The sequence below is a fragment of the Eucalyptus grandis genome, chromosome 3 (assembly GCF_016545825.1).
Source record: "Eucalyptus grandis isolate ANBG69807.140 chromosome 3, ASM1654582v1, whole genome shotgun sequence".
Taxonomy (NCBI): domain Eukaryota; kingdom Viridiplantae; phylum Streptophyta; class Magnoliopsida; order Myrtales; family Myrtaceae; genus Eucalyptus; species Eucalyptus grandis.
Window position 1 is genome coordinate 45,561,128 of NC_052614.1, and position 144,179 is coordinate 45,705,306.

At 40.3% G+C, this 144,179-nt stretch overlaps 6 protein-coding genes, 1 long non-coding RNA gene, 1 other non-coding gene and 1 pseudogene across 9 annotated transcripts; 5 read left to right on the forward strand and 4 right to left on the reverse strand.

Moving 5' to 3' along the window:
• Positions 1-5,141: 5,141 nt before the first annotated feature.
• LOC104424235 lies at positions 5,142-6,997 on the forward strand (annotated as a pseudogene).
• A 1,522-nt stretch (positions 6,998-8,519) lies between these two features.
• Positions 8,520-11,853, reverse strand: LOC104424232 (metal-nicotianamine transporter YSL2). Its single transcript, XM_010036595.3, is given in 9 exon segments — positions 8,520-9,736; positions 9,842-9,956; positions 10,056-10,245; positions 10,333-10,467; positions 10,566-10,663; positions 10,832-10,927; positions 10,929-11,005; positions 11,098-11,499; positions 11,609-11,853. Coding segments are annotated over 8 exon segments (2,007 nt in total). The 5' UTR covers positions 11,465-11,499; positions 11,609-11,853; the 3' UTR covers positions 8,520-8,807.
• A 14,516-nt stretch (positions 11,854-26,369) lies between these two features.
• On the forward strand, positions 26,370-28,150 carry LOC104424536. The gene has a single exon (XR_005549304.1). It is a non-coding gene; the product is annotated as an AAA-ATPase At2g46620 (transcript).
• Positions 28,151-29,052: 902 nt separating this feature from the next.
• Positions 29,053-34,040, forward strand: LOC120291114 (vacuolar protein sorting-associated protein 26B-like). The gene is given in 15 exon segments (XM_039308073.1): positions 29,053-29,389; positions 29,787-29,830; positions 29,944-30,018; positions 30,512-30,563; positions 30,566-30,585; positions 30,688-30,709; positions 30,712-30,759; positions 31,691-31,735; positions 31,851-31,962; positions 32,445-32,511; positions 32,623-32,667; positions 32,885-32,940; positions 33,205-33,233; positions 33,236-33,376; positions 33,562-34,040. Coding segments are annotated over 14 exon segments (897 nt in total). The 5' UTR covers positions 29,053-29,389; positions 29,787-29,827; the 3' UTR covers positions 33,744-34,040.
• Positions 34,041-34,738: 698 nt separating this feature from the next.
• Positions 34,739-35,649, reverse strand: LOC120291428. Of its 2 annotated transcripts, XR_005549465.1 has the most exons (4): positions 35,538-35,649; positions 35,289-35,427; positions 35,095-35,196; positions 34,739-35,027 (listed from the first exon to the last, which is right to left on the reverse strand). It is a non-coding gene; the product is annotated as an uncharacterized LOC120291428 (long non-coding RNA). The 2 variants fall into 2 exon arrangements; XR_005549464.1 differs by having other exon boundaries at positions 35,095-35,427.
• Positions 35,650-45,166: 9,517 nt separating this feature from the next.
• On the reverse strand, positions 45,167-48,949 carry LOC120291875. The gene is made up of 3 exons (XM_039309647.1): positions 48,178-48,949; positions 47,372-48,021; positions 45,167-45,886 (listed from the first exon to the last, which is right to left on the reverse strand). Exons 1-3 carry the CDS (start codon positions 48,947-48,949, stop codon positions 45,167-45,169), a joined length of 2,142 nt encoding a protein of 713 aa, XP_039165581.1.
• A 32,545-nt stretch (positions 48,950-81,494) lies between these two features.
• On the forward strand, positions 81,495-81,902 carry LOC104429108 (dormancy-associated protein 2-like). The gene has a single exon (XM_010042010.2). It carries the CDS (start codon positions 81,495-81,497, stop codon positions 81,900-81,902), a length of 408 nt encoding a protein of 135 aa, XP_010040312.2.
• Positions 81,903-91,299: 9,397 nt separating this feature from the next.
• On the forward strand, positions 91,300-91,686 carry LOC120291876 (RNA-binding protein cabeza-like). Its single transcript, XM_039309648.1, has one exon. The coding sequence runs from the start codon at positions 91,300-91,302 to the stop codon at positions 91,684-91,686; it is 387 nt and encodes a 128-aa protein (XP_039165582.1).
• A 33,351-nt stretch (positions 91,687-125,037) lies between these two features.
• LOC104439710 (disease resistance protein RPV1-like) lies at positions 125,038-129,492 on the reverse strand. The gene is made up of 3 exons (XM_039308031.1): positions 129,219-129,492; positions 127,478-129,143; positions 125,038-125,390 (listed from the first exon to the last, which is right to left on the reverse strand). Exon 2 carries the CDS (start codon positions 128,819-128,821, stop codon positions 127,484-127,486), a length of 1,338 nt encoding a protein of 445 aa, XP_039163965.1. The 5' UTR covers positions 128,822-129,143; positions 129,219-129,492; the 3' UTR covers positions 125,038-125,390; positions 127,478-127,483.
• Between the last annotated feature and the right edge of the window lie 14,687 nt (positions 129,493-144,179).

Below are 144,179 nucleotides of genomic sequence, written 5' to 3' on the forward strand. Positions count from 1 at the left end.
ATAAACCACCTAAGATGGGGACTCAAGGAAAGAGTAGCGACGCACGATGGCTTCGGTGAGTGGGTGAAGCGCGAGCGGAGCGGAGGCAACGCGGACTGAGGTGCGGCTCGCCGCTGGCGGGTGTTTGGGCAAGGACGGCGTTCGCGGCGGCTGCAGATCGCACGGGCTTCGCAGGTGAGGAGGAGTCGCGGGTTGGTGACGGGCGGAGGCGCAGATCACGAAGGAAGAGCGCTGGGCTGAGGTGAGCGCCGAGCGAGGGGCTGCAGTCCGGCGGTGGTGCGCGGCGCTCGAGCAGTTGCGGGCTGCCGGTGCAGGGCTCGCCGGCAGGAGGAGGGCGACGGGCGGCCTGCTGCGTGGTTTGCTGGAGGCGCGCGGGTCGTCGGGTAGTGGCAGAGTGATGCTCAGCGCTGGCGTCGGCAGAAGCGCGTTCGGAGCGGGACTCAGGCGGAGGGAGACGTGCGGTCGTCGACGCTCGGGGCTGCAGTAGTGGTGCGTCGGCGACGGGCTTCTGTAGAAGGGGCAGGTAGAGGCGACCAGGACGCGGGCTTCGGAGGCGCGGCGTCGGAGGTGCAAGCGCGGCGTCCGGTGAGTGAATATGGGCGGCGAAGGGAAAACAGCAGCAGCGGAGTCGTCGTGCAGAGCAACAGCAGCGGTGGTGAGCGTCAGGGTCGTCACAGCCGCAACGGGCGTCGGGCGTCGACTAAATCGCGACGCAGGCTGAACGTCGGGGGGTCTGGTATCCGGTGCTGCAGCGCTCGTGGGTTGCAAAGGGGGTCGCCGGAGGTACTGTTTCGGGTGTCAGGCACCGGAGCAGCGGCGGCGTGCGGCAGTTCGGGCAGCAGGGGAGTCACCGGAGGAGGAATAGCAGTGGGCGAGGATGCCCACGCGAAGAAGAACCTGTTTGCTTTTTTTTTTTCTTTTTCTCTCTCTCCCTACTGCTGGTCTGTCGCACGTCTCTCTTCCTTTGCTGTTGCTGACTTTTTCTTCTTTTCCTTGCAGACTGTCAGAAAGGAAGGGACGAAAGCTTTCCTTGGACGAGAAAGAGGGAGGGCTTCCTCCTCTTTTTCCTTTTTCACGAAATTCTTCCTTTCTTTTTTTTTTTTTTTTTCACAAATTTTCCTCTCGAATTTTTTTCGAATTTCCCCCATTTTGCTCGAAAATTTTTGGTCTTCTTTTATAGTGAGTCCGACCATCCTCTTCTATGGCAATTTTCGAGCTTCCTTCTTCCGTTGCCTTAATTCATGTAAATTAGAGCAAAATCTTGCAATCAGTTTGATTTTTCCTTGGATGTTTCGATTTCTTCCATTTTATTAAACTCCTTACTTTTTTATTCATATGATTTCTTTGACTAAGAATTTGCTTTCATATTTACTATGATTTAAATATTCACCGGAGCAAGGATGGTTAAGAATTCTCACATTCCATTCATAACCAAATCATATTAATCCTTCCCTTTTTTTTTATATATGCTATGCAAATTTTATTTCTTTAAAATCGCCAAAATTTATGTGTCTAACAGAAAGCACAGGTCGAGCTCAGTTCGTGGGTGTTTTGTGTCCAGCATCTTCTTCAACCAGAGCAACCCTTCTCTCACAGCTAGGGTTTTCGCCACCAGAGTCGAAGTAGCATAGATCGGCTTCGCAAGACCATCAATGAGAACGCCATGCTCGTTTCTGTAGATCACAGCCACCGATCCAGTCATGGATGAGCTGCACCAAGAGTTGTCCATGTTTATTTTCCAAATTTGGTTCTTCATTTGCATCCATGGTTCGAGGTGTGAATGTTTGCTGATGTTTGGGTCTTCTTCATGTAGATGCCATTTTCGGTAGAGACGAGATTCTAGGATAGCTTCCTCTAGGATCAATCTTGGTTGTGGTGGTTGAGCTCGAAAGACCATAGCGTCCCTTGCCTTCCAAATTTGCCATAGTACTCTAACAACAAAAACTTTCTCCCAGTAGTCGACCTTTGAGGTAAGAGTATCCGACACCCATTTGTCTATGCGTGTGACTTCCATCGGGGAGATGTCTATTGCTAATCTGGGGTCTAACACCACATGTCTCTTGTCTAGCTGCACATTAGGAAGAGGTGTTCCACCATCTCCGGTTGTTCGCCACATATTGCGCAAATAGGCTCAGGTACCATCATCATCTTGAATAAACACTCCTTGGTAGGCAATGTATTGTTACGTATGCTCCATATAAGAAATTTGATTTTGGGATATGTTTTTAGCTTCCATATTTCATTCCATAAGGCTTTCGGGATCTGGTTTGACGTAGATGGTTGGGCCTGTGGATGGCATTTTTTCTGATTCCTGACTCTGTTGTAATCTCTCTTTATTCTATTAGTAGCACGAAATCCACACAAACCTAATACTTATTGACCGTAAATCATGCAAGCTCGAGCGGGTCTCAATGATTGCTCCTATATTCAACTCGAGTTTTGGGTTGAGTGTGCCGAGTCCGTCTTGATTTCATCCTAATCAAGTCATGTAAAAGACAATGGACGTCATATGATACTAAGGGTTCGTTTGCAAAGACTTTGAGAAAAAGCCCTTGAAAAAATGTAAAGGCCTATTTGTGAAAGTCCATTGTGAAGTATCTTTGGGCAAAAATAATGTTTGGGTAAATTAAATTTGCAAAAAACTTTTGTTATTAAAAAAAATGAAAAAAAAATGAAAGTTGGCCAGCCAAGGTTTTTGCTGGTTACCACCGTCCAAGGGCTTCGCAAATTACCGTTGATGAAGGGTAGGCGGTCTGATGAGCGGGAGGTGGTGCAGCGAAGGGTAGCATCCAGCGACCTTCGCGGCGCGGGGGACCGCAACCAAATCGCGAGATCCGGGTCGCCGCGTCGTGCGCAACCCCCCGCGCTGCGGAGGTCGCCGGCGCCCGCGATCTGGTCGCCGCGACCCAGATCTGTGAGTGATCTGGGTTGCCGGTGTCCTCCGCACGGCAACCCTCGTTGGAGGGTCGTGGGACTCTAGCCGAACCACCTGCCTTCCGCCGCACCACTTGCCTTTCGTCGGAGCACCTACACTTTGCCGGCAATCGCGCGTAGATGCTGGTCGTGCTCAGCAGAGAGAAGGGGAAGATGAAGATGATGAACAATTGTCGGGGTAAAGCCGGAAAAACGAAAAATTAACGAGGATAATTTCGAAAGAAAAAATCTATGTAACTTCAAAGCTAGCGTGCCGAAAAAGCCCAAGACAACCCTCAACCTGCCTTGGGCTTTCAGCCTTGGGAAGGCTTACCTTTGGCAAAGGTAAGTCAAAAGAAATTTGCCAAACACTGAATATTTGGCCCAAAGGCCTTTGGGGGCCTACAGATCCTTGACAAAGTGGTTGCCAAATGCAACCTAAAGGGGCTAGTCAAATGTGCTCGGCCTACACGCTTTGATACGGAGGAAACTAAGAGAGCGTAGTTTGAAAATTAGGCCCTTAGTTGGTTCTCATTCAACAAGGTGGACACGTTCAATGGATTAGCCGCTTCATGTTGACCGTATTAATAGAGCACGTCTACCGAATAATAATAAGGAAAAAGTCAACAAAAGCACACTTTTCCAAAACGAATTGCGAATAATAATCTTATTTACCACAACCCTTTTGAAGAGAGACTTGAATAGTATTGTGTACAGTATGCACTTATCCATTATAAGGACAAATTACCCAACCAATCTTAAATCTGTCGTAGGAACGTGAATTCAATTATAAATTTTTTAATTTTAACAATTTAATCTTACACCTCTATATGAAATTCCAATTTTGCCCTCTACAATCACTTTTCATTGAAAATTACTAACATTGTCGTCCACTCATCGTTGGCCGTCATACATGGTATATCACCGCCTCGGTGATTTCCAAGTGATTTCAAAAAAAAAAAAAATTACAGAAATATTATACAGAATTTTGCGCAAAGATTTAATATGAGATTGGCAAAATTTAAAAGAAAATTAGGATTGAATCGACTTTTGTCAAATAAGATTAAGATAGATTGGACAATTTCCTCCACTGATATCAATCAAGGGAAAATTATCATTCAATAGTAAATCGATCACATATCTAGCACTTCAATTACAAATTCATTGATCCCTTAAATCCTTCATTCTTTCCAAATTCAAATTAAAAATCTCCCTTAATCCTTTTCTGATGAGCTAAAATTTTCTTATATTATGTTATAAGCTCAAGTTGATTTTTTTAGATTGACCAAATCGTCAAATGTCCAACCTCTCCTCAACCCTTCGCCTGCCTGATCAACCCTCGCTAGCCACCCTCATCGGCCGCTCTTAGTGTTGCCCTTTCTCAAGAAGAGATGAATAGTAACAAGGACAAAATTAGAAAATTAAAAAATAAAATAAAATTGAAGAAGATAGTTGTGGAAGAAAAAGTTTAGTTTTAACATTAGGTCAAATGCTAAAAGCCCGATGTTAGTCTTCGATGCTAATCTCTACTAGCATTACTAGCATCGAGCATCTAAACAAATAAAATTTAAAAAACTAGTATTAATAATCAAAAGAGTTTTTCAAATGTGCTTTCTGTCAAAACGACATTTCTTTCAAAATTGATTCTCAAAGCATAATTTACCAAATTACCTTTACATTTGCCTAAAGTCCTTTAAGTTAAATTGTTTTGCATTTTCTTAATGGGCTAGCTCCTTAAGATGGATTGCCAAACATCACAGCATTTCCCCAAGGAGCTTCGTGGCATGCACTTTAAATTGTAATTAAATGATAAAGGGCAATTTTAATAAGGTGAATTTAGTTGTACGAGAGGTGGAAAAAGGGTTGCTTTTCGCACAACATTTTCTGAAAAAATGATTGGCTATATCGTTTAGAAAAATTAATCAACATCAACAATAATTCATGCCTAACTATTTTCATAGGCAATGAAAATATATTTCATTCTTTTATTTTTGTAAACGATTATTTTTCGAAAATATCTTTTATTAGTTTTGGCTTTTTCGTGAAATAAAACTCATCCTAAGCCAAAGGAAGTGCTTCTGACCCCAAAAAAAAAAAAAAAAAAACCCAAAAGGAAGTGCTCCTTTTATCATGAGGGAAGCGCCTGTCGGTGTCATTTCTGCACGCCGGAGTCCACTAACAAAGAGCATATGCTTTAAGCGCGACATGAAGTGTCGCGTTATTGCTCCTTCCTTACCAAGAAGCATCGCTTGCTAACCTTCAAACCTCTCCTCCGAAATCAACTCCCTTCCGGCCTTCGTTCGGCAAGACCAGGAAAAAACACAAGAATTCAATGGCTGAGACCGTGGCCGCGATGGTGGCGGCTAAGAGGAAGGTTGAGGTGCTGGGTTCAGAGGAGGAATTGGCGGCGGCTCTCGCCAAGTACGTCACCGATCTCTCCGATAAGTTTGTCCGAGAGAAATGGCTCTTCACCGTCGTTCTCTCCGGAGGCTACCTCATCGACCTCCTCAGGTGCACTCTCCATTTTCTGGAATTAAGTCCGTGAATCTTCCAATTCTCTATGCATCAACAAACGCGCGGTTATAATGACAAGGCCTGACTGCCCAGTTGCAGAACAACCCCGGCTATATCGGACGGACTCTTGTCGTCTTATTGCTGCTGGTATCGATAGACCGTAGATTGCGCAAGCTGATCTAGAGATCACCAGGAACTCTAATGTGCTTTAGTATCAAGTCCAATTTATTTGGTGATGAAGTGTGCATAAGGCTAGTTTGGATATAATTTCTGCAATGTGTTTCAAGTTATTGTAAATGCTCGTGCCCAGAATTTTTTCAGGAAACTGGCGGAGCCGCCGTACGTCGATTTGGTCGAATGGTCGAAATAGCATGTCTTTTGGTTAGACGAGAGGGTGGTTCCTAAGACTCATCCTGACAGCAACTACAAGCTTGCCTGCGATGGTTTACTCTCCAAGGTAAAAGGCCTCGATTTTGTCTAGGCACGAAACGATAAATTCTTATTTCATATCTTGGACCATCATCTATTAGCAGATAATTACGTGTTTACATGGTTGTTAGAGCTTATCAGATTCACCACCATGAACCCTTGAGAAGAATAAATTGCCCTGATCCAGAAAGATTGGACCATCGCTCATAAGGACGAATGCTCGTTCAAGGGAAAATAGGACTCTCATTAGCTATTCAGATTTCTCGCAATGTGGAAGATGCATAATTAGCAGTTTGAGATATGAATAAGCTGATAATTCTTAGCTTGATTTAGATAAGACCCAAATCTTGGTACTTCGATCTGAGGAAAGGTTTCTCCTTACAAAGATGAAATGTTTGCTCGATTTTAATGAAGCAACCTCATCATCTGTGCTTCCTTCAGGTACCGGTTGTTCCTGAAAATGTTTATGCCATTAACGATACGCTGTCAGCTGAAGGTGCAGCTGACGATTATGAGGCCTGTCTAAGGTACTTAGTCGAGAGCGGTGTATTAGCTCCATCAGCTGCTAGCAAGTTCCCGAAGTTTGATCTGATGCTGCTCGGCATGGGACCCGATGGTCATGTGGCGTCTCTGTTCCCAGGGCATCCTCTCCTCGAAGAGAAAGAGAGGTGGGTCACTTTCATCAAGGACTCGCCGAAACCTCCTCCACAACGAATCACTTTCACTTTCCCAGTGATCAATTCATCCGAGTACATCGCTCTCGTGGTTGCTGGGACTGGCGAAGTGGATGCCGTGCACACTGCATTAGGGAACAGTGGGGATGCTAAAAAGTTACCTGCACAAATGGTGACACCCGAGGGGGAGTTAACTTGGTTTCTGGACAAGGATGCGGCTTCTAAACTTTAGAGATTGGCTTCTTCGTTTTGATCTGTGTCTGATGCGTGTAAGTTGCTTGGTTTCATCAGCAAAGTAGCTTTATTTATGTGCTGATGCATTCCAAGTAACTTTTTAATTAGCGTGCAATTTAACCTCCCTCTTTTGAATAAGTCTGTACTTTTAAGATTTGCCCTTGTTCACTCTCGTACGGATATGCATGTCCGAGTGATGCTATTTTAGGCCTATCCTTGCAACTTTCAATGAATGGAGAATGTGCAGGCTGTGATCAGGCATGAGTATTATGGACTTGAAACTCTGAAGATCTAAACAGATGAAAACTCAGGAATGAAACCAAACGATGGAAATTTGGACATAAACCAAAAGCTCAAGTAGAAACATTCAAAAGTCAGAGAAGAGGGAGTATTGTTGCGCAATCTAAGGACTTTCTCCTCATACGATGATCACCATCCAGTTAGCCAGTTGGCACTAACCACCCTGCTTATCCTCAATTATATGCAGAAAAATAGACCCCTCAAGAAGGAATGTTGGACATCCATACAAACTCTGTAATATTCTTTATTGTTGTACAGTCGGACTGTGGAAGCTAACCCGAGAATCAACAAAGGTGCAAGAAGCTGCAACACATCGATCTAGATTGCATGGTCTTAGCAGGATTGGGTTGCCCATGGCGGAACATAAGTCTGCTTTTGTGGGACGGTCGAGGCATCCATCTCACCTGATTAGAATTTTCTCATCATCTCTCCCAGTATTGCCGTGACCCGCCTCTTTGAAATCGCCCGTTCCATCTGTTCGTGCACAAATTGAGAGAGAATGAGGTTATTAATGCAAATATAGCAATCCTGTCCAAAGCATGAAGATCTTAGTCCTCTCTTTTCTTTTTCCTCAGTGTCTCTGATGGCAAGAATCTGAATTCAGGACTGCAGATCAATTGTGCAGAACAAACTAACTGGTCAACGCAATCAAAATTTCATCCGCTCCGGGATGTTATGCTAAGAACAATGTACCGTCATTCACCTACATCGCAAGTTCGCAAATTTAGCTTCACTGACCAATATTAGCCCTCCCCTAATTTGATCTTCTGATAGTGCTTGGCGTCAAATATTTCCTACTCCGACTAGAATTACATGTTTTTCTTAGTTCTGCCATCAATGATATTGTCGGAGCAGGCAAGAGGGCACACTTCATCGAGCAACGTCCACCAACCTTCAAGAGTGAATCTCCAAAACTAACTTGTGCCGTATAAAACTTAATGGAGCACAAGTGATAAAAACTAGTTCCAGTTCTATTCACAGAAAACTCAACACGGTGGAGTTTTTTAATTGTGCGCAATCTTTTGTTTGACTTCAGCTCTTCGTGGCTTCTAAAAGCAGCAGCATGTCATGAACAATCACTTGGTTTCTTTAGGTGTTGCGTTTGATCGTACACAGAAAGAACAAGAAACGCGATATGCTCTGCTTGGGTTGCTACTTGCTACTGAAATCCATGGATAGGAATTATCGAGTCAAGGTTTGAACATTGCGTGTTTATCTTTGAAAATTTATGATGATCAGCTTTCCGCTACTACCCGTCGGCCGGCAACTTCCTTTTCTTTTCCTGTTTTGATTTTGGCATCATGAGATGCTCCTTTTTCATCACCTCTGGGTTTCAGCGAGGAGGCAAGCATGAATGATTTTTTCGGAGAATGAGAACTGCAACTGAAAAGGCCCTTTAATGAAATCATTAGGGCCAACAACACTATCCATTGCTCATAAGAATCTCACCAGGGATTACCATTCTAATGCAAATTTCAATTCTTATGCTCTATATATACACACGCAATTTAGCATCAAGGACTTACTTTTCAGACTCATATACTCACACTGAAGCAATAATATCAACCTTATTCATCATGATGCTGATACATTCTCTATTTGCTTTGTCATCTACGAATGATGAGCTATCATTTTTTTCTACCTTATGTGCTTGAAAACTTGCCATACTAGGTCTGATTCTGCCATAAGCTTTACTAAGAAAAACCAAACTTAACAAAACTTTCTGACCCTTCGATCTGAAATCTACTCTCCCTTCAAAAAGTTCATGCATATTGGAGGATGAATCTTGGCCAGAGCAAGGATTGCCGAAGGTAGAATCCACAGTCCATCGCCACATATCAGACCAGAAGCTGCTGCGGGAACCAGAAGCGCTGCCTTTTTGCTGTTCAGCTTGTGCCACACGAAAACAATCAGGCTCCCCACGCACATGTCGATTGCAAAGTTGGCCCCAACGAGGAAAGGCACGGCCATGGCCATGGGGATGGGCACCCATTTCCCAATGTTTTTTGGCGAAAGGTCTCTTGCTAAGTTGGCCAACACGGCAAAGCCAAAGAAGCCGTAACACAGCTGCAAGCAGTGTTTTGGAAGGGCAGAAAAGCCTTCTACGCCCAAAATTGCCATGTTCCGGTAAATGAGGGCATAAGGAGCTGGATATTCTCCATTCGGATCCCCGATATTGAAAGCCTTGTAAAACAGAAAGAATGTAAGGGGAGAAACTACGCAGCCTATAGCAGTGCCGAGTGCCTGGCTGAGAAGCATTGCTCGTGGAGAAGTGAAGGTTAGATGGCCAGTCTTGAAGTCGTGCATCAAATCTGAAGAGATGGACACCATCGACTTAATCAGGCCACACCCAACAAGCCCCGCAACTAGACCAGACTCCTTCCCTGTTATTGCGGCAAGCACAAAGAGTGCAACTTTTCCATAATTGTAGCCCATGTTCATGTCAGTAAGGCCCGCGCCGTACGCATTGCAGAAGCTAAGGGACGGTGCGAGAATATACGCGACGACCACGTAATACCACTTGAGCTCAGGGAAGATGAGAGGGATCACGATGATGGAGATGATGGAGAAGAAAATGTACCCGAACAAAGCCAACTTCAGGGGAATTCTCTCTCTTAAGAAAACTTCATTACGCCGAAGATCATCAAGAGACTGGTTTTCATTCTCAGGAACTAAAAAGAATAAAAAGTAAAACTGGGTTAGCCAGATACCTTCAGCAGGTACAAAACATTGCATAAATGATAAAAGAACACAATATATTGTATTGCTTTGCTTACATGTTTTATTGTTCTTCATGTTCAATTTGGCATGGAGGCTTTGGGCAGTGAAAAACAGTACTTTGAGGAAATTGTAGAGGCCGTCTCCAAGAATTAGAGAGATAGAAATGAAGACCTGCACAAGCACATCACCAAACAGGATTACCGCTTAATGGAATATCCGCGGCACACGCGGCACAGGCTTAACAAGATGGTCTGAGGCTTCGTTACTCACCTTGTAGCCAGTTAAACTCTTCATGCTGCTGTCCTTCAACGTCTCAGAGTACCACTTACCTTTAAGCCCACCTATGAGCGGCCACATTATTCCATAAGAGAGAACCGCGCCGAGAAGCAAAGACAAATTCACTAGATGCGGACAGATCATCCCTGCCCCGACATACGTCGTACTGAAGTCGAAGAAAAACCTGCGAAACAATACATCACCTGTTGGGTTACGACGACTCAAGTGGTGGCACTAAGGAAGGGAAAAAACGAAGAGTTCTAGCACGCACGAGTGTTGCCAAGCTTTCAACCCGAATGTCGGAAATTGGGTAAATCCACATTTGGGTCCACCTGAGTAAAACCACTGGAAGAACCCCCAGAGGAAACTGAACGAGAAGAATTTCGTGAAACCATGGACCTGTTTCCTGCACGACAAAACTTGTTTAAGCTCATTCGCTCCATGGATCGCACAGAGTTAGAGCCGAGCAATCGAAAGGTGAAATTAGGAAGGTTGTATGCGTACTTGGCCATCTCATCGCCTTTAGGAGTATGGAACCCGTTTATGAGAACGGCCGTCGCAGTTCCGCTTGGATAAGTTAGCTTGTAGTCTATTATCATTATCTGTCACACACAAGAACATATTAACATGCTGTCTCAAGATGCTCGCTGGAAGCGCTTTTGGTAATTGAGTGATCTCAACAGTTTCGGTCATCCGAAAAGCCAGTTAGATCGTGGAACATCCATCAAAAGCACGGCATGTCGTCAAACACAGTGTAATAAAAAAGTCACCTTTCTCAGAGGAACCAAAGCCGTAATCCCCACGAAGCTAGTCACGAATAGGAAGCCGGTCATCCAACCAATGCCGGGTTCCGTAATGCCCTTTGGGATTATTCCCAGGGGTATCCTCACCGGCCAGCTCATATGTTCTCCTGTTTAAGCCCAACATATAAGAACCGAAACCACCTATACGAGGAAATATCAATGAGGAATTGTGATCGTTCAGGTAAAAAAAAGATGAAAAAAGTACAGATATCAGCAAGGAAAAGAAGCTCCACCGCCGAAGGCAATGGCATAGCAAGCAACTGCGCAGGTTTGAACGATGGTATTCTCCTGCCGGGTGAACGGGGTCGTCACGATTCCGGCCTTGTGTAGCAGCTTAGTCCATGTCCGGATGAACACAAAGCTGAGGAGCGCAGCCGAGACGTTAAGGTTCGGGACTAGACCCGTGGTGAGGTTCAGCTTCATCACTATCACGCTGTAGATGATTCCTATGGCTGTGCTAGTGACAATTCCCCTGACCGTGATCTGTTTCCACCATGGCACGATTCTTTTCACCTCCTCGGGCTCGATACGCCCCTCCTGTGGGTCGCTTCTGTCAAATTTCTCCTCCGCCCGCACTTCCTCAATGTTCATGCTCCCCATTATTCGATCGAAAACGGGAAAGGTCCTCTTCTTATCTAATTTATCTACAAACACAGATTAGATCTCGGTATGCCAATAGAATGTGCAGGCTTGTACGTACACATACAGTACGGCTCATGAAATCGGGAAAGTCAGCAAGCTCACCTCAGTTTCGTCAATAACCCAGATCTCTTTCCTTCTTCGCGAATCTGAAGTTGACCCTTCTTATAATTTATAGAAAATGGACTGCTGCTTGGTTTGCCTCTCGACTCAACACCCAGATATGAACATTCAATGCTCCCCGGAGAGGCCCCCAGATGCAGAGCACTAACTGCAGCGCTGAAAACAAAATCACTCAGCTCAATGCATGCATACAGGCCACGCGACACAACAGAGAGCAAGAACCCCCACGAATTTATACCGAATCGGTAGGCACTCCAAATGGAGAAAATCGGGGAAGCGTGTCAGATTTTTGTACTGCAAAGAAGTACGACCGAGCGCCTTGCAGTACGCAAATCTAAATTTTCCAAACACAGCACCAGTCTCCACAAATGTCAAACACATGTTGAGCTGTGATTGCTCATCCTTGGAGTTGACTCAAAGAAAGAGAAAAACCCACCTCGCCTTACCTTCATCAAAGCTCGAAAGGAAACGAGAAGTGGGCAGTGGATAGATAGAGAACGGAGCGGTCGTCACTTGGGAATGTGGAGGCCTTAAGAGCGTCCGTTTCTGCCGTCCTTCCTCTGTCGTCTTCCCTACAAAGTGAATCGACTTTTTTCCCGAACGTGGGGCTTCGAGCGTGACGCATGGAGGAAGAAGAATAAAGGTTTGGGCGTTGGAAGTCAACAGACCCGCAAGAGCAAGAGCCACATCGAGACAGAAGTTGTCCCAAGTGTTGATTTTTCTAAAGCTGGTGGGCAGCGTCGATTCGAGAAAGGGTGCGGTCAAGTGGAGTTCCCGATATATTTACTTCCTTTCTTTATTATTATTATTATTTTTTTTTTTTTTTGCTTTTTTTTGTAGGATTTTAATTACCAAAAAGACAAAATTCCCACGTACATTAAAAGGCGCTATGATTTATTTTTAATTATTAGATTTTACTTCCATGGAGATTAGTTTTTCCGGAAAAAAGAAATTTCCAAGAAACCTACTTTCTTTCTACATCATTGATCAAATTAATGGATGAATTGTCAAATAGGATCTAGAAATAATTTAACATAAACAATTTTGCAGCACAATTATTTTATTTTTATTTTTATTTTTATAAATTTTCATCTCAATCATTCAATTGCAATTTAAAATGGTATCTCCAAATTTATTTACTTCCTTTTTTAATTTTTTTTTCTATTTTCATGTAGGATTCAGTTACCAAAAGACATAATTTCCAAGTATATTAAAAGGCACTGTGTTTTAATTTTTAGATTTTCCTTCCATAAAAATTAATCTTGTCCAAAAAAGAATTTTCCAAGAAACCTATTTTTTTTTTCCTACGTTGTCTAGAAATAATTTAACATAAACAATTTTTTAGCACGATTATTTGTTTACAAATTTTCACCTCAATCATTCAATAGCAATTTAAATTGGTATCCTCAAGTTTATTTACTTTCCTTTTTATTTTTTCTATTTTTTGTTGGATTTAGTTACCAAAAAGAGAAAATTTCCATGTATATTAAAAGGCATTATGTTTTTCTAATTGTTAGATTTTACTTTCGTAAAAATTAGTTGTCAAAAAAATTCCAAGAAACTTTAGTTCTTTCCCATGTGGTTAATCAAATTTATGTATAAATTTTCAAGTAAAATCTAAAAATAATTTAACATAAACAATTTTTTGGCACATTTATGTGTTGATAAATTTTCACCTCAGTCATTCAATTGCAATTTCAAATGATATTCCCAAATTTATCTACTTTCCCTTTTTATATTCTCTATTTCCATGTAGGATTTAGTTACCGAAAAGGCAAAAAAAAAGAAAAAGAAAAAAAGAGGTATATTAAAAGGCACAACATTTTTTTAATTGTTAGATTTTACTATTATAAAAATTAGTTTTTTCAAAGAAAGAAATTTTCAAGAAACCTATTTAAATTTCTAAGTTATTGATCAAATTTACGGATAAATTGTCAAGTAGAATCTAGAAATAATTTAATGTAAACAAAATTTCAGCACAATTAACTGTTTATAAATATTCACTTTTGTTGTGTATATCACTATCAAATCCCATCACATTAGTGAGCACTATCGGTTTGAGATTTTCTACAGGACGAATATGGCTATGGATTAAACGCATATTAATTTCAAATATTTTGCGAGATGATAATTATTTTGTACTATGTTACGAGAACACTGACTTGAGATTTTTAATGTCGATCTTGTAAAAGGAAAATTACAAAGAAAGAGTGCACGAATTCGGTTAGTATTAGAGTAAGGCTAAACCTTAATAAATTATTGCGATTATTTGCAAACCGATGTGTCAGATATCTATTATGCGACCACTTATTTTAACCTCTATCATTACAAAATCTACTAAATGAACATTAAATTTCGGAAGGAGGAGAATAAGTGAGGTGAGCCAATTTTCACTTACTAAAAAGTGCTAATTTTTTTGAAGGAATTTTCTTCTTCTTTTGTCTTTATCATTCCGCAAGCCCACCTTTTATAAGAATATACTTAGCCCATATTGGATGCAACACTAGCTAATTGGCATAGATTCATTTGTCGTCTTGTCTAGTCTGCTCAATCAACATGGATTGATTGATTGATTGATCAACCTCCTCCAAATAGTACAAATTCGATTCATCTCACTTAATTGAACAGCTTTTCAATGAAAGTGTCATCTTACTCAAGCTTTTTAGCAAGTTTTCTTTATCCAATAGTCGTTGATTTGCTTATCTGGTTAGAGCATCATGGGATGTGATGATTTTCAGTTGAGGAATTAGAGGTTGCTTGTTCAAATCTCATCGGCTGTATTCTCTCATCAGAGCCACACGCGCATGCGGAATACTTGAAATTAGCCGGTTCATGGGTTTATATTGTCTTTTATAGATCTTCAAATAGTCGGAGATGTGCATTTGTGGCTGTAGTTATCGAAATAGGGAGGAGTTCAAATTGAAAAAAAGAAAAAAAAAAAGAAATAGAGAGGAGTTCAAATGAAAAAAAGAAGAAGAAAAAGAAAAGAAACACACGTACGCGTTCACATTGAAGGCAAAGCTTGTCCAAAGGAGGGAATTCTACATGATCCGAATGAGATATTAGGCCAATCCAGATGATGGGATGTGTCTATCAAATCATGCGAGTCCGAGCAGATCTCGATGATTGCTGCTAAATTCGACCCGAGTTTTGCGTAAAGCACGTCAAGTGCGTTTCCAATTCCACGCTAATCAAGTTATCGAAAATACGATGGAAATCATGTGATGCTAAAGGGTTAATCAAAATGGGTGTGAGAAAATACAAAGGATTGAGTTGGAAAATGTGTTGGGCGTCCGCGGTGGAAACTAAGAGAGCGAGAGTTGAAAATAAGGCTTGGTTCGTACTCGTTCGACAGCGTGGACTTGTTCAAAGTGGACTACCGGCTACATGCGGACCGCAATGATAGAGCACTCTACCGGCTAATAAAAAGAGTTAACAAAAGGACACATTTCTAAAAAGAATAGCTAATAATAATCCTATTTAGCACGACAATTTTGAAGTGATATTATAGATGTGCTTGGTTCAATTTTTCGAAAAGGCTTTTGACGTTCAAAACCCTTTTTAAAAAAATTGAGGTATTTGTTCAATTTATAGTTCAACATTTGGCTAAATGGTGGCTTTGGCAATGCTAAAAGTCCAAAACAGCTCCTCACTCATTTTGGCTTTCAACATTTACAGATTGCCATTTTCTAGAGTTAAATGATTTTTTTTTCCAAACCCACACTCATTTTTTAATGTGACTGTTCATCTTCTCTTCGCGAGGGTGACCGGCAAGGCTAGATATGGCCAACACAAGGTTGAGAGAGGTCGGGGAGGTCACGAGACCCAGGCAATCATCGCCTAAGGCAACAAGGTTCCCACTACCTAGGCAATGGTTGCTTAGATTTCGCAACCTTAGGCACCCCTTGTTTGGGGTTACGCAATCCTCATGAAACCTAGGCGATGGTTGCTCGCCTACGTCGACCTAGGTGACGGTCGCCTGGGTCTCATGATCTCAGGCAGCCTTTGCTTGGGGTTGCCTAATCTTCGTCTATGGTCGTTCAAGGTTGTGTGACCTTAGGTGGTGATCGCTTGGGTCATGCACGGGCGACCTCAAGTGGCCCTTGCCTAGATTGTGCAACCTTGCTAGAGGTAGAATGACCTTAAATGACAACCACTGATGCTAGATCTAGTTCCCAGCGGCCTAAGCCTTTCATTGGCTCCAATAAAAGATTTGAGTGTTTTGTAATAAAAAGAAAATACACACACAAATTGTAGCCAAAGCCTTTTGTAATTTTTTTTTTTTTCCAAACTCTACTTGACCCAAAATTGCTTTAAAAGAGAGTTTTTACCAAAGTAATTCACCTTTCCCCAAAGAGTTTTAAGCTTTCAACATTAGCATTTTCCCAAAGTTCATTCCAAAAGTCGAACCAAACACAAGTATTATACTTTGCAGTTCGAGAGTATTTGTTCATTTCGCATTATTAGGAGATTGCCTAATCAGTCCTAAATATGTTGTACATATGTTTATTTAGTGACAAATGTTTCAATTTTATCAAATTTAATCCTAAACCCTTACACGAAATTTCAATATTATCATTTATGATCAATTTTCATCGAAAATCACTAATTAGATAGTCTATTTGTTATTAGCCATCATACACGATATCCCCCGCTTTAGTAATTTTGGAATTTTATCTTGGCTATCAAATATAGTTAGAGTTCGAGAAATCAATCGTCGCTTCTTAATCATCCTCATAAAAAATGTGCAAAAACCATAAAATTGACTTAGATGTGCCATTTTTCGACTGGAAAAAAATTAGACGTGCAATTTATAGAGAGGGAAAGTAATCGGAGAGAAACGAAAGGATGATGAGTGATTTGGAAAGATGAGAGTGGAGAATTGGCTAAGTACCATCAATCTCTATATACATCAATATTTTTGTGGATAAATTTTATTGCACAAACTTCAATTAAATCCTAAGCTAAAATATTCTATCTGGAAAGAGGAGAGAAGTAAATGGAGAAGGGGCTAGTTACCAACAAAACCGACATACATCAATCTTTTAACTAGGATAATATCCGCGTGTAAATGTATAATTAAATTCTAAAATCTTCTATTTGTAATCGGGTCATTTTAACTTGGATGGTGGGGGTAAAATAGTCCTTTCACCGTTATCATTAGCACGCTTTCGTTGATGTGACTGGCGGCATTTCTTTTCAATTGATTATTAATATAAAAGGGTGAAAACGGTCGTCCATGAAAATACCGTTGAAAGATAATCCTACTTAAAAAAAAAAAAAAAAAAGGCTGGTCAACTTGGGCAATACAAAATTAGCGGTGCTGACAAAAGACAAACTGCGGGAACAATTGCCATGAAAAAATTAGTAGCACAATTCCAATTGTTCACCACGCCTATTTTCACGTTTAAAATTTAAGAGGATATTCCATAAAAACAAATAAAGGATAAGCTTATCATAAATATGTTAATTTAAAAATTTTGGTGATACGAAAGTAATTCGAGGCAAATTTATTTGGACCTACCAATTTAAGATTATCAATGGTATTGTCCCTATAATAAATGTGGAGAAAGAGTGTAATAATTTCAATTAATATTGCAGTAAGTTTGAATTTAAAAATAATATTGGACTAATTTACGAAGTGATTTATTTATGATATGTCAAAATTTTATTGAGTGCCCCGCTTATTTTAACTGCTATTATTGCATAATTTGTTAAATGATATTAAATTTCCAACGGAGGTGAATATTCACGGAAGTCAACTTTTTCGAAGGACTTTTCTTTTCCTTTTCTTATCATTCCACCAGGGCCACCATTTTATAAGGATATACTTTGCGTGTATCGGATGCAAAAATATGGACCATCTCAATTTAGCAAGTGGTGATTTCCTTTTGAGATTCCATATAGACCTAGTGCCACGTTATCAACACCAGCTAATTGCATAAGATTCTGAATTTGATCAGAGGCTAAATGGGTATAGGTTCATTTATCGTCCTATCTATTCTCCTCGAACAACATGGATCGATTGGTCGGCTTCTCCAAATAATAAGAATTCGGTTTATCTCACAATCGAATAGTTGTACAGTGATAACATCTTCTTTCACTCATCATTTTGATTATAAGGGGCGAACAGTTCCAAATTCTGTCTAAGTTTTCATCTAAAACCGCAACTTATCGCCGAACATTTTTCTTAATTTTTAAAATTTGGAACCTACCTTATCACGATTCAAGATTGGTTCTAGGATTTATCTAGATTTCATTTATACTTTTATTTGAATGATTACAATAAATTATCATCTCTAAGGACAACCATTTGCTTGTAATTCACCGATCACAAATTACATCTTAACACTAAAAATTATGAAATATTAATAAAGTAGAAGTCTCAATATATATATTGCCATAAATGGAAGCTTGGATTAGTGATTTCGAGTCCACACTCATTATTGGACATCATGAAATGTTATAGAATTGCATGAAGACACAAAATAAGAAAAACACAAAACTCGTTCTAAATTCTAAGTTCTAGACGTTTGGCACCTAGAACTTACTTGTCAAAATATGTTCACCAACTCATTATTGAACGTCATGGAATGTTATGGGATTACGCGAAGACATAAACAAAGAAAAACACAGATTTGTTCCAAGTTTCAAGTTTTGGGTGTTTAGAACTTGAAACCTATCAATCGGAATAGGTTTCCCATTTCAACTGATATAGTTCTTAAGTTTCATGTTCAATCTTGTATCTATGTTTATCCCTACCAATTAGTTCTTTCTTTGCGCCCCACTATTGAAGAAATTCGACCTGACACGAAGGTGCTATAACCTGAGAACGATCGCCGCCCCTCCTTCACGAGATTGCAGTACTCCTCGACATCCCTTGAGTAGTACAAGTACCGCATCCACCAACCAAGCCACGAAAAAAGCCATCGATGTTCTAATTCCCTATGTCATATGCCACATACCTTGGTTCATCATAACCTAAGTGATAGGTACATGCATTTCCCTATGATGAAGATTGCGTGCGAGGACTCGCGAAATAACAAAACGGACGGTCAACAGAACTCAAGGCTCGGAAGGCTCAGAATAACTAAAGAGTGGCCACTAATATTTGCAATGTTTGAAAATGAAATTAGCATGTGATGAATGGACTGACTGGCCCCATTGGCCGACAACAAGGACATCATCGTTTTGATTATTTGGCAGTTGATTCTCCCCCAGATGACTACCCAATTAAGCCACTTCGAATAGCAATGTGATTTCACCTTTCACGTGAACATAGATGCTCTTCAGTGATCGACGGCTCCCCATGGGGTAAGTTGACAATGTAGTGGTTCTCCTTGAGTCTTGTCATATTAGAAAAGGTATTTATTCATTTGATAATGGCGGTTGGGTGGTCGAACCTTTATAAAGCGCTCTGCTCATCCCTTTCGGGCACGGCGATCCCCTGTTCCGTCACGGCCGAATAAAAGAATATTGTCTAAAGAGTTAATGGAAGGAATGGCTCTTATAATGGAAGTTGTCTTGTCGGGTCTGGAATGCGTCGCCACGACTCTTGAGGCACTATGTGATGTTGAGGGTTGACCAATTCCATGGACCTCAGCATCTGCTTAAATTTGTTTCAGTTTGTTCTTCTCATTGCATGATTATTAAGATGAAAGCGCTCAAACACAACAAATTAAAGAGTAAAAGTGAGCAAGCGAAATCAAGACACGAGATTTTTCCTAATCCACCCTTAAATGACCACTATAATTAGCACATTTTACCTCTCCGTTACAATTCTCGATTATAATAGATCGGGATTCTCGTGTCTTCCCGTTGATAGAGAATATGAATCATATCTGAATAAGCACTTCAAGAATTTTAATGGGAGAAGGATAACGGGATCTAGGCCCAAGGGAATCCAAGACTTGCCATGGGCCACGCATTGCTTGGAGGAACTTTTCATGTCCTCGAGGTTCAATTAGGCGCCGTAGATTCGAACATTGATCAAAGAGAATTTACTAGTCACATGAGTGAGTTAAGGTTGCTTATGGTAAGCCTATAACATGTCCACAAGTAGAATTGATTGGTGATCGGGCCGGACCTAAAAATAATTGCCTAGACCTGCCCATGATTCAAAAAAGTCGAATCTCCGTTGTATGGATTTGATCAGGCCTTGGTGAGCCAGCATGAGCGGACTGAGCCAAGAACGGAACAGTGTCCGTGCCCTATTATTTTGCCCTTTGAGCCGACGGTGCCCATCTGGGCGACCTCCCGATGACCAGAGATATTTGTAATGTCCCTAACTTACACTAGAAAGTGGTTAGGGAGATTAATGTAGTTATGATTCGCATATCAAACCTGTACTTACCTGACTTCTACCGTCACTTGAAGAAGCGAGCTGCGTCGCACTTTTCTTTTGGAAGGCTGATCTGTTTCCACACGGAAAGGCCTCCTTGCTTGACTCTTGTTTCTTTAACTTTGAGCAACGCCTAGGGTCACTATCATTAGACAACTTTGAGTTAGCTGAAGATTCTCCAAAAGAATAGAAACAGAAAAGGTAGGCCAACCTAACTCTTGTATAAGTTCGGTACAACGTAGAAGCAATCACCATATCATTAGTTAATTGGAGATATATATATACATATAATAGTCCTAAATCTATTTTATTTGTGCCGATTTAATCCTAAATATTTTCATTTGACTAACTTCATCCTAAAAAAATTTGACAACTTACCAATTTAATCATAAATATTTCGATTGTGCTAATTTAGTCAAATTTTTTGACGATTTGTTAGTTCTTCCAGGAATCCCTAACTCCTTGTCTATTGCCACACTAAATCACCGGAGAGGTCAATAAGCAAGGCGGATTTACCTGGACAAAAGGGTGCTCATGGAGGGAAGAGCGACGCCCTTAGCGAGCGTGAAGAACGCACGCGCAAATGGCCAAAAGGGCGATTGTCGAGTGGTTGGCAGCCCAAGGGGTGAGAAGAGTGGCTAGCAACCATAGCCCCACACCTCACGCCTCACGCCATCACCCTCTTCCCATCGTAAATTTCAACCAGCACTCCTCCGGTCACCGACGGGAACACGTACCCCACTGGAAAGACAACTGCGTTACGTGAAGCACAAACACATACCTTGTCAGCCAAGCAAGCGATAAAAATCTTAGAATTTCTGGTGTATTCATCACTAATTGCTACATAATCATTTTAATTGGCTTTTCTATGAGAAACCCACATATTATTTCAATCTCAATCAACCGGAATTTTTTAATTTTTAAGCTATCCATGTGAGTAAATTCGCGGCTGTCGATAGCTTAAAACTTTTTAAAAAATTATAAATTTTGCTGAATTTTTAGAACTTTTCTTTTATATTTTTTTCAATGTTGGGCAACAACCCTTGCCCAATCTAGACAAGGGCCGCCTCACCCAAACCAAGGCCCTCACCAACCTAGGGTTAAAAAGGAAAGAGAGAAAAGAGAAAAGAAAAATAAATAGTAGTAGTAGTAGTAGTAGTAGTAGTAGTAGTAAATTCAGGAAAAATTAAAGATTTGCAAAAATTATCCATGCAAGTGCCGATTGTGCCATGTAGGACGATCATCGTTGACTAGACCATCATGCTACCAAGTCTTGGCCAAATTAGATTGGAATGATTAAATTGATAAAAGATTTAGGACTGAATTGACAAATCGTCAAAATATTTACGACTAAATTAGCACAATTGAAAAGTTCATAACTAAATTGGTAATTTTTGTCAAAATGTTTAGAACTAAATTGGTTAAATTGAAAGGTTTATGATTGAATTGGTAGAAATGCCATTGGTAATTTTCCCTTAGTTGATATGATATGTATTATGTTAAGAAAAATCCAAGAAAAAAGAATTAATATGATGTGAAGCAGTTAATATATTCTAATTGGTCAATAACTCACTAGTTTAAATATTTCAGTGAAGATGAGTTCAACTGAATATGTTGACAGGCTTAAATCTAGGCTCCCTCTTGGCAATCTCTCCAAGTAAAGTTATCAAGGCTCTTTAACTGATCTTTGCAGTGACTATTGCCAGCATGATACTTCAAGTGTTCCTGGTCCCGCCGGCAACTGGCATTAAATAAAAATTCAAGCATCTAGTGATGAATTTTCTAAGTTCTTAGGTTATACCTAATGCCAGCTGGATACATTCACAAGCTAGTCGTTGGATCCTTTAAGGTTATGATTCAATAATCTTGGATAAAGTAGACGAGGAATCCCGAAAGAATAATCATTCCCATGTTTGATCATGATGATTGGGTGCTTTTGCTGTAAGTGATGTTCATGTGTTTACAAATTGAAAGAGAAAAGGCATGAATTCTGTTTGAGCTTTTTGTCGGTCTTTTCGGGCTTCATTATTTGTGGCGTTGATGGATCGTTTGCAGATTCTCCGCCTGCCTTTGCTCGGTGGTCCTGGACCAGCCTTCTTTGTGACTTTTACTTCGGCTCACGAGCTGCAGCTTTTGCATAATTTAAGCCCTCGATCAGAGAGATACAGAGCTGGCCGAGGTGTGGATTCAAAGGGGCCAACCCATTTCTTGGTTTTCACTTTTAGCACGAGACTCTGCCGCTCTGAAACTTGAGAGATCATTGTTCGTGTGTACATACCATTCAACCATGCTCAGTCAGCGGGTTGGAGCCTTGGAGGCCGGGCTGGGCCTTAAAATCCTTGTTCAAGCTCGGGCTGTACCAAGCTCATAAGGGAAACTGAGCAAGCAACTTCATGGTCCAAGCAGGATAAGAATGTACTGTTTATCTCAGGTTATTCGTCTTGAGAAAATACGTGGTGTTCGTTGTACCCTCACTATCCGACCACCATTTGAGCATTCGGGGATGGACATGTCCAGAACGCGCAAAACTCGAGTCTGACAGAAGATTCAAGTTTTCTTTTCCCAAGAACCTAAACATTCTCTAAAGAAATTGCTCAAGGTGGTCCAATCAAAAGCAACGGAGAACAATTGGGTCATGAGAACTTAGTACATTGGCAACTTCTTGGACGAGCGACGGTTCCCTTGTCCTTGTCTCGATCCAAAGGGCTGGAGATATCTTTAAAGGGACATGGTGAACACGGACCACGAAATTTTAGTGAATGGAATCGCCACTTCATTGAAGTAACTAAGTGGATCCGGTGGGATTTCGATAAGGACAAAATAATTAATGAGCAGATCTTGCAAATTGATCGACATTTCTGTGGGCGAGCTCTTAAAGATGTCATAGGATAGCGGAAGGGGAAAGGATAAATGTCTCCATCCCATGACTAATTCCACGCACTTCTGGTGGGGAATGGTGCTTCGATGCTGGTCAGATTGCATTCTTTGTCGGCGACCACGAGGGACGAGACCGAATCAAGAAAACCGAATGCGTCGACCCTTGGATTGGAAACTGATATTTATGATCCTGCGACGAAACGATCATTGCTCCAGGAAGATATTTTAGCAAGTTTTCTTTCTCCGGAAGTCCCGAAAGAATTTATTAACTCAGCCAGTTGGAGCGTCGGGCAATGATTTTCAGTTAGGGAAGTAGAATTCGTTTGTTAAAAATCCCGTCGACTGCGTGCTCTGATTAAAGCCGCATGTGTAGGCAAAAGGCTTGAAATTAACCAGTGGATCTTTAAATAGTCAGAAATATGCGTTTGTGTCCATAGTTACCGATAGAGAGAAATTCAAACGAGCAAAACACACGCACATCAATTAGGCCAATCTAGAGGACGGCACGTGTCCACCTCCTGAAATTTTGTTAGTAGCACGAAATCCACACAAACCTAATACTTATGGACCGTAAATCATGCGAGTTTGAGCAGGTCTCGATGAGTGCTCCTATATTCAGCCCGAGTTTTGCGTTGAGTGCGCTGAGTCCGTTTCGATTTCATGCTAATCAAGTCATGTAAAAACAATGGACGTCATATGATACTAAAGCTAAAGGCTAGTCAAATGTGCTCGGCGTACACGCTTTGGATACGGAGAAAACTAAGAGAGCGTAGTTTGAAAATTAGGCCCTTGGTTAGTTCTCGTTCAACAAGGTGGACACGTTCAATGGATTAGCTGCTTCATGTTGACCGTATTAATAGAGCACGTCTACCAAATAATAATAAGGAAAAAGTCAACAAAAGCACACTTATCCAAAACAAATTGTGAATAATAATCTTACCACTGCCTTTTCAAGAGAGACTTAAATAGTGTTGTGTACAGTCTGCACTTGTCCCGCATTATAAGGAGAAATTGCCCAACCAATCTTAAATTTATCATAGGAACGGTAATTCAATTATAATTTTTTCAATTTTATCAATTTAATTTTACACCTCTATAGGAAATTCCAATGTTACCTTCTACAATCAATTTTCATAAAAAATTACTGACATTAAAGTCTACTCATCATTGTTTGTCATGCGTGGTATATCACCACCTTAGTGATCTTAAAAGAAAATTGACCATAAAGATTATACATAATTTTGCACAAAGATTTAATATGAGATTGGCAAAATTTAAAAGAAAATTAAGATTGAATCAACTTTTGTCAAATAAGGTTAAGATAGATTGGACAATTTCCTCCACTGATATCAATCAAGGGAAAATTATCATTCAAAAGTAAATCAATCACATATCTAGCACTTCAACAAATTCATTGATCCCTTTAAACCTTCGTTCTTTCCAAATTCAAAATTAAAATCTCCCTTGATCCTTCTCTGATGAGCTAAACTTTTCTTATGTTATGTTATAAGCTCAAATTCATTTTTTAGATTGACCAAATCGTCAAATGTCCAATTTTTCAACGCTCTTACGTTTCTCTTGCCGACCCAAAAGGCAATACCCGTGTTCTTTTGTTTTTTTTCCTCATATTTATTTTCCTAACACAAAGTTGTGTGAACTTTTCGAAAGTACGAGCGCGAGGTAGTGCGGTCAGAAAAAGTACCTAAGATTCCTCAAGCAAGCGACAAGAACACTAGCGATTCAATTCCGGTTTCTTATCTTTTAAGACATGGTTGACATGAAATGTGGGCAGGTCAGGGTGCACAACATTTAAATAAAAGACTAAACTTTTAGGACGTACCAAATATTTCGGTGGAGGTTTGCTTGGAAAGTTGGCAAAATTTCACGGGATCAAATGTTATAACCAGTCTAAAGTTTCCTTTGACCTAAAAAAAACTAATCATGAATTTTGTCCTCACTCCATTTTCTATTGCAAATCCAATCAGAAAAGATCCCCTCCGAAGGAGAATTTCATGAACTTATAAAAGTATATAAAAAAAAACATGTAACGTTCAATTGGTCCAAATTGGACCCATGTTGGAGTCAAGGCCATTGAATAGATTGCACAGACACGGTTAAGGACCATATAATAAAGAAATACTTTAATGATTGGTCCCGAAATGTCTTATTGTATCATTTACGTATCATGGGATGTTAGGTCGATTCTGAAACTATTGAGATCATAATATTTCTTTGATGTCTTCTTAGACAATTCAAATATAGAAAGGATGCTTTTCGCATGATATATTTTCTCGAGGTTTGAATGACTCTACAGACGGAAGAGTATAATAATAACAATAGCGACGGCAATTTAGAGTTTCGTTTGGTAGGAATTGTGCCGCAATTGTTCTGCATAAAAGTCGTATTTCTTTCGATGCTAGTTAAAAGCTTAAAGTTACTATAAAAATCAAATGAAACTTTTGCATGCTATTTCATTTTTTTAATCAATTTAATTTTTTAAAGAATCTTGCTTCACACTCGACTGTGTACTCTAGTGCAAACTAGAATATATGTTATTTCAAGTAAAACGTGCTGCAATGAATGCTGTGTCAGACGTCATCTCGAAATAAAATAAAAAAATTGTTGCACAAGTTCATGATATAAATAACGTAGCCATGAACCACTGGCACTGTAAGCAATGTCTTGGAGATTTTTTTTTTTTTAAAGGGGAGAATACTGAGTATATGTCAGCTATTAAAGTGATGCGATATATTATAATCGTACATTACATATGACTTACGAAGGGTTGCCGGCCGGCCTGAGACAACCTCTCCCTGAGCCAACCGCTCCCTTCAGCCTCGTCCCACAATTGGCTCAAAACAACGAACTAACGAAATAAAGTAATTCTGTGGGCAAATGTGTTCTCAGGGTGTTAACTAAACACAGATTTTAAAGAGTTTCAATTTTCGTAGTTTAGATTATACATCACAAAAGATTGAAATTAGAAGTTTTTTATTACGAAGAAACTTCAAACTAGTACGGTTATAACTCTAAACTAGTTTTTTTATCATTAAAAATCCAAAACTAATACATTTATCACAACTTTACCCTCTAGTTAGTTTATTAAATTTTATCATTAAATTACCATAATGGATAGGATGTACTAATTTTAGTTTTTATCCTCCACCTGTTACACATGGTATCGGTTTATGATTTTTCATGTTATTAATTTAATTGAATGAAAATTAATAAAAAGTAAAGTTGTTAGAAATGGTAATTTTGTTAGAAATGTATTAATTTTGGTATTTTTTGTGATGTTACCCATTTTATTTTGGTTAACTGGCGTAGGTGGCAATGTTTTAACCGAATCCTTGAAAAAAATGGACCAGATAAAAAAGTCAAGTCGTACATTCACGGCCGGAGCCAAACATCGACAGCTACCTCCTCTGCTAAAACCCTCTCTCTCTCTCTCTCTCTGATTCGGCTTTTTGACCAATTAATGGCGCCGGCTCTGGACCTCCCCCTACCTCCCCATCGTCCCCATTAAAGCCTCCTCCCTCTCTCCCCATCTTCAACCCCAAATCGCCACCTGTTCGTCAATCCCAGCCTCGCCCGTGGAGTTTCTGCAACTGTAAAACCAGTCGAAAATCGTCATCGTCATCGACCCATCACTCGCCCAGCCATGATGGGCTCCGGCAACGGGCTCGCCCTCCTCCTCGCCGCCGCCCTCCCCGCCCTCTTCCTCCTCCGCCTCCTCTACAGGACCTCGCTCCTGCACAAACTGGCGGCGCTCCTCCGATCGGTGGAGGACCGGTGCCACGCGTACCAGCACTACCGGATCCCCCAGTACAGCGAGCACCTCCAGGAGAACCAGCTCTACCGCAAGGTCTCCACCTACCTCAGCTCCCTCGCCTCCCTCGACGGCTCCGACTTCACCAACCTCTTCTCCGGCGCCCGCTCCAACGACGTCGTCCTCCGCCTCGACCCCGACCGGCCCGTCGCCGACCGGTTCCTCAGCGCCCCGCTCTCGTGGGCCAACGAGGCCGGCGGGCCCGAGCGGCGGGCCTTCGTGCTGAAGATCAGGAAGCGGACCGCCGCCGCGTCCTCCAGCCTTACCTGCAGCACATCTTCCAGGTCTCCGACGAGATCGAGCAGAAGAAGAACGAGGTGCGGCTGTTCATGAACCTCGACGGGGGCGAGCGGCCCGGGGAGGGCGGCCCGCGGTGGCTGTCGGTACCGTTCACCCACCCGGCGACGATCGACACCGTCGTGATGGATCCGGAGCTGAAGGGCAAGGTGAAGTCGGACCTCGAGAGCTTCCTCAAGTCGAAGCAGTACTACCACCGGCTCGGCCGCGTCTGGAAGCGGAGCTACCTCCTGCACGGCGCGTCCGGCACCGGGAAGTCGAGCTTCGCGGCGGCGGTGGCGAAGTTCCTCGAGTACGACATCTACGACGTCGACCTCTCCCGGGTCGCCGACGACTCCGACCTGAAGGCCCTCCTCCTCCAGACGACGCCCCGGTCGGTGATCGTCGTCGAGGACCTCGACCGCTTCCTGGAGAGAAATCCACGGCCGTGAGCCTTTCCGGCGTGCTGAGCTTCATGGACGGGATCGTGTCCTGCTGCGGCGAGGAGCGGGTGATGGTCTTCACCATGAACGACAAGGATCGGATCGATCAGGCGGTGACGAGGCCCGGTCGCATAGACGTCCACGTGCACTTCCCCTTGTGCGATTTCTCCGCCTTCAAGGGCCTGGCGAGCAATTACTTGGGACTCAAGGAGCACAAGCTGTTCCCGCAGGTGGAGGAGATCTTCCAGGCCGGGGCGAGGCTGAGCCCGGCCCACATCGGCGAGATCATGATCGCGAACCGGTCCTCCCCGACCCGGGCCCTGAAGACCGTGATCGGCGCCCTGCAGAGCAGCAGTGAAGGGCGGGAGGTCCTGAGCAAAAATGGGGCTACATTGACCGGTAGCCGGTCCGGGGGGAGGCTGCCGAGCCCGCTTCAGTCTTTTGTAGGGAGAGCGTCCACACGGTTAGGGAGTTCGGGAAGCTGTATGGGCTTTTGAAGATGGGCAGCCGGAGGAGAGACAATTCCATGGACTTAAGTTCGGGCGAGAGAAGGAGGGGGTCGAAGCATGAAGCCCAGAGTTGAGGCCATTCGGAATTGTTCATTCGACTAGAAACGGGTTAACCTCGAGATTAACATCGATGTATAACTAGGAAATTTAATGCTTATTTCTTATTTTTCGCCAGAGGAATCATAAGTGAAATTGCTTGATCTTTGTATAGTCATGGCAATGAAAACCGTTTGTTTTCTTCTTCGGCGCTGGGAAGTGAGCTGAGCTCGGAAACGTTTTGCTTGATGCGGGCAAACGGTCGGATCCCTTTTCTTGTGCACGGAGGCTTTAAACGATCGATGATGATGCCTTTGACAATTCTCGCATTTATGTCTGACTTTTCTCATTGCCTTTTCTGGTAAACCATAATAGGGGAGAATTTATGGGAGGCGTTCGCTTTTGTCAATGCGACACCCTGTACGAAAATCGTGTTTGACGGTCCCGACCTCGGATCCCGTGAACAGCTTGCTCCCCAATGATGTTCTCAAATTGGAGCCTACCATCATTAATTCGGAACACAAATCCTTGTCAAGTGACATGTCATGTCAGCTCGTGAAGACGTGAAAAGAATAGTGATGCGGCACATTCCATCAACTGCGACAGAGTATCTTCGAGAGCTAAACAGCGAGGGTACCTTTCTTTTAAAAATAGTGGATGGCGTGATACTGTAAGAGCTAGAAAAATGACATGTTGGGAATGATTGCATCATGGGCATGTCATCCGCCGGCCCTCTCAAGTCACATCGACCACAGAAAAAACACTTTTGGACGAGTTTAGATGAGATTATATTAGCACATGAATTTTTTCCAGGCAAAAGTTGTACCGGTCCGCCCATTGATCACCTCTAATTTAAAGTTCCTTTCACTCTGCAATTAGTCATGTAGTTGTGAATTATAGTTGGGTTAGTCTCAATCGAGTGATCAAAACGACCTCATTCGATCCCACCCAAACCAGAAACGGGCCGCTCGCACGGTGCCTAAAATGGGCCGACGGCCCATAGATCCACGTGCGGGCCGCGTGCGGGCGGGTGTCACGTGCGGAGCACCTGCCGCGACTCCCTGCCCCAGAGGGCCAGCGAAGCGAATTTTCGTCTCGGTCTCGTCTCCCCTTCCTCGTTTCCATCTGTACGGGGCCCTGCGCAGTAGATCGACGATCCGGCTCGCTTCGCTTCGATTTCGCTCCGCAAAACCTCGCGAAGAATCTCCAAAGCAAATCCGCAAATTCTCCCCCCGCTTCCGCTCGAGGTACGCCAATCTAGCGATCGTTGACGTGAAATTTTTCAGCGTCGATTGAGGGAATCGTCTCACACGGGGGGAATTCTTTCGTGCCGTAGCCATCGAGCTTGACCCGCGGACGTCGGCGTGCCGTGTTGTTCGGGGGGCGTTTCGGCGACGGACGGAGTGAGGTCCGTGCTGGGGGCTGCTTCGCGGCCTGATTTCCGCTCTCCAGGTATTTGCTTAATCGTCTTCGAGTCTGCCGGATTCGATTTTTTTTTTTACCCCTTTAGTCGCGGGACTGGATTCGCGTCCTCCGGTCGATTCATTTCCTTCGATTTCTCATCCGGTATCATTCGATTAGCTACCCTGTGTCTGTGTAATCGAGAATGAGAAGGGTTGTGTGGTTGTTGACTGCAAGTTAGAGTTTGATAATATGTCCTTACATTGCACGCCGCGCCTGGCAATCGTTTCTAGTGTGATTTCGAGTATTGTATGTGGGTCGTCCTCGGCGTGATTTTCGTCGAGCGGTTGATTTTCTCTGTTTTCTTTTTTCTTCTCATTTGTGCATTCTTTCCTTTAGTCTGTTCTTGCAACTAAATTGTGTTTGCCACTTTCTATTTTCTGTCCAGATTTGAGGCACCGCTTGTTTGTGGAGTAACATCGCGGCAATATGGTTAGCAATCAGCAGAACCTTTGATTCGAGGATTGTTCTGATTTATTTCCTGACAGAATGTGGAATATGATGCTGTGCATGTTCTTGATAGTTATCCTTTTTTTTTTCTTCAGAATTATCTTCTTGGAGCATTTAAACCATCATGCAACATTTTTATCACATTTGCCGATGGGAAAAACCGTAAGCAGGTAATCCAAGTCTGCTACTGTTTGACTGATTATTACTGGGGAGTGGAACGATTCTCCTTGCTTGATGAAAATGGTTATCAAAATAATTTCCAACTTTTGAGATCTTTATCCTTTGTGGGGGTTGTTCTCTGAATACATAGATCCATGCACACTGATATTAGTTGCTCCAGTCTGGGAAAAACCATTCAACATAAAGCATACTGCGAATGTAGCATAAGCATCAGAACAAAAGTCTGTCTTTGGAAGTATTGTGTAAATGGTAATTCTGCATCTTATCACTGGTATTGTGCCCAAAAGTCTTCGAATTTGGTTCCAAGGCCTCAAGCTTGCAGCACTGTTAGACTCTACTAGTCACAGGCACCTTTTCATTTTCTGTTATCTCAAGTGTAGATTAGTTATCAGCTATCTTTTCATCATCATTGTTCATAAGTGCATCACAGTTGATGCGAAAGGGTTGTATTATGCACATTCTATAATTCTTGCATCCTCATAGGTTCCTCTGAAGAAGGAAAATGGCCAAACTGCCATGGTCCCACTATTCCAAAGCCAGAAAATATATCTGGCAAGGTATTCTTCTATTTTTGTTCTCAGTGCCAAGTATTGCAACACCCACTATTTTGTGAAAAATAGCTTCATGTAAATACGGTTTCGATTGGTTTTGTCATCCAGGTATCAATAGAACCAATTCAAGGGAAAAGGTTGAACACAATGGTGTAAAAGTTGAACTCCTGGGTCAGATAGGTTAGTGCCAGCTACAATGTGATGTTAGAATTATGCTCTGGTGCTTTGAGAAGTCTCTTCTGACTTTCATGCCCTCATTTGGTGATCAAAGAGTGCATTCTCCATTGCAAGCAAATAGCTGAATCTGACTATGCTATTGCTAATTTATTCTTCTGCTCAAGCAACTGCATGTCTTTGTGTTTTCATTTTAATACATTCAAAAATGTTATCTACTAGTAGCAGTAGCTATTGGCTCTGTTGTTTTTGTGGATGGTGTTATTGTTTGAAATTTGAGTGGGTGAATCATCTTATGCTCAAGTGGAAATTGTCTTCTTAAATTAGCTGTAATTACAATTTGAGTGGCCTTCTCTAGTTTCTAAAGATAGTTCTCATGTTTTTCTTAGAGAGAATTTCGTTCTGTGTTGGAGGTCAATGAATGCATGACTCCATAGTCCTTTTTCCTTTTTGAGACTACAAAGGATTGTCTAATTGCGCTTATCTTGTACTTTCGATCGAGTTGGTTGGAGAGTTGTCATGTGAATTGCTGTGGTCCATATTTACAAAAATTTGACAAATTTTTGTGTTGATCCATAGTGATTGTTGCTTTTACTGTATTGAGAAGATTCTTAAGAAGAATATGATTTTAAGGTTGTTTTGTATCAAGATGAATGCCATAAATTCAATCCAATGCTTTGATGGAACATTGTAATGGTCATAGGCAAACATCTTTTTTAGTTGATACTAGTGCTGAAAGTTTTTTTTCTGGCTTTATTAATGGCAAGCTTTTCTGAATGGAAAAGAGAAAATGCCTACTCTAAACTTTGTATATTTGGCTGTGCATATTGACTTCCTTTTTATCTTCCTCTTTTTTTATGATTATTTGTTGTAGTCAGTTTAACATATGCATTTTTGGCCAGTGTATTTAAATGATTGATCTTGTTTTACTTTTCAGAGATGTATTTTGACAGAGGGAACTTCTATGATTTCACTTCTCTTGGTGAGTTTCACTTTTAGGCCTGTCTGGTGCAACATGATAACTACTTTGTTGTTTTATGGGTTATGATCCATTTGTTAGCATCGAATGATTCTTATTTGTGTTCTTTCATTTGCAGTTCGTGAGTTGGATGTCCCTGGTGAATTATATGAAAGGAAAACATACTCGTTTGAATTTTCTACGGTTGAAATGCCTTATGAGACATATAATGGAGTTCATGTGAGGCTTAGGTAAGTGCTTTGTCGAATTCTGCGCGGAGAAATATGGTTTACATGGAGGAATTCCGAACAACTTCCTTACATGATCTCACACTATCTTTTGTTTGGCAACTTGAGATGTTCTATATTTCTGGTGCCCTTTTTTAGTGCTTTCAGCTCTATGCATGCGCACACATGTTTGTCTATATATCTAAGCATCTCTGTCTGTACTCATGATGTGCTTTTGCTTTTGCTTCATGCTGACAAGTGATGAGCTGTCACTAAGACCAAGTCCATAGTGATCTCAAACTGCTTCATAGGTTCCCTTTTTTAAATTCTGTTTCTGACAAGGCCATATTTTGGTCAGTCAATTTATATGAATGTGTGCCGTGATTGACTTAATGCCTCAACTTTACTTCTGTTGGTTGCGGTTGTCCAATCCACTTTTTCTAAATGAAAGGAGTCTTTGATCTGTGTGTAAAAGTTGTTTTAGTTTTCTTTGTCCACTCTTTCAGGTATGTCCTGAAAGTAACAATCAACCGCGGTTATGCTGGAAGCATTGTAGAATACCAGGATTTTGTGGTAAACTTATTCTTTTCTCTGCCATTAATAGTCGATTACTATACACAGTTACAGCTACCGTCGATTATGGCATCTCAAAGTTTTTGTTTTATGGTTGTCTTATTTCATCAGGTTCGAAATTATACTCCGCCACCATCAATAAACAATAGTATCAAGGTGGGAGCAATGCTCTGTTTAAGAGTGGTTTTCAACATGCCTTCAATTTTGTCATAGTTTTTTCTATATATGAGGATATGATAGAAGCATAGGAAAATTGTTCCATAGTCTGAGCTCCCTTATCTCACTTTTATTTGACATCACATGCATAGTCTCTTCATTGCTATAATTGTTTCTCAAAATTCTCAATTTTCATTGCTATTTTTGTGTCATGCAGATGGAAGTGGGAATTGAAGATTGCCTACACATTGAGTTTGAGTATAATAAAAGCAAGTGAGTTCCTTTCTTTTTTCTTTCTTCCTTTAAGATCTTACTGACCTCATTTGCTTTGTGGTAATCTGAGATGCAAACATTCTTTTTAATATAGGAGAGTACACTGACGCAATCTGTTTTCTTGTGAGACTAATTATCTCGACCACCTGTCCATCATCACACTTTTTACTATGTAGACATCGCAGATTCTGGTCTAAAGGAGGATGGTTTTCTCATTTTGAATAGGAACTTTTTCATTGCCTGTGCAATTTGCATGTGTTGCAGGTATCATCTGAAAGATGTCATTATTGGAAAATATATTTTCTCGTGAGGATCAAGATTAAAAACATGGATCTTGAGATCAGGCGTCGAGAATCAACGGGCTCTGGGCAAAATACTCATGTCGAGACAGAAACCCTTGCTAAATTTGAACTTATGGATGGTGCTCCCGTCAGAGGTATAGCTACCAAACCTTGAGGTTTTGTATTTCACTACCAAACGTCTGCTCTTATGTCATGTTGTATGAAATGTTGTCATTTTTAAGGAAGGTGTCTTTTTTTTCTCGTCTTTGGATGCTATAGACCTGTTGCTTATGATGAGCACTCGATGCAATGGCTCATAAGCATGTATTTGCTTGTACAGGTGAATCTATACCCATTAGATTGTTTCTTAGTCCTTATGAATTGACGCCAACCTACCGGAATGTCAACAACAAGTTTAGCGTGAAGTACTACTTGAACCTTGTTCTTGTTGACGAAGAAGATCGACGGTATTTTAAGCAGCAGGAAATCACAATATTTAGGTTACAAGAGACATCGTCATGATCCAAGAATATCAGCACAGAATTGGTCTATTGAAAGCGGAAATTGACTGCCTTGTGACATCTTGTAAGGCCTTTGAAGTTTAGGATTCAATAGTGGGACAGACAACTTTTGGCTTGTAAAGGGCAACTGCTGATTGTTATACCGGCTCTATCACAGCTTTGTTTTTGGTGTTGTTGCTGCAGTTGCCTGCAGGGATGAAGAGAATGACTGGGTGGCTTTTATTATGGATGATCTACCAGTTAGTGTCGTAAATAATATTCTGGTACAGCATGAGGTTCCTTGGTGCTTTTGCAGAAACCACATATACTCATGGCGTTTAGACTTTATTTGCAGAAAATATCACACTTAGTGCATTGACATGTGTGATTGGTCATTATCTTTTCTGGTCCTTGATGTACTCTGCAATCTTCTTGTTTTAACATTGCTTCTTTCCCGTATATATTTTATATTACTGGATCATTATTTTTGGTTGGCTTTCGTTGGAGTTGATGGCTTGATACTGATGTTATGTTCTTGGCAAATGAAATTTATTGTAGATATGAACTACTGGAGAATGGCAGATATATCTACCAATTAGACTCTGGGAATTAAATGTCCGGCAATTTTGGACAGACGCAAGTCTGCAAATGTTACGGATTCACATTGCCTAGTCTATAGTGCCTGAAACTTTAGCGTCTTTTATATCTCTTTTTTTCGATAATGATTTTGATCCTTTTGAGCTGATGAAGGGTCTCTGGTCTCTAATTCCTCTTTGGCCAGAGAGCGATGAAACCTTTTCTTTTGCCGAAGATAAATTGGAGATGCTCTGAGCTGCGTGGTAATAAACGAGGAAATTTTGGCCATTTCTCACACAAAAGGAAATTTCGTAATCGATGCATTTTTCAACTCCTGCTTCATTCATTTTGCCACACGTATAGAATGGATTCAAAGAAGCGCGAATTCTTCTACTTCGATGCATTTTGGCACGGATGGGGAAGAAAATCGATGTTCTGATTGAGATGCATTCTTGTAGTCTTACTCCTGCAAGATATCAATGATCAAGCTGTCTGGTTTACATGGTCATCAAAGTACTCATCGTACGACTGGCGACAGGCGACATTGACCGCCATATCCCATGTGATTTTCCTAAATGAGAATGATCAAAAAAGAGACGGTATGATGCTCGAGTTTTCACTTTTCAGAAGCTGCCGGCAGTCCCTCCTTGAACCATGTATACAAGCCCCTTCTAAATAGTAGACATTGGTGTAGCCGTTGAGCACCAGCAGGTATGCAGCAATAAGTGATCTGCAGGAAAGAGCTTGATGAGTAACTATCGAACGATCTCCATATTAGAGGATCAAATCATGATTACCTTGATTGTTGTCCTTCGGGAAGATTTTGAGATGGTTCATCGTGCCACCGGCTGAGCAAGCCACGATTATCTTGGCATCTTTACCGATTTTCGATTCCACAGCTGTGGCAAACAGGAGGTTAAGAAGATCAGTCTCACATCTTTCACAACACAGGGAACACCGTCGAAAGCAAGATAGCGCGACAAGGCTATACTCGTTTATGAAGTCCGGGTTCTCCTCCGTGCCCGCGAAGATGCCGAAAAGGCGAATGCAGCTCGCCTCGCAATGTCCCATGCCGTCCATTCCTTGATGAGCCTATATATTTGCACGTTTATTGCCCCCGGCGGATGAGCCTACCATATAAAAAACGAGCACACATTTTCCTCAATCCAGCATGTCCGATGGATCCACTTCGTGGTCGTGCAAAAATTAAAGATGATAGACAGCAAATCGACTAGCTAACCTCCTTGTATTCTGCTTCAGGTCGTACATCAAGAATTACAAACTTATTTTCCTGCTGAAGACGCAGTGCTTCCTTCACATCCACACTCCTTACCTGGGAACAAGATATTCAGCTTAATTCAAAAGCTAATTCACTTTCCTGATCAAGGATCACTGAGCAAAATCCATCCCTTTCCAATATGTAGTGTTAAGCCCCTTGTCATGTTTTACTTCATTCGACATCTCTCCCAACAATTATAGGCAACAGAAATGAATTAGGATTGACGGCATGTCTATTTAAGTTCGTCTAAGTCATTTGGACGTTCAAACAGACATGAGAATTCCTGTCAGATGGAGTGTCCTCTCTGTCCCAGGGACAGACTGTTCTCCTTTTGCACACGTGAATGAGCATGTCTATGTATGCGAGAGAGAGAGAGAGAGAGAGAGAGAGAGAGAGAGAGAGAGAGAGAGAGAGACCCTTTTCTGGAGCAGTACCTCTTCACCTTCCATTCTTCTTCAGCTAATCCTCAAGATAAATTAGAGAAAAATCAGTTCGTGTTGGTGAAGCTAACTGGCTAGGAGTTCAAGATACTTCCTGAGACATATTCGCTTCTCTAAGCGAATATGAACATTACCAATGAATTGGGCGGCCAACTAGCCACGGTATGAATACCTGGTGACTTTGCAGGCTTTGTTGCTGCACTCATGACTTTCAGCCCGCCAGCAACAGATCGTGTCGACAAGCTCCTGTGCAAATGCCCGAACGATCCAGACGCGGCGCGGCAGGGGCATGGTCGAGCGGCCCTCGGAGGAAAACGAGAGGCGAGGACTGGAAATTGGAGTGCAAAGAAGATGAAGATGCCGGATGGGGCGTGACCGAAGTTAGACCCGCCATTTTCTTCTTCCTTCTCTCTTATCCCCAGAGCTTCAATCAGCAACGCAGCACTGGAAATTGTTGTGTTAATCAAGACTGGTCTTTTTTTGATAGTATGACAAGGAAATTTGGCAACGAGACTTCGTATTTTCTTGGTGAGTTCTTTCGGTATGTTTTCTGGGGATATTTCTGCACACGAGACGGTCTAGGGACGATGGGGCCACTTGAATTGGAGATTTGAGGATATTTATCTTGCTCAGAATCTGAACTTGTGGTGGACATTCCAAATTGCACTTGTTGATGTGGCTTTGCTATTCTAGCCTCATCCATCCGATGCTTTCCTTTCTCCCGCGGGCCCTCCCATTGAGAACGACGGAGGCTCGAGAAGTAACAACACGAGTCGATACATGTTGATATGCATTTGAATTGCGGAAAATAATAAATCTCGCGTGACTTCCACCCAATCCAACAATTTGAAGCAAGCTTGTCTTGAACTTTTAACTTCTGCCTTTTTGAGGCAATGGTCAGATTTATTTATTTTATCGATCCTACTCTATTTCTATTTTATTTCTCATTCTTATACTTTCGCTCTGCCTCTATGTAAGGCGTTAAGTCAAACTAATACCTCGAAACTAAATCGTTCCTACCTTAATCTCCCGAAAAGTTAAACACTGAACCTTCCACTTTCTTTTTTTCACATGTGTAAGAGCGCCACTTACAAATGGCGTATTGACACAGCATGGAAATGGACAACAAGAACAAGAAGGGCATAAATCATTTTTCGAGGGCAAAAGCTGTTGTCTACTTCATGATGGGCTAAATCTGAAGGCCAAAGTCACAAAACTTCCCTCCCGAGTCTTAGGAACTTGTGAAGAATAGAGCCCTAATGCAAGATTGAATTAGACCCGTTAAATGGGTGGGTTTGCAGTTTTGGCCGGGCCATAAAACTGGCCTCGACTCAAATCGACTCATTTAACCCGTTTATGACCCATTTATCAGAAGACAAATTTTTTGACCCATACCCGACCCACCATATAATCCATACTCGACCCATTTAATTAAATTTAAGAAAGCTTTTTCTTATATATATATAATTGGTATTGCTAATATAGTTTTATATAACACGAATTTAATGGATAATTTTTATAATTTTTAAAATAATTATTTTTAAAAAATCGAATTTTAATTATTATTTATTTTTTAAAATTAATTTTTATTATTATTTTCATAATATAATTTTTAATTTTAATTTTAATTTTCTTTTTCTTTTTGTTCTTCTTCTTCTCTGTGGCTGGCCACCGCAAGCTTGAGGCTCGCCCGACGTTGGCAACGCCTCCGCCTTGCCGATCCCCGCCTCAAGGCTCACTGATCGACGAGGCTCGAGCCTCGCTTGACATTGGCGAGTTCGAGTCTCGCTAGATCGACGGCACCGATGGTGGCAAGGCGAAGATAGGCGATGGAGGTGGCAGCAAATCAGATTCGTGAAGCCTAGAAGGGTGGAAACTAAGAGGAGACTCGTAGGTCAATTTTTAATGGGTTGATAAATGAGTTTTAAATGGCAATTAGATCTATTCAAGACCCATATATTTCAGTCTTTCTGTTTTAGAACCCAATATGGGTGCTTTGAAAATAAGGCTTGACCCATTAACGACCCATTTAAACAAAATGGGTCCATAAATGGTTGTATACCAATTTTGACACCTCTAGATTGAATAAAGCATTATGCAAATTAAATAAGAAAATATCCAAGAGTCCCTATTCCTAACTTAATTGTTAATCTTTCCTCGTTATTTATGTAGGGGTAATTTAAGAAAAAACAAGATAGATAAAAAAGAAGAAGAAGAAGCCTTAATTTAAAGATAAATCAAGGGAGAAAATTATCTAAGAAGTCCTAAACTTATTATATGTCCGGTGATTCAATCTTAAACCTTTCGATTGTGCTAATTAAGTCCTAGAATTTTTGACAATTTGTCATATTTAGTCCTAAACTTTTCGTTTGTGTTGATTTAATCTCACATTCTAATTATTTTGCTAATGTAGTCCTTTTGGCCAATCATCCTAATATGTAGGACTCGAACTGCAAATTTTCAAAAATCTTTGGGACTAAATTGACAAAGAGTCATGACCAAATTGGCAAATCATCAAAAATATTGAAGATTGAATTGGCCGTCTTACAATAAATTTAGGACTTTTTGGATAATATCTCTAAATCGAGATTAACTCTAAAAATAGGATGTGGCAAAACGCGTGCAATGCATGTGTTTGTTATGTCAGGAGAGGGGGGAGTGCCTACATCTTACTTGTCCCGAGCCCAAAATTAATAAAATTACTAGCCGTCATCTATCGATTAACCTCTCACAATATCTCACGTAATAACAGCTTAGTTTCATGAAAGAATACACAGATTCTTCCTCTCATGGCAAGAATCTCTTGGCTTCAAAACACTTGAGAGGCACCAATTGGATACAATTAATTCTACTGTTAAGAAATTACAATTTAAGAACGATGATGGAGAGGGACGGACGGATAGGTTGGATTGAAGGTTTTGGTGAGTTTTCGATTATAACCCAATTTTTTGGGCCTTAAAATTAAGTTTTGCCTCCATCGAAATTTCCTTATAAAAGAAAACATGGTAACTCATTATTGCATGTAATTTGCCCTCCACAAATCGATGGATGGGGTATAGAAAAGCTTTGAAAATTTTTGGCAGGTATTATGGTAGAAGAAATTTTATCCAAGGAAAAATCGCATAAGGGACCCGAAAGAAAGCTAAACAAACTCATGTTCTAACTTTGAGATGCACAAAGAACTAGGTTTGAGGCTGAGGAGAGACTCAAACAGGTCGAGATTGTTCAATTCGGAACGGTTCAAGATGAATTTAGTAGGCATGTACTTGGTACATTTAATAATTTTTCTTGATCGAGTGAGCAAGATGAGAAGAGGTCAGAAGAAAACATAAAATCTTGTTGGCAAATTTATTTCGATAACCATAGACCTGTTAAAATGGGCCATAGACCTATTTCTTATTTCATATTTAATGGGTCGAGTTGTTCTGTGGATTAGTTATATTCAGTGAATGTGTCATAAAAGGGTTTCGAATGGTAAAGCCTAAAATATTATATATGCCAAATGAGTTTACAGCTTATTTAGACCCAACTTACTTCTATAACTGTCTTTCGCACTTGCTCACCCGTGTCTCTCTTCTCAATTTTCCATGCCAGCACTTGTTGGCATTCACATCAGACATTTCTAGTCAAAATTGGTGGGAATGACTAAATTTGAAAATTGTTAGAAGATTTACAACTGAATTGACCAAATTAAAATGTTTGTGATTGAATTGGTATGACTGCAATTGACTTAGGACTTTTTTTTTTTTTCTCGTAATTTCTCCTCTTTTTCCATGAATAAACGTGGCCATTGAATTCAACAAGCCTCATTTTTCCAAAAGTGCTGTCTCTAAAAGCTCTATGTCGATTGTGCCAATTTACGTCCTAATCCTCAATTCCACGTAAGGCCGGCGAGATCATATCCTCAGCTTACCATATCGGTCATGCCAATTTACGCATAATTCTTGGATTCCACGTAAGGCTGGCGAGATCAGATCCTCAGCTTGCCATATCGATTGTGCCAATTTGCATCCCAATCCTCGATTCCACTTAAGGCTGGCGAGATCACATCGTCAGCCATTTTTTTTTTCCTTCTGTTTTCTTTTTTGTGGGTGAAATATGACACTTTGTGATCCACCAAAGTCAACTCGACAAGGATTCCAGCGCAAGGGGGATGAAAACTCAGCTCTAGAATAGAAAAAAGAAAAAGAAAAAGTGGACGGATATGATTGCAATAGAGCTATCGATCATGTCGTGTATTATTTAAAATTGGTGTTAAAGCAATAAACTCATGTTTTAACTTGAGATGCCCACATTCTACATGTGCACAAAAGAGAACTAGGTTTGAGACCAAAGAGAGGCTCGAACACGTTGAGGCTATTCAATTTGGAGCGGTTCAAGACGAATCTAGTAGGCACACAATTGGTATATCTAATAATTTTCTGTGATCAAGAGAGCAAGATTAGGAGAGGTCATAAGAAAATATGAAATCTTGTCGACAAAATTATTTCAATATTAGTAAACCTGTAAAAATTGGCCATAGACCTATTTCTTATCTCATATTTAATGGGTCGAGTTGTTATGTGGATTAGTTATTTTTGGTGAATGGGTCATAAAAGCATTTGATTGTTAAAACCTTAAATATTCTCGTCTTAGTTACGTCAGCGCCTGACAATGTCAGTGATTTCTAGCTAAAATCAATGTCAAAAGGATTACAACTGAATTTGCCAAATTAAAATGTTTGCAATTGAATTAGTACATTGTAATTGATTTAGGACTTTTTTTTTAGGTCATATCTCTTCCGATTCATAAACAACGAGCCTTATTTTTCCCAAAAGTGTCGTTTCTAAGAAGCTCCATATCGATTGTGCCAATTTACATCCTAATCCTCAATTCCATATAGGGCTGGCCACTTCACATCATCAGCTTGCTTTTTTTGGATGAAAAGTGTCCCACTAAAGTCAACTCGAGATGGATTCCAGCGCAAGGAAGATGAAAAGTCAGCACAAAAAAAAAAAGAAAAAGTGGACAGACGTGATTGCAATCGGGCTATCGATCATGCCGTGCATTTCATTTAAGAAATGGTATAAACAAATTGCGAGTAATTACGCATCTTTATTAGGGTCATGACGCCCTGACATCTTGTTGACTTCTTTTGTAGGAACATTCACAAATTGTTGTAGTTTCTTTTCAAGCGTGAAGGATATATTTTTTCTTTTACAACATATAACCATTTCCATTGTAATTTTGGACCAACAATGGCACCTAATCATATAGGTATCAATGTATCATAGCACCACACGTAACCATATACGTAGCATAGTATCAATGTATCATAGTACCACACGTAATCATATACGTAGCATAGTACCACACGTAACCATCTACGTATCGTAGTAATAAGTCATGGTGACTTGAGCAATATTTATGAACACGCCCGTTTCATTTCAATCTTTCTATACATTTTTACGAAAGAATTAATATAACAAAGGTCATATATGTCACGTCCACATGATGTCACTGAACTCCCGCTTATCATACAAAAACATGAAAATATATGATCGGTTCCATCCGTAATGCCAGGTCGTCCAGGTCGTCCAGGTCGTCTTCGCAATTGATGTGGCTTATGCGTAAAGTTCGTCAAAACAGAATCCTTCCATCAAAATTAAGCATCGGGTGCATCTTACAATATACACAGTTTCTCTCTTGGATAACAAAACCCTAACGTGCCAATTGCTGCATTTCTGCGGTGGATCTCTGCGTAAACTTTTTCGTTGTTTGTCAAGACCCTTCTTCTTTTGTCTGGCTTGCTCAAGATCGTACCATCATCTACATTTTAAAGGGAAGATCGGTGTTCAAATCTGAAGTATGTTCATCGGACCTAGTTTTTGGACTCATTTCATGAAGACAGGAGGGATGGAGAGAGAGAGGCATGGTTATGGACATCACGTCTTTTAGGTTTTTGATTAAGATAAGATGAGAACCCTAAAATGGGGAAGTACGGGAAATTAAATTAAAAAAAAATGATAAATTTAATAAATATTTAGTAATTTCTCCTCCGTTTCATAAATAGACATGGTCATCGAATTCAACAAGCCTCATTTTTCTCAAAGTGCTGTTTCTAAAAATTCTATGTCAATTGTGCCAATTTAGGTCATAACTCTCAATTGCATGTAAGGCCGGCGATTAGAAAGATGCCTCTTTCACCAGTCGTGCGTGGTACCTTCTATGGCATACCTATTGATGTGGAGTGCACGGAGCATTCTTGTATTAGTGTCTCTGGTTTGGTGTATGTTTGAGTCCATGTCTTGATGATGTACGACGTGGGTTTTGCTGATGGCCCCATCATCCAAGAGTTTTTGTCTATTCACGTTCGACACAATGGGGTGATGCTAGGGATGTTGTTGTCGCCACCGCCCGATGCACCGGTTGGGTGTGATGGCACGTATGACTGGTGGGAGCAGACACTTTTTGGGATAGCCAACGCTTGTTGATGGAGGGGTGTACATGTCCGATGTAGGGTCAAGTTCTCTTTTGAGTTATAGCCAAGTATAGTTAAAAATCTTGGCCTTTTGCTCTACCGACCTGAGATGTCCATTGTGAAAATGTTAATAAAAAGTGACTCGGCTTTATCTTTTCATTTGGTGCGTAGTTGGTGTGCATTGCATTATTGTTATTGGAGTAAGGGATGGTGAGACTCGTTATGCTTCCGTTGATGGGTTGCGCTGGGACCTTTTAAAAAAAAGGGGGGGAGGGAGAAGAATTTTATTGATCAACCCCTATGAACTATGGTTCCACTTTAATTAAAAAGTTATTAGACTGGTATGTAGTAGGATAAATGATAAGTACTTGTGGCGACCTAATGGATTGTGGGGGTTCCGATGGGGTGCCGTATTTTAAAACATCTAAAATTTTTGTGAGAATGAAGAGGAGGGGAAATTTAATATCATGAGAATCTTGGCAGGGATGTGGTTGGAAATTAATGAGTTATTCATTAGGCAAATACAGATGAATTTTTGGCACGAGGATTTGATTTGACATATGATGGTCGTTGATAACATAAAAAACAAATATATCTAACATGAGTTTAAAATGACTTTACGTTTTTGCAATGTAATTGATCATAGACATGTGAATAACCAACGAAAATAAAATTAGTTAAGAGTTGAAGCACGGAGTAGATACATATATAAATCGTCTAGATTGTGCGTGTGTATATCTTAGGTAAATTTGAAAAGCATGTGAAAGAGGAAATTTTAGTGAAAATCATGTATCACATAGTGTACCGTGCATAGAAGTACTAAGTATTTTACCATTAGAGGTTCAAAGTTCGACTTCTCGTGACTTGTGCGATCTAAAAAGAAGTATGCCGATAACCGTGGTTGGTTTTGAAACAATGAGAACATCTTTCGTGCAAATGCTATATCAAGTAGAACACTAGTATACTACCGCAACATACCTAAGGAAAGTTTTTGCACACATAAGAGGTATTATATCAACATATCACATGAAATTCGAAGGATTGCAAACTGGAAATTAGATTATACCGTACAAGATTTTCTCTGGGAATTAAACACTAGTAATATTTTCCATTAATTAACTCTATTAGATTGTGCTAGTTTTATTTACACACCACATTAATTATATGATATCAAAAACCCTAAATTGTTGTTGGCAGCATAATCGGACGGTTGCTGTTCGACCATAAATGTCATCCAGAAAAAGAAAATTTCCTCGATAAATATATAAATGTTTTTTTTTTCATTTATAAGAATTTTATCCTATGTTCATTTCTACTGAAAAATTCAGTGCTGTGGATTTGCTATGGTCGAAAGACGAAACTACAGCCCCATTGGGGATGGGATTGACCTAGTGATAAGGGTTTTTCGGTACTTCCGACTTAGAAAAACCGATAATTATGGATCCAACTCCTACTCTGTATTACTCGGATTTAAGCAAAGGGTCGTGACATAAGGTTACCCATTCTAGATGGCCTGTGCTCCCCAATTATCAAGCACTTCCACAGGTTATTCATTTTCGTCACTAGAAAAGTAAAAAACATGAGATTTGGATACATATATCGAACGAATTAATGTGCTTTTCTTCTTCTAACGATTTAAACTATATAACGATTGGCGATAATTATTCTTTTTAGGGAATGTAGATACGCGGTCAAAAGAATTATCTAATGATCAATGATTAGCTAGCTGGATAGACACAGTAATGCTTCAGAGGCAAAATTGAAACTCCTTTAGCAAGTTGCCATTAAGTTAGCCAACAAAGCCCGCGAATGAGAGGAGAAGGATCTTCACCGGATGGCGGTGGCAGCGTTTCATCCTCCTTCCACGTGAGATTAGTTGTGCAACAATAATGTCGGCCCTTTGGTTGAACAAGTCCTCACAACTAAAACCCACACCTTTCCCTGCGAAGCCAAACCCTGAAATCAAAATGTCATGTCGTGGAAAACCATCAAAGCCATTAACATGAAATATCCTCTCAACAGGTTATAATGGAATATTAATTGATTTTGCTGATGTAAGTAGAATTGAATATCTGAAGTTTAGGACATCTGGAATGACTATATTGATAAATTGTCAAAAAATTTATGAATAAAGAAATTGAAAATTAGATTAAATTGGTCGCCATATGACATGTTGATTTTTTCATTTTTTTTTTTGAGATAATTTTCTCAAATTTTGAAATATCTAAAATTTCTATGACTATGAAGAGGAGGGGAAATTTGAAACCGTGGGAATCTTGACAAGGATGTCTTCGGAAATTGATGAGTCATCCAGCAGGCAAATAGTAATATCAATTTTTGGCATTAAAAGACTTGATTCGATATCTTTATGAGGGTGGATATTGATAAAATTAAAAAATAAAACATATCTTACATGAATTTTAAATAACTTAAGTTTTGGTAATGTAAATGATCATACATGTGAATAACTAGTGAAAACAAAATTAGTTAAGAATTGAAGCAAATGGTAGAAAAAGATATGTGTTTTTTGTGTATACAAGTCATCTAGATTTTTTTTTTTTTTTTTTTGGGTCAGAAATATAGGTATTTCATTACTTAAAGATAGCAGTACATGGGAAATGCACATTGCATCCAGAAGCGATAGCTTCCGCAACTACCAGACTTTGCAACATAAAGGGAGGAAATATATTCTAGTTGTGGGCCAAATCATTTTTGCCATGGGCTCTGGCGGCCCAATCGGCAACCCCATTTGCCTCTCTTCTGCAGTACTGGAGACGCAAATTAGGGCACAGAGCGAGGAAGCTATGGATCTCCGCGAAAAGGACTCGTTCTTCCCACGGCGGCGTTCGTTTCTGGTGAAGGATGTCGATCAAGGCCAAGAAGTCGCTCTCTATAATGATGTTCTCCATGTTGATGCCCTGTTGCAGCAGACGTTTAAGAGCGAGGGCAAGTGACTGAACCTCTGCCGGAAATGCTGAAGCTGTTGTGATTTCTTGTGTATAGACATCGGTAAGAATTCCTTGGTGATTTCTACTGATACAGGCCATAGTGCCATGATAAGTGCCTGGAAAGTGAGATGCATCTATGTTACATTTAAGGAATCCATGTTGCGGAGGTGTCCAAATAGGTAGTGATTGGCGTTCATTGGAGTCCCCTGTTTTGGAGTGGTCAATTCGATGGTCGTGTTGGGAGGAAAGGGTCTGGATTCGCGCCTGTGCTAGAGCATCAGTGACAGCACGCTGTGGATCTGGACAAATTCGACGGAAGATATAGTTGTTACGGGAGCACCAAATCTTCCACAGAACATGGGCGATCTTCTGCAATCCAGGTACGGCTTTCGACTCTGTTGCTCTTGCTGTGATCCACTCATCTAGACGAGTAATAGTTAGAGGAGATATTGTGATGTTGATCTGCGAGTGATTCCAAATCCCGGTTGTCCATGAACAAAAGAAAAATAAGTGCTCGACCGTTTCTGGTAAGTTCTGTTTGCAAATTTCACATATGGGATCAGGGGTGATATGCCGAGAAAATAGTTGAGCTTTGGTAGGAAGAGCGTTGTGACATGCTGCCCATAGGAATTGACGGATCTTCGGAGCTGTGTTAATTGTCCATATTTTACGCCAAAGAATAGTGGGTGATTGATATGATGTTGATGCTTGTTGGTGTCTCTGCTTCGCTTTGCTGCTGGCTAGAGTCTGATAATTGCTTTTAATTGTGTACTCTCCATCCTTAGTGGGTGTCCAGACTAGCTTATCAATGGCATGTAATGGTCTAATTGGGATTTTAAGAATTTCAGTCATAATGTTGCTATCAAATAGGTCTGAAATAAGGGGAACATTCCAGGTGTGGTGGACATGGTCAATAAGACTTTCCACCATCTCTGGTTCCTCTCTTCTAATTGGGCCGCCAATGGTGCCGATTGGCAGCCAGCGATGATTGCGGATGTGTATAGTTCTGCCATCCCCCACCGACCATCTTACCTTAGGTAAGACGGCATCTCTACCACAAAGAAGACTTCGCCAGCCCCAAGAGGGCCTTGTTCCATTCTCAGCATACAAAAAGTCTTTGTTTTGGAAATAAAGGCCCTTGAACAGCCGACACCATAGCAATTGAGGTTGTTGAAGTAGGCGCCAAGCCTGCTTACCTAGTAGAGCTTCATTGAAAGTGATCAAATCATGAAAACCTAATCCACCATTCAGCTTACTGGTTTTTAGTAAGTCCCAGTTTTGCCAATGAACACCAGCCTTTCTTGTAGAATTCCGCCACCAAAAATTGGAGATTTTCTGTTCAATTTTGCAACATAAGGATATAGGAAGCTTGAACATTGACATAGCGTAGTGCGGAATAGCCTGTATAACCGACTTGAGTAGGATCTCCTTATCGCCCTTCGACAATAGAAGCTCTTTCCACCCCTCAAGTTTTGCAGTTACCTTCCCTAATATCCAACTAAACATGTCGTGTTTAGATCTTCCCCAGTCAGAAGGCATACCTAAGTATTTGCCATATTTCTACAATACTGGCACCCTGAATTCTGCTGCTAGATTGTGCTGAAGACTAAAGGGGCAGAATTTTGGAAAAAATATTCCCGATTTATTCCTATTAATTACTTGGCCAGTTGCTAGACAATACTGATTCAATAGGTTAGCCAGATGTTGACATTCCATAAGTGTACCTCTTAGGAAAAACACTGAATCATCAGCGAAGAAAAGGTGGGAAAGTGTAGGACAGAACCTGTTTAGTTGAATACCACGGAGATGGCCCATATTGATGGCTTGATGAATAAGGGTGGATAATAGATTGGCCACTAGACTGAAGATGTAAGGTGAGAGCGGGTCGCCCTGTCGTAGCCCTCTTGAGGGTCGAAAGTATGTCAGTTGTTCCCCATTAAAACATACGCTGAAGGAAGTAGTAGTAATACATTGCATCACTAGTCTAACCCACGAGGGGTGAAAACCCAAAGTAAGGAGATAATCCAGTAAGAAATCCCATTCAACTTTGTCGTAGGCCTTCTGCATATCTAATTTGAGTAAAGCATTAAAGTTCCGCTTCCTTTTCCTTGTCTTAAATTGATGAATAACCTCCTGGACAACTAACACATTATCCTGAATTTGACGCCCACTCACGAAAGCAGCTTGTTCTACTGATATGAGATCCCCCAGCCAAGGTTTCAGGCGATTCGCCAATACCTTAGATATAATCTTATACGCAAAGTTGCAGAGGCTAATCGGTCTAAACTGATCTAGACTTTCAGGGTGGTTGATCTTAGGAATTAGAACAAGTACTATTTTGTTAAGCTCAGCAAGCATAACCCCTGAAGTAAAGAAGTCTTGAACTAACCTGAAAATGTTGTGTTGAATTATATCCCAATGTGTCTGATAAAAAAGTCCGTTGAGACCATCGAGGCCTGGAGCCTTGGTCGCACCCAACTGGAACGTAGCAACTCTGACCTCCTCCATTGTGACCATAGCAGTTAACTGGGCATTCATCTCTTCAGTAACTAGGGCCCGGCATTGAGCAATTATCGGACTATAGGCATGGGAACCCACTGAAGTGTATAAACGGCAGAAAAAATCAAACGTCATCTCCTTTAGAATCGGTAGTTCTCTGACCTAGTTGAGATTTTCATCCCTTAACATTCCGATTCTATTACGCTGCCTCCTTTGTACCGTAGTGGCATGAAAAAACTTGCTATTTTTATCACCCCATTGAAGCCAGTTAATTCGGGAGCGCATAGCCCAAAATTGTTCTTCCTGCTGCCAAAGGTTTCTGATTTTCCCACGAAGAGAGGCAACTTCTTCAGCGTCAGTACTGGATCTGTAAGGCTTATTAACCAACAATTGGAGCTGCTGTTGTAGTGCCAGTACCATCAACTGAACATTGTCAAACTTGGATCTACTCCATTTGTGCAGCTTGGAAGAGACAATTCTAAGTTTGCGTAGTAAATTGGTGTTGCGCAACTCGACTGAATTCCAGGTGGTAGCAATGACCTTGCGACACTCCGGGTCTTGGTTCCAATAAGCCTCAAAAACAAAATTGCGTTGGCCCCTCGGATAAGATGGTGATGTTGAGATGATAATAGGACTATGATCAAAACCCAGGGGAGGCAACGCAAAGACTTGGGCTTCAGGGTATAGGATACGCCACTCCGGTGTGCACAAAACACGATCCAACCTTTCCTTAATTTGATCCGGACCATCTCTATTATTTGACCACGTAAACTTGCATCCCTTACTTTCAATCTCCATAAAAGCACAGTCATTGATGACATCACGAAAGGATTGAATTCTATACCTGTTTGGGGATCGCCCTCCTACTTTCTCCCAAGCATATAGGATTTCATTGAAGTCTCCGGCACATATCCAAGGGAGATTGTTAAGTGTGCTGATGGTGCGTAGCTGATCCCATAGTAGCTGTCGATGCTGGTAGGATGATGGGGCATGGAGACAGGTGACCCGCATGAGCTTATCTTCCATTACATCCCGACAAATAATATCAAAAAGGTCCACCGATGAACTTATGATGTCCACGGACACATTGTCATTCCAAAAAACTGACAGACCTCTGCCAAGCCGTGAGGATTACTAACAAACAAGTGACTGAAACGTAAGCGTCTTTACAAACACTGAAGAACTAACTCAGGGTTTTTAGTCTCCATGAGGAACAAAAAGTCGGGCTTTTCTTTGGCCGTCAAGGCCTTTAAAGCTTGAATTGTCAGGGGGTTGCCCAAACCCTGACAGTTCCAGCAAACCATCTTCATTTGTAAGGCGGTGGCTATATGGGGCCAGCCACCAAAGCCCATTGATGCTCTTGTGAGGCTTCGACTACAGGTGTTTCCATTAAATTAGCATCATCAAAGTTGTCGATAAGGGCAGTTTTCAGTTCATATGGGGCATATCTTTTCTGTTTCTTCGCTGGTGCCACCCTAGGAGTTAGTTGAGTAGCTTGCATTTTTTTTTTCAGTGGAGGGACATCCATGAGATTGCTGATCTGACCTTTCTGTTTGTCTTGTGCAGGGATCAGAGCCGTGGTAATGGTGGGGCCTTGCTTATGAAGTGGATGCTGTGGTGACACTTCTGTCTTACTAGAGCTAGAATGAGGCTGCATAGCTGGGTCCATGTGAACTGCAATTCCAGTTGATGTAGTGGGTAAGAAGGGAGCAGCCGACAATAGAGCTGGAGGTGTCTCAGGTATAGTCTCTTCATTATGTTCATGATTGATGGAGGGGGGGTTATAGAATGCATCCCAATAAGGGCTAGATTGGCGAACTTCCGCTCTTAACCAAGGACCAAAAGCCATCTTCTCTTTCCCATCCAATTTGGCTTCATCAAAAGGATACTCTTCACAATATGTAGCATAATGTCCAAGTTTGCCACATGAGTAGCAATAGTAAGACAACCGTTCATAGCGAAAGTCCAGCCACAACATCCGCCCTTCAATCCTCACTAGTTTCCTGGTTTTTAGAGGTTCATCCAACTTGATCTCCACTCTAACCCGCCCTGCCCTTAAGGCCGAGCCTTCTTTAAAATCCACTCATACCTCTAAGACCCTGCCAAGCTGATTAACTGCCTTTCGTAGCATCATCTCCGTAGTCCATTCCAAGGGCAGACCAATGACTTGTACCCAAAATGCGCAGCAGGTAAAGTCATAACAGAGTAAGGGCGTGTGAGGGACCCAAGGCTTGAACCAGACTAAGTTACTAGAAAAGAGCCACGGACCACCGTCCAAGACTCGTTGCTTCTCACTTTCATATCGAAATTTGGCCAAATATAAGCCTCCTTCGCGTTGAGCAAAATCTACATTGTCTATTCTCCATATACGTTTTAAAGTACTTTGTAAGGCCTGGAAATTAACAGAGGTTTGAGTGAGAACTTTGCCGACTAAAGTTAGCCTACATTCTGCCAAAATTGCTGGTGTTGGTTCCTCCTCCCATACTTCTATTTCATGTGCAGAGCATAAACGGCCTAGTCGTTGGCACAACGCAGTCAACCGGACTGATTCTTCCTGATTTTCTGAAGCCATACGTCATAGATGAGGGAGGACTGAGCTAATTCTGGAGAACTGTTGCTATGCCATAAGCGAAAGAAATCCCATACCATCGGACCAATAGTAGCCAGCATATGAGAAAAAGAGTGAAACCCAGCAGGAAGGATGGACAGGATGGACCTTATGCCATGCATGCAACCAATTCGTGATGATATGGTGGACGCCTAGCCGCTGCCATAGAAGAAAAAGGTGATGGCGAGCTTCAATTGGCAATGGCAATGGTAACGGTGACGAGCAGCAGGGGCTTCCTTCGCAGATGGGAAGGATAAGAACGGAAATCGCTGAAGACAGGGTACGGGTTTGGTTATAGTGCAAGATAGAATAACAGAGGAGTGAGAGAAATCGCTGCAATTAAGGCCGATTACGACAATGAAAGCTGGTCGTTGACGGTAATATCTGGGTTTGACACAGATAAACGGGAATACCCAAATTCAGACTCTGCATGTCGAGAGAGAAAGCTCTTCATAACAAGAGAGAAATCTTATACAAGTCATCTAGATTGACCGGGTATTTTTTGGTAAATTGGAAAAGCATGTGCAAGATGGAAATTTTACTGAAAATCACATATCACATAAATGTACCATGGCATGAAAGTACTAAGTATTTCACTGTTAGAGGGTCAAAGTTCGATTCTCATGATGCATGCGATTGAGAAAAAAGCATGCCAATAACGTTGGTCGGTTTTGAATCAATGAGAACATCTTTTGTCAAAATTCTATATCAAGTGAAACAATACCATACACTCCTAAATAAGTTTTTGCATTGATAAGAGGTATTATGTTAACATATCATATCAGATTTCACGAATCACAAGCCGAACATTCGATTGTACCAGCAAGAATTTCCTTTGGGGACTAAACAGGGGAATATTTCTCGTTAATTAATATTGGACGGTATAAGTTTTAATTACGCACCACATTACTTTTATTAGCCAATGACTTTTCAAAAGCAATACAACCCATATGGACAGTAATAGGTGATGGGAATTTATAGGGGAAATTGTCCAACCGGCCACAAAATCTATTGTACAAGTATCAATTCAATTCTTAAATGTTTTAATTTTACCAATCAATCTCAAACATTTGTCTGAAATCCTAATATCGTCCTTCTAGCTAAATTTCGTTGGAAATCACTGATTTGATTGGAGATGACTAGACCGCCGTATCAACGATTTTGACAAAAATTGATCAGAATGACAATATTGACAATATTGACAAAATTAAAAATTTAACTGCATCGGTATTTGCATAATAAATTTAACTCGGATTAGATAATTTTCCCGTAAATTTTGTTACATAGCGTGTGTGGTGAAGCTGATCTTGAATGAACGACTCTTACAACAGAGGTATCTACTTTTTTTTCCAATTTAGTCTCTGTTGCGTTGCCATGATGCTATAACGAGCCTATCTACTTCTTCCCGACGTGGTCTGTTGCATGCCAAATTGAGTCTGGACCATCATAAACGACACCAGAATCGAGTCTCATGTATTTGTTGGGTTTGTGCATTACTTTCTCGAGAGAAAGGACTCCCATGTTTTTTCTCCTCATGCTTATTGAGTTCTCATTTAATTAGTCCGTCATATATGCTCGCCGGAATTTGTTCGTGACAAAACCTCATTTGCCACAAGAACGCGAATGTTTCTAGAGGATGTTGTGGAAGAGGTTTGTTCTTGTTATAGTTACGATTCATAAGGTCATTCTCCTATTTCCAAAAGTAGTAACGCGGTCCAACTGAAAATCTACCGCTACTTCTTTGTCTAACGAAAATCACCATCAGAATAAGAAGATCTCCAGCCCTTTTCCTATCGAAAAATCATCTTCTACTCCGATCTGATCGGGAAAGCCATCTCGATCTCCAAGACCTGACGGCAGGGATCAAATTAGCCGTGCTTGCCCTTTCGCTTGGAAGCCTTATATTGATGTCTCCTTCTCCCGCTTACGGAACTACCAAGCCCACATATAAGACTGTTTGCTTGGAAACGAGAAAATTTGAAATTCACGTGAAGAAAGGTGGCGGCGGCAGCTGAGGAGGTGGTTACACAGATGGTGGTGGCTCCACAGGCAGTGGTATGGTATATATGGCACATGTGGGTGCCGGCGGAGGGACTCAGAGGTCCGTCGCGGTCAGACCTCCTCCGTCATTGCTCGCCTCCGCTGTTTGTTCCTCCCTCTTCCTCTTTGCTTCAATCCTTATTTGAACGCCAGGAAATGCAACTCGAGAAAACATAAAAGAGGTGAACAACAACCTGAAAAGAGGGGAGTTGTTGGACATTCTTTTGTGCTAATATGTTTATAGGTTTGTTGCTGTAAAATTTCGTCCTGACAAGATTACGCCCTTTGTTTGCATTTATTTGGTCTACCGTTTTCTCTTACGTTTTGGTTGGAAATCACTTATGTGGACGTCGTCCTATGTGACATAGCAATAAATTGATATGAACAATTTTTGATAATATTATTCGAGTTATTATTTTTTCTTTTCTGTTTTTCCTCACCCTAGGCTGGCAAGGTCGCCAACCAGCCTTCACTGGCCATAAGAGAGGGCTGCTGAGGGCGTTGGGTTCTCGCTTAGAACTAGGCAAGAGTTGCGACCCTCACTAGTTGGCTGATGAGGGTTGCAATGCGAAAATTTATAATCAAGGCCATCAGATGTTCGACTATGAAACGAGGGATCATTCAATGGACTACTTTTGCGATGTTTGTCACATGAAGAAGATCAACAAGTCTTGCAAGAAGTACATGCTTTACTAATAATTAGGGGCACAACATTAGGGGTTTGCTGGGTTGGTTTTGCTCTCTCCCTTCTCACACGGGTTGGAAAGAAGAGAGGTCAATTGGAGTGGAAGCCAAATGAGGGGGCCGAGTATCTATGATGATCCGAAGGATGATTGCTAGATGCGATTCTGTTCCCCCTTTCTACTACCATATCGACCCTCTCCTATGGCCAACAAGGGTTGATTGGAGACCTCGCCGACCTAGGGTTAGGAAAAAAAGGAAAAGAAAAAGGAAAAAAAGAAAAATAAATAAAAAATCAAAAAAATATTACTAAAAAAGTTAAAATCAGCGTTGATTGTGCCACGTAGGATGATTAATATCTATATTAGTGATTTCCAATCAAAACTGACCAGATGAAAAATTAGCAAGATTTAAATGTTCAAGACTGAATTAGATTTAGGACTTTTTAGATAATTTTCTACTCTTTTTTTTTATATGCTTTCTCCATAAATGTTGAAAATTACTGATAAGTTCATAAACCTATTATACAAATGCTAATTCAATTTTAAAACATTTGATAAATGTAATTCTAAACCTTTTAATTATTAGCTAATATGATCATTCTTATCAAATTTGACCTTATATTACTAAGTAATGATCCAATCAATGCTGGTTATTCTACATGGCATGGCTAGTGTCGGTGCTAATGTAAACTATTTTTGCAATTTTTTTCATTATGATTTTTATTTCTCTTTTCTTGTTCTTTTTTAACTATTGCCTTCCATTGCGGTCACCGAGGCCCTGCCAGCATAGCCAAAATTGGTTGGAAAAACTATGTTAACAAATCACCAAAAAGTAAGTTTAAAACTAAATTGACATCCGTACTATAAGTTTATGATTTTATCTATGTCTACCATCTTAAGGATATACTGCTCATGTCCTTGTCCTTTTACATTCCAAAGAAACACAATCGTATATAATATTTCACGTATAGCTGCCTTTAGTGGATTAACTTATTAATGCCCCGAAACTAATTTTTTTTTTCAATTTATTTTCAGCACAATCAAACACCATATGGCTCGATTTCTTCGAAATTGAATTTTCTGAAGGGAAATCTCAATGAGAGATTTTGTCGCCACAATCCGTTGTTAATGTCGTTGCTTAATTTGTCTCTGGAGGACAAACCATTGTTTGGCCGCCTGATTGAGTGCTTGGAATGCTGCTGAGAATGGAAAGCTTGTCTGGCAGGATTTGATTTCCATCTCCCCAACAGATTTCCTATGCGCGTGGATTGTAGTGGGAGAGAATTGGTGGCGTTTTAGGGTTTCTCTGAGAAGCTGGATGAATAAATTCATCTGTAGTGTCAATATTTTATGTTTTTTCATTGCCATCGATATTATTCAACTAAACATTACAAAATATAATAATCTATATTTGACAAGGGCAGGGCATCCTATTTATGGCCATGTTCGTCTCTATTTTTCGCACTGTTGCAACCTTTCCCAAGGTGAACCATTTAAGAAAAAACTAATGGATAATTAAATGAGAATAAAGATTCCTCTCATAAGACAATTGTTTGTGTTTAGTATAGACTTTCTCAAGCCCTACCGATCACAACTTGATACTCATTTTAACATGTAACTATCTTATCTTTGGGAATCGTCACTAATCGGTTAGGGTAGATTAGAGACACTTAAATAAACTGCTGGACGTTTCATTTTTGCGAACGAGAGAGACTTAATGGATTCTGGGACTTGATCAATCCAGGGGTGTCACACGCATAGGTTGCTCACCGTCAAGCACATAAATTTACGCGGAACATGTACGCATAACGCGGGGCCACTTGCATTTTGCACATACGCATTCACAATTCATACACACACTCACTGAACTTGCACACACACTCGGCCACCCACACTTCGTATACTGTCACACTCGGCCATCCCCACTGAACTCTGCACATACCACACTCTCCCACGCTCCCATGAACTGAACGCACACATACTCTCTGCGACGTGCTCGGACAGAGGCGGGGAAGGGCCGGCGGCGGCCGGAGCTTCACCGGGCAACCGTGGTTGAACGGCAGGGCGATGGAGTGGTGGCATTTCAGCCACGGAATGCATGGCAGTGAGCCTCGATTCGAATCTTCTCAGCGTGACCACCATGATTTTCCCGCCTTCGCTCTGAATATCTGTCCCCCTTTTCCCTGCTGACCATCTTGCCGAGGACATCTAGTCCTTCAATGATCGCGCCCCGGCGGTGCCAATGGTCTTCTCTTCGGCCGCGAAAATTGACGATATCAGTGGCCATATCTCCATGTGCCAACGAGAAATTCCCGATCTGTAAAGCTTGAACAAACATCGCCTCTCTGTCTGTCCTTCATTTTATTTCTTTTTCGCATGCGCACACGCGATGCTTTTTCTATTTTTGCCCGCTCGTGCACGTTTTCTCTTTAGCCTCTGTGGTCACCTGCTACACGCTAAATGCCTAATAAGGTATGCCTAATAAGGTACCCCTAATAAGGTACCTGTACAGCGAGAATCAGACATTTAATGAAATATATATTTCTTGACCACGCTCTGGTGCCTTCATTGTTAGGTGTCGTTCATACACGACCGAAAGAAGGAAGAAGAATCACAACATTTCACTGCGGGAATCCGGTCAACACACGAAAAAAACTCCGGCAGCTTCAATGGCCTTGTTCAAATTCGTGCCGATCGCCCTTTCCTTCACAGTTCTCTTGCTGCTGTCTCGATCTCCCCGGAGCTCAGCTCGCGAGGTCGCCGCGTCCACGGACAAAATCGTTCGCCAGGGGCAGCAGCAACAGCAACAATCGAGCAACGACGTCTGGTCCTCCTTCCAGGCAAGAAAGATTGGCGCCCATGTGGTGAAAAGGCTAAGTGGCGGTGGGGGGGGGGCGGGGGTGGGGGCGGGGGCGGTCGTTCCGGTGGCGGTGGCGGTGGCGGTGGGAGTGGGAGTGGGGGCGGTCGTTCAGGTGGTGGTGGGAGTGGGGGCGGTCGTTCAGGTGGCGGTGGCGGTGGTCGTGCAGGTGGGAGCGTAGTGCAGCCTAATCCCACCGGGACTCTTGAGTCATCAGCCGTCAAGTTTCGCCGGTCGATGATGCTCGGCTCCGCCGTGAGTTTCTCTCTGATCCTCGGTCTACTGCTTGCTTCTTCCGCCCTTGTTTGAATGTAGCCACCGGAAAATCTGGAGTTCGGCTGGCTGTCGTTGGGCTCATTTTACCTTTCGTGATTTGATTTGGGGTTAGCCTGCGCTTTTTCTGGTAGCAGTCGAGTCATATGGTAGCTATTCGCCCATAAATGTCCTCCCAGAAAAAAAACAGGTTTTGCTTGATAAAAATATAAATGTTTCTTAGAAAGTTTATCCTACCTTTTTTTTATCTGCTGAAATTTAATTTTTGCATTCACAACAGTCGGAGCTTCACCCACATCGAGACTGACCTAGTGATAAGGGCTTTCCCGTGTTCTCGACGTGGAAAAATCGACTGTCGTAAATCTTGATCCCTACCCTGAATTTCTTAGATTTAACTGAGGGGCTGTGATAGTGGGTCGCCGTTCTGATTCCCCTTTAGATAGCTCGCTAATTGAGGCAGTGCTCTTAAATCATCAGAAAGAAAAAGAAGATGAAGCCATGCGTCTCCACGTATTGTATGTCCTTGTCAGGAAAAAAAAAAAAAAAGAACATGAGATTTGCATGATCTTAGTTCGGGGTATTCGAGGAATAAATTACTGCATTCATATATGTAGAATGAATTAGCGCGCTCTTCTTCTCTTTAACTGTTTACATTATATGACGATTAGTAATAATTGTTCTCTTTAGAGATGTAGATACACAGTCAAAGCATTGTGTGATTAACTCTCAAAGAGAAAATGAATATAAATCAATGAAAAGATGAACTTGAAGGCTCTTCTGAATCCTCAAATGTGTTCGTTTAGTATCTAACCTATCTTTGAAATGACAGAGCCATGTGCTTTTCCCATCTTGGTCCCTGTCGCCATGCTACAACAAGCCTATACGACTCAAAAGTTTTTTCCTTCTCCTCGGAGGATCATCTACTTTTTCTTAACAATTTTGGTCTATGTTCTGTGGCTGTGATGCTATGACAATTACAAACCTACCTACTTCTTTTCAGACGTGGTCCGTTGCATGCCAAATTGAATTCGGACCATCGTAAATGATACCAAAAACGAGTCTCACGTATCTGTTGGGATTCTTGTACATCTGTTGGGTTTATGCAGTATTTTCTGCAGAGAAAGAACTTTTTTTTTTCTGCGCACTTATTGAGTTCTAATTGGTTTAGTCCGTTACACGCGCTTGAATGAATTAGTTTGGAACAAAACCTTGTTTTTACTGCGTCGCATTAACAATGCCAAGGTTATCCTATTTTTTTCCTGCTTAAATTTATAGTAGTAGAAAGGTGAGAACTGTGGACCTCCTTTCATATATCGTTGTCAAAAAAGAGAAGAAAGATTTGGATAATCGGAATTTAGGGTTAACTTATGATCAACTTTTACCTCATCACATGCGATAGATGAATATCGAATGAATTAGTGCTTTCTCCCTCCATGATTTATATCCACATGGTATTTAGTGATAGTTATTCCTTTTAAGGGATTAAAATATGTGCAGGCACCTTGCGTGCAAGCGAGAAATTGATATTTGGAAGATTAAGCAGAATCACATGTTACTAAGCATTTAAACTAATTAATAATGAAAATAGAACGCACACGAAATTAGACATTATAAAGACATTGTGTAAATGTTAAAGAAAAGAGAAAATATCCTGAGATTGGAAATATTTTTAGGAATTTGTTGTCGTATGAAAGCTAATCAAATTACGAAGATAGAGAAATTGAATAAGCCAATAAAAAAGATAGATTTTGCTTAGGTTCTTTTGGGTGATGATGTGTCCGTCCACTGACCAATCATCAAGTGCCAAGTGTTATCAATTCCATCGGTTTTTCTTCCCAAAAAGAATATATTCTCGTGAAACTTTATCTCGTGGAAATTGGTCAGCTAGGTAGACGCTGAAAATCAACCTCTGCAACGTAGGTGGTAATCCGTATTTCAATAAAACTAGAGATCACCAGCTTCTTAACTTTGCGTTCGGAAGAATCTCAGATTAGGTTCTCCTTCAAAGCCTTCACCTTTAAATACGAATAATTCATCATCAAGACACTACACTCTTCGTCTCAGATCATAGTTCTCATCCAACTATGTCTTCGCAGCTCGTGAACTTTTGCAGTTCTCATGGCAGTCATCATCAAGTCCATGCTCCTTCTCTCCCTTCTCAAGGTAGCCTTTTGAGAAGGTGCCTCCCTGTATGTCAAAGGACAAAATCATGAGGCTTTATATAGGACAGGCCAAATCCAATAATACCTCGCTGAATTAATCCGGAGGTTGTCACACATAGGATGCTCATCGTCATGCACATAAATTTACGCAGACACATATGCATATGCAGGCCCACACGTTATGCACATACGGATTCACAATTTATATACATACTCTCGCTGAACTTACACACTCAGCCACTCACCATTTGTGTACGGTCACTCCTCCATCCCACCGAACTCTGCACATACCAGAAAAAGAAAATTTGCTCGATAAATATAATATAAATGTTTCTTACTGTGAAAGTTCACCTATTTTAGTATCTGCTGAAATTTAATGTTTGCATTTACAACTGTTCGAAAGAGGAAGCTACACCCACATCGAGATTGACCTAGCGGCAAGGGCTTTTTCCGTATCTCCGACTTAGAAAAGTCGACGGTTGTGGATCTGATTCCTACCCTGATTTACTCAGATTTTAAGTAAGGGGCTCTGACAATTCCCCTTCAGATAGCTGGCTAACTGCGGCCGTGCTATTAAATTATCAAAAAGAAAAAGGAGATGAAGCCACGCAATTCCACATATTGCATATCCTTGTCAGGAAAAAAAAAATGAAAAAGAAAAAGAACACAAGATTTGGATAATCTCAGTTTAGGGTTATTTGAAGAATTACTTACCGCAATCATATATCGAATGAATTAGCACGCTTTCCTTCTCTTAACGGTTTAAACTTTACGATGATTGGTGATATTTATTCTCTTGAGGGATGTAGATATACAGTTAAAGAATTGCGTGATTGGCTCTCAAAGAGACAAATTGAATATAAATCAATGAAAAGATGAACTCTGAGTTTGAGGCTCTTCTGAATCACATAACCATAAACATAAATTGTAAAACTTCACAATATGAGCATGTAGTCACACAAAACATAAGTTATAAAACTCCATATCCCATTCATCCATAAAAATTTAGAAGAAGAGAAAAGATAACAAAGAGTTCAAAGGAAGGATAAAGGACAAAAGAATGCTGAGGTTAGAATTTATGAGAAAAAGAAATTAGGATTTTGGCTTTTTAATTTATAAAAATCATTTCAAAAATGGTTCCAAAATAGGACTGTGCAGTTTGGATCCTTGGTGAGTATTCAATCGGAACGTTCAACTGGTTCCAAAAATTTGGAACTATCCTTGGGCTAGTTCCAATGGGATTCGGTTTTAGAGTTTGTTTTTCAGGTGGTCTAGTTCAGTTTCCGAGTGGAACTAGTTTGGTTAAACACCTCTATTCAATAAGTAAACAGGGAGATAAAACTTAATAAATAAAAATAAAGAGAAATGTATACTATGCGAGTTTAAAATGAATTAAGTTTCTGTATTTAAATGGCAATAGACGTGAAAATAAGTAATGAAAATGAAATTGGCCGCCCACCTAAAAGAAGTTTTCGCATTTGTATGCACGTTTTAGAAAATCGAGGAAATTCCATTGATCAATAAAAGATATATCATGTAAACAGATCGCATCGGATTCGACAAACCGGAGCATTCGGTCATACCCCGTCTAATAATTTGTTGCTAACTTGTTCTTCGGACGGTGTATAACTTTCGTTTACGCTGTCACATGTACGCCACTTGTTTTACCGTGTCGTTTCGAGGATATGCAAGAGAGTGTTGCCTTAAAAGGTCTGTTCTTGATATATATAAATATATGGCCAGAGAAGCATATATTTTCATGCTTTATTTCCTCTTTTATATCTGCGGAAAGTTCACGGTAATTTTCGCCAACGCAATGTAACCGCCTCTTATCACATAGAGATTCCCTTCTTCTTCTTCAACCGTCATTCGTACCAGACCAGAAACAACGGAAATCTCCGCTTTTCGCTACGTAAAAGTCGTCTTTCTTCTGATGGCGGGGATCAAGTTGGCCCTCGCCCTTTCGTTCGTAATCCTTCTGTCGCTGTCCCGATCTCCTGAGAGCACGGCTAGTGCTCGTGGGGGTGGCGAGTCCACAGATAAAACGGGAAAGAGTGGCATCCATGTGAAAAAGATTGGTGGTGGTGGGGGAGGAGGTGGCGGTTGAGGAGGAGGCGGGGTGGGAGCGGCAGCAGCCGTGGTGGACGAGGGGTAGGCGGTGGTGGCGGCAGTTGCGGGGGTGGTGGGGGCGGTGGCAGCGGCGGTCTGTCTGGCCAGGGGGTGGAGTTAAGCCCAACAACAGAACTCAAAGGTCCTCAGCGGCCATCGGATCTCACCCGTCGTCGCTCGCCTCCATCGTTCGTTCCTGCCTTCTCCTCAGTGTTCTGTTGGCTTTCAAATCTCTAGTTTGATCGCCGTGAAAGCAGGAGTTAGGCGGTTGTTGGACTTCTTTCGTGGTTTCCGTCGAAACTTCAGCTCTATCTGACCACCATAGTCATGGTTTAGTTATAATAATACTTCATGAAGTTGATCTTCAGCATCCAAAAGCCTTGCATAGTTTTTTTAACATATGATCTCGACTTTTATTGACTTCCACATAACCTAATATTTAACGGCGTTCATAATCTTGTGGTATACTTTCAAATTTTTTTACACCTAAACAGACTTCTTTATTTTGAATTCATGTCACCATAGTCAAGAACTTGAGCGCCTACGTAAGAATTTCTTACTTCGCGAGCCGAACGATTCTCGCATTTCGGTGTCTAAGCCACAGTACTATGATGAGCCTATATTTCTCTCCTTATTTAACTTTAACCCAGGTTGATTCTGCAGATTATAAACCTTGCCCATTCAAGCAGAGACTTTTCAGTTAAACACAATATCACATCATTCACTTCTCCACAGATTACTATAATAGTGGCCAATGCATTGTTAGAGCGGTCCCCCATGTGAAAATATCGTTTTCAATGATCCAGATTCAATTCATTACGAGTATCATGTTCATTTAATAAGGAAATCAGGGAGAGAGGATTTTGGTTTTCAAAAGTAAAGGGAGGGAGGCACTGAGCGATGAACCAGGGTCGCGCCCTAGCTGGCTATGGCGGAATACGACCCGCCATTGCTGTGTGGACATTTATTCCATTACATGAAAATTTAGGGTCCGTTCGGCAACGTCTCTGTTCATGAAATATATATATATATATATATATATATATATTCAGAAATAGTGTTTTTATTTATATTCCTTGGAATAATTTCTCAATAAAAGAACGCGTTTGATAACTATACAAAATTTATATTCTCAAAATGAAAATAAAAATAAAAATGCGTTTGGTACGATTTGCAAATTTTTTTGTAATGTAGAATTTCTTTTAATTTATTTTTTTTCTTATTCTTCCTTACCATTGCTGCCGATTGCCATCGACTGCCGTCACCATTGCTTGCTGGCCAACGATAGTGGTTGGCGGTGGCAGGTGGCATTAACGGCGGTCGGCCAAGGTCAGTTGGCAACAACGGTTGACCATCTAGCGGGTGGTGGTGGGCGATAGTTGGCGATGGTTTGTTGGCGATAGGTGGCAGTGGGGGTGGCGACTAGCAAAGAAGAAGAAGAAAAGAGGAAAAGAAAAAAAGAAAAGAGAAAATAATTTGTTTCTAGAAATTATTCCTTTGTTTTTATTCCAAATCTATTTCCCTGTTACTTTTCTATTATGAGAAATAGAAATAATAATTGACGTTACCAAACAGATTTATGTTCTTTTTTTTATTTATTTTAGGGAACAAAAAAACAGAAATTGAAAGAAATAAAAATATCACCAAACAAAGCTTTATTCACGTAGTTGAATTACCTATACTTTAATTATGAAAAACATTGTAATTTTGAATCGATAATTTTGATATTATAGTTTATATTGATAGTCTGTGTTTTAATATTTCCTTATAATTGCCATATATGTTGTTAAACTAGGCATATAAAGGATACACAATAATTTGTATTACTTATTGTCTACAAAGTTAAGTATAAGGGTGAGGCGAGACCACCCCCCCCCCCCCACCCACCCACCACCCACCACCCCCCGCCTTGCACCCCAAGCCGAACATTCGGTTGTACTCCACAACAACATTCATGGTTGTGACATCCAGATTTCGAGTTTTAATTTCGACTGGATAAATAAGGTCGTTTTCGTTCAGTTGAAGCCAGAGATTGTGAAATTGGGATGCAAGTACGCCACAATGGTAAGGAAAAATACCAATTTGATTGATGAGGTGTTGAATGAATTAATGGGGGTCAATTTGATTTAATTCAAGTGGGATTAAGATTCAATTGGAAGAGAATTAAGTGGAATTGAAGAAATTGTTGCACAAAGTTTTATGCCTGCGGAAAATGAAATGGACCCATTGAAGTAGGTTGTAGAGGAAATGAGTTAGTGGAAGATGACATGGGATGATGTCATGTTGGTTGGGCCAAGGAGAATGAGATTTGGACAATTGGAGGGTGGATATTGGCTCTTGGAAAGGCACCCATCAACATCATCTTCAAGCTTGGGACTTGGGAGGAGAGAGAAAGGGAGAGCTTTGACCGGAAGCTAGCCGCTCGACGCCGCCCCTTCGCACGCTCGCTTGGCCGTCCGCCTCGGCCGTTCATCGCCGTCGTCGTCGTCGCCGCAGTCGCTCGTTCGTTCGTTGCCGCCGAGCCAGCCCGCCCGTCGCCGTTCGTCATGCCGTCCGCGTGCCTCGCCCGCTCGCCCAACCAGCCAAAGACCAGCGAAGGTTGCAGCACTGTCGAAGAAGCTACTCGCCACCCACGCTCTGCTCGCCGTCGCCGGAGTTGCCGTCCTCGCCTCGCGTCACCCGTCGCCGCTCACCGTCTCGCGCTCCACCGCCGCCCGCGCTCCCCCGCGCTTGGCCGACATCCCGAGCTACTGTCCAGCTCGTGCAGGAATCACTGGAGCTCCCTCCGCTGCCTCCAGCCACCGTGAGACCCCGCCATTGGCCGCACGGCACCGCCGCAGCTCCTCCGCCGTTCCTCTGCCCAACCGGCGCTGGATCCGCCATTCTCGGCCCCACATCAGTGGCTAAAAAAATGGGTATGGCAGCCCATGTTTGGCCCGTTTTGGCCGCCTTCCCGAGCCCGGATGCTCGGCTCGCTTTGAGGAAAGTTGTTCTCCTCGGCGTCCCCATCGTTTTGGTCCGCTCGGCTCGCTAATCCGGTGAGTTTAACTCACTAAACCTTGATTAGAGGGTTAATGATGCTTTATGGGTGCTTAGTTTATGTTAAGTGTTATTAGGTGGTTAGTTTAATTTGTTTAAGTGTAGATTATATTAAGGTGTTTGATTAACTTAAATTGTGTTTAATTTAAGGTTAAGTGAGTAGTTATATTAATATAAACGTGATGTGACATAAATGAATTTACTTTTGATTTATTTAAATATTTCGAAATTGTTTAATAATTTAATAATATTATATTATTCGAAATTATTAAAATATTATTATTTAATTATTTTCGGAATACATTTAATTAATTATTAAATTCCGAAAATTTTGTTAGGACCCTAAATTCTCGGAATTTCGTCTTTGGTCATTTCTTTGTGTAGTCAGATTTTGAAATTGATGATTGGATATTATAAATTGAGTGTGGATTGTGAAAAGTATGGATTTTATTTAGAAAATTCCAAGTATCGAGTTTGGCATTGAAATTGGATTGTTAATGGTTAATATCGTAATTGGATTATGTGAGTGAAATGTAAAGTATCCGAGGATCGGTATCGAATTGTCGTGTGCTAGTTAAAAGGCTCGGGTCGCATAGTGGCTAAGTCGACCGATCCTTATTCTGCTAGAAATGCGAGTCAAGAGAGTGACGTGGCTCGGGTCACGGTAGTGGCTGGACCGACTGGACCTTTATTCTTCTAGAAATGCCATCGATAGAATGACGTGGCTTGGTCACGATAGTGGCGGGATCGATTGGACCTTTATTCTTCTAGAAATGCCGTCGATAGAATGACGTGGCTTGGTCGCAGTAGTGGCGGGACCGACTGGACCTTTATTCTTCTAGAAATGCCGTCGATAGAATGACGTGGCTTGGTCGCAGTAGTGGTGGGGCCGACTGGACCTTTATTCTTCTAGAAATGCCATAATGTTAGTAGATAGCCAACCTGCGAGTAGGCTATGCCCTTGTTTGGCAGTGAATGACAATTGGAATGCATGTTGAGTGTTGTTGATGGGTCGGATTATGGGACGGAATTGTGCGGCATGGAATGGGACGTGTCATAACGATTTAGTCTTATAATCAGGACCCCCGTGGTTGTTGGTTATATGCGATTTGAATTGTGCTAACCTGTAGGAAAGAATTGAGGCGAGGTAAGTTCTCTGTGTGATGTGGCTAGGCCACCCTTGGGTGTATTTTCTTTCTAATAGGGGTTTAGGGGGTTGAACTTGCTGAGACATTGTCTCATCCCGGTTGTGAGATTAAAATTTCAGGTCCACAGTGGACGGAGCGGCGATAGCTTTGGTTGGCCTTGAGGAGTTGCAGAGGTGAAGTCATAAGGATTGGAGAGTGTGTCCGACTTGTAGGTCGTAGGACAGTTCATTTTTAAGAGCCGGTCTTTTGTAGACTTTTGGTTATAGGCCTTTGTCTGTAACTCCGTTGGTTTGTTTAAGTGATTGGTTGTGAAATTGTTTCCTGTTTTTCTATCCCGTATTTCATTGTCAGGGGTTTTATAATACGTTCCGCTTGCGCAATCATAAATGAATGGGGTCGGCGACACTACCAGGAATGTCGCATTTGCATGACCATGGTGGGATGTTGGCGCTCAAGGTTCGGGCGTGACATCCCGTTTAAGTGGTATCGAGCATGGTACGTGTATGGAGTGATAAGGTGCGATGAGTCGTGAGATAGTTAGTAGGAAAGGCTTTTAATATGTTGATGCATGTGGTTGATAGCTGCTTGGTAGCTTGTTTGTGGGGTCACTCAAATTCTAACCTGATGTTGGAATCGGAAAGCAGGTGTCTATAAAGAACCTGTAAGATGAGTCACCAGGAGTGGAGGACTCCTTGGAAAAGGTTGGTAGGACCTATATCTCGGGGTAGGATGCTGACAAGAGTTGGTACCCGAGGTAAAGCGCAGGCTTAGACGAGCGCGAGTGTGAGAGTACTGTCGCAAGTCGGTACTTAGAGTGTAGCAGCACCGAATGATCCTAGGTTCGTCGGGATTGTTCAGGCGCTAAAGTCTTTGGGAAGTATTTTGGGTTTGTAAGCTCAGGATCGAGCCGCCGCTATTGTCATTGTTTCTACTATTGCCGGTGTTGTGACCGCTGTTGTTGTTGCACCTATTGAGACCCAATTTGGAGTTGTGATCGAGGATCAAACCGTTGTATCTGAGTCAAGGTTCAGTTTAGACAGAGACAGAGATTGATTGGGGAGAAAGGCCGATGTTAGAAGTAATGTGCCCTATTTCACCCAACCGGAAGAGTAGAATTGGAAAGTCGGTGCTTAACTCGATCGATGTGTGTCGTGTCTGTAAGAAAAGACATGGATCTGTTCCGTGCTGTAAGAGAGAAATGACATGTTACAAGGGTTGCTAGTACAATCATTTGATCAAAGATGGTCCGTATAGACAGATGGAGTCACAGCTGTTTCTATCACCGCCGTTGATAAGTCAGAACAGAGGAAGCATGCTTCAGGATGTTCAGTGGGGTACTTGGAAGGAACCTCGGTGCAAGGAAGGGGGCATGATGTTCCTTGATGGGAGGTAAATGACTCACTGATTGCATGCCGAATTTGTGGAAAGAGGCTTGAGTCAGCTCAGTGTCAGAATAAAAAAGGGAACATGATTTGAACGTAGCCAGCACGACCATCGGGTTAGGAACTGTTCGTGTAAGTTCAGGAGAGCATAAGCATTGTTACTGTGGATAGGACGCCACTAAGATGGCTAGAGGAACATGAAGGGATCGACCATGCATCAATCAGAAGAAGAATGTTTTTGAGATGTTTTTATCAGAGTAATGCAGCAGAATTTTCAGTGAAGGTTGTAGGATCTTCGTTGTGGTAATAAAGTGATAGAAAGATGAATCTCTGACTATAGTTGTACTTGAAGGGTTTGCTTAAGTATCACTTGGAAGTCATTTATAAAAAGGTTTGGCTTAAGGAGTTTTCTGTTGTTTTGAATCGTGGTAGTGATATAATTCAGTTTGTTCAGTTAGCGTGCAAAAGTTTTGAATTGCGAAAGTCGAAGAGGAACTTCAATCCACTGTTATTCATCACTTGAAGATGACCTGGTCTGGCTGTTGGTTATTGAATCTACATGGCAGCTGTAATGGATGCGTCGGTTGAGGAGCCGGATATGGAGATCATAAGCGTGGTACATAAGTTTTCTAAGGTATTTTCTGAAGAATTATCAGGTTTGTTGTCAGGAAGAGAAATATAGTCGTGATTGAATTAGCACCCGGAACAGAGCCAGTCCCAAAGGCTCCTTACCGGATGGTGTTACCCAAATTAAAAGAGAACGAAGGTGCATATGCGGAAGTGTTGAATAGGGGATTCATGCGTCCAGAGTATCACCTTGGGGAGCACTTGTTCTATTCGTGAAGAAGAAAGTTGGTTCGTCGTGTTTGTATGTCGATATTCCTCAAGATCGACTGGAGGTCATGGTATCATTAGTTGAGGATCAGGAAAAAGGGACATACCGAAGTTAGCATCTTGCGCTCGATACAGCAGTTATGAGTTCACTGTAATGCTGTGTGGTTTAATGGACACCACAGCTGTTTGTTTGGGTTCGATGAGCAGAATGTTTAAGGACACTTGAATAGTTGTGATCGTGTTCATTGAAGTTATCCTAGTGTGTTTGAAGAGTGCCGAGGGGCACGAGAGACGTTTAAGGATGGTACTTCAGACCTTGAGTACTTTTGGATTTTACGATAAGTTTAGCATATGTGAGTTTTGGATGACTCGTATTGCGTTCCTAGGTCACGTGATTTCAGGCGAAGAAATCTTCGTAGACCCCGTCCGAGATTAAAGCAGTGAACTACAGTGAAGGAGATTAAAAGTTTCTGAGGATTAGCAGGATATTACAGAAGTTTTATGAAAGGGTTTTCAGTGTTAGCGTTGCAGTTGATTCGACCATTGAGGAAGGAAGAGAAGTTCGTGTGGACAGGTAAATGCGAGTGTAGTTTTTAAGAGCTAAGCAGGAGCTGACTACCGCACCTGTGTTGACTATTCCATCTGGTCCTAGAAGTTATGAGATCTACAGTGATGCATCGTTTAAAGGATTTGGTTGCTTGTTGATGCAGCATGATAGGATTATTGCAGATGCGTCCCGTTAGTTGAGACCTCGGGAGTTGATTATGAGACAACGTCACTGGATGGAACTGCTTAAAGATTATGACTATGATATTTTGTATCACTCTAGAAAGGTGATCAAAGTTGCAGATGCACTGAGTCGAGAGTCCCTCATTGCACAGTTGGTACTCAAGGATTGGATCTTACTCGAGGAAGTTCGAAATTCGGTTTTCAAATCTATAGTAGGCCACCTTTTGAACCTTATGATCACTCTCAGAATTGAGCAAAGAGTTCAGATCATAATCAAATCGTTTCAGTGGACAGATTCAGAAATTCAGAAGATTCTATAAGAGAATGCATATGAGAGAGATATTGATTTTCAGATTTCCGAAGGCAGAATGCTAAGGTTCTGAGGATGATTGTATGTAATTATCGATATAGAGATTAAAGAAGAGATCTTATAGGAAGCTCATCATAGAAATTTCAACGTTGTCCAGACAGTACGAATAGATATTGTTTTGAGTGTGACATCCCGATTTTCATACTCTAATTTCGATTGGTTAAATTGGGCATTTCATGGACGCGATTACGGTGTTTTTCTTTGAGTTGGCCACTTACGAGATAACTAGACTAGTTGGGTGAGTTATTAAGGACTTTAAGGCAAATAGACTTGAGAATTCGACCAGGAATCGACTTCTCGAATGTGCTCATCTTTAGAGATCATTACAACACAGTTAAAAATCAAATTAAGATCAGAGATAGGTCGATTCGACTGAGATAATGATCGATCGTGGGTGACTCCACTAAATTGGAAAACTCTCGTCGACTGATACTAATTTGATTTTACTGTCGTTTTGGTACCCTGTGTCCGTATTTGAATCATCGAGATTTTCACGATAATCGAGAATCGCCAATGTGTCGAGTGGGTTCATCGTGGCTCAAAGAAAATCGATCACGGGTCATTTGTCCTAAAAAGCTCTGAATACTACCTAGTAGCCTAGGTCACACAAAGCGTGTCGGAGTGAAATTAACCGCCAATCTAAGTTCGATTTCAGAAATTGAAGATTCTGTCTTGTCACAAAGTGGGTATACCGAAGTGTGGGTGCATTAGATAATTCACCAGCATGGAGTGCCGGGGATGAATTATATTTCGAATCCATATCATAGATTATAAGTTTGGTAGAGTTTTCAGAGGGTTCTTTCTTAAACAATGCATAGCAGAAAGTGTAGAATTTCAATTGCTGAGATGAAGTCAAGGAAAGAAAGATCACGGGCCAAGGTCAGTACAGTAGTTAGTGATTGCAGTTGCTAAGATTAGCGCCAGAATTATATCAGATCTTGACCAGAGGTTCCCAGTTTTAGCAGATCGGTAGATAGTTTCTTTTTAATCAGTACAGAGCAGAGTGTACAGGATTTCAATCGATTGAGATGAGATCAGAAATCAGAAAATCGCAAGTCTAGAGTTTGTTTAGAAATCAATGATTCAGTCGCAATTATCAGAGATAGTTTAGAGACTGCTCAGAATCGCCAGTTTAGCTTCGCAAATTTTGTGCTGAAGACCTTTGTAATTTTAAGTGGGCAATTGTTTAGTATTTTGGATCCGAAGTGGTTTAGGCAAGATAGCAGTGATTTGGCAGCATTGGTACAGAATGAGCAACCTCAGAAAGAGAAGATTATATGAGAAGACTGTACCCCCACCTTTTTGTTTAAAATCTGGTAAAGGTTTAAATTTCGAGGACGAAATTTTTATAAGAGGGGAAGAGTTGTGACATCCAGATTTCGGGTTTTAATTTCGCTGGATAAATATGGTCGTTTTTGTTCAGTTGAAGCCAAAGATTGTGAAATTGGGATGCAAGTACGCCACAGTGGTAAGGAAAAATACCAATTTGATTTATGAGGTGTTGAATGAATTAATGAGGGTCAATTTGATTTAATTCAAGTGGGATTAAGATTTAATTGGAAGAGAATTAAGTGAAATTGAAGAAATTGTTGCACAAAGTTTTATGCCCGGCGGAAAATGAAATGGACCCATTGAAGTAGGTTGTAGAGGAAATGAGTTAGTGGAAGATGACATGGGATGATGTCATGTTGGTTGGGCCAAGGAGAATGAGATTTGGACAAGTGGAGGGTGGATATTGGCTCTTGGAAAGGCACCCATCAACATCATCTTCAAGCTTGGGACTTGGGAGGAGAGAGAAAGGGAGAGCTTCGGCCCAGGAAGCTAGCCGCTCGACGCCGCCCTTCGCACGCTCGCTTGGCCGTCCGCCTCCGCCGTTCATCGCCGTCGCCGTCGCAGTCGCTCGTCCGTTCGTTGCCGCTAAGCCAGCCCGCCCGTCGCCGTTCGTCATGCCGTCCGCGTGCCTCGCCCGCTCGCCCAACCAGCCGAAGACCAGCGAAGGTTGCAGCACCGTCGGAGAAGCTGCTCGCCACCCACGCTCTGCTCGCCATCGCCGGAGTCGCCATCCTCGCCTCGCGTCGCCTGTCGCCACTCGCCATCTCGCGCTCCGCCGCCACCCACGCTCCCCCACGCTTGGCCGACATCCCGAGCTGCTGTCCAGCTCGTGTAGGAATCGCCGGAGCTCCCTCCGCTGCCTCCAGCCACCGTGAGACCCCGTCGTTGGCCGCACGGCACCGCCGCAGCTCCTCCGCCGTTCCTCTGCCCAACCGGCACCGGATCTGCCGTTCTCAGCCCCAAATCAGTGGCTGGAAAAATGGGTATGGTAGCCCATGTTTGGCCCGTTTTGGCTGCCTTCCCGAGCCCGGATGCTCGGCCTGCTTTCAGGAAAGTTGTTCTCCTTGGCGTCCCCGTCGTTTTGGTCCACTCGGCTCGCTAATCCGGTGAGTTTAACTCACTAAACCTTGATTAGAGGGTTAATGATGCTTTATGGGTGCTTAGTTTATGTTAAGTGTTATTAGGTGGTTAGTTTAATTTATTTAAGTGTTGTTGACACCTAAATTTTGGTAACCCTTTTAATTATTAGTTGCATTAAAAAATTAGGATTAATTTTAACCCCTAAAAAATATTAGTTAATTAATTAATTGTATAGCATATAGTTTTAGGTGCATCCATTTTATTTTGCATTTACATTGGGCTGTGACAAATGGGTTCAAATTGATGGTTCAGAATATTAATTTGACAATTGGACTAAGCCCACGAAGGGAGTAAATAGGCCCAAGCCCGTATCCTCGGAAAGATTTTACGGATTGATTTGTGTGAGATTTCAAATTTTGGAAGAATCCTTTTGCAATCCTAAATCGTATCAAAAGCAAATATTGCATTTGGAAAAAGGAATTTTCGTGGATACGGATTTGGAAAAATTAAAACCTAACCGTGGCCTATAAATAAATTAAATGCGTAGGGTTTGATGGAGGCCACACAATAGAAAGACACGGCCACATTGAGGGTTTTCTTCGTCTTGCTCGGCAAAAAAAGAAACAGAAGCCGAAAAGAGAAAATTCTCCTCGCTTTTAGGGTTTTGTAAGAGTCAAAGGGTCTTGCTTTTGCTGAAAAAAGTGAAAAAGTGCAGCAAGAACAGTGACGACGAGAGAGAGACGTGCGGCGAGCAGGAAAAAGAAAAGAAAAACGAAGAAGAAAACGGGGTCTTCTTCTTCCTCGCGCAGCAACCGTCGAAACCTTTGCAGCCGTCCGGGCTTCACCTTCACCTAAGCGACCAGCACCTGCGCCATCGCACCGCACCGCACCGCGCCTTCACCCAACGCCGGCAGCAGAACCGACGGCCCGACACCTGCTCCGTCCCGGCTCCCTGTTTCGTCGCCGATTCATCACCGCCGCCTTTGCCGCGTCTGCAAATGACCTCGGCCCGACGGCCAGCAACCCGACGACAGCGAGATCCCGGCCTTCCTGCGCCTCGCACCCGAACGCTTGCCCCTGCTTCGAGCCCGTTTCAATCTCACCTGCAAAGCGACACCAGCCTCCATCTTCGATCGCGGCGCAGCAGCAACCCCCTGCTCCGTCGCGCCTCGCCTCCGCTTCGCTGCGAGGCCGCTGCTGTGCCAATCCGCTCCACCAGCCCCGCGAAAGCTGCCGTCCCGATCCTACAACCCCCGTGACAGTATGTGGCATCCCAAAATTCAAAGCCAAGCCATGAGGTGTGTTAAAGTTCCTAATTAAGTGATAAAAGTTTCCATGGCTTATGCTTTAGCCATTAGTCTTTAATTAGATGATTAGTGCATATGATTGTGAAAATTTAAATTTGATAGATTAATAATTTATGCTTGGCCATATACTTTATAAATTAAATTTCAATGAACAAAATGTCCCAAGACTTTGGCCAAGATGAAAATGGAAATTTAAAAATATTTATAGAAGGAATTCCAAAAAAAAAAAAAAAAAAGAAGGAAAAAGGGGTTAATTTTCGAATGGGCCTTAAGCCCATTTGGCCTAAGCTTGATGGGCCAAGCTAGTCGGCCCAAGAGGGAGTTCGACCGGCCCATTAAGGCCCAAAGGAAGAGGTGGCCGGCCCATGATGCATGCAATAGGACAAGTGGCATGGAGGAGGTGAAGCATGGTGGACACTTGTCTTCCTCCACAATTATACTTGTCCCTCATGCAAACCTAGAGTGCATGCAATATAAAAGGGAAGAAGAGGAAAGAGAATGGCTGGTTAGCCATTCGGCCAAGTGAGGGAGAGAGGGAGAGAATCGTGCGAGAGAGAGGAAGCCGAGAGGGAGAGAAAGGAGCCCGTTCGCCGCCGTGTGCCGTCCGCTCGTGCTGTTCGTGAGTCTAGAGGCAAGTTGGGAATCCACTTTCTACTCTTGCACCAATGTTTTCGCATGAACAGTTTGGAGTCAGAAACTTGTTTGAGCTTGCATGTGTGTTTTGGAGTCCCATTTTGGCTTTGATTTCTTCATGAAAGTTGTAGCTAACATCTTGAACTATAACATAATGAAATTTCGTGGAAAATAATGGAGATTTTAGGGGTCAAACCCTCATCCTACGGAGATGCTAGATCTGGAATATTTTCGTATGAACTGTTTGAGTCAGAATGTTGTGAGAGCTTGCATGAATGTTTAGAGTTCGATTTTGGCTGTGATATCTTCATGAAAGTTGTAGCTAACATCTTTTACTATAACATACTGAAATTTCGTGGAAAATTATGGAGATTTGAGGGGTTAAACTCTCATTATACGGAGACCCCAGATCTGGAAAGATTTTACTGACCTTTGGTTGGATTTGTGGTTGCATGTTGGTTTGTGTTGAGAATATCACTTCAGTTTCTTCATGAAAGTTTTAGGGAACATCTTAAAATACAACATACTCAAATTTGAAGTGAAAATAACAAGTATAGCTTGGTAAATCAACTAGATCTTGAAGACGATGATTCTGGTGATGTGTTCCGAGACACCCGAGACTTCAAGAACCTAAATGATGACTATAATCTGGTTATTTGACCTAGATCTCTTCATGAAACTTGTAAATTATATCTTGATGTATAACATACCAAAATTTCAGAGAAAACTAAAGAGAATAGGTAGGTGAAACCTCAGTATTTCGGAGATGGAAGCACTGGACGATGCGGTAATGGATCCAGAAGCTTCGTGAGACTGTATAAAATAATATAAACATAATCTGGCTTGGAGTTCTTCATAAAAGTTGTACGAACATGTCTTGGCTATAACTCAGAAAAATTTCGTAATTTTTGGAGGCTGTATGGATATTTTAATTGAATTTCTTCGGAAACTGTGCATTCTGGTTTTATCCGAATATTATGGGCTGTTTTGTGGAAATTGTGAAATTTTGTGAAATTCGATTTGGTCATGAATTTTGCATGTAATTCTATTGGTTTGTAGTTGCTTGAATTTTTATAATTTTGGAATTTATAGATATTGAATTTAATATTTATTTATTTAAAATAATAATAATAATAATAATAATAAAATGGATTATTTTATTGGCCATAAATTCCAGTGAATTTATTAATAAATAATTATACATTGTAGCATGTATGATGAGATATTGGTGTATGTATGACATTGAATTGTGATGCATGTGTGAATGCTATGCCAAGTATGACTTGTTTGATGTCACGATATGTGCCGTGTTAAATTGAGATCAAAATATTAGTAAATGTAGAAGATGAGAAATGAGATGTATGAGAATATGCATCGTGGTGATGATGATACCGTCGGAGGTTGAGCCGACAATGCCCCGGGAGTCGGGATGCCCAAAGGTTTGAATGAGTCGATGCCCTTTGGATGCCTGGTTGTATTATGAATACATGCCCAGAGGTTTTCCCCGGGAGTGTCGGGATGCCCAGGTTGTATTATGATACATACTCGGAGGGTGAGGGTTGTATCATGATGCATGCCCGGAGGGTAAGGGTAACCATTTTCAGGGGCGAGCCGGAGATTCCTCGTGATGCCGGGTGGGGTGCGAGATGCCCCGAGGTTCGAATGAGTCGATGCCCTTTGGATGCCCGGTTGTATATTGAATACATGCCCGGATGCCTCGTGATGCTAGTTGGGATACGAGATGCCCGGAATGTGGGGGTGCCGGATGACCGGTTGTATCTTGGATACATGCCCGGATGGTTCTCGCAATGCCATGATTGGGCGCGAGTGATGAATGTGGGATGCAAACATTGATCCCGGGAAAAAGAAATGCGGCGTTCAAAATGAAATTGAAATTAAATTATGCACGATGATATATGCATGATGCGATGATGATGTTACATGCATGGATGCATGGTAATGATGATGGCACATGTGATATGAGGATATGGTGATGATGTTACATGCATGGATGCATGGTAATGATGATGATATGTGATGTGAAATAATGATGATCACCCATGATATGATATGCATGATGATATGTATGACGATGATGATGATGATGATGATGATATGCATGATGATATGCATGGCGCGCAGCAGCGGCGATGATGATGATGATGATGATGATGATATATGATGATATGCATGATGATATGCATGACGACGACGACGACGATGATGATGATGATGATGATGATGATGATGATGATATATGATAAGGCATGATGATATGCATGACGATGATGATGATGATGATGATATATAATATGGCATGACAACATGTGTAATGTGATGATGCCATGATGATGATGATGATGACATGTATGATATGTTGATGCGATGATGATGACATGACATGTGATGTGATGATATCATAATGATGATGACATGTATGATATGATGATGATACACATGTGTGTGTTATGATTTTGGTGATGATGCATGATAGTATATGCATGGCTGCAAGGTAAGTTACGCCTGCAATGCATGTATGATTTGTATGATGCATCGAGTTGTTATTGGATTCCTTTACCTGCTGAGTGGTGGTACTCACTAGGGGTGTGCATGGTCCGGGTGGGCGGTTCCCGACCTAGAACCGGAACCGCCGCTATGGACCGGTTCCGAAAATTGGAACAGGATCCACCCGTTTGTGCATGGATCCACCCGAGAACCGAACCGGCTAGCGGTCCGGGTCCCGTTCTTGGGTGGATCCATAGAACCCCGATCTTGACCTTGAAACAATTTTGGTTTTCAACATAGAACGACTACGTGACATCAAAGCAAGCCAAAGAAAGAAAAACCAAATTTAAGTACGTGGAGATGCGGACGGTGGGAGAAGTAAACGCAGTGAAGTGGTGATAGGATTAGGAGCTGAAGACGAAGGGAGTGAGGTGAGATCTAAGGTTTCTTTTAGTAATTTTTTTTTTAATATTAAAAATGTTCGGTCCGGTCCGGGTGGGTGGGCGGGCGGATCCGCCCATGGAACCGGGGAACCGGACCGGTACCCTCCCGGTTCCCATAAGTGGAACCGGGACCGGACCGGTTCCCTCAAGAACCGCCGGGTCGGGCGGTTCGGTCGGTTCCGGGCGGTCGGGCAGTTCCGGGTATTTTGCACACCCCTAGTACTCACCCCTTTTAGGGACCAACATTTCAGATTAGTAGAGAGTTTGAACGGTTGGATGTGACCGTGAGGAGGAGGATAGCAAGGGAAGGAGCTTTTGGACGCCGACACTGATCGATGGACTTAAAGTTTATGACTGTTTGAGGAAACATCGGTCATCTTTTGGAGTGTAGCCGAATATAGAAGACTATGGCATTTTGATGTACCGATGAATGATGTCCATCTGATTTACGTAAATAAAAAGTGTACGGCCTTTACCTATAAATGTTTAGTAGGTGTGCATTGTTTTTGAATATAAGGAAGGGAGTTGTTGGATGTGCTTCCGCATATAAATTGCGCAAGGGACCGATCGAATAAAAAAAAAAATGTAAACCCCCAAGTTGTATGGACCCGCTGCAATTGAAATGGTATCAGAGTAACATGTTAGTAGGGCAAGTGAAAGGTAGAACGAACTGTGGCGACCTTAATGGATCGGGGGCCGTCGAGGGGTGCCACACAATAGCACCAACGCACAGCCGTCCTCCGCCAGCATCACTCCAAACTTGACAACGAAGCTGCTGTCCAGACATGTCATGAGCCCTATGCTCAGCAATTCCAGGCGAGTTCTTAGTCCAGCGAGCAATCCTCAGCAAAGTTCAATCACCGACGCAGTGAGATCAAAATTTCGTGGCTGGTCTGGGTCGACTTCATTGGAAGATTCATGATTGGCGCGCAATCACTTCTTAGAGACGATCGAGAGAGGAAAAGAGAGCAACCAAAAGCATAAAAAAGAAGCCTTTGAAGCGGCGCTCTTTGTCTGGAGTGATCCAAGGCGAGAGAGACGAGAGGAAGCTTTTTTGCAAAAAGACAAGAAAGGGAAGCCGATCTTTCATCAATATCACATATTTGCATTCCACTAATATTATTTTCTTAATTTTTTTCAGGTTCTGCCCACATCCTCGTCATTGTAGAAAATGCCAAGGAAAGACCCCACATTCGAGTATTAACAAATCCCAAGAGGCTTCACGGAGAGTGATCAGGGAACAAATATCAAATCTCGTTGATTAAAATTTATTGCCAAGTTTCCAGTGACATCCTCATCAGTTATCGTGCTGGTCCTTCGCCATATTGTCGCACCACGCGAGTTCCCCCAAACCCTTGCGCGCCGCTCCGAGCCCTCTCCGAGTGACGCCGCTGCAGCATCCGTGACTCCGATCGCCCTTGCTGTCGAGTCCAACGACCACGCCAGCAGCACCACAAATTGCTGAGCCAAGCCCCGCGAATTACTATTCTCTGTTTTTGCAGGTTTACCGGTGTCTTTGTCTATGTCCAGCAACAAAACCGTGGCGTCTCACGTGTTCCGAAAAGAGGATAAAGTTGCCGCAAGTGGAAAGGGATCACAATTTGGTCAAATAAGTGCAAGCGGTGAATTTGTCTTCTGTTGAGTTTTGTCTCGTACTTACAGCTTGTGATTTCACTTCATGCAAGAAGAAGATTAATTTTAGGCCAGGAGCTCATGAAGAATTTAGACGTGTGGAGATATTTTTAGTGGAAGAATAGAGAACAGACTTGGGTCTCGTGGACTGCAAGTACACCGCTGGCCAACCTTGGTCGCGGGTCGTGAGTAGCATTTGAGGATCAGAATTCGGAAGCCAATATTCGAATTAGGTAAAAATCTTATCTATTTTGATTTTCGAAAATTCCGTTTCCTTATTTGATAAATTCGTTGATGCCCATGATGGAAATTTCCGATATGCTAAGATATGTGAAATCTCGAGTAGCCTTCTAAATTAGGAAATCTTCCTAATTTCGCAACGTGCATATGATTGATAGTCTGATTTCACGCTCGAAATACGACTCGCAATCGCACGGAAAAATTACCAATCCGATCTCACGCTCGAGATATGATTCGCGATTTTATTTTAAAATTGGCCAACCCGGTCTCATGCGCGAGATATGGTTCATCAATTTGGATATCAATCTTGCTCTGATTTGCTGTCATGCCATTTAAGTTAATTTTTTTTTCGTAAAAAAAAATCCAAAAAGTGTAGGTTTAAGGTTTGCATATTTAGAATAGGAATTTTAAAAAAAAAGCAAAGAAATCAAAAATCAAATCAATCAATTTAGGTTGTTAGATTTTTAACTCAGATTGCATGTTTAATTATTTGACAATTATTAGTTTCGAAATTAATAAAACAAAAACACAAAAAAGGTCATCATGCATATGTCATGTAGAATTAGGACATTATTTACACGTCATTGCATATTAGAATAAATTGCATGCTTATTTAGAATAAAACCATGTGCACGTCATATAGAATTATGTTCATACAATGTACGTCATTTAGTGATTTTTGTTAGGTCCATTTAATTAGAAATTGTCAATCATTAGATTAATTTAGATTGCATATTTAAATGTTGCATTTCTTTAATTTTGAATCTCATAGAAAATACAAAAAAATTATTTAGAATAAATCATCTCATGCTTAGGATAGACTACATGCTTAGTTATGTCATATTGCTTAGGTCATATAGCTAAGTCATATTGCCATGTCATATCATCTTAGATTAGTAGCATGCATTGCATGATTATCATTAAATAAGTGAAAACAAAAGAGAAATTGCGTGTTAATTAGAAATCATATTTAGGATTGTTGATGTGAATTCTAAACTAACAACGCAGATGCTTTCGTTACTACGAGGTAAGTCCTGCAATTTATTCATTGCTTTCTTGGATGTTAAATTGGTGGTTTGTGCACCCGCATGATCACCTCATATGTTAGAATTTAAAATCAATTCAAGCTGCCTGCAAAAACATTTTTGAAATTAAAAGAATGGTACCGAAAGGGCATTAGAGAAATCTAGTGTAACCAAGTCCCCGTACCCATAATCTCTGGTTCGTAGAAGTAAAGAAATCTCCCATTACTTTACTTGGGTTTCTAATCAACCCACCAAAAATAGATTAGTGGCGACTCCTAATTAAAAATCAATTGCATGTTAAAAAACTTGAACCTAAAGTCGCGAATTGGTATGGGCTTGGGAGAGCCCGAGTTAAGTCTAGGCTTAACAATCCATTAGCCAAACCCTAGGTGGTTCACACCCCCGAAAAAAATTGGTCGCGACAAGTGTAGATTATATTAAGGTGTTTGATTAACTTAAATTGTGTTTAATTTAAGGTTAAGTGAGTGGTTATATTAATATAAACTGTGATGTGACATAAAGGAATTTACTTTTGATTTATTTAAATATTTCGAAATTGTTTAATAATTTAATAATATTATATTATTCGAAATTATTAAAATATTATTATTTAATTACTTTCGGAATACATTTAATTAATTATTAAATTCCGAAAATTTTGTTAGGAGCCTAAATTCTCATAATTTCGTGCCGCTGTTGTGTAGTCAGATTTTGAAATTGATAATTGGATATTATAAATTGAGTGTGGATTGTGAAAAGTATAGATTTTATTTAGAAAATTCCAAGTGTCGAGTTTGGCATTGAAATTGGATTGTTAATGGTTAATATCGTAATTGGATTATGTGAGTGAAATGTAAAGTATCCGAGGATCGGTATCGAATTGTCGTGTGCTAGTTAAAAGGCTCGGGTCGCATGTAGTGGCTAAGCCGATGGATCCTTGATTACGCTAGAAATGCCGTCAAGAGAGTGACGTGGCTCGGAGTCACGGTAGTGGCGGGACCGGACCGGACCTTTATTCTTCTAGAAATGCCGTCAATAGAATGACATGGCTTGGTCATAGTAGTGGCGGGATCGACTGGACCTTTATTCTTTTAGAAATGCCGTCGATAGAATGACGTGGCTTGGTCATAGTAGTGGCGGGACCGACTGGACCTTTATTCTTCTAGAAATGCCGTCGATAGAATGACGTGGCTTGGTCGCGTAGTGGCGGGACCGATTTGGACCTTTATTCTTCTAGAAATGCCGTCGATAGAATGACGTGGCTTGGTCGCGGTAGTGGCGGGACCGACTGGACCTTTATTCTTCTAGAAATGCCGTCGATAGAATGACGTGGCTTGGTCGCGGTAGTGGCGGGACCACCGGACCTTTATTCTTCTAGAAATGCCGTCGATAGAATGATGTGGCTTGGTTCGCCGTAGTGGCGGGACCGATTGGACCTTTATTCTTCTAGAAATGCCGTAATGTTAGTAGATAGCCAACTTGCGAGTAGGCTATGCCCTTGTTTGTGATGAATGACAATTGGAATGCATGTTGAGTGTTGTTGATGGGTCGGATTATGGGACGGAATTGTGCGGCATGGAATGGGACGTGTCATAACGATTTAGTCTTATAATCAGGACCCCCGTGGTTGTTGGTTATATGAAAGTGAATGCGTTTCGGTTGTTTAAGTTCCTATTTACTATCTGTGATTGAGCGATTTGAATTGTGCTAACCTGCAGGAAGGAATTGAGGCGAGGTAAGTTCTCTGTGTGATGTGGATAAGCCACCCTTGGGCGTATTTTCTTTCTAATAGGGGTTTAGGGGGTTGAAATTGCTAAGACATTGTCTCATCCCGGTTGTGAGATTAAAATTTCAGGTCCCTGGTGGACGGAGCGGCCAGATAGCTTTGGTTGGCCTTGAGGAGTTGCAGAGGTGAAGTCATAAGGATTGGAGAGCGTGTCCGACTTGTAGGTCATAGGACGGTTCATTTTTAAGAGCCGGTCTTTTGTAGACTTTTGGCTATAGGCCTTATCTCGTAACTCCGTTGGTTTGTTTAAGTGATTGGTTGTGAAATTGTTTCCTGCTTTTCTATCCCGTATTTCATTGTCAGGGGTTTTATAATACATTCCGCTTGCGCAATCATAAATGAATGGGGTCGGCGACACTACCTGGGAATGTCGCATTTGCATGACCATGGTGGGATGTTGGCGCGCTCAAGGTTCGGGGCGTGACAATGGTTATATTTTTGAAAGTAAAGAAAATACCACCAAACGCATTAAATTATGTTCATTGTGATGTTAATATCCCAATTATTTTTTGTGAGTTGTCAAAATCCCGAACTTATGCTGGTGTGGCAAGTGTACCCTCCCTCTATCATTGAAAACCCTAAACTTTATCCAGCATGGCACATATATCTCAGTTCTTTTTTTTTTTTTTTGGGTCACCAATAACCGAAATTTGAACCGGTGTGACAGAAAGTTCGGACATTGGTGTCACCGTGTGCATAGATTATTGTTGCTAATGGTCAAAAGCTTAATCTAAATTTGGACCATTATAAATGATAGGTCCCCACTGTCGTCTTACATGGATTCCATTAAACTCGACCGTCCCAAATTAGTTTAGTATGCGCATTAGGTAAAACTTTCTCGAGAGGAAGCAATGGTGTTTTTCAGTTCTAATTTATCCTTGTCCACAGGTCCACAGCACATGCTCACGCGAATCTCTTCGTACGACCACCGCGTTTTACCGTGTCGTTTTAACAATGCCGATGTGGAGGAGGTTATTTTCCGAACCGTATGTTCTTGATATAAATATAAGCAGTGAAGCAGAAGTTTCCTGCATTAATTCCTTGTTTATATCTGCTGAAGATTTACTGTAATGTTTGCCAACACAATATCATCTCTTATCGCTGAGAGATTTCTTTTTGTTTCCTGAAATAGTCACGCGGTCCAACTGATATAATTTGTATCTGATCATACCTACTGTCCTCCTCCTCCTCCTCTTCTTCTTCTTCTTCTTCTTGATGGACCTTCGTCTTTAAATATGTTTGCAGCATCACCATCACTCGTATCCGACCAAACGACAGGAATCTCCACCTTTTTTACTACATAGAAAATCGCCTTTCACGTGAACCAATCGACGGGCACGATTTCCAGGCTTCCATGGCGGGGTTCAAGTTGGGGCTTGCCCTTTCGTTTGTAATTCTTCTGTTGCTGAGCGAGGGCGTCTCGTCCGCCTTCCAAACGAGAAAGATTGGAGTCCACGTGAAGAAGTTTAATGGTGGCGGTGGCAGTCACGCAAGCGGTGGCGGCGGCGGTCATGCAGGAGGCGGGAGTCATGCAGGTGGTGGGGGTTATGTGGGCAGTGGCGGCAGCGGTTACAAGGGCGACGGGGCTCACATGGGAATTGGCGGCGTCAGCAATGGCGGTCATGTCAAGCCAGGGGGTGGAGCTAATCGCCACAGAGGGACTCAAAGGTCCTCGGCCATCGGAACTCGCCCATCGTTGCCGCTCGCCTCCGCTGTCCGTTCCTCTCTTCTCCTCGGTCTCCTGTTCTTGCTTCAGCTCTAGTTTGAATGTCATTGAAAGTAGGAGTTTAGGCGGCAGTCGTTGGGCTTCTTTTAGTGGTTTCTGTAGAGCTTTTCTTGATTTTGCTTCGAATACTGCTGAGAGTAGAAAGTCTTCTTTGGCAGGAGTTGATTCTATAAAATCTCTCGTTCAAATTTCTGAATAGCCGCATCTAGGGTTTTGCTGAGAAAGCTTGGATGAACAGCTCAGATTCCTTTTCGGCACTTCCATATAGAATGTACTCCTTCAGTCCAGTGAGAAATACTTCATGAAGTTGATCTTCACTGTCCAAAAACCATGCATAATAACATATGATCTTACACTTTTTATTTATTTCCGGATGAGCTAACGTATGAGGTCATTCATAATCACATGCTATACTTTCAAAGCTCTTTTTTCCCCCAAATATTCCTATATAAGTTATATCAATGCTATATCACATAGTGTATCAATATAATATTACACCCCTAAATTAGTTTCTCGTTTTAAATGTATGTTAAACGATCACTATAATTAAGAAACATGATTCACCGGCGGTGTTACTACTATGTCAATATATCCTGTCATGCCTACCCTAAACAATTCTTGGTTTCTATTGTCATGGTGCTATGATGAGCCTATTTTTTCTCCTTTTCAACTGTCATATATATATATATATATATATTTATAAATTACATGTGTGCATTCATTTATGTAGGGTGAGCGATAAGTCCTTGCATACTTATTGATGTAATCGTAATTAATCTTATTCATAGCATGCGCTAAGATGAAGTTGTCCGCACAGAAATCTTGTTTTACCGGGCATTTAATGATGGCAAAATTGATAGACGATGTGGGCTAAGAGATCTGCACATTCATATATTAGCCAGATGGATATAGATATAGACGTATTTATTCATCCAACCGTGACCCGTATATACCTCGACCCTTGAATTCGTTGAAGTAATCACGTGAACTCCAGAAGATTCCCTTGCTTATTGATGAGTTCAAAATTACGGTTGAGTCAGATCAGGATCTCCATCAGAGCATAAATCTAGTTATCCAAAGCCTAGTCTGAAGTCTAATCCTTCATAAAGACTCTCCGTCAGTAGTTCTTGAGGAAGAAAGTTCCTCTCAGCACATCTCTCACCTGCGGCTACTTTTTGCCGAACGGTAAACGCAGTTTTGACCGCCGAATCGGAGGGTCCTGCCCGAATCCCGTGCAAGTTCCACAGCAAGTTCTTCTTCGAGACCCTCCGCCTCTAAAGACGGACCATCAAGAATCACTCCAAGTTATTTTTGGGAAAAAAAGAAAATTATCGCACGGTCCATAGACTGGTAGAACAAGCTCCGCTTGAACCGTTAATCATGTTGGCCTTGTAATGGGACCCGCGTGATTAAACGGTTTGGAAAATCGAGACCTTGGGGTCGTGAAAGTGCTATTAAGTTAGCCGACAATGCTCGCGAATGAGAGGAGGAGGAGGAGAAGTAGGATTGTCACCGGGCGATGGCGGCATTTCCTGCTCCTTCCACGGGAGATAAGTTGTGCAACAACAATGTCGACCCTGCGGCCGCGGATTTCGTCCAGGCTCGATTTTGTTATCTGTTCCTCTTTTCCTTGGTTCGTAGTTCTCAAAACTAGACTGATAGGACCAAAATAAAAATAAAGAAAGAAGGAAAGGCTTAGAGAGTCGGCAGCAGTATAAGATTTCTTGGCTTTCCATAGCATTCCCGATTTCGTTTGTACTTGATCATTTGGTTCCCTCTATTTCTTGAAATTCGATTGGGTTTTCTTGCTCCTAAATTTCAGGGAGCAATGGCGTGTTGGAAAAAAACATTTCATGTTTAGATCACACAATCGATAGAAAGTGACCAATCAATCATATTATATCCACTTGCTATGTATTTCCTTTCATTTTATGCAATGTCTAAATCACTCAATTCAATTGTCATGTCATGTAACCATCAACACGATATATCTTCTCGACACATCACGTGGAATATCGATCAATTTCGCTAAGATAAGCAAATCTGGATGTCTCAAGTTTAGTTTCTCAGGATATTGATAGATTGTTAAAATGTTTAAGATTAAATTGGTAAAATAAAAAAGTTGAAGACAACATCTCATAGGAATATCTACATTGAAATAGATTGTTAAAATGTTTGAAGATTAAATTGGTAAAATCAAAAGTTGAAAAATGTTTAGAACAGATTTATAACTTTTTAAGGCAATTTTCTAAAATTTTAAAACATCTAATATTTCTGTGAGAATGAAGAGGAGGGGAAATTTAATATCATGAGAATCTTGGCAGGGATGTGGTTGGAAATTAATGAGTTATTCATTAGGCAAATACGGATATGAATTTTTGGCATGAGGATTTGATTCGACATCTGATGGATGTTGATAACATAAAAAAACAAAATATATCTAACATGAGTTTAAAATGACTTTACGTTTTTGCAATGTAATTGATCATAGACACGTGAATAACCAACGAAAATAAAATTAGTTAAGAATTGAAGCACGGAGTAGAATATAATTCGTGTTTTATACATATATAAATCGTCTAGATTGGGCGTGTGTATATTTTAGGTAAATTTGAAAAGCATGCGAAAGAGGAAATTTTAGTGAAAATCATGTAAATTGTTACCGTGCATAAAAGTACTAAGTATTTTACCATTAGAGGTTCAAAGTTCGATTGGACTTGTGCGATCTAAAAGAAGTATGTTGATAACCATTATTGGTTTTGAAACGATGAGAACATCTTTCATGAAATCCATAAATGTCATACCTAAGGAAAGTTTTTGCAACATAAAATTATTATGTCAACATATCACATGAAATAAATTGCAAACTAAATAAATACCCTACAAGATTTTCTCTTTAAACACTAGTAATATTTTCCATTAAAACCCTAAATTGTTGGCAACATAATTGGACGGTTGCTGTTCGACCATAAATGTCATTTTCCTCGATAAATATATAAATGTTTTTTTTTTCATTTATAAGAATTTTATCCTATGTTTATTTCTACTGAAAAATTCAGTGCTGTGGATTTGCTACGGTTGAAAGACGAAACTACACCCCCATTGGGGATGGGATTGACCTAGTGATGAGGGTTTTTCGGTACTTCCGACTTGGGAAAATCGATAATTATGGATCCACCTCCTACTCTGTTTTACTCGGATTTAAGCAAAGGGTCGTGACATAAGGTTACCCATTCTAGATGGCCTGTGCTCCCCAATTATCAAGCACTTCCACAGGTTATCCATTTTCGTCACTAGAAAAGTAAAAAACATGAGATTTGGATACATATATCGAATGAATTAATGTGATTTTCTTCTTCTAATGGTTTAAACTATATGACGATTAGCGGTAATTATTCTTTCTAGGGAATGTAGATACATGGTCAAAAGAATTATCTAATGATCAATGATTAGCTAGCTGGATAGACACAGTAATGCTTTAGAGGCAAAATTCAAACTCCTTTAGCAAGTTGCCATTAAGTTAGCCAACAATGCCCGCGAATGAGAGGAGAAGGATCTTCACCGGATGGCAGTGGCAGCGTTTCATCCTCCTTCCACGTGAGATTAGTTGTGCAACAACAATGTCGGCCCTTTGATTGAACAAGTCCTCACAACTAAAACCCACACCTTTCCCTGCGAAGCCAAACCCTGAAATCAAAATGTCATGTCGTGAAAACCATCAAAGCCATTAACATGAAATATCTTCTCGACACGTTATAATGGAATATTAATTGATTTTGCTAATGTAAGTAGAATTGAATGTCTGAAGTTTAGGACATCTGGAATGACTATATTGATAAATTGTCAACAAATTTATGAATAAAGAAATTGAAAATTAAGATTAAATTGGTCGCCGTATGACATGTTGATTTTTTTTTTTTTTTGAGATAATTTTCTCAAATTTTGAAATATCTAAAATTTCCATGACTATGAAGAGGAGGGGAAATTTGAAACCGTGGGAATCTTGACAAGGATGTGTTCGGAAATTGATGAGTTATCCAGCAGGCAAATAGAGATATCAATTGTTGGCATGAAAAGACTTGATTCGATATCTTGACGAGGATGGATATTGATAAAATCAAAAATAAAACATATCCGACATGAGTTCGAAATAACTTAAGTTTTTGTAACGTAAATGATCATAGACATGCGAATAACTAATGAAAACAAAATTAGTTAAGAATTGAAGCACACGGTAGAAAAAGATATGTGGTTTTTGTGTATACAAATCATCTAGATTGACCGGGTATTTTTTGTTAAATTGGAAAAGCATGTGCATGATGGAAATTTTACTGAAAATCACATGTCACATAAATGTACCGTGGCATGAAAGTACTAAGTATTTCACTGTTAGAGGTTCAAAGTTCGATTCTCATGATGCATGCGATTGAGAAAGAAGTATGCCAATAACGTTGGTCGGTTTTGAATCAATGAGAACATCTTTTGTCAAAATTCTATATCAAGTGAAGCAATACCATACACTCCTAAAGAAGTTTCTGTATTGAAAGAGGTATTATGTCGACATATCACATCAGATTTCACGAACCACCGGCCGAACGTTCAATTGTACCCGCAAGAATTTCCTTTGGGGACTAAACAGTGGAATATTTCTCGTTAATTAATATTGAACAATATAAGTTTTTAATTACGCACCACATTACTTTTATTAGCCAATGACTTTTCAAAAGCAATTCAACCCATATGGACAGTAATAGGTGATGGGAATTTCTAGGGGAAGTTGTCCAACCGGTCACAAATCTATTGTATAAGTATCAATTCAATTCTTAAATATTTTAATTTTGCCAATTAATCTCAAACATTTGTGCGAAATCCTAATATCATCCTTCTGGCTAAATTTCGTTGGAAATCGCTGATGTGATTGGAGATGACTGGACCGCCATATCAACGATTTTGGCAAAATTGATTAGAATGACAATATCGACAAAATTAAAAGTTTAACTGCATCAGTATTTGCAAAATAAATTTAATGCGGATTAGATAATTTTCTTGGAATTTTTGTTACATAGCGTGTGTGGTGAAGCTGACATTGAATGAATGACTCTTACGATAGGAGTATCTACTTTTTTTTTCCAATTTGGTCTCTGTTGCGTTGCCATGATGCTATAATGAGCCTATCTACTTCTTCCCGACGTGGTCTGTCTAGTGCCAAATTGAATCCAGGTTGTCATAAACGATACCGGAATCGAGTCTCGTATGTCCATTGGGATTGTGCATTACTTTCTCGAGAGAAAGGACTCCCCTGTTTTTTCTCTGCACTCTTATTGAGTTCTCTTTGGTTTAGTCCATCACATGTTTTTGTTTTTGTTTTTTTTTTTTTTTGGTCGAATAGTCTGTTACATGTGCTCGCCCGAATTTGTTCGCGACAAAACCTCGTTTGCCACAACAATGTGAATGTTCTAGAGGATGTTGTAGAAGAGGTTAGTTATTGCGATAGTTATGATTCATCATAAGATCATTCTCCCGTTTCCAAAAGTAGTAAAGCGGTCCAACTGAAAATCTACTGCTTCTTCTTTGTCTAACAAAAATCACCATCGGAATATGAAGATCTCCAGCCCTTTTCCTATCGAAAAATCATCTTCCACCCCGATTTGATCGAGAGAGCCATCTCGATCTCCAAGACCTGATGGCAGGGATCAAATTCGCTGTGCTTGCCCTTTTGCTTGGAAGCCTTATATTGCTGTCTCCTTCTCCCGCTTACGGAACTACCAAGCCCACAGACAAGACTGTCAGCTCGGAAACGAGAAAATTTGAAATTCACGTTAAGAAAGGTGGCGGCGGCGGCGGTAGCCGAGGAGGTGGTTACACAGATGGTGGTGGCTCCACAGGCGGTGGTATGGTATAGACGGCACATGTGGGTGTCGGCGGAGGGACTCAGAGGTCCGTTGCGGTCGGACCTCCTCCGTCATTGCTCACTTCCGCTGTTTGTTCCTCCCTCTTCCTCTTTGCGTCAAGCCTTATTTGAACGCCAGGAAACGTAACTCGAGAAAACGGAAAAGAGGAGAACAGCAACCTGAAAAGAGGGGAGTTGTTGGACATTCTTTTGTGCTAATATGTTTATAAGTTTGTTGCTGTAAAATTTCGTCCTGACAAGATTACGCCCTTTGTTGGCATTTATTTGGTCTACCGTTTGTTCTTATGTTTTCGTTGGAAATCACTTATGTAGACAGTCATCCTAGGTGACACGGCAATAAATTGATATGAACAATTTTTTATAATATTATTCGAGTTATTATTTTTTTTTTTCTGTTTTCCTAACCCTAGGCCGGCAAGGTTGCCTACCGGCCCTCACTGGCCATAAGAAAGGGTTGCTGAGGGCGCTGGGTTCTCACTTAGAACTAGGCAAGAGTCGCGACCCTCACTAGTTGGCTGACGAGGGCTACAATGCAAAAATTTATAATCAAGGCCATGAGATGTTCGACTATGAAACCGGTGATCGTTCGATGTACTACTTTTGCAATGTTTGTCACATGAAGAAAATCAACAAGTCTCGCAAGAAGTACATGCTTTACTATTAATTAGGGGCACAACATTAGGGGTTTGCTGGGTTGGTTTTGCTCTCTACCTTCTCACATGGGTTGGAAAGAAGAGAGGTCAATTGGAGTGGAAGCCAAACGAGGGGGCCGAGAATCCATGATGATTCGAAGAATGATTGCTAGATATGATTCTGTTCCCCCTTTCTACTACCATATCGACCCTCTCCTATGGCCAACAAGGGTTGATTGGAGACCTCGCCAACCTAGGGTTAGAAAAAAGGAAAAGAAAGAGGAAAAATAAAGAAAAATAAATAAACAATCAAAAAAATATTACTAAAAATGTTAAAATCAGCGTCGATTGTGCCACATAGGATGATTAATATCTATGTTAGTGATTTCTAATCAAAATTGATCAGATGAAAAATTAGCAAGACTTTAAATGTTTAAGACTGAATTAGATTTAGGACTTTTTAGATAACTTTCTACTCTATTTTTTTTTTATATGCTTTCTCCATAAATCTTGTTCAAAATTACTGAAAAAGTCATAAACCTATTATACAAATGCTAATTCAATTTTAAACAATTTGATAAATTTAATTCTAAACCTTTTAATTATTAGTTAATATGATCCTTCTAATCAAATTTGACCTTATATTATTGAGTGATGATCCAATCAATGCTGGTTATTCTACTTGGCATGGCTAGTGTCAATCGGTGCTAACATAAATTATTTTTGCAATTTTTTTAATTATGATTTTTTATTTCTCTTTTCTTGTTCTTTTTTAACTATTGCCTTCCATTGCGGTCACCGAGGCCTTGCCAGCATAGTCAAAATTGGTTGAAAAAATTATGTTAACAAATCACCAAAAAGTAAGTTTAAAACTAAATTGGCATCCGTATTATAAGTTTATGATTTTATCTATGTCTACGATCTTAAGGATTTACTGCTGATGTCCTTTTACATTCCAAAAAAACACGATCGTATATAACATTTCACGTATAGCTGCCTTCAGTGGATTAACTTATTAATGCCCCGAAACTAATTTTTTTTCAATTTATTTTCAGCACAATCAAACACCATATGGCTCGATTTCTTCGAAATTGAATTTTCTGAAGGGAAATCCTAATGAGAGAGATTTTGTCGCCACATTCCGTCGTTAATGTCGTTGCTTAATTTGTCTCTGGAAGACAAACCATTGTTTGGCCGTCTGATTGAGTGCTTGGAATGCTGCTGAGAATGGAAAGCTTGTCTGGCAGGATTTGATTTCCATCTCCCCAACAGATTTCCTATGCGCGTGGATTGTTCTGGGAGAGAATTGGTGGCGTTTTAGGGTTTCTCTGAGAAGCTGGATGGATAAATTCATCTGTAGTGTCAATATTTTATGTTTTTTAATTGCCATCGATATTATTTAACTAAACATTACAAAATATAATAATCTATATTTGACGAGGGCAGGGCATGCCTATTTATGCTCCTGTTCGTCTTAATTTTTCGCACTGTTGCAACCTTTCCAAATGTGAACCACTTAAGAAAAAAACTAATGGATAATTAAACGAGAGTAAAAGTTCCTCTCATAAGACAATCGTTCATGTTTAGTATGGACTCTCTCAAGTCCTACCGATCGCAACTTGATACTCATTTTACCATGCAACTATCTTACCTTTGGGAATCGTCACTAATCCGTTAGGGTAGATTAGAGACACTTAAGTAAACTGCCGGATGCTTCGTTTCTGCAAACGAGAGAGACTCAATAAATTCTGGGACTTGATCAATCCAGGGGTGTCACACGCATACGATGCTCGCCATCAAGCACATACATTTATGCGGAACATGTACGCATGACGCGGGCCCACGCATTTTGCACATACGGATTCACAATTCATATACATACACTCACTGAAATTACACAAACATTCTCAGCCATCCCGACTGAACTCTGCACATACCACACTCTCCCACGCTCCCCCATGAACTCAACACACACATACTCTCCGCGACTTGCTCGGACAGAGGCGGGGAAGGGCCGCCGCCGGCCGGAGCTTCACCGGGCAACCGTGGTTGAACGGCAGGGCGATGGAGTGGTGGCAGTTCAGCCACGGAATGCATGGCAGCGAGCCTCGATCGAATCTTCTCAGCGCGACCACCATGATTTTCCTGCCTTCGCTCTAAATATCTCTCCCCATTTTCCCTGCCTTCGCTCTGAATATCTCTCCCCCTTTTCCCTGCTGACCATCTCGAAGACATCTAGTCCTTCAATGATCGCGCCCCGGCGGTGCCAGTGGTCTTCTCTTTGGCCGCGAAAATTGACGATATCAATGGCCATATCTCCATGAGCCAACGAGAAATTCCCGATCTGTAAAGCTTGAACAAACATTGCCTCTCTGTCCGTCCTTCCTTTCATTTCTTTTTCACATGCGCACACGCGATGCCTTTTCTCTTTTTGCCCGCTCGAGCACGTTTTTCCCTTTAGCCTCTGTGGTCACCTTTTCCGCGCCGATTTAAGCATCTGCCCATGCTCTTTTTTCCCTTTTTTTCATAGCTTGCACCCACACCTTGTCACCCTTCACATATATATTTTAATAATTTTCTTTAGTTTCGATTTTATTATTTTAATGTATCTGAGAAAACTAAATTTCGACAAACTAATACTAAATGCCTAAGTAATCTGTATGGCGAGAATCAGACATTTAATGACAAAGATATATATATATATTTTCAGAAAGAACAAGTCTTAAATTTTCCGAAAGAACAAGTCTTAAATTTCTTGACCATGCTTTGGTGCCTTCATTTTTACGTGTGGTTCATACACGACCGAAAGAAGGAATAAGAGTCACAACCTTTCGCTGCGGGAGACTTCAACAGGATCCGATCAACACACAAAAAACCTCCGGCGGCTTCGATGGCCACGTTTAGATTCACGCCACTCGCCCTTTTCTTTGTGGTTCTCTTGCTGCTGTCTGGATCTCCCCGGAGCTCGGCTCACGAGGTCACCGTGTTCATGGACGAAACTATTCGCCAGCAGCAACAGCGACAATTGAGCGACAACGTTTGGTCTCCCTTCCGAGTGAGAAAGATCGGCACCCATGTGGTGAAAAGGCTGGGTGGCGGTGGGGGCGGCGGTGGCGGCGGCAGTGGGGGTGGTCATTTAGGTGGCGGTGGCGGTGGCGGTGGTCGCACGGGGGAGCCGGGGTGTTGGTGGTGGCGGCAATGGCGATGGCGGCGGCCGTGGCGCCACTCCCATCTGGCGGCTGCCAGTAGTGCAGCCCATTCCCACCGGGACTCATGAGTCGTCAGCCGCCAGGTCTCGCCGGTCGACGATGCTTAGCTCCACCGTGACTTTTTTTCTGACCCTCGGTCTTCTGCTTGCTTCTTCCGCCCTTGTTTGAACGTAGCCACCGGAAAATCTAGAGTTCGGCCGGCTGTCATTGTTGTGCTTTTCTTACTCTTCGTGATTTGATCTGGTGTCGGCCTGCGCTTTTTGCTGGCAGCAGCCGAGTCACATGGTAGCTAGCGGTTCGCCCATAAATGTCCTCCAGAAAATGAAAAGATTCTCGTTGGAGAAATTTCTAGTACTATGTAGGCAGTAAGTGCAGGTGTGAAGGAAGAAAAGCCAGCTGAAAGTTGGCTGAATAAAGTCAACAAAAGTAGCTGGGGATGCAGAATAGAAAAATGCAGCATAATGGAGAAGCAACCAGAACTAGAAGTACTCAAAGTCGGTTGGGTTGTGTAAGGCGGTGACTCACGCCTGTAAATAGGAGTTGTGGATGTCTGTTCCTTGCTAGCAGAAAAATCAGAAATACTCCTTTCTTTGTAATACAAACTTTCATAATAAAAGTCATATTTTTTACCCATACACCCTTGCTGTTGTAATCCACTTATATTCACTCATATTTTACACATACACACTTACATCAAATACACGTTTCCGCAAATACCAACAAAAAGTTTATCCTATTTTTGTATTTGCTGAAATTTAATGTTTGCATTTACAACAATCGGAGCTTCCCCCACATCGAGATTGACCAAGTGATTAGGGCTTTCCCGTGTTCTTGACGTGGAAAAATCAACGGTTGTAAATCTGATCCCTACCCTGAATTTCTTAGATTTAACTGAGGGTCTCTGTAAGTGGGTCGCCGTTCTGATTCCCCTTTAGATAGCTCGCTAATTGAGGCAGTTCTCTTAAATCATCAGAAAGAAAAAGTAGATGAAGCCATGCGTCTCCACGTATTGTATGTCCTTGTCAGGGAAAAAAAAAAGAACATGAGATTTGCATGATCATAGTTTAGGGTTATTCGAGGAATAAATTACGGCATTCATTATGTAGAATGAATTAGCGCGCTTTTCTTCTCTTTAACTGTTTACATTATATGACGATTAGTAATAATTGTTCTCTTTAGGGATGTAGATACACAGTCAGAGCATTGTGTGATCAACTCTCAAAGAGACTGGCTCTCGAAGAGAGAAATTGAATATAAATCAATGAAAATATGAACTTGAAGGCTCTTCTGAATCCTCAAATGTGTTCGTTTAGTATCTAACCTATCTTCGAAATGATCATCGATTAGCTGGGTAGACACGTAATGCTTCAGAACAAAAACTTAAGCCCGCCCACCAAGTTCTTCTTCAAAGCCCCCACATGCGGATCATCAAGAATCACTCCATGTTATTTTGAAAAAAATTATGGTGCAGTCCGTATTCCGATAGAACAAGCTCATTCAAACCGTTAATCGAATTGGCCTCACAATAGAACCCTTATGATTAAACTGTCCTGAGGCTCTTGATCAAAATAGCCCTTGTCTTTTGATGCCACCGCAATGTTGTTCTCTCAAGACCTTGGGTCGAGAAAGTGCCATTAAGTTACCCAAGAATGCTTATGAATGAGACAAGGAGGAGGGAGGAGAAGGAGGATCATCACCAGGTGGCGGTGGCGGCGGCGGCAGCGACATTTCGTGTTCCTTCCACATGAGACAAGTAATGCAACAACAAAGTCGATCCTATGGTTGAACCAGTCCCCATAACTAAGCCTAGGCCTTTTTCTTGTGAAACCAAACTTCGTGGTCAAAATGTCACATCATGTAATTATCAACATGATATATCAATCGATTTTACCAATATAGGTGGAATTAGATATCTCAAGTATTGGATATTCATAAGAATTATATTGGCAGATCATAAAAAATTTTACAACTTCATCGATAAATTTAAAAAGTTTAGGATTGAATCGACTACGATAAACTTAATTTTTTTTTAAATTTTCTCAAATTTTGAAATATCTAAATTTTGTTTACCTATGGGCTTGGAAGAGAGAAAAAGAGAAGGGGTGGGGGGTGGAATTTAAAATCGCGAGAAACTTGGCAGGGATGCCTTGGAAATCGATGAGTTATCGAGAAGACAAATAGAGATATCAATTTTTGGCATGAAGGGACTCTTACGAGGACAGATATTGATTAAATTAAAACTGTGGGAATCTTGGCAGGAATGTCTCGGAAATTGATGAGTTATCTGAAGGAAAATGCGTATATCAATTTTTGGCAAGAAAGGACTAGATTCGATACCTTTCAATTAGATAAAAAAAACAAGACATATCTATAAAGTTTAAAATTACTTTTAAGTTTTTGTAATGTAAATGATAGTAGACACGTGAATAACTAATGAAAGTATCTCATGTTTTGCCTTGTGATAAAATTGGGATTGTAGATTTTAGGTGTTAACTTTTCTTAGTTTTGCATCTCATATTTACCAAAAAAAAAAAAAAAGCTAAAGGAAAATAGAATTATTTAAGAATTGAAGCATATATAGAACATGCTATGTGTTTGTATATAAATCGCCTAGATTGATTGGGTGTTTTTGGTAAATTTGTGAAAGATGGAAATTTTAGTGAAAATCATGTATCATATATGTACCGTGCATAGAAGTACTAGGTATTTTAAAATTGAAGGTTCAAAGTACGATATCTCGCGACTCGTGCTTACAGTCTAAAAAGAATATGTCAATAACTTTGCTCGGTTTTGAATTGATGACAACATCTTTTTGTGAAAATGCCATATCAATTGGAACACTAGTGTACTACCACAACATACCTGAAGAAGCTCTTGCACAAATAAGAGGTATTATGTCAACATATCACATTAGATTCGACCAACCGCGAGCCGAGCATTAGGTCATATCCTACAAGAATTTTCTTTGGGAAATAAACACTAGTAATATTTTTTGTTAATTAACCCTTCATCAGACGAAACCCTTCATTAGACAATGTTAGTTTTATTTACACATCACATTAATTTTATTAGCTAGTGACATTTCAGAAGCAATAACAAGTGGGAATTTCTATGGGAAATTGTTCAGTTAGTCCTACTAGACCTATCATGGTGATATTATTTATTTTCTAAAAATTTTAATTTTGCCAATTTAGTCATAAATCTTTGTCCAAGTCCAATATTGTCCTTCCAACCGATTGTTGGAAATCGCTGATGTAGCAATCTAATGTTGTCATTTTGACTAATTTTCTTTGAAAATCGTTGACATGACTGGAAATGACTGGACCATTGCATCAGCAATTTTTCACAAAAATTCGCTGGAAGAATAACATTGAAATAATTGAAAAGTTTAGGATTAAATCGGTATTCGCACGATAACTTTTGGATTGATGGGATAATTTTCCCGGGATTTTTATTTCATAGCGTGTATCGCGTAGCCAATCTTGAATGAACGATTGTTATGACAGAGCTATGTGTTTTTCCCATCTTGGTCCCTGTCGCCATGCTGCTACAAGCCTACACGACCCAATGTTTTATTCTTCTTCTCGGAGGATCTCCTACTTTTTAAACCATTTTGGCCCCTATTTGTGGCCATGATGCTATAACAAGCCTATCTACTTCTTTCCCGACATGGTCCATTGCGTGCCAAATTGAATCTGGACCATTGTAAATGATACCGGAATCGAATCTCCTATATTTGTTGGGAGTCTTGTATATCTTTTGGGTTTGTGCAGTACTTTCTCTAGAGAAAGGACTTTACTTTTTTTTTTCATTTTCTTCCATGCACTTATTGAGCTCCAATTGATTTAGTCCATTAGACATGCTTGCACAAATTAGTTCGGAACAAAACCTTATTTTTACTGCATGGTTTCAAAAATGCCAAGGTTATCCTATTTTTATTCTGTTTAAATTCATAGTAGTAGAAAGGTGAAAACTGTGGACGTCCTTTCATATATCGTTGTAAAAAAAAAAGAGAAGAAGAATTTGGATAATCTGAATTTGGATCAACTTTTGCCTCATCACATCCAATAGATGAATATCGAATGAATAAGTGCTTTCTCCCTCCATGATTTAAATCCACCCGGTATCCAGTGATAGTCATTCCTTTTAAGGGATTAAAATATGTGCAGGTGCTTTGCATGCACGCGAGAAATTGATATTTGGCAGATTAAGCAGAATCATATATTTTTTTTTTTTTTAGTAAAATAAGCAGAATCATATGTTACGAAGCATATAAACCATTTAATAACAAAAAGGGATCGCACACGAAATTACATATTTTAAAGACGTTGTGTAAACGTTAAAGATAAGGGAAAATATCCTGAGATTGGAAATATCTTTGGGGAAGTTGTTGTAGTATGAAAGCTAATCAAATTACGAAGATAAAGGAATTGAATACGCCAATGAAAAGATAGAATTTGTTTAGGTTCTTTTGGGTGATTGACGTCTCCGTCCATTGACCTATCATCAAGTGCCAAGTGTTATCAATTCCATCGGCTTTAAATTTCTTGACCACGCTCTGGTGCCTTCATTTTTATGTGTAGACCATACACGACCGAAAGAAGGAAGAAGAATCACAACCTTTCGCTGCGGGAATCCGATCAACACACAAAGAAAACTCCGGTGGCTTCGATGGCCGTGTTCAAATTCGCGCCGCTCGCCCTTTCCTTCGCGGTTCTCTTGTTGCTGTCTCAATCTCCCCGGAGCTCGGCTCACAAGGTCACCGCATCCACGGACGAAACCGTTCGCCAGTGGCAGCAGCAGCAACAACGACAATCGAGCGACAACGTCTGGTCCTCCTTCCGAGCAAGAGAGATCGGCACCCATGTGGTGAAAAGGCTGAGTGTCGGTGGGGGCGGGGGCGGTCGTTCCGGTGGCGGGGGTGGGGGCGGGGCGGGGGCGGTGGCGGTGGGAGTGGGGCGGTCGTTCAGGTGGCGGTGGTGGTGGGAGTGGGGGAGGTCGTTCAGGTGGCGGTGGCGGTGGGCGTGGGGGTGGCGGTGGGCGTGGGGGTGGCGGCAGCCACGGTGCCACTCCCATTCGGCGGCCGCCAGGGAGCGTAGTGCAGCCTATTCCCACTGGGACTGATGGATCGTCAGCCGTCAAGTCTCGCTAGTCGACGATGCTCGGCTTTGCCGTGAGTTCCTCTCTGACCCTCGGTCTACTGCTTGCTTCTTCCGCCCTTGTTTGAATGTAGCCACTGGAAAATCTGGAGTTCGGCCGGCTGTCGTTGGCCTCATGTTACCTTTCGTGATTTGATTTGGGGTTAGCCTGTGCTTTTTCTGGTAGCAGTCGAGTCATATGGTGGCTCTTCGCCCATAAATGTCCTCCCAGAAAAAAAAAAATGCTCTATGAAAATATAAATGTTTCTTAGAAAGTTTATCCTACTTTTTATCTGCTGAAATATAATGTTTGCATTTACAACAGTCGGAGCTTCACCCACATCGAGATTGACCTAGTGATTAGGGCTTTCCCGTGTTCTCGACGTGGAAAAATCGACGGTTGTAAATCTTCAATGAACGATTGTTATGACAGAGCCATGTGCTTTTTCCCATCTTGGTCCCTGTCGCCATTCTACTACAAGCCTATACGACTCAAAAGTTTTTTCCTTCTCCTCGGAGGATCATCTACTTTTTTTAACAATTTTGATCTATGTTCTGTGGCCGTGATGCTATGACAATTACAAACCTACCTACTTCTTTCCCGACGTGGTCCGTTGCATGCCAAATTGAATCCGGACCATCGTAAATGATACCAGAAACGAGACTCGCGTATCTATTGGGATTCTTGTATATCTGTTGGGTTTGTGCAGTATCTTCTGCAGAGAAAGGACTTTTTTTTTTCTGCGCACTTATTGTGTTCTAATTGGTTTAGTCCGTTACACGCGCTTGCATGAATTAGTTTGGAACAAAACCTTGTTTTTACTGCGTCGTATCAACAATGCCAAGGTTATCCTATTTTTATTCTGCTTAAATTTAATGCTTAAATTCATAGTAGTAGAAAGGTGAGAACTGTGGACCTCCTTTCATATATTGTTGTCAAAAAAAGAGAAGAAAGATTTGGATAATCGGAATTTAGGGTTAACTTATGATCAACTTTTACCTCATCACATCCAATAGATGAATATCGAATGAATTAGTGCTTTCTCCCTCCATGATTTAAATCCACATGGTATTTAGTGATAGTTATTCCTTTTAAGGGATTAAAATATGTGTAGGCACCTTGCATGCAAGCAGGAAATTGATATTTGGAAGATTAAGCAGAATCACATGTTACTAAGCATTTAAACTATTTAATAATGAAAAGAGAACGCACACGAAATTACACATTATAAAGACATTGTGTAAATGTTAAAGAAAAGAGAAAATATCCCGAGATTGGATATAATTTTAGGGAAGTTGTCGTATGAAAGCTAATCAAATTACGAAGATAGAGAAATTGAATAAGCCAATAAAAAGATAGATTTTGTTTAGGTTCTTTTGGGTGATGACATGTTTGTCCACTAACCAATCATCAAGTGCCAAGTGTTATCAATTCCATCGGATTTTCTTCCCAAAAAGAATATATTCTTGTAAAACTTTATCTCGTGGAAATTGGTCAGCTGAGTAGACACTGAAAATCTATCTCTGCAACTTAGATGATAATCCGTATTTCAATAAAACTAGAGATCACCGGCTTCTTAACTTTGCGTTCGGAAAAATCTCAGATTAGGTTTTCCTTCAAAGCCTTCACCTTTAAATACGAATAATTCATCATCAAAACACTGCACTCTTCCTCTCAGATCATAGTTCTCATCCAACTTTATCTTCGCAGCTCGTAAAACTTTTGCAGTTCTCATGGCATTCATCATCAAGTCCGTGCTCCTTCTCTCCCTTCTCAAGGTGGCCTTTTGAGAAGGTGCCTCCCTGTACGCCATCCCACTGAGCTCTGCACATACCAGAAAAAGAAAATTTGCTCGATAAATATAATATAAATGTTTCTTACTGTGAAAGTTCATCCTATTTTAGTATCTGCTGAAATTTAATGTTTGCATTTACAACGGTTGGAAAGAGGAAGCTACACCCACATCGAGATTGACCTAGCTGCAAGGGCTTTTTCCGTATCTCCCGACTTATAAAAGTCGACGGTTGTGGATCTGATTCCTACCCTGATTTACTCAGATTTTAAGTAAGGGGCTCTGACAATTCCCCTTCAGATAGCTGGCTAACTGCGACCGTGCTATTAAATTATCAAAAAGAAAAAGTAGATGAAGCCACGCAACTCCACATTTTCATATCCTTGTCAGGAAAAAAAATGAAAAAAAAAAAAGAGGACAAGATTTGGATAATCTCAGTTTAGGGTTATTTGAAGAATTACTTACCGCAATCATATATTGAATGAATTAGCATGCTTTCCTTCTCTTAACGGTTTAAACTTTATGATGACTGGTGATATTTGTTCTCTTGAGGTATGTAGATATACAGTTAAAGAATTGCGTGATTAGCTCTTTAAGAGACAAATTGAATATAAATCAATGAAAAGATGAACTTTGAGTTTGAGGCTTTTCTGAATCCTCAGACGTGTCCGTTTTTCAATTGTCCTATCGTCGAGTGTCAAGCATTATCTAATGCTTCAGAAGCAAAACCTAAGCCCGCACAGCAAGCTCTCCTTCGAGTCCTTCGCCTCTAAATGCAGACCTTCAAGAATCACTCCATGTTATTTAAAAAAAAAAAAAAAAATCGTATTGTCCGTACACCGATAGAACAAACTCACTTGAACCATTAATCGTGTTAGCCTCACAGTAGGACCTGCGTGATTAAAGGGGGCCAAGGGATCTTGATCTGCATGAACGAATTCGCCCTTGTCTTTTGCCGCCACCGCAATATCAATCTCTTGAGACCTTGGGTTACGAAAGTGCTATTAAGTTAGACAACAATACTCGCGAATGAGAGGAGGAAGAGGAAGAAGAAATAGGATCGTCACTAAGCGGAGGCGGCAGCAGCGTTTTGTGCTCCTTCCACATGAGACAAGTTATGTGACAACAATGTCGACTCTATGGTTGAACGAGTCCTTATAACTAAACCCAAATTTTCTCATGTGAAGCCACACCTTGCGATCAAAATGTCCCATCATGTAGCCATCAACATGAAATATCAATTGATTTTGCTAATATAAATAGAATCGGATATATCAAGCATAGGACCGTAAGAATTATATTGACAAATCATAAAAAAATCAGAATTGAATTGATAAAATTAAAAATTTTAGGATAATTTTAGAACTTTTTTTTTGGATAATTTTTTTTAAATTTTGAAGGTGGAATTTAAAATCGTGAGAATCTTGGCAAAGATGTCTTGGAAATCGATAAGTTATCTAGAAGACAGAGGGATATCAATTTTTGGCATGAAAAGACTACCTCCGACATCTTTGCAACGATGGATATAGATTAAATTAAAATTATGAGAACTTGGCAGGAATGCCTTGGAAATCGATGAGTTATCCAGAATACAAATGGGGATATCAATTTTTGGCAAGAAAGGACTAGATTCGACATCTTTGCGGATATTGATTAATTAAAAACAAAAAATATCTTACATGTTTAATGTACTTTTAAGTTTTTGAAACGTAAATGATCATGGACAAGTGAATAATTAAAGAAAATAAATTTAGTTAAGAATTGAAGAACAAAATAGAACATGATACATGTTTAATATGTATATAAATCGTCTAGATTGAGCATGTATTTTTGGTGAATTTGTGAAGACGGTAGTTTTAATGAAAATCATGTATCATATAGTGTACCTTGTAGAGAAGTGATTTTTAAATTTAGAGGATCAAAGTTCGATTTCTCGCAACATGTGCGGTCTAAAAAAAAGTATGCCGATAAAATTGGTCAGTTTTGAACCGATGACAACATCTTTTGTGAAAATGCTATATCAAATGGAACACGTATATACCACCACAACATACCTGATGAAGTGTTTGTACGGATGTGAGGCATCATATCAACATATCACATTGGATTTGGCCAATCGCAAACCGAACATTAGGCTGTACCCTACAGAAATTTTCCTTGGGAACTAAAGAATAGTAATATTTTTTGTTAATTAACTCTTCATCAAAAATACGGGATAGAAAAGCAGAAAGCAAAATCACAACACTTAAACATAATTCAACGGGAATTACAAACGGGGTTTACGGCCAGCAGTCTACAAAAGACGCTCTTAAAAAGAGGTTATCCTACGACCTACAAGTCGTACACGATCTCAATCTTATGACTTCACCTCTCTTGCAACTCCTCAAGGCCAACCAAAGCTATCCGCCGCTCCGTCCACCGGGACTGAAATGGTTATTCAATAACCACCGAGACAACGTCTCGGCAAGTTCAACCCCTAAACCCTATTAGAAAGAAAATACGCCCAAGGGTGGCTAGCCACATCACACGAAGACTTACCTCGCCTCGGCCTTCATCCGCAGGTTAGCACAATTTATATAATTCAACCACGTACAATTATGATAACCAAACAACCATGGCACAATCACATTATCAAACAATTCAACCACTTCGATCGTCTCAGCGATCAATTGACTCGGCCGATTACATGTCATTCTAGCAAATCAATCATTGCTCACAATTACGGCCCTACTCGGCAAAATTAGAATCGGTGGCATCACGGCCCTACTCGCGCGACCTTTAACGGTGGCAATTCACGGCCCCACCTGGCGCGACCTTTATCAGGTGGCATATAACGGCCCCATCGGGCGCGACCTCTAGTAGGTGGTATATCACGGCCCCATCGGGCGCGACCTCTAGTAGGTGGCATATCACGGCCTCATCGGGCGCGACCTCTAGTAGGTGGCATATCACGGCCAACCGCCCTCAATTTCCACATTTAGGGTTTTATAACGAATCCTCATAAATCGAAATCACATTCAATTCGCCACAACCAATCATCAATTTCAAATTCTAAATGCACGACGATCGGCACGAAATTCTGAGCAAACTCGGGATCAAAAATAATTTTTCCGTTTTTTTTTTTTTTCTCAAATAATAATATTTTAATAATTTCGGAATTAATATAATATTATAAATTTCCAGAATTTCGAAGCAATTAAATAATTCAAAACTAAAATCATTTTGTGTCACATCAAGGCTTAACTTTAAATAAACCCTCTTAGCATTTAATTAAACATACTTTAGATTAAACAAACATCTTAATCTAAATCATAATTAAATCAACTAAATTAACCACATAAGCTTAATCAACTTAAGCTAAGCACACCTAAAGCATAATTAACCCTCTAAGCGAAGTTTAGTGAGCTAAACTCATCGGATTAGCGAGCCGAGCGAACCAAAACGACGAGGACGACGCGAGGATCGACTTTCCTCAAAGCGGGCCGCGCATCCGGGCTCGGGAAGGCGGCCAAAACGGGCAAAGAAGGGGCTGCCATACCCATTTTCTGCAGCTGCTGTCCATGGCGGTTTGAGGCCGAGAATGGGCGGATTCGGAGCTTGGATGAGATGGAGAAGGACCGGGGAAGGTTGAGGGGTTGAACCGGACCAAGGCAGGACCCGAACGGTGGCCGGAGGTGGCCGAACGGCTCCGGCACGGGTTGATGCAGCAGCTGCGACGCGAGCTGAGGCGAAGTGGAGACGGTGCGACGACAGGCCGGCGAGCGCGCGCGGGCGGTGCGGGACGGACGCACGGCGGCGGTGGCGACGGCGTGCGAGCAGGAGCGGATGGCCATGGCTGCGGCTTCTTCTTCTCTGCATTTTCTGGTCTTCGCACCATGGAAATGGAGAAGAGAGGCAACGGGAGAGAAGAGGACAGAGGCGTGCGGACGAACGACCACCGCGACGGCTCCGTTGACGGCGACGAACTACGGACGACGAGCGGCGAAGGAGGCGGCGTTCGGGCGGTCGGTTTGGCTGGTCCGGTCGCACATCCTCCCCCTCCTTTCTCTCTCCTCTCAAGGTTCCAAGGAAGAAGATGATGTTGATAGGTGAGAGGAAAACCCCACTTTATGAGGGCTATGTGGGCTCTTGCCACTTGTCAACACCCCATTCGCTTGAACGTCAATCGCATGACATCACCCGTATGATGTCATCTTCCACTATCTCCTCTCCCACAACATTATTCAATAGGTGCATTATCATTTCCGCCGGGTCCAAATCCTCAGTCATTAATTTATTCATTCCTATCAATTCTCTTCCAATTAAGTCCAATTGAAGTCCATAAAATTAATCCAATGTCACCACTCTTCAATTCACATCTTCACTTGTCCATAAAACCAACTTAAGTCCCAAAAGCGCGACTAAGGCGAGCTTACTAATTTCTCGAGCCAAATTAGCCATTCTCTTATTAATTTGCTTTGAAAAGCTCGGCTTGCATGAAAAATCTTCCCAAAGATGATTCAATGATCTTGGAATGATTTGTGACACACCCAGACTTCCAATTTCGAATTCGATCTCAATTCCACGGTTAATTTCACTTTGGCACGATCTTTGCGCGGCCTAACCTACCGGGTAGCCTTTAGAAATTTTCACGCATTTGACCTGTGGTTGATCATCTCAAGCCACAATGTGCATCTTTGAAACATTGGCGACTTTCGGTTGTCGGGGTAATCTCAAGGTTTCAAATACGAACACAGGGTACCCAATCGATAGAAAAGTCGGTCTAGTGCCGATCGACAAGAATTGTGCGATCTGGTGGAATCACCCACACCTGATCACATGCCTCTGCCGAGTCAACCTATCTCCGATCTCTAATCGATTTTAATCGTGCCGTAATGACCCTTGCAGACTAGCTTGGTCGAAAAGTCACTTCCTGGTCAAATTCTCGAGTCTGATGCATTAGAAACTCTTAACAGCTTCACCCGATAGACTAGTTTTCATATGAGTGGCCGACTCAAGGAAAAGAACTATATGCGTGCCAACGAAATGCCCGTCTCAATTTATTGCAAATAGAATTGGAAAATCGGGATGTCACACATCAGATGGTATTAGTCTATTTACGCATCAAATTAATTTAGTGAAATTTTCAAAAGCAATACATGATGGAAATTCTTAGGGGGAAATTATCCAATCAATTCTACTAAGTCTATTGTGTGAATACCAATTTAATTTCTAAATTTTTCAATTTTACCACTTTACTGCTAAATCTTTAGGTGAATTTAATGTTATCCTATTAGTCAATTGCCAAAAATTGCTGATGTAGTGGTCTAATATTGTCCTTTGGGTGATTTCCATTGAAATCATTGATGTGGCTAGAGATGATTGAACTGTTGTGTCAACAATTTTTGGCCAAAATTCACAAAAGAAGAACAATATTGACATAATTGAAAAGTTTAGAACTAAATTAATATTCTCACAACAATAACTCGAGGATTGAAAGGGTAATTTACCTGGGTTTTCTATTTCACAGTGTGCGTGGCGTAGCCAACCTCGAATGAATGACTAACAGAGCCATGTCCTTTTCCATGTTGGCCTCTCTCGCCATGTTGCTATGAGCTTATACGATGCGACTCTTTCTTCTTCTCCTTGGAGGGTCATCTACTCTCTTTTTTCCATTTTGGTCGGCCATGATGCTATATCAAGCCTATCTACTTCTTTCCAATGTGATTTGTCGTGTGCCAAATTGAATCTAGACCATCATAAAGGATATCATAATTAAGTCTCGGATATTTATTGGGATTCTTATATCTTTGTTGGGTTTGTGCAGTACTATCCCTAGAGAAAGAACTTTGTATATATATTTTTTTCCACACACTTATTGAGCTCTAATTGATTTAGTCTGTTCCACGCGCTCAACTAAATTTGTTCAGAACTAAACCTTGTTTTACGGCGTCACATCAACAATGCCGAGGTTTTTATCTTACTTTTATTTCTGCTTAAACTTAGTGCTTGCATTCACAGTAGTTGAAAGGTGAAACTGTGGACCTCCTTTCACATATTGTTGTCAAAAAAAGAAAGAATGATTTGGATCATCTGGATTTAGGGTTAACTTATGATCAACTTTTACCTCATCACATCCAATATGTGAATATTAAATAAATTAGTGCTTATGTGCATGTGTTTTGCATGTACGTGAGAAATTGATATTTGGAAGATTAAGTAGAGAATCACATGTTACAAAGCATTTAAACCATTAAATAACGCAAAGAAATCGCTCACGAAAGTACACATTATGAAAATATTGTGTCAATGTTAACGAAAAGTGAAAAATATCCCAAGATTGGAAATATTTTAAGGAAGTTGTCGTAGTTTGAAAGCTAAATCAAAATACAATCATTCATAAGAAGAAGATTAAAATCCCATAAAAATAGGAGGGGCTCTTCACATCCACAGGACGTTTTACAATGGTTCCCGAAGATAGAGAAATTGAATAAGTCAACGAAAGGATAGAATTTCAGGTTCTTTCAGGTGATGACGTGTCCGTCCATTGAGCAATCATCGAGTGCCGACTGTTAGCTGGGTAGACACTGAAAATCAACCTCTGCAATCTTAAATGATAATCCGTATTTCAGTGAAACTAGAGATCACCGGCTTCTCCACTTTGCGTTCGGAAATATCTCATATTAGCTTGTCCTCGAAAGCCTTCTTTGCCTTTAAATACGAATAATTCATCATCAAGACACCGCACTCTTCCTCTCCAGATCATAGTTCTCATCCAACTCTGTCTTCGCAGCTCGTAAACCTTCGCGGTTCTCATGGCGATCATCATCAAGTTCGCCCTCGCCCTCTCCTTTGCGGTCCTTGTGCTGCTGCCACCATGCCGACCCCTGGAGGTTCCGAACTACCAAGGCGTGGAAGATTGGCCCAAATTGACCATTGCCCGGCAAAACAGAGAATCATAGAAGAAGATAGGACCGGCGTCAACATGACGTGGTTGGGCGGAGCCACAACCGGAGGTCGAGCCGGAGCCGGAGCCAAAGCCGAGCCCGAGCCCGAGCCCGAGCCGGAGCCGGAGCCGGAGCCGGAGCCGGAGCCTGTTCCCAAGCCCAGCCTTGTCCCTGGCGTGAAGCCAAACCCCGCGTTCATAATGCCGACGCCAACGCCTGAAGATATTGTTGGAAATACGACGTCCTCGGCCATCAGGTCTCGGCCGTTGCTCAGTTCGGTTGTTTATTCCTCTCTTTTCCTTGGTTGGTTGTCTAGAATCCTAGATTGAATTGAACCCTCAAGAAAGAGCAAGTTAGGGTTGGTTGTAATGTCGTATTTATTTTTCTTATAACCTCTGAATTAATTTGGATTCTTGATGATTTGGTTCCCCCTGCAGTTCTGTTTTGCGTTTCCTTGCCTGTCAACTTCTGTGATACATGTTCATGATGTTTTTAGCAGTCAGCAATAACTCTTGCATGGATCGGATACCCACACATATTTATAGACACACACACACACACACACACACACACACACACACACACACACACATATGTGTGTGTGTATGTATGTATATTTGTCCTTCAGTGTGTTCTATTTTGATGGTTGTTTTCATGAGGCTCCTGAAGACCCATTTTTGGTGGATGATTCAACCATTCTTGATTTTTTTATTTTTTTTATCTGTGGAACCTATTTGTGGATAATTAGAATTACTTTTATAAAATTATCAACTTATCACTTATCGACTACTTTAAACTTACCAACCCTAAATATGGATTTACCAATCTTTGTTTGAGTAAATTAAGAATTCTATTTTAGATCATCTGGGTCCTCAAATTTGAGTTACTTTTTTTTTTTATTAATTAAGTTTTGTTATCATTTATCAACTTTTATTTCTCTTTATACTAACCGCCTCATATTCATCGATTTTTATGTGTGACTTCACAACTTTTCTCCCACCAAAGGACTAATTGTCTTTCACCACTCTCATTTGAGTTGATGACCAACATGTCAATATTTCTATTAAATTACCACTTTTATTTACCTTACTTACAACCCGTTAATCTTTTCAGAAATTACAAAACTTGATTGGAGTGATTATTCTTTGATTAAATTGCTGACTTACGGAGCAAAGTTTATCGACTGTTCTAAGTTACAAACTTCTCTCATCTCCGGAAAAATATAATTATTATTATCTTTCACAAACTTTTGTTTACCTTTCTTACTAACACGTGAGATTACTATTCCTTATTTAAGTGACTTAGCAAATTTTTTTCTGATTAAATTATCCACTGATTTTGGGTTACTAAGCCAATGTTTTAAGTTTTTTTTTGCTTACCAATGCTAATTTGAGTTACTTACTGATATTTACTTAATTTTTCCATAAAATTGCAAAGTCTTTTATTGAGTTACCAAGTTTTCAAATTTACCAACTATTTTTGTAATTATCAACTTTTCAAACTTGCCGACACTTTTTAAAATTATCAATCTTAATTAGAGTGATTACAAACTTTTCCTGATTAATTTACCAAATAATTTTGTCTTACCAACCAATAGAATTAACTCTATTTTTTTTTTTAAACCTGGACTTCTCTTAACTCTAACAAAAAAAAAGTTTTCTGATCGTTTATCAAAATTTACTTTTCTTTTTTATCAACTACTATATGAAATTAGAAATCTTTATTTTAGTGACTTGCCAAATTTTTGCCTGATCAAGTGACCTAATAGAATTTTTGGTAAGTTAAAAAAATAAACAAAACTTGGTAAAGAATTAAATGAGAGTCGATAACTTTGAACAAATTGATGACTTAATTAGAGGAAAGTCAATAAATCATTTAAATTAAATTTATTGATATCATATAAGAGTTGGTAAATTTGACCTACAGTTGAGAACATAAAAATAAAAGTTTGTAAAGCTAAGAAAATTAGTAATCAAAAGAAAAATGAACAGTAAATAAGAGTTAGTAACTCAAAAGTAGTTGATAAAGTAGAGAAAATTGGTAAATTACTCTAGTTGAGGTTGATAATTTGTAAATAAATGTGGTAAATTTAGAGCTTTAGTAAGAAATGCAGATAAGTTTGTAAACTATAAAAAAAAAAATGGGAAATTAAAGGATAGATAATGGTAAGTAAAATAAATGACTTTTGTTAACCCAATACTAAGTGAAATTTAATGGGAAAAAAAGTTAGTGATTTTACTAATTTGGGTTAGTAATGAACATTGTAAATGTTTAAGGCTAATATAGATAATAACTCAATAGAAGAGTTGGTAAATTAAAAAAAAAAAAATTAAAACATTTAGGAGGCTAAGCAAGGTTATTCGAAGGAGAGAGAGCCTGTCGTCTTGAGCTGTGCCGCCACCGTCGCCTCAAGCTTGTGCCACCTCAAGCACAGTCCGAGCAAATTTGCCACCATCCTGACGCTGCTGCATCAGACCCTTGCCAAACAAAGCCACCGCCCGATGCTCGCCACCCATCCCGACGCTCACTACCTGTCTCGACGCCAGCATCAACGAACTGTCCCTGCAGCCGCTGCCTCACTACCGTTGCACACTCCTGTCACTGCCAGACCAGGTGGGAACCCCTTCGTTGCTGTCGACCTAGCCGCCGCCCGCCGTGTTGTCGTTGTCGTTCGACCAATATAAACAGCATAGTCTATAATTCAAGAACTCATTTGGCAAAGAAAAAAAATATATGTTTGAAGATCGTTTTGTATAAGTTGAGAGACTACTAATACCTTTATTCTTTTTTTTTCCCTAATACTATAGACTTTCAGTCTTAATACGAAGTCTATTTATGAAGTCAACTTTTCTTTATTAGACAATTTGACTTTGACCTCTTCAATTTCAAAGTCGAGTTTATTGCAATGTTAGTCATAAAAATCCTCTATTTTTATTTGATTTCCTCTTACAATTGACCTAGTTAATGACATACACTTTCATAATTTTTTTTTTTATAGTTTCAGTTTGTTACGATCTCCCTCTTTATAGATAAATTTTCACTCAGAGGAGACGAGCTTTTTTCTACTCATTTAATACTATTGAAGCTTGATCTGATTTATTTAAAAACAAATCATGGCATTTCTTTAATTGTTAATCACAATTAAGTTAGCTTAAGAAAAGAAGAGAAAAGAAGAAAATTTGCCAGATGTTAGGTGAAACCGTGCATGTCAACTTTTCATAGATTAAATTAAAAAAATAGATTAAATAACTTAATAATAATAAAACTAAATACTACTAGATTATTAGATCGTTAGATGAGATAGATGACATTATCAGATTGAATTAAATTATATTAGAAAGATTAGATTATATATTAGGTTATTGATGGTATGTCTTCATTAATAGGCAAGTGAATAATGAAAAAAGAATATTAGATTATTAGCCTAAGCCTGCTGACGGCGTGCACCACGTTGACGGCAAAAGTTGGGTCTCATTTGCAGCTGCTTTTGTATAATATTCTCTTCTTTTTTTTTTTTTTCTAACTTTCTTTTTCGGAAGTTTCAGAAAATTCCCATTTTGTTCTTCGAATTTAACTAGCAAACTAGGATGCCGCCGTGGCATTTAGCGGTGATTTAACGGTTAACAATTTTTCAACTAAAAAACCAATATAAACAGAGTAGTCTATAATTCAAGAACTCATTTGGCGAAAAGAAAAAATGTTCAAAGATCCAATTGAACATTTTGCATTAGTTGAGAGACTACTGAAACCTTTATTCATTGTTTTCCCTACTACTATAGACTTTCAGTCTTATTACGATGTCTACTTTTTTTCTTTTTTTTTTTGAACAGTACGATGTCTACTTATAAAGTCACCTTTTGTTTATGAGACAATTAAACTTTGACCTCTTCAACTTCAAAGACAAGTCTGTTGCGATGTTAGTTATAAAATTCCTCTATTTTTGTTTGATTTCCTCTTACAATTGACCTGGTCAATGACTTTAATGATTTTTTTTTTTTTTTTTTGTGTGCAGCTTCAGTTTGTTACAATCTTCCTCTTTATATTTTAATTTTCACTAGAAGGAGACGAGCTTTTTTCTACTCATTTAATAATATTATGATGAAGCTTGATCTGATTTATCTAAAAAAGATCATGGCATGTCTTTAATTTTAATACTAATTAAGTTAGCTAAAGAAAACAAGAGAAAAGAAGAAAAATTGCCAGATGCAAGGTGAAACTGTGTAGTCAACTTTTCATAGATCAAATTAGAAAATAGTAGATTAGATATTAGATGTCTCTGTCGTTAGTCAAGTGGATCATTAAAAAAAAAAAAAAAAGACCTTTCGCGCTTTCTACTATCTATGAAGTTCCAGATCAAAGTTGAAATGGAACTCGAAAAAGTTAAGACGCTAATTCCAATTACTTGCTAGACTACACATAGTGTCACCATACAGAGAGATATAATAATGATAAAACAAACTTCGTGATAGAATGCTATGTCAGGTTTAACTGTAATATATCTAGGAGAAAGGGTGCACACTCTTACGCAACTCTGACTTAGACACCTCAGGATTTGGTAGACCAGTAGACTTCTTTCATGAAACTACAGCGTAGAAAGTAGTGATGCTTCCTATTGTTCCAATTCCTACTATTCTTTAAGTTTGGTCGACCGAATAAACATCACACACAACGTTATTTGTGTTGGATTTTCTACATTCTTCGCAAGTTTTGCAGTCTGTCACCAGACTCGCCTAACATTGGGCATCCATAAACATAGGTTGACATGTATTTATTATATAAGGCAAACCTTACAATGATTCATAATGAAAGAGGCACAATGTCTGTAAATTACGTAGTTCTGCTGGATCAGGTAATCTTTTTATGCATGGCAAATCCTAATCAATAATTCCTCCAGCAATTTCATTTTTCTCAAATCTTGAATTTCTTTTAGCTGCTAGTAGCTGCTCACTGTCAGCTCTTCGAGCTTCCCTAAGCTTGATAGACCCGATAGCCTCACCAACTTTAGACAATTCGCCACTTTCAAATGATAGAGACTCTTTAGTTGTTCAAACTTGATCTCTCTCAACCAACATCTATAGAGTGTCAACTCAGATGAGTCCCTCAAGTTGGAAAATAATGGCTGCTTTAGTGGAAACCTAAGATATCTTGAATTCAAACGACAAAGACCGGAATAAGCCTTGTGAGAGATCAAGTTTCATCGCAAGGTAAGAGATACTTTTAAAATCGCCAGATTTCAATACTATAAGATTCTCCAGCATCCTTATGACCTTCAATAGATGTCTTATCTCAATCTCAGCCTTAACTAAGTACTTCAGCCTTCAAGATATCTAATAGAGGCAGCTGCTTTCCTAATCTTTGTACTTTGCAAATATAACTCAGATCAATGACTCTAGTCCTCCAATGCAGTTTGGTAGCTCCCTTATTGGAGCAAATACCAAGTTCATCTCCTTCAATCTTTTAGATCATCAATAAAATTAGGTAACTCTCTTATTCTTGTGTCATACAAATTCAATATGAGTAATCGTCTCATTTTTTCAATAGAGTCTAGAAGCTTTCAAAGCCAATAACAACCCTTTAAAGACAAGCGCGACCATCCTGCCATCTCTTCAATATATGAATGAAGCTCTCATATACACTGGCTCTCTAGATTTAGGCTTAACAGGTACTTTAGATCGCATATTGCAGAAGCTACTATGAAGTATGAACAGGTCAAAATAGACGCTTATGGACAAATTTGTCGACTAAACTTGGGCTGCAATTGTTTCCAAGCACTGTTGGTGCTCTAGCTTACGGATAGAGCTATCGATTTCTAGTGATATTGGACAATGTTCATAAAAACCAGTATATTCAAACACAAACATGTCATATCAGGAGTTGTCAAGTGATGTCATTTCAAGAGGTATATAATTTTCAAGTAATGATTCACCTCTTAAACAAATTAGAATAAGAAAAGCAAGGCAAGGAAAATGGCAACAAATAGAGATGATGTCGAGCAGGAGCGAATGGTCCTCTTACTCGAGGTGCTTGCCCTCGTTCAGCATGAATTCTCCCACAACCTTACCTCACGCAACGGTTGGGAAATTTCGATTCACTTTAGTTTAGCCATGAGATTCTGTCATATTCAGGAGTCACCACAAACCTATATGGGCCAGCTCGGAGCCAAGGTGGAGGTTGTCTTACTTCTTATGTACTAGAGAATCCAAATCTGGGACTTGCTTACGCTAATCAACCCTTTGGTACATAAATTTGTTTTTGTTTGCCTACTAAGTAAGCAATGCGGTCTTGTCAAGTTAAAAATCGTAAGGTTCTTTCCACTAAGTGTCGATGGTTATCTGTGAAAATATTCCTTAATGGATCATACGAGACAAAAATCATACCAAATGAAGATAACGAAAGCCATACATCAAGTGATATAAAATGCAAAAGTAGAGATGACGAAAGTAAAATACTAAAAGATACACTTAACCTCGTTATTAAGCTTGGACATGAAGTTATAAGTCAATGAATGATGGTCCAAGCATGCATATTTCAAACGCGCACTTTTTTTTTTTTTTTTTCTTTTGGTAAAAGGTAAGAAATATATTGAGGAAATGCCAAACGTACAAAAGATCTCATCACCAGAAACTTACATTCCAAATGCAGGAACAAAAGGAGTGGAAGAGTGATGAGATGTAAAAGCCGCAAGTAGCGACATACACACTACAACACCAAGACCAAAAGAAGTACTCCATGGTCAACCGGCTACCAAACATGCCACAGGCGAGGAAGATGTCACTGTCGGAACGAACTACCTACGGGTCCCTAGTGAAAATAATCGGGTCTAGGCCCCAACTTCTTTGCAACCTTTTGTTTCTGAAATTATCTTCGACATTCTTGAAGGTGATAACATTGTCTCGGACCACTTTGAAGAGGTGGTTCTTCATGGCCAGGACCATCAAGGGCTGGTCTCTAAAGATGATGCTATTCTCATTTTTCCAAATGATATGACAAAGCACGCCGAAAAACGGGCAATGCACTTGTAGAAATCTTTACCCATCAAATAGGTAGTAGCCCAACAAAGATTCTCCCCAAGTTTTATTGCGCCAAGGCAAATTGCATTTGGAAGCCCAAAAGAAAGCAATGCTAATCGTGACACAGCAATAAAAAAAAAAAAGGTGATCAATAGAGTCGGGCATACTCTTGCAAAACGCATGGGCAGCACTTCTAATTCTACCATAGGACAGAAGGAGAGCCTGGATTGGAAGTTTGCGCTTGGCAATGAGCCAAAGATTAAGTTGATAGCGAGGCACTATGGCATTGTCCCACACGAAGGAGTGCCCAGCATTCTCTTCTTCCTGATGTAGTCCACGCCGTTGCCACCGTGAACCGGCCCGAAGAGCTTTCTCGCTAGCAGAAACGATCCGAGACACTCGACAGGGCCAGGAGAGGATGACCCCATGATTCAAGCACCATCCTGAGAGCTTGGCCAGCATCTAAGAAGAGGTCAGCAACACAGGCTTGCTTAGAGAGCCTTGAGCTGTAGATAAGTGAATTTGAGAAGAGCAGGTTCAAGGGCCCCCTAGGGTGCCAATTATCAAACCAAAGAGAAGTTGTTTGGCCATCGCCAAATTTCCAGTAGAAGGCCATCCAGAAATCACTCCTTAGATTCAACAAGCGCTTCCAGGCCTAGGAGCCAAAGGTTGACTTCCTAGCAACCTAAAAGTTCTTGTTCTTTAAGAAAGTGGAATGGACCCACCTACACCACAATGCTTCCTTGTCAAAGAACAAGAGCCAGATATGCTTCAGCATGGCACGACTTTATTGCAATCTTGGAGCCTCTTGATACCTAGTCCTTCTTCAACCTTTGGAAGACAAACTTCATCCCAAGCTATCTTAGCACCACCCTTGCCCAGATCTAGACCTTTCCACATAAATTGTCTAAGTATTTTCTCTATTTGGTCCACCATAGCTATAGGTAAAACAAATACACTAGCCCAGTAGGCTTGTATAGCATGAAGAATTGACTTGATAAGCTGAAGCCGTCCAGTAAGAGAGAGGAAACGGTGAGTCCAAGCCTGTACCCTTGCAGTGATACGGTTGACAAGGGCACAACATTCTGCTTTGTTGATCCTCGAAGTGATTATAGGAACCCCCAGGTACCGAACCGGCAAGTTTCCTTCTCGAAAGCCCAACTTCAAGAGAATACCATTCCTTAAGGAGGGTGCGCCACTCGCCAAAAAAAATTCACTCTTGCACAGGTTAGGACAAAGGCCACTCCAAGAGGAAAATATATGAAGACTTTCCTTGAGGAGAGCCACCGTAGGAAGGTGAGTCTCATAAAAAAGGAAGACATCATCTGCAAAAAAGAAATGTGAAGGACCCGTTGCCTTACACCTCAATAAGAACTTGAAATCAAGCCTCAAAGAGTACCTAAGAATGATCCTTGAAAGTACCTCCATAACCATAGTGAAAAGGTAAGGAGAGATGGGATCACATTGGCAGAGACCTCGTCCGCTTGCAAAGAACCCGTGGAGCTCTTTATTCAATGTAATTGAAAATTTAGGTGTGCGTACACAAATCATAATAATTCTGCGTGACAGACTGAAGGAAGCCAAAGGCCAGCAACACACCTTCGAGAAAGTCCCAATCCACATTATCATAGGCTTTCCTGAAGTCCACTTTTATCACACATTTAGGGAGATAAGGCTCGAGGTGGAAGCTAGAGAATAGCTCATGGGCCAGCAAGATGTTATCCCCAATTCGCCTGCCTTTTACAAAAGCAGTCTAAAAAGGGCCTATCGTGCTCTTTAAAGCTAGGGCCACCCGATTAGCTAGCACCTTTGTGATACACTTGTAAATAGTGTTACAGTAGGTGATAGGCCTATAATCCTCCACGGAAGCAGTGTTGATCACTTTAGGAACCATCACCAAGATGGTATTGTTAATCTCCCTTAAGAGTTTTCCGGAGGTGAAGAAATATATCATTGCAGCCATGACTAAGGGACCAATCGTGTCCTAGTTTTCTTTGAAAAACTCTGCTGTGAAACCATTCGGTCCAAATGCCTTTCCCCTAGGCAAGGAGAAGATAATGTCTCGGATCTCTAACTCTGTAACCGGCTGAGCAAGGAGTGCAGCCCGATCATCTGAGAGTGGATGCTAGATAACCTCCCTCAAGTCCTCCATCGAAGGTCTAACTAGCTCCCCTTGTGGTGCCAAGAGGTCCTTAAAGAACTCTACAAATTGACGCTGCACCAGCCGTGGCTCGGTCACCTGGTTCCTCGAAGAGTTGAGAATAGAAATGACTCTGTTTCTCAAATGTCTTTTGATGACATACTGGTGGAAGAACTTGGTATTGTGGTCTCCTTTCCTGAGCCATCTGACCTTGGACTTCTGCTTGAAGAAGGATTCCTCCAAGGCATGCAACTCTGCAAAGATACGCCTTTGGTTTTTTTCCATCTCAACAAGGTCAATAGAAAGGGTTTTGCTGCAAGCCTGCCTAAGTGGTCTCCAATGTCTTCCTCGCATCAAGAGTTCTGGTGGAGATATTAGAGAAATAATCTCTATTGAGCTGCTTGAGCCGACATTTAAGAGCCTTGAGCTTACAAACAAGCTTATACATAGGGACTCCAACCCCGAGGCATCCCAAACTTATGAGACAATCTTGTTGAACTCCAGGTGCTTCATTCAAAAGTCAAAAACTTGAAGGGCTTCCTCTGAGGAATCGAATTAAGCACCTTCACCACCATAGGCGAGTGATTTGAGATTCCCGGCGCTAGGAAGGAGGCTTCCGAGTAAGAGAGATCCAGACTCTACTTGGCGTTCACTAGAACCCTGTCGATCTTTCTTGCTTTCCTAGAAGGCACCGAGGACGTAGTCCAAGTGTATCTAAAACCAATGAACCTCAGGTCTTCTAGCTCAGCCTACTCTAAGCACTGTCCAAACTCATCAAAACAAGGGAGCCAATCTTCAAAGCCACCAACACGGTCCAATGGATCCTTAATAGTATTTAAATCCCCCAAGACAAGCCAGGGAGTGTCGTGGAGATGGATGCTTTTGGATATGATATCCTCCCAAAGAGGTCTCCTCAGCAAAAATGAGTGATCTCCATAAACAAAAGAGATATAACAAGCCACCCTAGAATCCAGGCTCTCAAAGTTCTCATGAACCACCTACTTGGTAACTGAGAATGCTTCAAACTTAACCCTCAAGGGATCCCAACCAACCCAAATTCTGCCTTTAGGGGAGAAGTCATAGTTTGCAATCCAACACCAATCCTTCAACAGACCTTTAGAGATGGAGTTGAAGCAATTCTGAGGCACCTTAGTTTCCAACAAACCAATACATAATAACTGGTTTGATAAAACGAGGTTACGAACCTCCCCTTGCCTAGTTGAGTCAACAAGGCCTCTAATATTCTAGCAACTTATATAAATATGTACAAAAAAGGAAGAGAGTAAGGGTTACCTCTTTTTCGGAGGCTTGCGGTGGCTTGGAGGGGGAGCCGCACGGGCCGATGGAGGAGGCGGAGCTAGGAAGAGCACCAAGAGCTTGTCCTAGATAGTCTCCTCTCTCCTCCTAGTTGGAGGAGCCCTCGGTGATGGACAAAGTGAGAGAAGATCATCATTTGAGCTAACAAAGTGAGAGAAGATCATCATTTGAGCTACCAAGGTGGTTGGCCGACTCATCTAACTCCGCTCCACTACCCAGGTTTGCTATTGAAACATCATGAGGGCTAATGGGATCTTCCTCTACGGTAGAGCTAGGAGCATCCACCTTGGTGAGAATCCAAAGCCCACTTTGAGCCCTACGGGTAGAGGTTGAGGGCAAGCTCTTGATAGCTGTCGCTTTCTGCTTGAGGGAACGCCCTTTGTCTCCGAAGTTGACCGGATGGGCCAAGCTTGTCTCCTTAGGAGGGGAAGATTTCTTCTTCTTTCCCCTAACTTGTTTCCAATCCAATTCATCCTCTCTAAGATCTACCGCCAACATCGGAGCAGTCGCGGGGGGTTAGGCCTCCACGGGTGGGGAGGGAATGGCTCAAGTCTGCTGCTGGCCCTGCATCGCCTTCGGACCAGTTGAAGAGGCCACACAAGTGTGTCCAAAGGAGCCACACTTCAATCATTCCACTAGCTTCCACTCATACTCGATGGCAATAGACTGAGCCACTCCATTAAGGGGGCGTTTGGTTCAGCTTTCCCAATGGGCTTTGAGCCCCCAAAGCTCATTGGGAAAAATTTAAGGGTGTTTGGTTCAGCATTTGAAGGCTCTTTGGCAAAATGCTTGCCTTTGAAATGCTGAAAATCCAAAGCAGGTGGGGACCTGCTTTGGGTATTTCAGCATTTTCGGCATGCTGGTGAGAGGATTAATGAATTTTTTGCTGATTGCTCATTTTACCTTCAAAATTTTATTAAAAGTCCAATTTTACTAAATATAAAACAAAACCCTACCTGTCTCAATGCTCTTTCCTCTCCTCTGTTCTGCAGTCCATCACGCGAAGGCTCTTTTCTTTTCATCGATTCTCGCAGCATCCATTCTCGCCGATTCTTGCAGCATCGCCTCCACTCTCGCCACCTCTTTTTTTCTCCTCTCTCTTCTACCCGGTACGCCTCTCTCTCTCTCTCTCTCTTCCTCCCTTTTTACTTCCTTTTCGTCATTGGATGGTAAACGGATCTACCTATTATCGGTCTTCTCGGTTTGTTCCCTCTCTCTCTCTCTCTCTCTTGCACACACCCGATCCCTCTCTCTTTTCTCCCCTTGTTCTCATTCGTCCATTCAGGTGTATGTTCAATTTCGATTCGTGGGTATGATTCTGTTTTCCTTTGGTCTGCGCCGGAACCTCATGATCGGGGTCGGGCCAACGTTGTCAGTGCGTTTGGAATTTGATTGATCTAGGAGCGTTGCGATTTTTTGGTTCTTGAATTTCGCATAGGGTTTGGTTGGCGATGGGTGTGTGCTTGGTGGAGTTTGCTTGCTGAATTTCGGGCTCTTTCGTTATGTTATGTCCCAACTCATTTCTCTTAGGAATGCTCGACTGAAGAAGGCGAGGATGAGTTGCTGTGTGGCGCCGAGTCTGGGTGGGTTGAAGCTCGAACGTGGTGCGATCACTTGGCCTCCCTATGCTCCGATCTCGTTCACATTTCGACCCCCGACAAGCCCTACAACAGGTTGCTCTACGATCTTGCTTGCTTTGATTGATGCATTGGTATGGATTTCTGTGCCTCGTCGAATGGTGGGTTCGGTTTCACCACCTTTCATCATGTAATTTGTTATAGCTAGAAGACGATAGAGTAGAATTGAATGAGTGATATTTTGATGTTCTGTGTTGTAGAGCAAGAGGGGTTTTGATCCCTCATGTTGCATAGATGAATGCATAAGTTGTTAGAGGCTTTTAATGCCACTTTCTAGGTACCTTTCTCACTTAAGGAAAATTGTAACAGGTTCCTACTATGAATTAAGATGTTTATGACAATTCCAAAGTAAAGTTAGTTTTGCCACTCAAATAATGGTGATTGGAGCTGACAAATTCTCCTTTTTAAGGCAAAATATGTGATATCATCAATACTTTCAGCATGATCATGCCTCTTAAACATGTTGCTATAACAACTTTGCCATATGAATGCACTGTAAGAACAGCTTTGGGCAAGTAAATTATAGTATTTGTTTAGTAATTATGTGAAAGTCTCTATATACTCTTGTCTAGGTAAAGTAATGTCTCTAAGTGAACTATTTCCTAGCCAGAAGCAAAACAAGAGCAACAGAACCCCAACACAACATAAATCCATGGTCTTCTGGACTTTAAAGTTGGGAAAGAAAACTCAAGAATAAATTTTGGCCAAAACTTCTTCTTAGAAGCATCAAAGTACCATCACCTCCAGATTATTCCTTTTACAAGTCATCTAAGATTCCTCGAGAATAGCTAGTAGTTCATCATGAATTCCACTTCCCTAATAATATTTGTCTTTGGTCATTGGATTGAGGTAGTTGCCCTATAACATTTAATGTTCAATAGGTAAAACTATTATATTCTTCTAAGAAGATCTATCTCAACGTTCAATTGTTAGATTAATTGAACTTGCTTCTTTTTGCCTTAGATCAGACTCTCTCTCTCTCTCTCTCTCTCTCTCTCTCTCTCTCTCTCTCTCTCTCTCTCTCTCTCTCTCTCTCTCTCTCTCTCTCTCTCCCCTGAAGATCTCGCTTACCTCTGCAGTTCGCAAGAGAACTAGAAATCTACCCACCAAAGGCTGGTTCCTGTTGTCTATGTAGTAGATCCATGAGAGTACTAGTTAACTTTTTTCCAAGAAGATATTGGTTAGAGTAATTATGATGAACTGAAGCCAAATTCATATAAAAAATCAGCAGGATCAAGAATACCGTCTTACTTTTAATGCCTACGATCCATAGGTGGGCATTGAGCATTGCTTCTTTCTTCCATGCACTCCCATTGGCTCAATAGTGTAAAACTTTATTCCATCTGAAAGAAACCATCCATTAGACACAGTAAAGTTCATTAGTTACGAACTCGATTATGTCATAATGATTATGTCATAGAACTAGGCATGCTTAGCCTATTCGTGATGGGACTCGTGGAAGATTCACACTTAGATCAGAAGATACGGTTTGCATTGTCTCCATTTTCATTTAAACGTTAAACATCTCCGAATGTAGAATGCTTTTCTGGGTTACCCGTTATCTCGATAAACCATGATCTATATGGCCTCCTGACATTGCAGGGACTACACTTTGCACATTCTTAGATCAAGAATGGGAACCTTTCAAGTTTTTGCCTTTTCTTTTTCATGCATGACCAGCACTTATGGCTTTTGAAATTGATTGTCCTGCTGTTTTAATAATTTGACATCACTTTTCTTCCATCCTGTTCGCCTACCATTGTGAATCTATGTTGCGTGATTCTGGTTATTAAGAAATACTCATCATTGCCAAGGTGGCATGAGTTTACCTTTTTAATAATGAGCCATGTTCATCATGTAATCGTCTCATGCGGAGTTTCATGCGGAGTTTAAGCCTATCTTTGCCCAATTATGGATATGTTTAGTTTGCACATTCACTGTTGTTCTAGGTTTTGGATGACCTAGTATAATCAAGGATTTTTTATGCAAGTATAATGTTTTTGCGTGTCCTTATTTTTTCTCAATGTTAGTTTTCTTTTCTTTAAGTGAATATCTTATAGTTTTTTAATAAGATAGGACATGAGTAGTTGATCTTGTTTGTTTGTATCTCTTAAATTTGTTCATATCACTTTACTAGTAGATGAGTTTATAAAAGGAAAAGGCATTTTGGAGCTCGGAAGATGTAGAAATATTTTGTAATTTGTGCATTGAACAAATTGAAAAAGACAATCGTCTTGCAAACAACAAAAGAGATGGATGGACAGTCATAATTAGTAAGTTTGAGGAGCTAACGGGCAAAAAGTATGATAAACAAAAAATGAAGAGTAAGTGGGATAATCTCAAGGAAGAATGGAAAAGATGGAGATCATTACTTTACAAAGGAAATTGGATTAGGATAGGATTCAAGGAAGAAAACCATTGATGCAAGTGACAAATGGTGGGAGCGTAAAATTCAAGTTTTCCTCACTTCTTTTTTTACTTTCATATTAAGCTCACCTTTAATGATACAACTTATGCAAATGCTTCATTATAACAAGCTAATCCAAAGTTTAAGGCTTTTAGGATGAAAGGCATACATCATGATCTTGAAGTAAAGTTAGATATGATGTTCAGAAATACAGTTGCTATTGGAGGAATCACATAGAATACTGGACAAGGTTTATGTGTTGATAATGATGCGGAGACCACACAACCTGGTATCGATGATGTTGTAGAGTTTACTAATGAAAACTTGGAGGATCATGTGGATGAACCAACTAGAACTCAAACTCGTAAGAGAGCCACACAAACTTCAAAGATGCAAGCTCGAGGAAAGAAATATAAGAAATTGAGCACAAGAGAGAAGCTCGGAATACAAATTAACAGGTTACTTACAGTTGTTGAGAGTAGGAGCACTACCAGTGTTGCATTCAACACAACCAGTTTAGTCGGTCTTTATGAGGACTTCATAGAGATATTGGATTCCATACCTCAGATTGTGGAAGACGAAGACTTGTACTTTTTTTCAATTTCTCATTGAAAGGAAAAAATAGACAATAGACAAGTTTTTATGAGCTTAAATGATGATGCAAAGAAAGTAAAGTATCTCAAATATGAGATAAGAAAATAATCAAGTCTTTGTAGATAGGAGGATGTTAGCATCTTATTGTTTTTATGATTGAAACTTAGTCATTCCACTTTGTTTCTATTTATGGATCTTTATTTGCAGCCTTTGTGAACCTAATTTCAATTAATGTTTGATGTTAGAATTGTTTTCATTTGGTGTTCTCTTAATGTGATAGTTTGCATATATGCGATGGTTAATCTATTGTTTCTCTTTATATTTTGTTACTTGAAGCAGTTATGGATGATTTATGCGATGGTTAATACATTGTTTCTCTTTATATTTTGTTACTTGAAGCAGTTATGGATGATTCACATACAAGGGAAAATCATGAGCAAAAGGAAAATGAATTATGGGATCTTATCTCAGTCACTCAAGCTACAATTCTTTATCAAGCGACCAACCTTTGCAAACAACCTTGCATGACCTCAACATATATAGGTTATGTATGGTTAAAAGAGTTGATTAGCGAAGATACTAATCTGATAAGGTGTTACAATATGTTTAGAATGCATAAGATTGTATTTAACAATTTAACCAATGATTTAGTATTGCGTTATGACCTTCAAGGATCTAGGAATACTGATGTTAGAGAAATGGTTGGTATGTTTCTTCATATTCTAGGACATGGTATAGGTAATAGATTAGCACAATAGCGTTTTCAACGCTTCGGGGAAACCATAAGTAGACACTTCAACTTAGTTTTAGATAAAGTATGTGATATGGGAAAAGATTTGATCCAACCAACTGATCCATAATATAGAAATGTTCCAGAAAAGATCAAGAAAGATCGACGATTTTATCCATATTTTAAGGATTGCATTGGAACTATTGATGGCACACATATTCCAGCGGTTGTACCTAAGTATAATCAAATTTGTTTTATTGGTCGAAAAGGAACAACAACTCAAAACGTGTTAGCCATATGTAATTTTAATATGGAATTTGTCTATGTTTGGGCCGGTTGGGAGGGACATGCTCATGATACCCGTATCTTTTATGAAGCTATTGGAAGACGTGACACACATTTTCCCCATCTTCCTTTAGGTATGTTAGTCAATGGTTTAGATACATCAATATATCTAATTGACATATGTTGATTAAATTTACAATATATTTATGTAGATAAATATTACTTAGTAGATGCTAGATATCCAAATCCTACTGGTTATTTGGGGTCATATAAAGAAGTTAGATATCATTTGTCAGAGTTTCAAGAAGGTCCTTCACCTACGGGATATCGAGAAGAGTTCAACCGTGCCCATTCCTTGCTACGCTCGACAATTGAGCGAGCTTTTGGTGTATTAAAACAAAAGTTGGGGATTTTAACTCATATGCCAAGTTATCCATATGAAAAGCAAGTGTAAATTGTGGTAATGGCAATGACTTTGCACAATTATATACGGAGAAATAATGTGACTGATACGGATTTTGAACAATCAGAATTGGATCCCGATTATGAATATTCAGTTGACCATGATGATGCAAATGAAGGGGTGGGTGCTTCAAATTCGTATGCATCTCCGGACATGGCACGTTTACATGATGAAATAGCCATAAGTTTACAAAGTCGTTGAGGTTTGTAATACTAAGTATAACGTATTTATTTTTTCCGGACATATATGTCCATGTTTACTATCATGAAATGACTCTTTATAGTCAAATTTGTATGAAAGGAACTTGGTTTTTTTTTTTTAATTAGGACCTCCCTTTTTATATGCGGTGCTTATTAAAAAAATTAGCATCTACAATCGGTCGCTTCACCATCCACCGAATAAGTTCACTTTATTTTTATATCATTTTTATCTTTTGACAATCAATAACCCAACTTTTTATTAATACACTAGAATGATAATTAATTAACGAATATGATTAATACTACAATAATTGAAAAAATATATATATATTCAAAGTTGAAAACAAACCTAAAAGAACCCTAGGCTAAAAGTTGAGCTTTGCATTTAATCTATAATCAAATTCTTTTAATATAATTTTTAAATAAATTTACTAATATGTATCATTTCCATTATTCTCAACATGAAAATGTAAAATGTTATTATATACTCATTGTTTCTTTTTGCAATTTTAAAAATACTTAAACTAAAAAACTTAATTTGGTCACACTAAAGGACTTTTCAAATACATGTTTACCAAACAGTCTTGCATTTCCCTAAAGCACTTTTCAGTTTTAGTTTACCAAACAGTCTAGCATTTCGGAAAACCCTTTTACCTCAAAGGTATTTGCATTCTCCCAAGGGCATTTCCCTAAAGCTAAATCAAACGGGCCCTAAGTCTTACCTTGACCGAAGAGACCCTTGGCTGATTAAGTTGAAGCTCAACGCAAACTCTTGCGAAGGAAATCATACGAGTTTGCTCCATGCGTTGATCAACATATAGAGGCTTGCCAATGGTACTCGGGATGGCGCTAATTGCCAGGGCTATCCAAAAGTCAAGAGGTAGGTTCTTCAAGCAAATCCACATCGGCACCGTGGTTTGCTTTTCCCTCTTCATCTCTAGAAGAGGCTTCCATTGTTGCAATACAAGCGAAACCCTTGCAACCGTTATAGGTCCATCTTCCAAGATCTTCCTTCTGAACAAAGGGTCAGGGATGCGGAAGAAAAAGAAACCCTAGTCATTGGCTAAGACCTCAACAAGTTTTAGTCCCCAACTATGCTTGAGCGAGAGCTCCTGAGCTGGAAAGGCAGCCTCCTTCCCACATAATACCCAACAAGGTACTCATGCCATTCGGGATCCACCACATCCAGCACCTCTTCAGGGAGATTCACCATAGGGACATCATCCTTAAACAAAGGAGGAACAAATGTAAGGTCATACCATTTCGTTGCAAGCTTTGCAACATTTGCCCATGTTCGGGCAGCTAGGGCCTTTGAGTCCCTCACTTGCTTTTGTGAGGCCTGGGGCTGTTTAGAAGCCGACCTCGCTCTGCTTTGTCCTCTCGAATGCCTATCATGGGCCGCATCCTTGGAACGACCACGGCCTGTAATCTCCACTTCCACAGAAGCCTTGCTCGTGAGCAAGGAGGGCTGGGCCTCCTTGTTTTGAGTGAGAGGGCTAGAAGCCTTCTCAATTCCAGCACTCAATTGGACTGCATTACTTGGCTCACCAACCATAGAAGATGGAGCAGCCATAACTACAGCAAGACCAAGCCAATTTCCACCTGAACCTTCTATAGTACAACCATCAAGAGAACCGTAACAAGTAAGAGGCTAACCGCATTACTCAGCTCATTTTAATATAATGTTTGTAGAGCCATATTTGTGAAATTATGTAGAACTCATCGTATAGGCATCAAACTAGCCGACGAGATGTGAAGGGAATTTGTTATCCTTAGTTTGCTCATTTATTGCGTACCCACATTTGATAGAAATGTCTCAAAAGAAGGAGAAATTTGAATTGTTTTGTTTTGGTAAGTCAAATTGATCGATTTTAGTACAAAAGAAAAGAGAAAATAAAAGGTAATGGTGCTCTCATGCCGGGCACTATGCTGAGAGGACGCCATTAACACGGAAATCGAAAACGCCAGAAAATGAGCAAACTATAACTAGATTATAACTAAACTTTCACAATTGTGCGGATAGATTGATCTATGGAAGACGCAGAGCTTCGCCCACGAAATTAAGAATATTGTCCACATATGATACAACAAACTTTACAGTACGGATTGCTATCCTCATTGCCATACATGTGTGTTCAATTCCTACCTAAAGGGTGATGTTGACATCACAACCCATGAGCGAGAGATTCTCAAGAAATATGCATCGTGCGCAAACTCAAACCAAGGTGTTTCAAAAACAAACTTAACCTAATAATAGTCTAGTCCTCTTGTAATAGAATGACCAGAATTAAGAGGTATTAAATGCATCTTTCGATCAACTATAATATTGGCATGGATCAAGTATTATTCAAACAACATGACTTCCGTATTGCCGCTCTGACAAAATGTGTAATGTGTCATAATGCTGAAAAACACGAGAGACAAAACAAAAATTTTAACTTCCAATTGGCCTGAAACTCCCCCTCCCTCCTTTTTTTCTCTTTTATGTACGGATGCTTTAAATTGCTGTAATCCTCTTGCCAGTTAATACTATTTCTCCATTCTCGTCCCAAAAAAAAAAAAAAAAAAAAAAAAACTTCCAAGAAGTTACACAAGAATATTTTCTTCTCTACATGGATAAGCATCGACTCAACAAGTGCAAAATCATATCAATGATTGGTAACCTACCGTTGGGTCAATTCAAGTAGAGACGGACCCCAAGCGAGAGAGAACTGAAGATCAACAGAGTATGACAGAAATATCATCTCAAGCATAATCGGGCATCACTTTTTTTCAGGCTTGTGATAGGCTAAGAATCCACAATAAAATTAAATCACACAGTTCACTAGCAAACCGACAAAAACAGAAGATGTTGAAAGTTATCAGCATTCTTGCATTTGTCACACAGACGGTTCTTGCAGGGCTGTGGGTAGCTCTAGCTCAGGCGCAGATATAAGAAGTGGAGAGAGACATAAAAGTCGACCATCTCCTTGGTTAATTCTTCCAAACTTGGAGGGTCCCACTGCACGTTCTTTAAAAGACCCACAATAAATTTCTGTCATGAAAATTGAGAAAACGTCCAAGATTGTAAAATTTGGGACTGACTTTTACCGTAGGAGTGCAGTCCTTATCCACCAACCATGCCCGAGCACCCTGCAGATGACAAAGAAAACTATTAATCAGAACATAAACCTGACCTTTGCAACCCCACAGGTGGCAAAGAGTACAGTAATGTGACGGTAAGGAGAATGGGAGAAACACCACAAGTCCTAATAATTTAATGGCAGCGGATGTCCATGATTCGCATACCCCTCAAAAGTCTCGAAACTTTTCCGGAGATTCCACAAAGGATATTCGGTATTACCAGGTTAAACATTGATCAAGATTCTGGAATTTCCTTCATGGATATAAAAGTCTGAACCTTAACCAAGTCTGACAAAAGGAATCTACGTCCAGCGAAGAAAATCGAAAGAATGGCAACTCATAGATCTTAAAGTGACTTTCAAGCGCATGGAGAAGCTTTCCTTAGTTTTCTTGATCCGACTGGAATTCGTACTTAAGGGACTTGAATGGAAAATTTATACAAATTCGAAAGCTTGATCAGACAAGTTAGAAGTGCAATAATATAATTGAAAGTACTTAAGTTCGATCATGAAAATAGAACGTAAAAACAAATTAAGTTGTGTGGTGATGAGGGAAAATTGCCGGTGGGTTGGGTCCCACGAGGCCGAAATCACAAAATCAGCTATAAAAGTTAGCTAATTAATGGCCATAAGTGTGGGCCCGCGAGTAATACTCTTCTCCCCGGATGAGTCCCAAACGAAAAAGACGCGTGGTCGACCGAAAATTTTAAAAGACTGGAGAGTGCCATCCTACCAAAAACGATCAAAAGCAACTAGATTTGGATTCATTTACTAAGTTTTCTTTTTTTCTTCCTAATATACTCTCGTCTTTGTTTATGTCATATTGGGTGCAATAATACTAATGTCCATAAATCATGCGTGTATTACGAATTAAAAGCAATTAAAAAAAAAAAAAAGCGAGGTACATAACAATGCCTCCAGAAATTTGTGCCTCACATCTTAGTTTCTCTTGGTACGTAATTCCTTTTAATTATTTTAGGGCTGCTTCTTCAACTTCTTAAAATTACTTATGATTTCGAAAGGTTCATGAAAGAATTTTGGGTTACTTAAAATGACGCGAAATGGCAATGTGATGTATGTTCAGTATTAGATAAAGGCAGATCTCAAATACAAGTGGAGGTATAAGGCAAATCAAAGTAAAGATTGCCCCACAAGAGACCAAGACTTGACTTCAAGAAAGCCTCGACGGATCCTTTCAACTATATAATAGGAAAGTAGAAGAATGCTATTTATGTATTCTCTAAATGAAAACCTAATTCTACTCCCAGTAATATATATATGTATCTATCTATCAATCTATATACACACATATACAAATAGTTTGGAATGATTATGCTAATGAAGTAGAGGACTTTGCTAATGATTATGCTCTTCGGTTCTAAAAGCACTTTGCCCATTAAGTGTCTAGTCCATCAAGATTCAGATCTATTCTTGCCTTTATACGTCTTTTTAACCGTAGATTTTCAATCTTGATACAATATTCACTCAGAAAGTCATTTTTTGTTTATTAAATAATTTGAGTTTGACCTCTTTAACTTCAAGGCCGAGTTTGTTATGGCCATGCTATGACAGTTCTAAAAGTCCTTAGCTTTAGTTCAATTTGATCTTATTATTGAATTGGTTAGGGACTTATCTCTAGTTGATATTTTTGGTGCAGATTTGTTATGATTTTCTCTAATTTCGTCACCTGGTGGTTTTTGTCTATTCATTTAATACTGTTATGATGAAGCTTGATGTGATTTTTCTGTTAAAAAAATTGGCATTTTTTCATCTGTTAATCAAAATTAAGTTAACCGAAAGAAAATAAAAGAATATAGAAGAAGATTGCCATGTGTCAGGTGGAGAAAGTAACATTGTCAACTTCTCATGAAGCACTACGCACCACCACGCATTTATTTAATTAAACTAGACAAAATTAGACAGAGTTATTTTTGTAATGTGAAAAATGTGGATATCTTTAGAAGGGAAGGGGAAGAACTGAAAAGAAAAGAAAAAGTTGACTGATCGTTTGAAAGGAGACAATGAGATAAAGAATTGGGAATGTGAAAGAAAAATGAAGAAAATAAGGCAAGGTACGAGTGAAATGGTAATGCGTACCGAGTGTCAACCATACTTAGGAGGTCTCCTTGAAAATAGGCGCGGGTTGGATTTCCGGCACCACCAGCAAGATTCCAAAACGTCACGAGACTCGCCTAAGTTAGGGCATGCATGAACATCCAGATGACACGCGCTTGATAAATCAGGCAAATCTTGCAGTGATTCACAGTGACATACGTACAAACTCCGCAATTTATATAGTTTTGATAAATCAGGTAACCTGTTTATGGAGCTCCAGTTCGCAATGAATAAGTACTCTAGCGAGTTTGGTAAATCAGGCAAACCTTGTAGTGATTTACAGTCCATTACGGACAAACTCCGCAATTTATGCAATTTTAATAGATCTGGTAACCTTTCTATGGAGCTGCATTCCCCAATAGATAATTTCTCCAACGATTTTATTTCTTCTAAATCTTGAATCTTGATTAGCCGTGAACACGAAAAGATACTCAGCCTTTCAAGCTTCCCTAAGCTTGATAGGCCAGATATCTTCACCAGCGAGTTACAGCTATCCACATCTAAACGATGGAGATTCTCTAATTGTTTAAACTCGATCTCTTTCAATTCCCATCTAGAGAGTGTTAACTCACGCAAACATCTCAATTCCACAAGGAGGGGTTGTTCTATTGGTGACTTTACACCGTTTAATTCCAAATAATGAAGACCTAGAGGAAGCCTTGGGAGAGATTGAGGATCATCACAAAATATGTCAAGTTCCCAAAGATGAGGAGGCCATGTGATATCTATACCACTACAATCATGGTATGTCAACCCTTCAAGATTCTCCAACATCCCTATTGCCTTCGGTAGCACTCTTATCTTACTTCCATACATACGTAAGCGCTTCAGCCTTTTAAGATATCCAATAGAAGGAGGCAATTCTGTAATCTCTGTATACTGCAAGTTTAAGTAGAGCAATGATTCTAGTCCTCCGATGGAGTGCGGTAGCTCCCTTATTTGAGTGAATCTTAGGTTCATCACCTCCAATCTTTTGAGATCTCCGATGGAATCATGTAACTCTTGTATCTTACTATAAACCATAAATAAGCGCCGCAATCTTTGAAGATATCCAATAGAAGCAGGCAGTGTTGTAATCTCAGTCCACTGCAAATCTAAGTCGAGTAATGATTCTAGTCCTCCAATGGAGTTTGGTAGCTTCTTTATCCGAGTGTATCCCAAGTTCATTTTCTCCAACCTTTTGAGATCTCCAATAGAATCAAGTAACTCTCTGATTCTTGTGTTGAACAAATTCAATTCAAGCAACAATTTTAATTTCCCCAAAGAGTTTGGAAGCTTTCTAAGCCGATAACAATCCACTAAAGACAAGCATGTCAAGCCTACCATCTCTCCCAATAGATGGGTGAAGGTCTCGCATACACTGCCCCTCTAACTTTAGACTTGACAGGTACTTTAGACCATATATTGCTGAAGGCACCATGCACATGTCAAAATGGGGGCTTCTAAACAACTTTGATGGTTGAACTTGAGATCCAATTATTCCCAAGTGCTTTAGACGCTTTAGCTTACCAATAGAGCTACCAATTTGTGGCGACTTTGGACAATGTTCAGCAAAAACCAGTATCCTCAAATTCAAGCATGTGGAGAAATTAGGAGTTGTCGAGAGATGGCATCTAATGACATGTATTACTTTCAAGTCATAATTTGCCTGCGAAACAAATTAGAATTAGAAAAGTAAGGCAACCCCAAATAGCAAACATGCATGTGTGATACGAAACCATACCATGCATGGGCCCCATCCGTTCCAATTATTTGGAATTTCGCTATCCAAAAGCTTGAGCATGACTAATTTTCCAAAGTATAGATTAATTGCCTGCAAGTTTGAAGGGCAACGATACCAAGAAAGCCATTTTAAATTTGAGAGAATATTCTTAAAGTCTCCTACCAAGTTTCCCCCCTCTAATTCCAACAGCCTTAAGCTAGGTAGCCTTAAAAACTCTTCACTTGTAAAGTCATGCTCTTTTGGAAGTCCGGTTAGTTTGAGTGCTGTCACGTTCTCCGTTCCCTGACAACATGAATAGGCATGAGTGAACTTTCTTGAATGAAGAAAATGAGCACATTCCGTGAGTAAATATTACATTAACTTCTTCTATACGTAAACCATTATGTTTGACGCGCGGACCCCTGGAGTGCCATAACTTTGGCCAAAGGGACACTTAAGTGTCATAACTTACGAAAAGGTACACTTAAGTGCCACTTTCAAGAAAAACGGATCACTTGAGTGCCAATCCGGCGAGAATCTGGCCAAAATGTCGACGTGGCACTTTTCCGTGGCCAGGCTCAAAACGACACCGTTTGCACGTTGGCGTGGCCAAAACGGCGTTGTTTTGGCTGATGTGGCAAATAAAATAAAATAAAATATTTAAATTAAATTAAATTTATTTAAAATATTTAAAATTAATAATTTTAAAATTAAATTTAGTTAAAATATTTTAAATTAATAATTTTGAAATTAAATTTAGTTGAAATATTAAAAAAAAAAAAAAAAAAAAGAGGAAAGGGGGAGGCGGGCTGAGGGATTAGCCCTCGCCATTGCCGCCGCCGGGAAGGGCGTGACGGCGGGGGAGGGTTGGCGGGGTCGCGGGCCACCGGCCAGGGCTGGCGACCCCGGCCGACCGGCGGCAAGGGCTCGCGAGCCCTCGCCCCGAGTTGGGGCGAGGTCGCAACCCTTGGCCCGGCCGGGCGAGGGCCGCCCACCCTCGTCGGATGCGGGCGAGGGCCGCGAGCCCTCGCCACGGATCCGGGGAGGGTCGCGGCCCTCGCCCGGATCCGCGAGGGCTCGCGAGCCCTCGCCGCCGGTCGGCCGTGGTCGGCGACCCCAGCCGGGCCGCGACCCCGGCCAATCCTCCCCCGCCGTCGCCGGCCCTTCCCGGCGGCGGCGGCGGGCGGCGACGAGGGCTAATCCCTCGGCCGCCTCCCCCTTTCCTTTTTTATTAATTTTAATTTTTTTAAATTTTTAAATATTAATTTAAAATATTTCAACTAAATTTAATTTTAAAATTATTATTTTTAAATATTTTAAATAAATTTAATTAAATTAATTATTTTATTTTATTTTTTTTTTGCATCAGCCAAAACAACGCCGTTTTGGCCACGTCAACGTGCAAAACGGCGTCGTTTTGAGCCGAGTTCGCCGGAAAAGTGCCACGTTGATATTTTGGCGGATTCTCGCCGAATTGGCACTCAAGTGATCCGTTTTTCTTGAAAGTGGCACTTAAGTGTACCTTTCGTAGTTATGACACTTAAGTGTCCATTTGGCCAAAGTTATGGCACTTGAAGCGTTCTTTTGCCCATTATGTTTGCTTCTACTTTTAGAATGTAAATGTGAGCTATTAATATATTTTGCTAGGTATAAACTATGATATTACCTTCATTTTACTCAAATTAAGAAATTTAGGTTTTTGCGATGTGCAACAAAAACAAAAGAACACATCAAAGATATACTCTAAATTTCAAGCTGAATGTTCTCTTGATCTAGAAAACAACAACTTTAAATAAAATTTACCCTTCTAGTCTGCACTACTTCCAAAGCAACCTCAGGGCACCATAGTCTACTGCGCTTCCTAGGAACTTCGTCTTCTTGTTGAACAATAACTCTTCCAAGGTCTTTGAGCAGGCTATGCATCAATAGTCTATCATCATCATCAACCTTTATCAAAGACTTACGGGTAAGGACAATGATATTGCTTCTTGGGTAATACTCCAAAGCTTTCCACATATAATGAGGATAGATTGTTTTTTCACCAATAAAATAACATGCAATATCAAGAAAAATTTCTCTTTGTGCATTGTCTAGCATCTCAAAGCTAATCTTTAATATGTCATGAACTTTTTGATTTGGAAGTGAATTTAATTTCTTCAATGTGTCTTTCCAAAGTTGTTTACTTTGGCAATAAAGAGAGGAACCAATAACCTCGAGAGCCAAAGGAAGTCCACTGGCTGTGAGAGCAATCTCGCGAGAAATATCATCATAGTCATATGGAGGGAAATCCATTTTGAAAGCATGCTTAGAAAAAAGCTGAAGAGCATGCTGATGGCGCAATTCTCTCATTCTGTAGATTTTAAACTCTTTGAAATACATTTCAACATTATTTTCTTCATTCTCCTCTTCGATTAGCAAAAAACTGGTGTCCCTTGTTGTAATAATTATTCTGCTCCCAAGACCAAACCAATCAGACTTTTCTGCAAGTTTTGAGAGTTGGTCCCTTTCATCTAGGTCATCGAGAACAATAAGAACTTTCTTGCGGCGGAATCTCATGTTCAATTGGTAAATCCCCGCATCAGCATCATAAAACTCTGGTGGATTGGAGTTAAGAATTTCCGACAATAATTGTTTTTGCAATTGAACTATTTTGCTGCCCTTTGATGCTTCTCGAACATTCAAAATAAAGCTGCACCCATGAAATCGACTATGAATTTGGTTAAAGATAATCTTGGCAAGAGTCGTCTTACCGATGCCCCCCATTCCATGGATTACTAGATATCGCACGTCAAGAGAACCTTCATCTATTAGACGCATGATGTCTTCTACTTGATCCTGAATTCCGACTAAATGATCCGGCAGCTTTTTGTCTCTTTTATTCAGCTTGATCGAAACTTCAGCAACGATTCTTTTAATGAGTTCGCCGTGACTGTCATATTTGATAAAAGGGTCTAGTAAGAAACATCCAAATAGAATATTAAACTATCGAGCTCTGTAATGTTATGAATTAAACGTAAACCAATTGTTTTATAATATCAACATAACATTGATTTAGAAGTTAAGAAAATGCATTTTTATTCAATCTGAAAGATGCAAATTGAATAATGAATATAAATTGGATTTTTCATGTCTTAATAGAGAATTCATCTAGTTTTGAAAGGAATTGATTTAATTGGGTGGAAAATTCATCTAATTTTGAAATGATTAATTTACTTGGGTGGAAAATTTATCTGACTGATTTAATTAAGTGGATGTGCTGTGAGTAGTTATAGAATATGTGTGAATTGAGTGACAATTTTATGAAAATGAGAACAATGGGTAGTTCTAACTTTTAATGCAAGGATGATAATATTTCTCATTATTTATATTTCTATAAATTAAATTTCTAATTAAAGAAAACAAAAAAGAAAGCTCAAACCTTACCCAGTATTTTTGAGATCCCATCCTTTCATATACGAGCGACCTTTTTCAGAGTCTCTTTCCATCGTTGCATGACCTCGCAGCCAAATCTCTCTTTGTGCTTCTGCAGAGCGTCCTGGTATAGCTCAGTTTTAAGTTTGACATCTTTGGGTTTCACATCAAAGAAAATCGGCAGAATCATGGCTTTGCAATCTGTCACGACCTCTTTTTTTCCGTCCGGGGGAAAAGAAAGAAAGTTTAGGGGTATTTGCCTAAAGAGAAAGACCAATGGCCCAAGATTAGGCGCAGGCTCTCCCAAGCCCATACCTCGCGCGACGTTGGATTTTGTTTTTTAGTTCTTAACAACCTAAATATTTTTAGGAGTCGCCACTAGCCTATTGGGGTCGGCTAGAAACCAATCGAGACACGGGAGTGTTGTCTCGATTCCTACGCAACCAAAGATTTCTAGGAACGGAAACTTGTTTACGCTAATGTTTCTATTAGAGCCCTTGCGGTACCACTAACTCGAAAGGTTATTCATCTAAATGGCCACACAATCTTGATTACCAATTATAATCTTTATAAAACCGCCAAGCGTCCATGCAAATGTTTTTGTAGTTTTTTTTTTTTTTAATGTCTAGACTAATTCTAGCATAATTTAGAAGAGAAATTTACACTCAAATTAATGAAAAGCGGCGCATAAGTAAATATCCAAGAAATTGAAATGACTTGAAAATAAACGCAGAAAGGTAAACCCGATACAAGTCGGGCAAATAATATTACATGGCTTTGTTATCACGCCCGGACAGGACCCCGTGAGCGAAATGGAAATTTAAATATGCATGAAATTACTCTAGATAATTTTAATCTATGCAAAATTGATTATTTGTAAAAATGATTATAAAATACCAAAATAGCATTAAATTAGGAAAATGACCTTTTAAAATTAGGAAAATTTCATATATGTCATTTATATCCTAATTTGATGCTATCTAACATTTTTGAAATTTTTGAAATTTTCATATTTTTCTCCTTTTTTAATTATTTTTTAAAAATAATAATAATAATTCCTTAAACCGATCTATGCTAACATTGAGTAACACAGCATATGAATATCACAATAATCAAGCTCAAATCGACCGTTTCAAGATCGAAGCTTAGTTTGGGCATTTTGTCGAACACTTAGTGTGCGTTAAACTAGCCCTAATAGCCTCCTCGAGCCATGTTTGCAGCCTTCAATCTCCACTCATAAGCAATCTCATGTGGAACTAAAGTATTAAGATTATACTACCACATGCAAAGAACAATATTAGATAGAAATCATAGCTAAAAACACACTAGAATCAAGCTAAAATCATCCTCAAATACACGGGTTTGAACTGATTTTGCAAATCTGGGTTTGAACCCAAGTCAAACAAATAGGTTACATGCCCATATTCAAGCCCCGACACTCATCGCATACGAGCTCTAAAGGAAACATTACTTGATCCAAGTGAAAGTAGGTAACATGAGCTTTCAAATGCAATAAACATCACATATAATGACCCACCGAACAACATCAAAACGACCTCTTCAAGAAGCACACATGCAAAACTCTTGAAGAAATTTCAAACACTTAAAAAAATTTCAACCTCAGAAATCAGTTTTCCGGGCTGGTTTCCCTCTTGATTTTCATGATCAAAACATGCTCAAAATCGAAAATACGTACATCTAGGATGCTTAAATTACTTCCTAGTTTCCTTTTCAAGTGATTCTTGGCCAAGGAAACCGAGAAATTGTCCTCTGGAAGCACGTGGAAGTTGGCTTCTTCAACTGGAAATGAGATCTGCAGAAAAGAAGAACTGACAATGAAGGTTTTCGTTGACCTCTAAAATTAGACTTCAAGACGTCTTTTGTTGGAAAAATTGACACCAAGCCAAACTATGTGTATTCTAGTTTGGGGTAGAAGTCAATATTTTCCTCATTTTTTTCTCAAATTTCTCAAAAACACTGCATTTGCATCACTCGTGACCAACTGGGCTGAACACTTGGAAAAGTTCAGTGTTTCCTGGCCCGCCTGGAGGGTGTTTTTCGGGGGGCTTTAGTAGGCCTTCCCGATCTCCATTTAGGACGTGCGACCTATGGATGGAAAGATATTTGAGTGAAGTTTCACTCTCTAATTGAAGGTTTTGGCTAATTTTGGCCGAAGGGTTGTGAAAATCTCACTTTTCTCTCAAAAGGTTGATCTGGAATTTCTGGGTTTCTTTTCTAGAGTTGCTTCTGAGGGCCTCTTTGGGGGACGACCGCGAACTCTCTCCTCCCCCTCTCGTCTCCTCTGTCTCCTCTCTTGAAATACCTTGCTTCAGTGATCTTATCCCCTCAATTAAGGGATTTTTGGTCAGTCCCTTGTCCACCTACCAAGCCTGTCAACATGGCTACTCCACCCACTCTCTGACTTTTTTTTTTGGCTCAACCCACTCTCTGACTTAGCCAATTTTTTTTTTTAACTTCTACAGCTGTTGAGTGTGCAGGTTTTGCTGCGATTTTCCGGTGTTGTCAGCAGCTTATCCCTAGCTAATTTTCGTCCACTTGCAGTACTATATACGGTCTTCCATCACGTGCCAAGATCTAGCTAAATGGACAGTTGAGTGGGATATGGTGGGGCCACCAATATGGCTACTTAGCAGCTCCGAATTAAGACTTAATCGTGGACTGAGATTTGGGAGCTGGTTTGGGTGCTTTAATCCATCACTTTGGCTGTGGTTTTTGATCAATTAGCAATTTCATGTATAGTAGTTTAAGATCTCGACCAAATTCCGCAATTGTGCCCACCCAATTTTGCAAAAACGTCCCTCAAAGTTGGCCATTTTCTTATCCGAAAATACCCAATTCAATACAAATGTGGTCTTTTTGGCTCAATTTGATTGATTCGACTTGGACCAAATTCAATTTCAACTTAATTTATGACCAAGATGATGATTTAAAGGCTCGGGCGCAAATTTTACAAAATTTGCGAATTGGTCCCTCAACTTTTGGAAATTGCATTTTGGCCCCAACTTGTCATTTGAATTCCAATCTGACCTCCTGGGCTTGGCTAGTCACATTTAGATCATTGGCCCCAACTTTTTTATTTTTTTAAATCTTTTTTAACTTTTTTTTTTTTTTAAAATTCTTTTAATTTAATTTTTTAATTACTTTTTTTAATTTTTAATTTTTTAATTTTTTAATTTTTTTTTTTAATTGTCAACAGCTGCCCCTCTTTGCAAGGAAGCTCAAAGAGGTTTCTTTCAAAGATAAAGTGACACCTAATTTTTTTGTTTTTTTTTTTTTTTTTTTTTTTTTTTGTTTTTGTTTTTTTTTTTAATAGTAAAATGAAAATGCAAGTGAGCTTAAGGTGAAGAGCGTGGTTTAGGGATGTACCTGTGAACAATTTGAAAAAGTGTGGTTTAAGGATATACCCACAAACCTTGTGGTTTAAGGCAGTCCCACTAACCGTGTGGTTTAAGGCAAACCCACTAACCATGTGGTTTAAGGCAGTCCCACTAACCGTATGGTTTAAGGCAAACCCACTAACCGTGTGGTTTAAGGCAATCTCGCTAACCTTGTGGTTTAAGGCAGTCCCACTAACCGTGTGGTTTATGGCGGTCCCACTAACCTTGTGGTTTAAGGCGGTCCCACTAACCGTGTGGTTTAAGGCGATCCCACGAACCTTGTGATTTAAGGCAGTCCCATGAACCTTGTGGTTTAAGGCAGTCCCACTAACCTTGTGGTTTAAGGCGGTCCCACTAACCATGTGATTTAAGGCAGTCCCACTAACCGTATGGTTTAAGGCAAACCCACTAACCGTGTGGTTTAAGGCAATCCCACTAACCTTGTGGTTTAAGGCGGTCCCACTAACCTTGTGGTTTAAGGCGGTCCCACTAACCTTGTGGTTTAAGGCGGTCCCACTAACCATGTGGTTTAAGGCAGTCCCACTAACCGTATGGTTTAAGGCAAACCCACTAACCGTGTGGTTTAAGGCAATCCCACTAACCTTGTGGTTTAAGGCGGTCCCACTAACCTTGTGGTTTAAGGCAATCCCACTAACCGTGTGGTTTAAGGCAGTCCCACTAACCGTGTAAATTGTATGGTTTTAGGATGACCAAGAACCTTTTGAAAAAGCATGGTTTAAGGCTAACCCATGAACTTTTTGAAATTGCATGGTTTAAGGGTAACCAAGAACTCTTGAAAATGCATGGTTTAAGGTTAACCCATGAACCCTTTGGAACCGCATGGTTTAAGGGTAACCAAGAATCTTTTGAAAATGCATGGTTTAAGGCTAACCCATGAACCATTTGAAATTGCAAGGTTTAAGGATAATCAAGAACCTTTTGAAAAAAGCATGGTTTAAGGTTAACCCATGAACCATTTGAAATTGCAAGGTTTAAGGATAACCAAGAACCTTTTGAAAATGCACGGTTTAAGGCCAACCCATGAACCCTGTGAATTGCAAGGTTTAAGGATAACCAAGAACTCTTTGAAAATGCATGGTTTAAGGCTAATCCATGAACCCTTTGAAATTGCAAGGTTTAAGGATAACCAATAACCTTTTGAAAAAGCATGGTTTAAGGCTAACCCATGAACCATTTGAAATTGCAAGGTTTAAGGATAACCAAGAACCTTTTGAAATTGCACGGTTTAAGGCTAACCCATGAACCCTATGAATTGCAAGGTTTAAGGATAACCAAGAACTCTTTGAAAATGCATGGTTTAAGGCTAATCCATGAACCCTTTGAAATTGCAAGGTTTAAGGATAACCAATAACCTTTTGAAAATGCATGGTTTAAGGCTAACCGTGTGAACCTTTAGAATTGCAAGGTTTAAGGATAGCCAAGAACCTTTTGAAAATTGCATGGTTTAAGGCTAACCCATGAACCGTGTGAAATTGCAAGGTTTAAGGATAACCGAGAACCCTTTGAAAATGCATGGTTTAAGGTTAACCTATGAACCCTTTGGAATTACATGGTTTAAAGGATGACCAAGAACCTCTTGAAAATACATGGTTTAAGGCTAATCCATGAACCCTTTGAAATTGCATGGTTTAAGGATAACCGAGAACCCTTTGAAAATGCATGGTTTAAGGTTAATCCATGAACCCTTTGAAATTGTGTGGTTTCATTGGAGGAACCCTGTCATTCGAGAATATTCTGAATTGGATACTGCACATCAAATAGTATTCATTATAACAAGTATTCTAGTAGCGAAAGCATACTAGATGAGGTCAATTTCAACATATGTCATTAGAAACAATATCAAAAGTGTATCGGTAATGAGAAAGCAATGATTGCATAAACAAATCAAACTAATTCCGACAACTTGACAAACTCGCAAAACTGTTATCGCGCTCGAATGATATCATTAATCGTCAAATTCTCTTGGGAGAAAAGTCCTTGTCGAAATGACCCTGACTTATGAGAAAGGTTTGTTAAGTATGCCAAGCAAGGATCCCTAGTCAGAAAGGGCTTCTCGCATATCCTCAAGAAAATGGTTGTTTGATCCCATCTGTTCATGTGGGAAATAAACTGATCACTCAACCTCACTCTTCCAGTGCGCAAGGCTTTGAATCAATCGCAATAAGTACACATTGACCAATCAAAGAGGTCTTTTAGAAGGATCGTAGTGCATGTTTGGTCATGGTTTTAGCAATGGATAAGCATCATTGGCTATGAAATGAATTAATCACTGATCGACATCTTCGCCAGGTTTACAAGTCAAGAAACCTTAAGATGAGATAAGATAACCTTACTCTCACTTCTTCGAGCGGCATCTTCTTTAGGAAGTCCTTATTTCCACTTTGAATCATCCCAATCTAAAGAGACTTTGGAAATGTGTTGTAATGTTGATTCGGGGAAATGTTTAAAAGGCTTAGCTCAAAAGGCTTAGAACTTTTTGTCAAAGGGAGATTTGGGAGTTGGTGATTATCATGGCATCATTACCATATCATCCATTTTTTAAAAGCACTCAATGTTTAGAATTCAAATTGTCTCAAAAGTCCTTTGACTAATCATCTTAACATAATGGCTTTTGCATTTGCAATGATTTTCTTTTCAATGCAGGCCTTTTTTTGCCATTTTTGCTTTCACAGAGATATTCCTCTTGATGCAATTGTTTTTCTTCCACTCTCTCTCCCTTTTTTTGTGAGCATTGGCCTTGCTTTTACCGCACACTTTGCTTTTTCACGCCCCTTAATTTTCACTTGACTTTTGTTCTTTCAAACTTTTTGAGCTCTTGGGACTTTCAAGATGCTTTTCATATTCTCATATAAACACCAATTGCATTGGTAAATCATGTGCCCTGCCCCAATGTGGGGAGATATCACTACTCGGGTTTTAGAAATGAATAGTTAGGCTCAATATGGTTTAAGCAAAGGGTATTGGTGTTTGGGTAGAGAAAAGAATGCTCTTCTTCACATTGGGATGCTTCGAGCTTCCACAAGAATTCACCTGAAGTTACCACAAAAAAGATTTATGCAAGTGAGAGTAAAGAAACTTTTCTCATCTTCCCTTTCCAAATAATGTCAACCCAAACCTCCGTAATTGCCCCATCGTGGGGTGGTTCTTGACAGGGGTATTTTGTAGAAAATTCTTCACATTAAAAGGCTCAAATGGGCTAACTATTGTCACCTGTAGTGTGTATGATAGAGGAAAAAAAATGCCTCTTATCATCTTGATCTATGTACTGCTTGCGAATGAATTCATTGACCTTAACCGACACAGGTTTTCTTTTTCACTCGAATCCCAGAGTGCCTAAAGGACATGTTTGGAAATGGGTTGCCTTTCGTCATCCTAAGTGTTTCTCGCTTGGCATAAGTAACATCGCCTTTCATTTTTGTTGAGATCATCTGAGTGGATTAACCTCCATAGAGAATTTTGATTCGAAATGAGTGATCCATTGAGTGGATGGACAATTTAAAGATAAAGAAGATTTTTGCAAACTTTGTGGAAAACTTTTTTTTCTTCAATTTCCATTTCTTGTGCTCGTTTCTAGAAAAACACTAGATGTTCTTTTTTGTGATGAAAATTCTCCATTTGTTTTCCATTTGATTTTGAGAAGAAGGGTACTTACCTGTGCCTTAATAGTCAGGCGGCCCTATAAAGAACAAAAGGGAATGTGTTAGTACATGAATCTTCAGGGATCGTAAAAATGGAAACGATACAACATTACCCTTGGTCAGTTTCACCATTTGGCGGCAAACAATGGAATGAACGTCTTGTTTTAAGGCTTGAAGAGAATCTCGAGGTCTTTGGTCTCATTAGTTCAAGCATTTTCTTCTTTTGCAAAAGTAAAAGATGCAAAAAAAAATTTATTTATTATTATTTTATTATTTTTACATTTTATGGCAAACTCGTTGCCGTTTCCAAGGATCGAACCCTGGCCGCTTCTGGACCACTTCATTCCCCATACCACCAGGCCGAAGCACTGGTAGTGTCCATGGGGTGTTTCTTTCTTATTTAATTGAACCGACTCTAGAACGACACATATTTTAAGCCAACTTAGGTGACTTTGACATGTGTTGGCTCCACATGCTTGCTTGGTCGATATGGATTATGCTTAAATCAATTTCTCGAGTTTGTTTCTCGAATACCGACGCTTCCAGTCAAACAAGGGAACTACGTCAACTAATGAAGTTAGAGAGGGGCATTTTGGAAACGATACCGAATTACCCTTCTCCTGCAACTGACTTTAAATGTCTTGTGTTTCCTCTTCATGTGCTTTTGCTCCTCAGGTGTTAACATTTCCTTGAAGATCTTGCTTTCAAATGAACCATTTAGATGTTATCGAATTCACTCATTCTGAGTGGGCGTCAAAGATGAAAGGAGAGGGGTACTCCTTGTTTCGACACATGAGGGCATTGCTCCTTGGATGTTTTGCTCCATTTATTCCATCAAAATGGATAGTTGGGCCTTAGCATGCCTTCTTGGTATAAGGTGTTGCTCCATCAGTCAAAGTGCACTTTTTGTGCCAAATCAATTGACTTTGTTTCGTCTTGCTCATGGGTCAGAATTGCTCTGCTTTAAGTGATTTGCCCCATTCATCAACTGCAAGGAAAAGGAGACGAATATGTTATTTTCATACTCGACGTGATTCATTTTAGGAACGGTATACTCCCTTTTACGGCATATATGATGACTGCATTCCATCTCGTTTCCTTGGCTATAAAGAGGGATTTGCTTTCATGATTGACAGTAATTCACTTGGCACATGTCTATTCCATTTGAAATTTTTCCCTTTTAGAAGTCGGGTGACTCAGGCATTGCGTGCCCCCGATCCATTTTGTGGCCATCTGCCCCAATTGAAATTTCCTACACATATGGAAACAATGTATTATTTCTATTCTTAGGTACATTAGGTTTAGGAACGAAATACACCCTTTTTCAAAGTCGGGCAATTCGGCATCTCATTGTAGCTTTGTTGAAGAAGGCAAGACATTGTCCTTATGGTCAAATGCATGCCACACTAGGTTAGATAACTTGTCCATATGCAGCTCCATCATGTTGGATTGATGAATCTCTGTTTCATTTGAACCCTTCATGCTTTACTCAATTTCCCGCATACCCCTTTTAGGCTAGGTGATTTTTCGCCATTTTTGCTACATCAATACACTTCCCACTTCACAATCTTTTATTTGAAGGCAACATTTGATGACTGATTCTTGTTTGTGTACATCTACATCTTGAAGTGCTGTCTTGCAGACCACCAATAATTATCTTCATATAGGATTGGATGCCAAGACACCATTGGAAGTGTAGGGATTGCAGTTGTTTTTCATGTTTGCAACCAATGGAATAGTTTGATGCCAAAGAATGTCTACATATTTCTTCTTCCACAAGGAATGTCAAATTAATATGAGGTCATCCAGGATGTGGAACTTCGTTAGGCTAGTAGATTTGTGATCTTCAAGGCTTTGACAGTTCTTTTCACATTTAATCACAATGTTTGAATTCATATGCTACGAAATTATTCAAGTAGTTCATGGCTCAACCAAATATGCCCATAAATGAGCATGAATTGGTGCATCTCATGACTTGCTTTGTCAGGGAAAAGCCCACGCTTTTGTCAACCTTGAACAAAACCATCATTTTGCCTGTTTAACAAAAAATGGATGACTAAGTTAGTTGTTGCTCAAGAAATCTCTATTGGAACGATTACAACCTTACCCTCTCAAAGCATCATCCTGTGGATTAACCTGCAAAAGCGATTAAATGAAGAGATAAAATGTTTTGCAAGTTCTTCTTGAAACTCATTTTCAAACATTTTGAAGCTAAGGCATAAAACTCAGCCCAAAGGGTCCACTTGAAACACTTCAAGTATTTTAAAGAATTTAACTTTCATGAACTCTAATTTCATTATTAGAAAATGAGAGTTGTATGATTTACAAAAGCATTTGATTGGGTTCACAATCAAAACTCAAAACGTAAAACGCGGTTCCTAATAGGAATAATGACAAGGATAAAGTACAATAAGCTCTTTCGTAGAGGAGCATAATAAGCACAATTCTCGTCCTAGCTTTAAAGTCCACTTTTGGCATGGCCAAGCAAGAGGAGTTCAAGGAATGGTTGTCATGCATGACCTGCGAAAGGAAGATAATGTCAGTATATGAATGAAAAATTGATCTTTCAATAAAGCCGCCTCTTACAATGAAATCAAGGCGACGCTACCTTCTCCGTAGTATCCACTTACGAGAATTTGGTATTTCGTCAAGATTTTATTAGTAAGAGGAGATTTCATTAAAAGATCGATCCGCGACTATCAATTGAATGCCCACTTTGTTCCAAACGTTTCATACACAAATGGGGCATTGATTTTAAAAAATTAATTTGTGGTTTCACTCATGCAAAGGTGAGGTGATTTTTATTTTGAAAAATCAATATACAAAATGGGATTTGAATTTGAATTTTGAAATGTGACCAATAAAGAGTTTTATTGAAAATTTAATTTTAATTCTATGCCCCAAAATGTAATCCTGATTTGGAAGAATTTCTATACAAAATGTGACTTTAAGTTCATAATTGAAAATTTAAACAAAAACATATGTTCAGTAGATCATAGGTATTTTGAAATGCTTATTTATCAAAACTGAGTGCCAAGCCTATATTTTCAAGGGCATTCCATTGATTTCCACGAATCTCCAATAAATAAAAATTTCAATCCGAAGTGAGCAAGTAGTTGGAGAAATCATACTTACAGTGGGTGAAGAGACCCTTTTTTTTTTTAAGTCATATAGACATGCGGATGCAAACTTGTGAGGTTTGACACATAAAGGTGCAATTCTAAAGGCTTAAGGTCCCCATTTTGATTAGATCAAAAGAGTTTTCCCCACTCCGCGCTTACGTCGGACAGTTCTCTTTATCATTAATCAAAATGAGCGGGACCAAAGTGGATAACCATGGGTCATTCCCCGCACGGGTTCCATCTTTTGGCACCTCCTATGGGCTTCCTAGTGCGATCGGGGTTTTAGATCGCGGGTTGTGTGTGTAAATGTGTAGTGCTAAGATAAGTATAAAGGCACGCACATCAATTGATATCAAACAACACTTCAATTTCATCCATATCGGCATACATTCCTACGCCTCCCTACAAAAGAGATGGCTTAACAAACACTCCACCCCTTATTACTCCAAACCTACAAAAACATTTAACACATTGTTAGCGGGCTAACCTTGTTTTCCACGCGACTTTGACACGCGCTATCAAATGAAAACCATGTTAGTGAACAACCAACCAAGTTATTACGGCCTAAGTCCTCTAAGGTTTGCAACCAAGTCCCCAGCGGAGTTGCCAAGCTGTCACGACCTCTTTTTTTCCGTCTGGGGGAAAAGAAAGAAAGTTTAGGGGTATTTGCCTAAAGAGGCAGACCAATGGCCCAAGATTAGGCGCAGGCTCTCCCAAGCCCATACCTCGCGCGACGTTGGATTTTGTTTTTTAGTTCTTAACAACCTAAATATTTTTAGGAGTCGCCACCAGCCTATTGGGGTCGGCTAGAAACCAATCGAGACACGGGAGTGTTGTCTCGATTCCTACGCAACCAAAGATTTCTAGGAACGGGAACTTGTTTACGCTAATGCTTCTATTAGCGCCCTTGCGGTACCACTAACTCGAAAGGTTATTCATCTAAATGGCAACACAATCTTGATTTCCAATTATAATCTTTATAAAACCGCCAAGCGTCCATGCAAATGTTTTTGTAGTTTTTTTTTTTTAATGTCTAGACTAATTCTAACATAATTTAGAAGAGAAATTTACACTCAAATTAATGAAAAGCGGCGCGTAAGTAAATATCCAAGAAATTGAAATGACTTGAAAATAAACGCAGAAAAGGTAAACCCGATACAAGTTGGGCAAATAATATTACATGGTTTTGTTATCACGCCCCAGGACGGGACCCCACGAGCGAAATGGAAATTTAAATATGCATGAAATTACTCTAGATAATTTTAATCTATGCAAAATTGATTATTTGTAAAAATGATTATAAAATACCAAAATAGCATTAAATTAGGAAAATGACCTTTTAAAATTAGGAAAATTTCATATATGTCATTTATATCCTAATTTGATGCTATC

Excerpts from the sequence above, each read along its gene's own strand:
- LOC120291875 (XM_039309647.1), bottom strand. The coding sequence starts at position 48,949 with ATGGAAGATAAGCTCATGCGGGTCACCTGTCTCCATGCCCCATCATCC. Across the intron at positions 48,022-48,177 it reads AATTAACTGGCTTCAATGGG|TGGGTTCCCATGCCTATAGT; the intron begins GTGATAAAAATA and ends TATACACTTCAG. Across the intron at positions 45,887-47,371 it reads TTACTACTACTTCCTTCAGC|ATCAACATCACAATATCTCC; the intron begins GTATGTTTTAAT and ends AATCACTCGCAG.
- LOC120291876 (XM_039309648.1), top strand. The coding sequence starts at position 91,300 with ATGGCCACGTTTAGATTCACGCCACTCGCCCTTTTCTTTGTGGTTCTC.
- LOC104429108 (XM_010042010.2), top strand. The coding sequence starts at position 81,495 with ATGGCGGGGTTCAAGTTGGGGCTTGCCCTTTCGTTTGTAATTCTTCTG.
- LOC104439710 (XM_039308031.1), bottom strand. The coding sequence starts at position 128,821 with ATGGTAGGCTTGACATGCTTGTCTTTAGTGGATTGTTATCGGCTTAGA.